Source organism: Bombina bombina, chromosome 3, assembly GCF_027579735.1.
Source record: "Bombina bombina isolate aBomBom1 chromosome 3, aBomBom1.pri, whole genome shotgun sequence".
Taxonomy (NCBI): domain Eukaryota; kingdom Metazoa; phylum Chordata; class Amphibia; order Anura; family Bombinatoridae; genus Bombina; species Bombina bombina.
Window position 1 is genome coordinate 983480821 of NC_069501.1, and position 144179 is coordinate 983624999.

Below are 144179 nucleotides of genomic sequence, written 5' to 3' on the forward strand. Positions count from 1 at the left end.
GTTTGGTTTTCATGGATTATCTTATGTAAATGTGGCTTTATCCGATTAGCAATTATTGATGTCAAAATTTTATAGTCCACATTAAGTAAGGCTATTGGTCTGTATGAAGTTAGATTTTCTAAATCTCTATCTTTTTTGGGTATTAATATTATATTGGATGTGGTAAAGTTAGGGGCCTGTTTAATATCTGTCTTAAAATAGGTATTGTACAGTTTATGTAGACTCGGTGCCACCTGTTGATATAGGATTTTATAAAATTCTATTGGAATGGCATCCGGTCCAGGGGCTTTATTTGATTTGGCTGCTTTAATCTCATTTATTATTTCCTGCATAGTTATTGTTTGGTTTAGTTCTTGAACTACTTCATCTGGTAGTTTTGGTATTTTAACATCTCTCCAGAACATGCTTTCCTGTTCTTCATTAATTCCCTCTTCTTTATATATTGTTTTAAAAAAGTTATGGAATTTTTTTTTAATATCTGTGTTTGTAGTGTATCTGTTAGGGCCTACTTTGATTGCTGTAATCTGATTGCGCATTTTTTGCTTTGTAATGTGTGCTAAATATTTGGCTGATCTGCCCCTAAATCCTCCATATAGTGCCTTAAGACGTAGTTCTTCTTGAATTATATTTTGTTTCAAAAAAAGGTCACGTTGCGTTTTCGCATTTATATATTTTTCCCAATTATTTCTATTGTTTGAGGCCAGATATTTATTATATGTGTTCTTAACATGGTTTGATAGTTGTACATTTTGTTGTCTGTATTTTTTTTTAAGACCACATAGATATGCTTTAATATCGCCACGCATTACCGCCTTCCCGGTCTCCCATAGGATTTCTATTTTCTCTGTAGACGCCTGATTAAAACTCATGAATTCCTGCCATTTATTTTTTAACCAGTTCTGGAATTTAGGGTTATGCACAAGATATTTGGGAAAGAAAAAATTATTGGATTGAATTTGTTGGAGTGTTTTTCTTTGTATTTCTAGTGATATGATGGCGTGGTCTGATAGGCATATATCGTGAATTTCTGTTTTAACTTCTAAACCTGCCAGTCTATCTGATATTAGAAACATGTCTATTCTGGACATAGTTTGGTGTCCTTTTGATATACACGTGAATGCTTTTAAGTCTGGGTTTTGGATTCTCCATATATCCCGCAAACCAATCTTATTACAGAATCTCTGTAAGATACGTATTTCCCTGTTTCTTGTGGGCTTTATTCTTATTCTATCTATATTTGCCATAAGTGTTAGGTTCATATCTCCCCCCACTATCAGATTCTTTCCTGTATATTCCATCAACTTTAATGCCAGGTTATCCCAGAAGTTGTTATCAGTTTTGTTAGGGCCATATATGTTACAAAAAGTAAAATCAATGTTATCTATTTTTATGGTTATGATTTGAAACCTACCTTCTGTATCTGTTATTTGGTCTAAGATTTGGTATGTCAGATGTTTACTTATTAAAATAGCTGTTCCCCTCTTCCTTTCTTTGCCTGGGGAGGAAAAAACCTCTCCAACCCATCTATATCTTAATTTACTTGCTTCTTGAGTGTTCAGGTGAGTTTCCTGTAGCATTGCTATATCTGGTTTATATTGTGCTAATTCTTTAATAATTGCCTTCCTCTTAATTGGGGAGGTGACCCCCCCTACATTCCAAGACAGGATCTTAAGCATACTCTTTATGTATATATGGTAACATTATATAGTGTAGTATTAATATGCTCCGGGAATAAACGAGGGGCATGGCCCCCCTGAATATGTGGGAGGGGCGGGAGAGAGAGAGACACATATACATGTTGCAAGCGTAATCTAATATATACATTGTCGTTACATATACTCTCTGAGGCTTCACATCTATATCCTTAGTAAAAAACAACAAAGCAAAAATAAAAAGATACCATACATAAACAGAGCAGTAAAAAAAATTCATCTGCCAAAATCATTATATAAAAGAAACTTAAAATCATAGCACTCTATTCTTATGATAGGACAAAAAACAGGATAGCAAACAAATTACTCTAGGCCCATATTTTTACAAAAATTAATTTTTTAAGACTGTTGTGTCTCCATTCTTTGTTATAACTAGTTTTGCTGGGTATATTAGTTTAGCGTTGATTTTGGCTTCAATTAATCTTGAGCAATAGGGGGACATCTCCCTTCTTTTGGTGGAAGTTTCCACCAAAAAAATCTTGAAAAAGATAGATTTTTCCTTGTTGTATATTTAGGGGGATGTTCCTCCTATAGCTTTTAAGATAATTTGTTTTGTCCTGGAAATTTAAGAACCTAGCGATGATTGGTCTAGGCCTAATTGTTCCATCTGGGTTTTTCCGTATAGGGCCTATTCTATGAATCCTCTCTATTTGGATAGGGTGTGTAGGTGGTGTCATATTAAGTAGTTTTGGGAGTGTGTCTATAGCATATAAGGACATTAAATCTTGATACTCTGTGGTCTCTGGGACTCCAATAATTCTTATGTTATTTCGCCTAGAGCGGTCCTCTAGGTCTTCTAATCTTGTTTGGAAATTAAGTGAGGTTTTACTATATTGTGAATCGATGTGTTCAAAGTGGCTTATCCTATCTTCCAAGTCGGAGACCCTAGTTTCCACCTCATTCATCCTTATAGCAAATTGTCTAATTTCATTTGTTAGTGTGTTGATCTCTTGTTTAATCTCTATTTTGAGAGATTCTAATTGAGGTGTGATAGCTTTAGTTATTTGTGCCACTATATCTGCAATGCCTGTATTAGTAAGACTTATATCTGATTGTTCTTGTGATTGATCTAAATGTGTCTCTGTTAATTTAGTGTGTTTTTTCTCTCTGGTCTTTGGTGGCATGGCTGGTGAATTACCTTTCGAAGGTGCCATATATTTTTCCATCCGGAAAAAAGAAAATGAATATCTGTGGGGTTTTTTTTTTGTTTTTGTTTTTTTTTAGTGAAATGTGCAATTCGTTATATAAATTATATTAAATGTATCAGGCTGTGATTTTACCAATTTAGGCTAATACCTGTGTATATTATGTTCAGTGAGTTAATTTATAGTGTATAAGTGCAGAGATGGTGTACTCACAACAGAGACAGAAAAAAAATTACTAATAATAGTGAAAAAAACAATGCTAAAAAAGAAAAACCAAACAAAGCAAAAAAACAAAACCGTGATTAGTGTCTATTGCCACGTCAGCCAGGCCAGTGAGCTTTCACTTTCTTCTTCTTCCTTGTTTGTAAGGACTTATTTTATATTATGCAGATCCCTTTTATATAGTTAACCTCTCTAGGTTTTACATAAAAAGTGTGTTACAATAGTATGTCCAGTATCTTGTTTTATTCTTTTTTCTGAGAGTATTCGTCCTTTGGGATGGTATTCAACCAGACTACTGACTTAATTGGATATATTTTGGCCTTCTACAGTCTCCTACCCATTATGGGAGGGCCAATTTCCAGGTGCACAATTGTCTCTTAAGTTAGGATTTCCCAGCACAGGCTTACTCAGATTTTTAACAGTTAAACGTTTCCAGTAAGTTTTCCTTCCTTTCTTCTTATTTTGGGACTGTGCAGTCTGAGCTTCTAGATCTTTCTGTGTCCACTGACTATTATAAATTGATCCAGTTCTACTCCTACCCTTAGGGTTATGGGAGAGTCCAGTGGATTGTTTTTATAATGGTTCTAGAATTGGGGGTTTACCCCTATTTTATACAGAGGTGGGATATGAGTTATTTAATACGCCCAATCTAGCATAAAGTTATCTTGAACAGTAATTGACATATAATTCAGCTTAGATTACTGCCTTTACTCTTTAGTGCAGGATAGCTTATGTTTTTATAACAAACTAGCATATGTCCAATGGAGCAACTGTATTTTGTTATAGAGTAGAGTCAGAGGCATTTAAACACTTAGTGGCGAGTTTCAGTCATAGTCTATATGCTTAGTTGTTAAGTGTTTGAGCAGTTGCAGTAGTTATAGCAAGCAGGCATATGTCCAGTAAAGCAGCTATGGTTAGTATAGCAAGTTTGTATGCAAAGGAGCGTTAAGCATTTGTTAAAAGCTTTCAGTCTATATGTTTGTTACTTGTTAGTGCCTTAGGGTTAATAGCAGGTGTATGTGGCAAAAGAAATGATACCGTTCTCCTTGTGTGTTCCCTCTGTTTGCTGTCTCTGCCGCTGTCCTGAGCGGGTCTAAGGTTGATGACGTCACACGCCACCTGTGTATCCCATCTAGGAGCCCGGGGAGAGCAGCCAGGGGTAATAACCAGCCAAATACCCTGCCCTTGGCTTATCGAATAGAGCCGCTTCAGCCACGAAGCAATCGCTGCTATGGGACTTCCGTTGCGCTTCCTCCCAGATTGGGTCCGGGCCGTTCCGGGGTCTGGCCAAGGTAATTGCGCATCCAAGTGTCGATGTTTGTAAGGCGCCGAGCAGCACACCAGCTTCACTCCACCTGCATGCTCCGCCTTGTACCGGAAGTCCAGCACTGAGCTCCCGCCTTATTCCCAATCAATGTTAACGTGACTTGATATTCAACAGGATGGTTATGTGTATGAAGATAGTTTCCACTATATTAATGTATTTTTTCCCCCCAACAATATTTTAAGCGTGAGCCAGAACCTATTTCTTCTTACTAAGAGCAGGGTGAATCTTATTTGCATCCCCCCCATGGCCTCGCCGCTGGCCACTACGGAGTTGGAAATAGTTCTTACTTTTAAATAGGGATTATGAAAACATATCTCACTGTACATCAGTATTGCATTAAATGCCCCCCCGGAGGCTGGCAATCAAGACTTTTTACTGGGGCATTCTGTTTTGCAGTTCCTTATCTCATCACCTGTGCTGATTAGGCCTATAACGTCTACAATGTCCATTTCCAGAATAAAAAATAAGGTAAATTACATAAAAAGGTAGAATAAATAATGCAAGTATATTGCAAAGTTGTTTTACTGCATAATCAATCTTTTTATAATACAATAGCAAGGTGTTTTATATCCCCTTAAGTTTCCCTTTGCTCTATTTCAAGACTTTTGTAAAGGATTAATATCAACTGAGTACATTAACATAGTGTTTGCTGCAAGTCACTGGTCAAACTCCCCCACTACTACTTGCCTTAATTTAAAGAGCCAATCTGGTCTTGTTACTGGAGTAGACAAGGCTTGCCACTGTTATTTTGTTAGCAAAACTTTCATTGTTTTGAAGTATTTTATAATCGGCAGCAAGTTCCCAGCTCCTGGGCCTACTTAGGTATGCTTTTCAACAAATGATATCTAGAGAAAGAAGCAAATTAGATTGTGCACTTCAAGTTTTTAGAATGGGAAAAACCAAACGTCTCAGAGTTAAAGGGACATCTAAACTTACATTCTTGCTTTTCAAATAAAGATACCAAGAGAATGAAGACAATTTGATAGTAGGATTGAATTAGAAAGTTGCTTAAAACTGAATGCTCTATCTGAATCATGAAAGAAAAAATTTGGGTTCAGTGTCCCTTTAAATTACAGAAAAAAGAGCATAATAAATAATTAAAGTATAATGCATTATTAAATACTAGTCCTAAAGCCCGTGTACACGGGCCAATTTTTTAAGTACTGCGGTTCCAACCCTTGCTCCCTCTCTCTCCCCCCCTCTCTTTTGCGCTCTCTCTCCCCCCCTCTCTTTTGCGCTCTCTCTCTCCCCCCCTCTCTTTTGCGCTCTCTCTCTCCCCCCCTCTCTTTTGCGCTCTCTCTCCCCCCCTCTCTTTTGCGCTCTCTCTCCCCCCTCTCTTTTGTGCTCTCTCCCCCCTCTCTTTTGCGCTCTCTCTCTCCCCCCTCTCTTTTGCGCTCTCTCTCTCCCCCCTCTCTTTTGCGCTCTCTCTCCCCCCTCTCTTTTGCGCTCTCTCTCCCCCCTCTCTTTTGCGCTCTCTCTCCCCCCTCTCTTTTGCGCTCTCTCTTCCCCCTCTCTTTTGCGCTCTCTCTCTCCCCCTCTCTTTTGCGCTCTCTCTCCCCCCCTCTCTTTTGAGCTCTCTCTCTCTCTTCCCCTCTCTTTTGAGCTCTCTCTCTCTTCCCCTCTCTTTTGAGCTCTTTCTCTCTCCCCCCCTCTTTTGTGCTCTCCCCCCCCTCTTTTTTGCTCTCTCTCCCCCCCCTCTTTTTTGCTCTCTCTCCCCCCTCTTTTTTGCTCTCTCTCTCTCCCCCCTCTCTTTTGCTCCCTCTCTCTCCCTCTCTTTTGTGCTCATTCTCCCCCTCTCTTTTGTGCTCATTCTCCCCCATCTCTTTTGTGCTCACTCTCCCCTCTCTTTTGAGCTCTCTCTCTCCCCTCTCTTTTGTGCTCACTCTCCCCCTCTCTTTTTTGCTCACTCTCCTCCCTCTCTTTTGTGCTCACTCTCCCCCCTCTCTTTTGTGCTCACTCTCCCCCCTCTCTTTTGTGCTCACTCTCCTCCCTCTCTTTTGTGCTCACTCTCCCCCCCTCTCTTTTGTGCTCACTCTCCCCCCCTCTCTTTTGTGCTCACTCTCCTCCCTCTCTTTTGTGCTCACTCTCCCCCCTCTCTTTTTTGCTCACTCTCCCCCCTCTCTTTTGTGCTCACTCTCCCCCTCTCTTTTGTGCTCTCTCTCCTCCCTCTCCTTTGTGCTCACTCTCCCCCCTCTCTTTTGCGCTCTCTCTCCCCCCTCTCTTTTGCGCTCTCTCTCCCCCCTCTCTTTTGCGCTCTCTCTCCCCCCTCTCTTTTGCGCTCTCTCTCTCCCCCTCTCTTTTGCGCTCTCTCTCCCCCCTCTCTTTTGAGCTATCGCTCTCTTCCCCTCTCTTTTGAGCTCTCTCTCTCTTCCCCTCTCTTTTGAGCTCTCTCTCTCTTCCCCTCTCTTTTGAGCTCTTTCTCTCTCCCCCCCCTCTTTTGTGCTCTCCCCCCCCCTCTTTTTTGCTCTCTCTCCCCCCCTCTTTTTTGCTCTCTCTCCCCCCTCTTTTTTGCTCTCTCTCTCTCTCTCCCCCCCTCTCTTTTGCTCCCTCTCTCTCCCTCTCTTTTGTGCTCATTCTCCCGCTCTCTTTTGTGCTCACTCTCCCCTCTCTTTTGAGCTCTCTCTCTCCCCTCTCTTTTGTGCTCTCTCTCCCCCCCTCTCTTTTTTGCTCACTCTCCTCCCTCTCTTTTGTGCTCACTCTCCCCCCTCTCTTTTGTGCTCACTCTCCCCCCTCTCTTTTGTGCTCACTCTCCTCCCTCTCTTTTGTGCTCACTCTCCCCCCTCTCTTTTGTGCTCACTCTCCCCCCTCTCTTTTGTGCTCACTCTCCTCCCTCTCTTTTGTGCTCACTCTCCCCCCTCTCTTTTTTGCTCACTCTCCCCCCTCTCTTTTGTGCTCACTCTCCCCCCTCTCTTTTGTGCTCACTCTCCCCCTCTCTTTTGTGCTCACTCTCCCCCCCTCTCTTTTGTGCTCACTCTCCCCCCTCTCTTTTGTGCTCACTCTCCTCCCTCTCTTTTGTGCTCACTCTCCTCCCTCTCTTTTGTGCTCACTCTCCCCCCCTCTCTTTTGTGCTCACTCTCCCCCCTCTCTTTTGTGCTCACTCTCCCCCCTCTCTTTTGTGCTCACTCTCCCCCTCTCTTTTGTGCTCACTCTCCCCCCTCTCTTTTGTGCTCACTCTCCCCCTCTCTTTTGTGCTCACTCTCCCCCTCTCTTTTCTGCTCACTCTCCCCCCTCTCTTTTGTGCTCACTCTCCCCCCACCTCTTTTGTGCTCACTCTCCCCCCACCTCTTTTGTGCTCACTCTCCACCCACCTCTTTTGTGCTCACTCTCCCCCCACCTCTTTTGTGCTCACTCCCCCCCCCCCCTCCTTCCATCAGTGCTATCGCAAAAGGATCCCTTATGCGCTGCAGGACCCTGTCAGCTGGCTGGCTTCCCTAGTGTTATTCATTTTCAGGATCTGCACAGGGAGCGCTATGGAGATGCCAGAGTCTATGTAGCTTCTCACGCGGCAGACCTGACAGCTGTTACTGGCCTCTCTCCAAGCCGACACTGATGCCATGTAGCGTGCGCGCTCCCTATTTCGCGCCACAGGCTTTTTCAATGTGTACCTCGCGCTCGCCAGACCTCACAGCTGTTCAGCTTGTATGCTGTGTACCTCGTGCTCGCCAGCTGTCACTCACCTCACTTCAAGCCAACACTGATGCCATGTAGCGCGCGGCCGCTTCTCACAGCTGTTACTGGCCTTGCTCCAAGCCGACACTGATCATGGCCAGGTATGTTTGTTTCTACTGCGCATGACTGCATCTGACAAACATACCTGGCCTTTTATTATATAGGATATATTATCTCAACACGTTTTATACCCCTTTAAATCATACATACACACATAGGATGGCCCATATTGATAATAAATTCAAACAAGCAAGCTAAGATCTGGCTTGATGTAAGAGTAACTTAAAAATATTCTAGATCCATGTATAATTCACACAGATACACAATGATCCATCCCCTTCTAACCCACACTGGGCCTCATTAACTGCGCACGAAGTAAGATTTTTGCGTATATGGGGTTGTGCAAGTTGAAAGTAGAAAGTTATTGCTCGCTCGCTAAAAGGACTCGCGTAAAAAGCCAATCATACAATATCATGTGCGCAATAAGCTATTCCCCCATAAAAGTCAATGAAGCAAAAAAAAGTGGGGGGAAAAACGAACACCCAAATCTCGCCCAAACATGATCGCATATTTTCAAGTGTGCTAACCTGACATGAAAATTGTAATATTACACATTCCAATGTTCTTCACATAGCAGAATATCTTTTATTTATTCATAAATAAATATTTCTACATATATCTGATTTTTTTTTGGTACAATATATATCTATACCTATATACAGTATATATATATATATATATATATATATATGATTATATTTAGGTATATATATATACAGATATATATATATATATATATATATATATATATATATATATATATATATATATATATATATACAGGTGGCCCTCGTTTTACAACGGTTCAATTTACACCGTTACAGAATAACAACCTTTTCTCTTGTAAGGTGTATCCAGTCCACGGATCATCCATTACTTGTGGGATATTCTCCTTCCCAACAGGAAGCTGCAAGAGGATCACCCACAGCAGAGCTGTCTATATAGCTCCTCCCCTAACTGCCACTACCAGTCATTCTCTTGCAGCTCTCGACAACATAGGAAGTAGCTAGAGAGATGTGGTGAATTTATGTAGTTTATCTTCAATCAAAAGTTTATTATTTTCAAATGGTACCGGAGTTGTACTGTTTTAGGCAGGACCTTCTACTTCAGGGTCCTTTCAACCATCCAAATCTAATTTCTCTGCGGCTGACTGCTTGGAGATTGAACGCTTGATTTTATCAAAGCGTGGTTTCTCCGAGTCGATCATTGATACCTTAATACAGGCGCGAAAGCCTGTCACCAGGAAATAAGATATGGTGTAAATATCTTCATTGGTGTAAATGCAAGGGTTACTCATGGAGTAAGGTCAGGATTCCTAGGATATTATCTTTTCTCCAAGAAGGATTGGAGAAGGGTTTGTCAGCTAGTTCCTTAAAAGGACAGATTTCTGCTCTGTCTATTTTTTTGCACAAACGTCTGGCTGAGGTTCCAGACGTGCAGGCGTTTTGTCAGGCTTTAGTCAGAATCAAGCCTGTGTTTAAACCTGTTGCTCTGCCTTGGAGTTTAAATTTAGTTCTTAAGGTTCTTCAAGGGTACCAAACCTGTTTTTTTACCTAAGGTGGTATCTAATAAAAATATCAAACAGGAGATTGTTGTACCGTCACTGTGTCCTAATCCTAATTCAAAGAAGGAACGTCTTTTACACAATCTTGACGTGGTTCGTGCTTTAAAGTTTTATTTACAAGCTACTAAAGATTTTCGTCAAACATCTGCATTGTTTGTTGTCTACTCTGGACAGAGGAGAGGCAAAAAGGCTTCGGCAACCTCTCTCTCTTTTTGGCTAAGGAGTATAATATGCTTAGCTTATGAGACTGCTGGCCAGCAGCCTCCTGAAAGGATTACAGCTCATTCTACTAGAGCGGTGGCTTCCACATGGGCTTTTAAAAATGAGGCTTCTGTTGAACAGATTTGTAAGGCGGCGACTTGGTCTTCGCTTCATACTTTTTCAAAGTTCTATAAATTTGATACTTTTGCTTCTTCGGAGGCTATTTTTGGGAGAAAGGTCTTGCAGGCAGTGGTGCCTTCCGTTTAAGCGCCTGCCTTGTCCCTCCCTTCATCCGTGTCCTATAGCTTTGGTATTGGTATCCCACAAGTAATGGATGATCCGTGGACTGGATACACCTTACAAGAGAAAACATAATTTATGCTTACCTGATAAATGTATTTCTCTTGTGGTGTATACAGTCCACGGCCCGCCCTGTCATTTTAAGGCAGGTGTTTTTTATTTTTAAACTACAGCCACCACTGCACCCTATAGTTTCTCCTTTCTCTTGCTTGTCTTCGGTCTAATGGCAGTTAGGGGAGGCACTATATAGACAGCTCTGCTGTGGGTGATCCTCTTGCAGCTTCCTGTTGGGAAGGAGAATATCCCACAAGTAATGGATGATCCGTGGACTGGATACACCACAAGAGAAATAAATTTATCAGGTAAGCATAAGTTATGTTTTTTTCCAGTCATGTGACTGCTATTGAAAAGCACTGAGAAGCAGTGCATTTATTAAAATAGCAAGTAGGTGGAGCTGCCCTCTTATGTTGCAGCAAAGCCAAGCAAGCTGAAATTAATCAGTTTAACCAGACCTGAGCTATCGAGCAGATTTCAAAGGAACAAGATCTTCCTGTCTATAAATCAGTCCAGATTGGAATGCATAGAAAGAACTGTTTGCAGAAAAATGCAAGTGAAGTCTGTGTTGTGTGATTATTTTATTAGGTTTATAATGCTGTTTAGCAAATGTTTTTGTTCATTTAACTTAGTTTAATTATATATTCTGTGTTGTGTGATTATTTTATTAGGTTTATAATGCTGTTTAGCATTTAAAGTCTTCATTTCAAAGCTTTAAAAATAATGTATTAGGTGTTACCTATGACATTTTTGAGAGGGGCCTGGAACCTCTCTCCCTCACTTCCCATTGACTTACATTGTAAACTGGGTTTCAATTTACACCGGTTTCGATTTACAACCATTCCTTCTGGAACCTAACCCCGGCGTAAACTGAGGGCTACTTGTATATATATATATATATATATATATATATATATATATATATATATATATATATATATATATGAATACCTATTTACAAATACTTAGAACATATTCTGCAAAGTACAGAACATTGAAATGTGAAATGTTTACAGTAAATACACAGTATAACACTTTCGGCTAGATTTACGGCTAGATTTAGAGTTGGGCGGTAGCCGTGAAAACCAGCGTTAGAGGCTCCTAACGCTGGTTTTAGGCTACCTCCTTTATTTGGAGTCACTCAAAATAGGGTCTAACGCTCACTTTTCAGCAGCGACTTTTCCATACCGCAGATCCCCTTACGTCAATTGCGTATCCTATCTTTTCAATGGGATTTTTCTAACTCCGGTATTTAGAGTCGTGTCTGAAGTGAGCGTTAGAAATCTAACGACAAAACTCCAGCCGCAGGAAAAAAGTCAGTAGTTAAGAGCTTTCTGGGCTAACGCCGGTTCATAAAGCTCTTAACTACTGTACTCTAAAGTACACTAACACCCATAAACTACCTATGTACCCCTAAACCGATGTCCCCCCACATCGCCGCCACTCTATTAAATTTTTTTAACCCCTAATCTGCCGACCGCCACCTACGTTATCCTTATGTACCCCTAATCTGCTGCCCCTAACACCGCCGACCCCTATATTATATTTATTAACCCCTAATCTGCCCCCCACAACGTCGCCGCCAGCTACCTACACTTATTAACCCCTAATCTGCCGACCGCAAAGCGCCGCCACCTACGTTATCCTTATGTACCCCTAATCTGCTGCCCCTAACACCGCCGACCCCTATATTATATTTATTAACCCCTAATCTGCCCCCCTCAACATCGCCTCCACCTGCCTACACTTATTAACCCCTAATCTGCCGAGCGGACCGCACCGCTACTATAATAAAGTTATTAACCCCTAATCCGCCTCACTAACCCTATAATAAATAGTATTAACCCCTAATCTGCCCTCCCTAACATCGCCGACACCTAACTTCAATTATTAACCCCTAATCTGCCGACCGGAGCTCACCGCTATTCTAATAAATGTATTAACCCCTAAAGCTAAGTCTAACCCTAACACTAACACCCCCCTAAGTTAAATATAATTTTAATCTAACGAAATTAATTAACTCTTATTAAATAAATTATTCCTATTTAAAGCTAAATACTTACCTGTAAAATAAATCCTAATATAGCTACAATATAAATTATAATTACATTGTAGCTATTTTAGGATTAATATTTATTTTACAGGCAACTTTGTAATTATTTTAACCAGGTACAATAGCTATTAAATAGTTAAGAACTATTTAATAGTTACCTAGTTAAAATAATTACAAAATTACCTGTAAAATAAATCCTAACCTAAGTTACAATTAAACCTAACACTATACTATCATTAAATTAATTAAATAAAATACCTACAATTACCTACAATTAAACCTAACACTACACTTTCAATAAATAAATTAAATACAATTCCTACAAATAACTACAATGAAATAAACTAACTAAAGTACAAAAAATTAAAAAGAACTAAGTTACAAAAAATAAAAAAATATTTACAAACATAAGAAAAATATTACAACAATTTTAAACTAATTACACCTACTCTAAGCCCCCTAATAAAATAACAAAGACCCCCAAAATAAAAAATGCCCTACCCTATTCTAAATTACTAAAGTTAAAAGCTCTTTTACCTTACCAGCCCTGAACAGGGCCCTTTGCGGGGCATGCCCCAAGAAGTTCACCTCTTTTGCCTGTAAAAAAAACCATACAATACCCCCCCCCAACATTACAACCCACCACCCACATACCCCTAATCTAACCCAAACCCCCCTTAAATAAACCTAACACTAAGCCCCTGAAGATCATCCTACCTTGTCTTCACCTCACCAGGTATCACCGATCCGTCCTGGCTCCAAAATCTTCATCCAACCCAAGCGGGGGCTGGCGATCCATCATCCGGTGGCTGAAGAGGTCCAGAAGAGGCTCCAAAGTCTTCATCCTATCCGGGAAGAAGAGGCGATCCGGACCGGCAACCATCTTGATCCAAGCGGCATCTTCTATCTTCATCCGATGACGACCGGCTCCATCCTGAAGACCTCCACCGCGGACCCATCTTCTTCCGGCGACGTCCAACTGAAGAATGACGGTTCCTTTAAGGGACGTCATCCAAGATGGCGTCCCTCGAATTCCGATTGGCTGATAGGATTCTATCAGCCAATCGGAATTAAGGTAGGAATATTCTGATTGGCTGATGGAATCAGCCAATCAGAATCACGTTCAATCCGATTGGCTGATCCAATCAGCCAATCAGATTGAGCTCGCATTCTATTGGCTGATCGGAACAGCCAATAGAATGCAAGCTCAATCTGATTGGCTGATTGGATCAGCCAATCGGATTGAACTTGATTCTGATTGGCTGATTCCATCAGCCAATCAGAATATTCCTACCTTAATTCCGATTGGCTGATAGAATCCTATCAGCCAATCGGAATTCGAGGGACGCCATCTTGGATGACGTCCCTTAAAGGAACCGTCATTCTTCAGTTGGACGTCGCCGGAAGAAGATGAGTCCGCGGTGGAGGTCTTCAGGATGGAGCCGGTCGTCATCGGATGAAGATAGAAGATGCCACTTGGATCAAGATGGTTGCCGGTCCAGATCGCCTCTTCTTCCCGGATAGGATGAAGACTTTGGAGCCTCTTCTGGACCTCTTCAGCCACCGGATGATGGATCGCCAGCCCCCGCTTGGGTTGGATGAAGATTTTGGAGCCAGGACGGATCGGTGATACCTGGTGAGGTGAAGACAAGGTAGGATGATCTTCAGGGGCTTAGTGTTAGGTTTATTTAAGGGGGGTTTGGGTTAGATTAGGGGTATGTGGGTGGTGGGTTGTAATGTTGGGGGGGGTATTATATGTTTTTTTTTACAGGCAAAAGAGCTGAACTTCTTGGGGCTTGCCCCGCAAAGGGCCCTGTTCAGGGCTGGTAAGGTAAAAGAGCTTTGAACTTTAGTAATTTAGAATAGGGTAGGGCATTTTTTATTTTGGGGGTCTTTGTTATTTTATTAGGGGGCTTAGAGTAGGTGTAATTAGTTTAAAATTGTTGTAATATTTTTCTTATGTTTGTAAATATTTTTTTATTTTTTGTAACTTAGTTCTTTTTTATTTTTTGTACTTTAGTTAGTTTATTTCATTGTAGTTATTTGTAGGAATTGTATTTAATTTATTTATTGATAGTGTAGTGTTAGGTTTAATTGTAGGTAATTGTAGGTATTTTATTTAATTAATTTAATGATAGTATAGTGTTAGGTTTAATTGTAACTTAGGTTAGTATTTATTTTACAGGTAATTTTGTAATTATTTTAACTAGGTAACTATTAAATAGTTCTTAACTATTTAATAGCTATTGTACATGGTTAAAATAATTACAAAGTTGCCTGTAAAATAAATATTAATCCTAAAATAGCTATAATATAATTATAATTTATATTGTAGCTATATTAGGATTTATTTTACAGGTAAGTATTTAGCTTTAAATAGGAATAATTTATTTAAGAAGAGTTAATTAATTTCGTTAGATTAAAATTATATTTAATTTAGGGGGGAGTTAGGGTTAGACTTAGCTTTAGGGATTAATACATTTATTAGAATAGCGGTGAGCTCCAGTCGGCAGATTAGGGGTTAATAATTGAAGTTAGGTGTCGGCAATGTTAGGGAGGGCAGATTAGGGGTTAATACTATTTATTATAGGGTTAGTGAGGCGGATTAGGGGTTAATAACTTTATTATAGTAGCGCTCAGGTCCGCTCGGCAAATTAGGGGTTAATAAGTGTAGGCAGGTGGAGGCGACGTTGAGGGGGGCAGATTAGGGGTTAATAAATATAATATAGGGGTCGGCGATGTTAGGGCAGCAGATTAGGGGTACATAGGGATAATGTAAGTAGCGGCGGTTTACGGAGCGGCAGATTAGGGGTTAATAATAATATGCAGGGGTCAGCGATAGCGGGGGCGGCAGATTAGGGGTTAATAAGTGTAAGGTTAGGGGTGTTTAGACTCGGGGTACATGTTAGAGTGTTAGGTGCAGACGTAGGAAGTGTTTCCGCATAGCAAACAATGGGGCTGCGTTAGGAGCTGAACGCGGCTTTTTTGCAGGTGTTAGGTTTTTTTTCAGCTCAAACATCCCCATTGTTTTCTATGGGGGAATCGTGCACGAGCACGTTTTTGAGGCTGGCCGCTTGCGTAAGCAACTCTGGTATCGAGAGTTGAAGCTGCGTTAAATATGCTCTACGCTCCTTTTTTGGAGCCTAACGCAGCCTTTATGTGGACTCTCAATACCAGAGTTATTTTTATGGTGCGGCCAGAAAAAAGCCGGCGTTAGCTTTTCGGGTCGTTACCGACAAAACTCTAAATCTAGCCGTTTGTTTTTTCATATTTTCCTCTACTTAACTGCAAAGGGCTCCAATGTACTTATATAATTGTCTATATATGTATACATATGTATTTATGTGTTTATGTGTATATATGTCTGTAAAAACATATATACACATATAAATACATATGTTCACATACATATATATATATATATATACAGTATATATATACATACATATATATCTATCTTTAGAGATGTACATGTATGTATCTCTATGTTAAAGCCCTTTTTCTAACATCTGAGACCTCATATTTTTGAGCCCTTATAACTTTTTTTCTGCAGTAATGGTGATGGTGTTATTATGAGTGTCACTGTACTTTCTAATGTATTTTTAATGTGTTTTGTGACACTTTTTTGTTTCACAAAACAGATAAAATGACAGTCAACATCAGATTTTTGTTTAAAAGGATAGATAATCCCTTTATTACCCATTCCCCAGTTTTGCATAACAAGCACAGTTATATTAATACACGTTTTACCTCTGTTATTACCTTGTATCTATGCCTCTGCAAACTGCCCCCTTATTTCAGTTCTTTTGACAGACTTTCATTTTAGCTACTCAGGGCTTACTCCTAGTTAACTTCATGTGCGTTAGCTCAATGTTATCTATATGAAACACATGAACTAACGCCCTCTAGTGGTGAAAAACTGTCAAAATGCATTCAGATTAGAGGCGGCCTTCAAGGTCTAAGAAAATAGCATATGAACCTCCTAGGTTTAACTTTCAATTAAGAATACCAAGAGAACCAAGCAAAATTGGTGATAAAATGAAATTGGAAAGTTGTTTAAAATGACATGCCCTATTGAATCATAAGTTTTTTTTTTGGACTTGACTGTCCCTTTAATCAGAGCTCTGAGAATGCGCTAAGCCAACGTGTGTGTTAACTTCAATTGCGCTCAAGTGATCGCGTTAACTTTCAACCTGTAATATGAGCGAAAAACCTGACGCAGGCAAACTCCCGCTTTAAACCCCTTATTGCTGATGCGTAACTGTTAGAGCTCCACTCGTAATCTGGCCCACTGTGTCAATCCATGTCAATTGCATACAAGCACATATGTTTTCTGCCAGATCAATAATTCATTTACAAATATACAGGTGAATCAATGTTATTTCACTGAAGAAAAGAACATTATACTCTACTCCAGTCTTCAAGCACCTGTAAGAAGCCGGATTTAAGTATTCACAGGCTGTTCGTAAGCTCAATTATTGTGAAAGTCTTGTGTGTACTTAGCACAGGGAAATGCTCTAATTCTGTCCTACTAGGGGTCTTGGGGACTGGAACTGAGAAACACTGGTTTCAGTCATATAAGCACTGATTAATTGGTTCAAAGTTTATACATATTCTTCAGATTTTGCCACCCCTTAGAGTGTAAGCCTATGGGCCCAGCTGACCTGTAGAAACTTCATGTAAGGAGATCTACAGCAGTTGGTAACCCTTGTGGGGGCTCTACCCATCTGCTTCTTATTAATGTTACCTTTGCATATAATACCTATATTTACGGTACTGTGGAATCTGTTGGTGCTTTGCAAATAAATGATAATAACAATAACATCCATGACAACAAAGCTTCATGTTTAATCCAAGCAAATAGCCTGCTGGATCTATCATTTTGTACTAATGTTATTAGTGGGAACACCTTGATGTGGGTATCAATCTTCCCACCCATGTGAAAATTGTCACCCAGATTGCATATGCACCCTGACAAGAGCTCACTCGATTAATTCCTCAAGGTGCCTGAATAGTCAGGTGTTCGGACAAAATAGCCAACCCGTCAAATCAGCTGTTTGACAAGTTCTTACCTTAATGTGCATGCATGCCGCGTCATGGCATTCTTGGCCACACACGTCAGTGCTTTAGTTTCTAACCATGTAAAATTCCTCGACCGTGTATAACGAGCATGCGCGCAATTGACAGGTTTGCTATTTTTTTCCAAACAATGGCAGCACATTAGTTAGTTTAAATGTGTTGTACCCTTAACAACCACCGTCCCAGGGTGCTCAATACCAGATTTGCATATAAATGTAACACCTATAATGATAAAAAAAAATAAAGGCTGGTAAATAGTGATGCACCGAAATGGAAATTCTGGACTAAAACCGAACCCGAAAATCCAGCATGCACTTGACCAAAAACCGAAAATGTATTTTTTTCAAAATTATTTTGAAATAGACTATTTAATGCATGGGTGCCCACACATTTTTGTGTTTGGATCTACTTTTGAAATGACCAGCTCAACGAGATCTACCCACTAAAAATGAGCTGGTTCCTAAGATTACAATCCTGCTTTTATCAAATAAAGATACCAAGAGAATGAAGAAAAATTGATAATAGGAGTAAATTAGAAAGTAGTTTAAAATTGCATGTTCTATATCTGAATCATGAAAAAAATAAAATGTGTGTTTCATATCCCTTTTAAGGTTGCATGATTGTGCAACACATAGATGTGCAAAAGCATAAAGATACAACAGATTCATTCTGACGACAAAAGTAGAACTGACTTTAATTCAGGTTAACAGGAGCAACCCCTTGTGCCATGTTATGAAACACTGCATTCAAATGACTACCACTAATGAGCTGCCCCTTCACACACTGCGGTAGATAAAGCGGCATCCCTAGCAACCATACTCTATTCACACCCCAGTGTTGAGATCGCGTAACTTGACCACATCATTTTGATCAGTCGCGATCTACCAGCAGCACCTTCAGGATCTACCGGTAGATCCCGATCTACCTATTGGGCACCCCTGATTTAATGAATAAATCTGAATTTAAAAACTACAAGCCAATAAAATAACCACACTTTTATTGAAAGTAACACACTAAAATTGGACAAAAAATATCTTAAAACAATAATATGCTACACAATAATTTTACCAAGAAAAAAAACAGGCAAAAAAAAACCAAAAAAAAAACGATGATGCCATTTTCAGCCAAAATGTTTCTGCATCCCTACTTAAACCAATATTAAATATCAATATACTGTATTATTCTGTATTTAGTTCTGTGTAACAGAATCATATTTAACACCTTTTTTTTTTTTACCAATTATCTAAATAAAGTATAGTCCTAGAAAACTATTATTATATGCAAAACAGTAAGTCAAGTAATAAACGGCAGCTCTAGGCTAGCATCAAATTTGAAATATGCTACACAATAATTTTACCGAAAATAACAGGCAAAAAACCGAAATAACCGAAAATGCCATTATCTGCCAAAACGTTTCTGCGGCCGAAATTTCAGTGCATTACTACTGCTAAACACTATTAAATATGGGTGAATATTATGTTAGAGATATGAGTAGTACATAGTTCATCTTTCGGTATTTGCACTATACCACTAACCACTATTATTTACGAAAAATTTTCAAAACAATTTATATGTACTTTAAAAGTGTCAGCGACTAGTAGTTTACTTTAAAGATCTATTTGCTTCACTTCTGCCTCCGACAATGGTTAAAACAACCAAATTCCTTTACACAAAAAGAAGCAAGCAGCATGTAACACCGATTTGGTATTAAAGCACACTTAAATCTGGGATTGTGCACCCTGGGGCGGGTGTGTTAAGGGTACAACATCTTAACATTAAAAAATATGCTGCCATTGTTCGGAAAAAAATTGTGAATCTGTCAATAGCGTGCATGCGCGTTAAACGCAGTTGAGGAATTTGACGGAGATAGAAACTGAAGCACTGGCGTGTTTGGGCAGCAATACCATGATGCGGCATGCATGCGCATTAAGGTAAGAACTTGTCAAACAGCTGATATCACGTCACAGGAAGTGATGTTGTTCATTGATTTGACAGGTTCGCTATTTTGTCCGAACAACGGCACGTCTGTGTCTGAAGACCTAGCAATCTCTGGATCCTTCCTTTTCTCCTTCCTTTGTTCTTGTGCCCATAACTTCCTGCTCTTATCCTAGACTTGGATACAACAAGATACAAGACCATGTTACATGGTTCCACTGGCGATAGCTGTAGTATTTAAAAATATTTTTAAAATGTCTCAATGTTTAATTGGCAATAATTAAGCTTTACATGTTGATATGTATTAAAAAATAATCTCAAAGATTTTTAATGTCCCTTTAACTTACAAAAATAAAGAAAGGTCAAATTGGCACTAGAGATTTTTTAGAAGATTATTGGGCACAGTCCCTCTAAAATGTTTAATACCCATGAGGTATGTTTTAGTGAAAAGATGTGAATCCAGTATTGTCTCCTTGTGTGACAACGACTTGGATCCTTGTACGTCTGGGTAAAATATTATTCTGCCAGAAATATGTGTGGATCTCACAAGATCCTTCAATAGGTAGAATGTATAAGGTTAAGCTCCTACAATAGTCAGGTATTTTTGGGCACAAATGATTTGTCTGAATGTGGTCAAGTGAAAAATACTCAGATCTGGGTGTGTTTATGTAAATTAGACATAAACCCAGCAGTATCAGAGTGTTTTTGTGAAAAAGGAAATTGATTCTAATGTTTTATGAAAATTAGACATGAACAGGATTTGAATGTGTTTGACAAAAAGTTAGATTTACCAGGATCAAGGTTTGTTTGAATAAACTAAACACAAATCTAGTAGAATTGCTTTTACTCAAACCCTCCATAATATTAAGGACTAAAGAGACAGTCTACGTGAACATTTTTATTGTTTAATACAATAGATTTTACATAACCAACACTGTTATATTAATATACGTTTTACCTCTGTGATTACCTGTATCTAAGCCTCTGCAGACTGTCCCCTTATCTAAGAGCTTTTTACAAGCTTGCATTTTAGCCAACCAGTGCTGTTTCCTGTATAACCCCACGGGAGGAGCACAATCTATATGCTATATAGTACATAAAGCTAGCACTGTCTGGCATTGAAAAGCTAACAAAATGAACTGAGATATGAGGTGGCCTGCAGAGGCTTAGAAACAAGCAGAGATTTAGAGGTTTAAAGATTATACAATATATTAATATAACAATGTTGGTTGTGCAAATCTGGGGAATGGGAAGTAAAGGCGTTATCTATCTTTTTAAATAATAAAAAAATCAAGTAGACTGTCCTTTAATCCTTCACATACCATCATGATAAAAAAAATAGATTACGTTATTTTAAGAACTGGACATTTTTCACACACCGCATTCCAACCCTTTTTTTAAGCATTTTTCAGTTTATCTTTCCTGTGCAGCCAGAGGCAGCACGTAGTACACTGCAAAGTGTTAACAGTTCAATCTCCTCCCCACCTCCCTCTCTTTAGAAATAAGTCTAGGAAAATCGCTTCTTTAAAGCTGATGGACTTTGGCTACAAACCCTCCCTGGCTTCATCACTCTAGCAGAGCACATCAATGAAAATTGTATAATAATTCAACATACAGCTGGCATCTGCTTAGAAGGGGCTGGGGATCCAAAACCAGCTAAACAACAGGTATCCTTCTAGCAGAAAGCTAAGGCAGTAAACAGGTAAGGAATACACCATAGCAAATTAAATTTGTTTCTACATGGTCAGTGTGAGGTGATAAGAACATATCTCAGTGACGCACACAGCAGTGTTTACACATGGCAAAATTCTATTAATATTTAACAGAAGTCTTAACGAAGCAGATTGAATATCATAAAATCATTCATTGAGTTACCATGATAAATATTAATAACTTATTAATTGTATCCAAGAGCACAGTGACACAGAGAGGTATTTTATATTAACAGACCTGCCACCTTAGAACAGTGTGCCCTAATTTGCATATCTGATGATGTCACAGAAAGTGTTGTCGGATAAAGTCACACAACCTATTTTAATTTTAAAATGATATTTCAGCAGACAATTGTATGTATTTAACAACATTTTTATCTTAATGTGTAGCTAACTTTTTTTTAAAAAAACATTTAAATTTAGAATAGAATAGAAATTTTATTTGAAGAGTATAAAAGATATACAAGGAATATTTATTGGTGTTAAATTTGTAGCAATTTGTCAAAATTATAAAAAGTGTTAGTATCATCAATACTATGGGGCATATTTATCAATGTGCAAGCGGACATGATACAAAGTAGTGTATCATGTCCGCGGCACATCGATAAAAGGCGACAACACACGCTGTCGACATTTATCATTGCACCAGCACTTCTTGTGAACTGCTAGTGCAATGCCGCCCTCCTGCAGATTCACAGCCAATCGGCCACTAGCAGGGGGTGTCAATTAACTCTATCGTATTCGATCGGGTTGATTTCTGTCCGTGGCCTCTAAGCAGGCGGACAAGTTATGGAGCAGTGGTCTTGATAAATATGCCCCTATTAGTAAGAAAAGAAAAAACATTCCTATAAAAACTGTCAATTATAAATATGTGCAATAATCTGCAATCTGTGTAAGTAAATACAACAGAGTGCTAGTAACAAAAACATATTTCGTTATAATAATTTTCTGGAATATTCATATTAGTATATAATAGAAGGCGTTTCAGTATTTAATGAACGTAAATTTGAGTTTTCTATTAAATAGGTAAAATATTGGTGGTCACACAGAGAAGAGAACATTAAACAACACTTTCTCTGACTGTCTTTTCATAGACTGAGAATGGTTATTTATAGCATAGTATGATCTGGAGAAGACAGTCAAAATAGTGTGTCACAATAGAATTTGTAAATGTGGAAAGCAAAAGAAATGCAATTATTATTGAAGTGTGAGCCTCTTTAAAAGTATAACAATGCTAGACTATAAAGTCTCAAAATAGCCATTTGTATTATTTACTGGCAACCTGTATCCTTGTTGTTAGATAACATTTTCACTTGTGCTTATGTAAATTGCTGCTTACTTTGGGTGAAGCAGATGGCTGAGGATGTGGAACCAAGGAAACCTTCCTAAACATAAGCGAGAGCCACAGGTGTTACAGTGCACAGTGAAAACTCTGTTTTGTGAGCTCATACAGAGCCTGCTAAATTATGATTGGGATTTTTAATAAGGATGACTATATACTGTATATGGTGAGTATACTTGTGGGTTCTGTCAGTCCAGTCTTGCTTTAGCTCAGTCTTTTTTTAAGGCATGAAAAGCTGATCATAGACTGTGTCTTTTTTAACAGTGTTATTTAGTCACTACTGCTTATCTCCTTATGGTTATTTGCATCTCTAAAATTTGCTATGGTTTATTAAAAGAGGAAATCTAACTTCTTGGGTAGATTATTCTTTTTTTTTAATCCATAAAAATGATTAATTTACAAACTGTACCACACACACATACATACAGTCTATACACACACACTTGTATACACGTACACACACATACACACACAGGTGCAATATACACACATGCATATATATATATATATATATATATATATATATATATATATATACACACACACACACACATATATACACACACATATACACACATATACACACACACATACATACAGTCTATACACACGCACTTGTATACACGTACACACACATACACACACAGGCACAATATACACACATGCATATATATATATATATATATATATATACACACACACGCATATATACACACACATATACACACATATACACACACACATACATACAGTCTATACACGCGCACTTGTATACACGTACACACACATACACACACAGGCACAATATACACACATGCATATATATATATATATATATATATATATATACACACACACACACACACATACATACAGTCTATACACATGCACTTGTATACACACACATATACACACACACATAGAGCAAGACCAAAACAAATGTAATAATATTATGTATCTCAGGAATGAGAACATTTTGGTACAATTGACCAGTAATTGCGTTATCAATTATAGCCATAAGGTCCTAATAAATAGCTGCTATAACTAAAACTATTCACATTATACTGTAATGCTGGTGGGATATTCCACTATCAGACAGAACACGGCTAGTAGTCTTCTTATCCCGCCGTCGAGCCGGAATGATAGGGAATATCCCAGAACAGAGAAAGTTCGCAAGATGAGGTAATCGGCACTCACCACAGGCAGGATAGTCTTCGGTGGCAACAGGCAGTGAATCAGAGAGAGGCAGTTCAGTGGTAAACCACAAGAAGAGTCAAGCAGGCAAGGGTTGGCAACAGTAAGGCAGTCCAAAGGTAAACCACTACAATGGTCAGGCAGGCAGGGTTTGGCAACGGTAAAGCAGTCCAAAGGTAAACCACTAGAATGGTCAGGCAGGGTTTGGCAACGGTAAAGCAGTCCAAAGATAAACCAATAGAATGGTCAGACAGGCAGGGTTTGGCAACAGAGAGGCAATCCAGAACAATAGGGGTTAATCAAGCAGAGAGGTCAGACAAGCAGAGTTCAGCAGCAGTATATCAATCCAGCAATTTAGGGGTTAACAGGCAGAGTGGTCAGACAAGCAGAGTTCAGCAGCAGTATATCAATCCAGTAGTTTAGGGGTTAACAGGCAGAGGTAAGACAAGCAGAAGTCAGCAACAGAATATCAATCCAGAAATCAGCAATCTATCACACCCAGGAGCACACAAAACAACACCTATACTTGGGCAGTGATAGATTGCTGAATGGCAACTTACATAGACACAGGATTCGCGCCACAGAGATTCTCAACCGGAATCAGAGCGGAGAGCGTACGGTGATGACACAGCCCCTGACAATGTGCATTGAAGGAGGCGCCGCGTCCCTAGCAACGGCTAGTGCGGCGCGGCGTGACATATACATCATAGGTTGGTACAAGATTAATTTCCCAGCCTTGTTATCATTTTACTCTGATAATTATAAACAGATACTTTTCTGCTTTATGTATATAGATAGGAATGTATAGCATCTATCAATCAGCGACAAAAAGCCTTGGAAATAAGTTTTGTACTTACGTGTACCAACCTAATGTCAGAGATAATTACACCAAACAAAACTCCTACCAGATTCCTCAAACCAGGAAAATGCTGAGATGTACAAAATAATTCCAGCCATTGAACGAAGAAATGTTTCAGATGCAAAATTAATTTCTGAACCAGTTTTGGAGGAAAGAGAAGGCATACTTTAGTAAGCATGCACATGCACGAGTCTATACAGTAATAATAATCATTTAGCAATAATCTCAACAGCCCTAAAAAGGAGATTTTTACATTTTGAAAGCACATTCTTAAAATACAAACAAAAAGCAAACTGCTACATGTATCATTTGGCCAGTGCTGTTTTTTTTATATATTTTTTAATTTAGATTTTTATTGAGGATAGAAAATAAAGATTTACAAACAAAAGAAGCAATAGTATACATCAGTATTGTACAATATGTCTGCAAAACAGGTTACAAAATGTGAAGAAACGGTTTCCGTCTTTTTCTCCCCCAATAACATCAAAGGTCACTTTTGTGCCTTTAATGTTGTAAAAATGAAAGCACTTAAAGGGACATTAAACCCAATTTTTTTCTTTCATGATTCAGATAGAGAATACCATTTTTAACAACTTCCTAATTTACTTCTATTATCTAATTTGCTTCATTCTCTTGATATTCTTTCCTGAAAAGCATTTCTATATATGCTCAGTAGCTTCTGATTGGTGGCTGCACATAGATGCCTCATGTGATTGGCTCACCCATGTGCATTGCTATTTATTTAACAAAGGATATCTAATTAGATAATAGAAGTAAATTGGAATGTTGTTTAAAATTGAATTCTCTATCTGAATCATGAAAGAAAAAAATGGGATTTAGTGGCCCTTTAAGGGGTTTTATGAAAGAAAGGCCGCTTTTGGACCTGTACAAATCTATTTTAAGATAACTAAAAGTAAAAGAAAAATTAATGTTAAAATAAATAAAATTAAGAGCCACTTCTGGAATTATGTATATCCATGTTTTTGGGAAAGCACCAATTTGTTAAATAAGCAGTTTTCTCTTTCTTAAAGAAAACACATATAAATATCAGTCACATTGTAGGAACTATTGATAGTATAAAATCCCCAATTAACATTAATTATGTGAACAAATAGGGATAGTAAACCTATGTCTTTCACCAATAATATAACTTAAAGAAAGGCAAAGCATAAGCAAGTTAACATAACGATGATCAGAGACGTTAATATGTGTGTTAGTAAATGATGGGACCTCATGTGGCCAATTCTAATTGAGAAAACATGGGAGAGGTTTAGAATAACATTAAATGTCTTGTGAAACTTAAAAAAAAAGTAATCCTCCCTAAAAACCTTAAAACAGAATAAAACTATAACTTTGTATGACTCAGTGAATACCTCTCATTATAGTATAATATAAGGCTCACTAGGCTTAAAGGGACAGTCAACTCAATTTTTTTTATTGTTTTAAAAGATAGATAATCCCTTTATTACCCATTCCACAGAAAACATGGTTATATTAATACACTTTTTACCTCTTTGATTACCTTGTTTCTAAGCATCTTCTGACGGCCCACTGATCACATGTCTTTATCTATTGACTTGCATTTATGCCAATTAGTGCTGTATTGTTAGAATCCACGGGCGTCAGCACAATGTTATCTATATGACTCACATGAACTAGCTTCCCCTGATGTGAAAAGCAAATACAAAAGTATGTGATCATGGGGCTATCTTTGGGGACTTAGAAACAGACAGAAAGTTAAAGGTTATAAAGTATATTAATATAACAATGTTGGTTGTGCAAAGCTAAGGGAATGGCTAGTAAAGGCGTTATCTATCTTTTTAAACAATAACAATTTTTGTGTTGACTGTCCCTTTAAACATAACAGCCATCTAGGGGTCATAAAGTATAGAAAGCATAGAGAATAGCTTGGGTATCCAGACCGGACCCGACAAAAGTGAAAGGGTATGTTATATGTAAAAATGTGCATGTAATGGTATTGTCGGATTGCTATCTGACCATGTCTTACAGTCCCGTCTGATGACAGCGGGGCACAGAGCCAGCTCTTATCACAAGTAAATAACAGGGGGGAAGAGGGAAGTGGACTTAACATGGTAACTTAGCCCCCACTGTTTTATTAACAATATAGAATTATGGGTTCCAAAATAGATAACTTAGAGCATAATAAACCCCTTCATAACATTCCAGAAAAAGAAAAGGTGAGCAGGTCTAAATGAGAGTTATTTCTGTAAAGTATATGCAAAATTAACTAATGGAGGTGCAAATTTAAAATAAAACTGCAGTAATCTTTAGTAAATAATTCAAATTTGCAGATATAACAGAGAGAATATGCTGTCACTGAACAAACTTTCTCTTGTTAAGTGTATCCAGTCCACGGATCATCCATTACTTATGGGATATTAACTCCTCCCCAACAGGAAGTGCAAGAGGATTCACCCAGCAGAGCTGCTATATAGCTCCTCCCCTAACTGCCATTACCAGTCATTCTCTTGCACCCAACAAATAGATAGGATGTGTGAGAGGACTGTGGTGATTATACTTAGTTTCATACCTTCAATCAAAAGTTTGTTATTTTATAATAGCACCGGAGTGTGTTATTCCTTCTCTGGTAGAATTTGAAGAAGAATCTACCTGAGTTTTTCTATGATTTTAGCCGGAGTAGTTAAGATCATATTGCTGTTTCTCGGCCATCTGAGGAGAGGTAAACTTCAGATCAGGGGACAGCGGGCAGATTAATCTGCAAAGAGGTATGTAGCAGCTTATTATTTTCTGACAATGGAATTGATGAGAAAATTCTGCCATACCGATATAATGTAAACTCAGCCTTAAATGCAGTAGCAGCAACTGGTATCAGGCTGTCATGTATGTATATTTTACACTTCAGTATTCTGGGGAATGGCACTTCACTGGAATTATACTGTATGCATAAAACTTTAGCCTAATTTGCAGGGACTAGCAACAGGCTTTTTAATAACACTCAATTTATTAATGTTAAACGTTTTTTGCTGGCATGTAAAATCGTTTAATTTTCTGAGGTACTGGGTGAAAAAATGTTTTGGGCACTATTTTTTTCCACTTGGCAGTCGTTTTATTTAATTTATGACAGTTTACTGATCTCTCTCACTGTTATGTGTGAGGGGGAGAGGTGCTTTTGCTACGCATCATAAAATTCAGTCAGAAGTTTGTCTTCCCTGCATGATCCGGTTCAGAACTCAGGGGTCTTCAAAACTTGTTTTGAGTGAGGTAATCACTCACAGCAGAGCTGTGAGATTGTAGTTGACTGTGATAAAAAAACGTTTATTTCTGTATTTTTTTTTAATTTTTTTTCTGCTATGAGGGTTAGTTATCCTTTGCTAATGGGAGCAATCCTTTGCTAAAATTGTGTTTTTTACAAAGATTTGATGCTATAACTTTTCAGTTTATTAATTTTCAACTGTCATAACTTTTTCTGTGCTTCTTATAGGCACAGTACGTTTTCATATTATAGTAAATTACTTGAAAAGTATTTCCAAGTTGCTAGTTTATTTGCTAGTGTGTTAAACATGTCTGATTCAGAGGAAGATATCTGTGCTATATGTGCTAAAGCCAAAGTGGAGCCCAATAGAAATTTATGTACTAACTGTATTGATGCTACTTTAAATAAAAGTCAATCTGTACAAATTGAACATATTTCACCAAACAACGAGGGGAGAGTTATGCCGACTAACTCGCCTCACGTGTCAGTACCTGCATCTCCCGCTCGGGAGGTGCGTGATATTGTAGCGCCGAGTACATCTGGGCGGCCATTACAAATCACATTACAGGATATGGCTACTGTTATGACTGAAGTTTTGGCTAAATTACCAGAACTAAGAGGTAAGCGTGATCACTCTGGGGTGAGAACAGAGTGCGCTGATAATATTAGGGCCATGTCAGACACTGCGTCACAATTTGCAGAACATGAGGACGGAGAGCTTCATTCTGCGGGTGACGGTTCTGATCCAAACAAACTGGATTCAGATATTTCAAATTTTAAATTTAAGCTGGAAAACCTCCGTGTATTACTAGGGGAGGTGTTAGCGGCTCTGAATGATTGTAACACAGTTGCAATACCAGAGAAAATGTGTAGGTTGGATAAATATTTTGCGGTACCGGCGAGTACTGACGTTTTTCCTATACCTAAGAGACTTACTGAAATTGTTACTAAGGAGTGGGATAGACCCGGTGTGCCGTTCTCACCCCCTCCGATATTTAGAAAGATGTTTCCAATAGACGCCACCACACGGGACTTATGGCAAACGGTCCCTAAGGTGGAGGGAGCAGTTTCTACTTTAGCTAAGCGTACCACTATCCCGGTGGAGGATAGCTGTGCCTTTTCAGATCCAATGGATAAAAAGTTAGAGGGTTACCTTAAGAAAATGTTTGTTCAACAAGGTTTTATATTGCAACCTCTTGCATGCATTGCGCCTGTCACGGCTGCAGCAGCATTTTGGTTTGAGTCTCTGGAAGAGACACTTGAATCAGCTCCATTAGATGAGATTACACACAAGCTTAAAGCCCTTAAGTTAGCTAACTCATTTATTTCAGATGCCGTAGTACATTTAACTAAACTTACGGCTAAGAATTCCGGATTCGCCATTCAGGCACGCAGAGCACTGTGGCTAAAATCCTGGTCAGCTGACGTTACTTCTAAATCTAAATTGCTTAATATACCTTTCAAAGGGCAGACCTTATTCGGGCCCGGGTTGAAAGAAATTATCGCTGACATTACAGGAGGTAAAGGCCATGCCCTGCCTCAAGACAGAGCCAAACCTAAGGCTAGACAGTCTAATTTTCGTTCCTTTCGTAATTTCAAAGCAGGAGCAGCATCAACTTCCTCTGCACCAAAACAGGAAGGAGCTGTTGCTCGCTACAGACAAGGCTGGAGACCTAACCAGTCCTGGAACAAGGGCAAGCAGGCCAGGAAACCTGCTGCTGCCCCTAAGACAGCATGAATCGAGGGCCCCCGATCCGGGAACGGATCTAGTGGGGGGCAGACTTTCTCTCTTCGCCCAGGCTTGGGCAAGAGATGTCCAGGATCCCTGGGCGTTAGAGATCATATCTCAGGGATACCTTCTAGACTTCAAATTCTCTCCCCCAAGAGGGAGATTTCATCTGTTAAGGTTGTCAACAAACCAAATAAAGAAAGAGGCGTTTCTACGCTGCGTACAAGATCTTTTATTAATGGGAGTGATCCATCCGGTTCCGCGGTCGGAACAAGGACAAGGGTTTTACTCAAATCTGTTTGTGGTTCCCAAAAAAGAGGGAACTTTCAGGCCAATCTTGGATTTAAATATCCTAAACAAATTCCTAAGAGTTCCATCGTTCAAAATGGAAACTATTCGGACAATTTTACCCATGATCCAAAAGGGTCAGTACATGACCACAGTGGATTTAAAGGATGCTTACCTTCACATACTGATTCACAAAGATCATTACCGGTATCTAAGGTTTGCCTTTCTAGACAGGCATTACCAGTTTGTAGCTCTTCCATTCGGATTGGCTACGGCTCCGAGAATCTTCACAAAGGTTCTGGGTGCTCTTCTGGCGGTACTAAGACCGCGAGGAATTGCGGTAGCTCCGTACCTAGACGACATTCTGATACAAGCTTCAAGCTTTCAAACTGCCAAGTCTCATACAGAGTTAGTACTGGCATTTCTAAGGTCGCATGGATGGAAGGTGAACGAAAAGAAGAGTTCTCTCTTTCCACTCACAAGAGTTCCCTTCTTGGGGACTCTTATAGATTCTGTAGAAATGAAGATTTACCTGACAGAAGACAGGTTAACAAAGCTTCAAAATGCATGCCGTGTCCTTCATTCCATTCAACACCCGTCAGTAGCTCAATGCATGGAGGTGATCGGCTTAATGGTAGCAGCAATGGACATAGTACCCTTTGCACGCCTACATCTCAGACCGCTGCAATTGTGCATGCTAAGTCAGTGGAATGGGGATTACTCAGACTTGTCCCCTACTCTGAATCTGGATCAAGAGACCAGAAATTCTCTTCTATGGTGGCTTTCTCGGCCACATCTGTCCAGGGGGATGCCATTCAGCAGGCCGGACTGGACAATTGTAACAACAGACGCCAGCCTACTAGGTTGGGGCGCTGTCTGGAATTCTCTGAAGGCTCAGGGACAATGGAATCAGGAGGAGAGTCTCCTACCAATAAACATTCTGGAATTGAGAGCAGTTCTCAATGCCCTTCTGGCTTGGCCCCAGTTAACAACTCGGGGGTTCATCAGGTTTGTCGGACAACATCACGACTGTAGCTTACATCAACCATCAGGGAGGGACAAGAAGCTCCCTAGCAATGATGGAAGTATCAAAGATAATTCGCTGGGCAGAGTCTCACTCTTGCCACCTGTCAGCAATCCACATCCCGGGAGTGGAGAACTGGGAGGCGGATTTCTTAAGTCGTCAGACTTTTCATCCGGGGGAGTGGGAACTTCATCCGGAGGTCTTTGCCCAAATACTTCGACGTTGGGGCAAACCAGAGATAGATCTCATGGCGTCTCGACAGAACGCCAAGCTTCCTCGTTACGGGTCCAGATCCAGGGATCCGGGAGCGGTTCTGATAGATGCTTTGACAGCACCTTGGACCTTCGGGATGGCTTATGTGTTTCCACCCTTCCCGATGCTTCCTCGATTGATTGCCAGAATCAAACAGGAGAGAGCATCAGTGATTCTAATAGCACCTGCATGGCCACGCAGGACTTGGTATGCAGATCTAGTGGACATGTCATCCTGTCCACCTTGGTCGCTACCTCTGAAACAGGACCTTCTGATCCAGGGTCCCTTCAAACATCAAAATCTAATTTCTCTGAAGCTGACTGCTTGGAAATTGAACGCTTGATTTTATCAAAACGTGGTTTTTCTGAGTCAGTTATTGATACCTTAATACAGGCTAGGAAGCCTGTTACCAGAAAGATTTACCATAAGATATGGCGCAAATACTTATATTGGTGCGAATCCAAGAGTTACTCATGGAGTAAGGTTAGGATTCCGAGGATATTGTCTTTTCTACAAGAAGGTTTAGAAAAGGGTTTATCCGCTAGTTCCTTAAAGGGACAGATTTCAGCTCTGTCCATTCTTTTACACAAACGTCTGTCAGAAGTTCCGGACGTTCAAGCTTTTTGTCAGGCTTTAGCTAGGATCAAGCCTGTGTTTAAAACTGTTGCTCCACCATGGAGTTTGAACTTAGTTCTTAATGTTTTACAGGGGGTTCCGTTTGAACCCCTTCATTCCATTGATATCAAGTTGTTATCTTGGAAAGTTCTGTTTTTAATGGCGATTTCCTCGGCTCGAAGAGTCTCTGAGTTATCTGCCTTACATTGTGATTCTCCTTATCTGATTTTTCATTCAGACAAGGTAGTTCTGCGTACTAAACCTGGGTTCCTACCTAAGGTGGTCACTAACAGGAATATCAATCAAGAGATTGTGGTTCCATCTTTGTGTCCTAATCCTTCTTCGAAAAAGGAACGTCTGCTACACAATCTAGATGTAGTCCGTGCCCTGAAATTTTATCTACAGGCAACTAAGGATTTTCGACAAACGTCTTCCCTGTTTGTCGTTTATTCTGGTCAGAGGAGAGGTCAAAAAGCTTCGGCTACCTCTCTCTCCTTTTGGCTTCGTAGCATAATACGGTTAGCCTATGAGACTGCTGGACAGCAGCCTCCTGAAAGAATTACAGCACATTCTACTAGAGCTGTGGCTTCCACTTGGGCCTTTAAGAATGAGGCTTCTGTTGAACAGATTTGCAAGGCTGCAACTTGGTCTTCTCTTCATACTTTTTCCAAATTTTAAAAATTTGACACTTTTGCTTCTTCGGAGGCTGTTTTTGGGAGAAAGGTTCTTCAGGCAGTGGTTCCTTCCGTATAAAGAGCCTGCCTGTCCCTCCCGTCATCCGTGTACTTTAGCTTTGGTATTGGTATCCCATAAGTAATGGATGATCCGTGGACTGGATACACTTAACAAGAGAAAACATAATTTATGCTTACCTGATAAATTTATTTCTCTTGTAGTGTATCCAGTCCATGGCCCGCTCTGTCACTTTAAGGCAGGTAATTTTTCCATTAAACTACTGTCACCACTGCACCCTATGGTTTTCCTTTCTCTGCATGTTTTCGGTCGAATGACTGGTAATGGCAGTTAGGGGAGGAGCTATATAGCAGCTCTGCTGGGTGAATCCTCTTGCACTTCCTGTTGGGGAGGAGTTAATATCCCATAAGTAATGGATGATCCGTGGACTGGATACACTACAAGAGAAATAAATTTATCAGGTAAGCATAAATTATGTTTTTTATATTAAGCCTTTCCAGAGAAGCTCCTTGTGAGTATGGACAAACTATATCTAAAGGGACAGTCTAAAATAGAATTGTTATTGTTTTAAAAGATAGATAATCCCTTTTTCTCTTGTTAAGTGTATCCAGTCCACGGATCATCCATTACTTATGGGATATTAACTCCTCCCCAACAGGAAGTACAAGAGGATTCACCCAGCAGAGCTGCTATATAGCTCCTCCCCTAACTGCCATTACCAGTCATTCTCTTGCACCCAACGAATAGATAGGATGTGTGAGAGGACTGTGGTGATTATACTTAGTTTCATACCTTCAATCAAAAGTTTGTTATTTTATAATAGCACCTGAGTGTGTTATTCCTTCTCTGGTAGAATTTGAAGAAGAATCTACCTGAGTTTTTCTATGATTTTAGCCGGAGTAGTTAAGATCATATTGCTGTTTCTCGGCCATCTGAGGAGAGGTAAACTTCAGATCAGGGGACAGCGGGCAGATTAATCTGCAAAGAGGTATGTAGCAGCTTATTATTTTCTGACAATGGAATTGATGAGAAAATTCTGCCATACCGATATAATGTAAACTCAGCCTTAAATGCAGTAGCAGCAACTGGTATCAGGCTGTCATGTATGTATATTTTACACTTCAGTATTCTGGGGAATGGCACTTCACTGGAATTATACTGTATGCATAAAACTTTAGCCTAATTTGCAGGGACTAGCAACAGGCTTTTTAATAACACTCAATTTATTCATGTTAAACGTTTTTTGCTGGCATGTAAAATCGTTTAATTTTCTGAGGTACTGGGTGAAAAAATGTTTTGGGCACTATTTTTTTCCACTTGGCAGTCGTTTTATTTAATTTATGACAGTTTACTGATCTCTCTCACTGTTATGTGTGAGGGGGAAGGACCTTTTTTGGTGCTTTTGCTACGCATCAAAAAATTCAGTCAGAAGTTTATTGTCTTCCCTGCATGATCCGGTTCATCTCTACAGAACTCAGGGGTCTTCAAAACTTGTTTTGAGGGAGGTAATCACTCACAGCAGAGCTGTGAGATTGTAGTTGACTGTGATAAAAAAAAAAACGTTTATTTCTGTATTTTTTTTTTTTTCTGCTATCAGGGTTAGTTATCCTTTGCTAATGGGAGCAATCCTTTGCTAAAATTGTGTTTTTTACAAAGATTTGATGCTAGAACTTTTCAGTTTATTAATTTTCAACTGTCATAACTTTTTCTGTGCTTCTTATAGGCACAGTACGTTTTCATATTATAGTAAATTACTTGAAAAGTATTTCCAAGTTGCTAGTTTATTTGCTAGTGTGTTAAACATGTCTGATTCAGAGGAAGATATCTGTGCTATATGTGCTAAAGCCAAAGTGGAGCCCAATAGAAATTTATGTACTAACTGTATTGATGCTACTTTAAATAAAAGTCAATCTGTACAAATTGAACATATTTCACCAAACAACGAGGGGAGAGTTATGCCGACTAACTCGCCTCACGTGTCAGTACCTGCATCTCCCGCTCGGGAGGTGCGTGATATTGTAGCGCCGAGTACATCTGGGCGGCCATTACAAATCACATTACAGGATATGGCTACTGTTATGACTGAAGTTTTGGCTAAATTACCAGAACTAAGAGGTAAGTGTGATCACTCTGGGGTGAGAACAGAGTGCGCTGATAATATTAGGGCCATGTCAGACACTGCGTCACAATTTGCAGAACATGAGGACGGAGAGCTTCATTCTGCGGGTGACGGTTCTGATCCAAACAAACTGGATTCAGATATTTCAAATTTTAAATTTAAGCTGGAAAACCTCCGTGTATTACTAGGGGAGGTGTTAGCGGCTCTTAATGATTGTAACACAGTTGCAATACCAGAGAAAATGTGTAGGTTGGATAAATATTTTGCGGTACCGGCGAGTACTGACGTTTTTCCTATACCTAAGAGACTTACTGAAATTGTTACTAAGGAGTGGGATAGACCCGGTGTGCCGTTCTCACCCCCTCCGATATTTAGAAAGATGTTTCCAATAGACGCCACCACACGGGACTTATGGCAAACGGTCCCTAAGGTGGAGGGAGCAGTTTCTACTTTAGCTAAGCGTACCACTATCCCGGTGGAGGATAGCTGTGCCTTTTCAGATCCAATGGATAAAAAGTTAGAGGGTTACCTTAAGAAAATGTTTGTTCAACAAGGTTTTATATTGCAACCTCTTGCATGCATTGCGCCTGTCACGGCTGCAGCAGCATTTTGGTTTGAGTCTCTGGAAGAGACACTTGAATCAGCTCCATTAGATGAGATTACACACAAGCTTAAAGCCCTTAAGTTAGCTAACTCATTTATTTCAGATGCCGTAGTACATTTAACTAAACTTACGGCTAAGAATTCCGGATTCGCCATTCAGGCACGCAGAGCACTGTGGCTAAAATCCTGGTCAGCTGACGTTACTTCTAAATCTAAATTGCTTAATATACCTTTCAAAGGGCAGACCTTATTCGGGCCCGGGTTGAAAGAAATTATCGCTGACATTACAGGAGGTAAAGGCCATGCCCTGCCTCAAGACAGAGCCAAACCTAAGGCTAGACAGTCTAATTTTCGTTCCTTTCGTAATTTCAAAGCAGGAGCAGCATCAACTTCCTCTGCACCAAAACAGGAAGGAGCTGTTGCTCGCTACAGACAAGGCTGGAGACCTAACCAGTCCTGGAACAAGGGCAAGCAGGCCAGGAAACCTGCTGCTGCCCCTAAGACAGCATGAATCGAGGGCCCCCGATCCGGGAACGGATCTAGTGGGGGGCAGACTTTCTCTCTTCGCCCAGGCTTGGGCAAGAGATGTCCAGGATCCCTGGGCGTTAGAGATCATATCTCAGGGATACCTTCTAGACTTCAAATTCTCTCCCCCAAGTGGGAGATTTCATCTGTCAAGGTTGTCAACAAACCAAATAAAGAAAGAGGCGTTTCTACGCTGCGTACAATCTTTTATTAATGGGAGTGATCCATCCGGTTCCGCGGTCGGAACAAGGACAAGGGTTTTACTCAAATCTGTTTGTGGTTCCCAAAAAAGAGGGAACTTTCAGGCCAATCTTGGATTTAAAGATCCTAAACAAATTCCTAAGAGTTCCATCGTTCAAAATGGAAACTATTCGGACAATTTTACCCATGATCCAAAAGGGTCAGTACATGACCACAGTGGATTTAAAGGATGCTTACCTTCACATACCGATTCACAAAGATCATTACCGGTATCTAAGGTTTGCCTTTCTAGACAGGCATTACCAGTTTGCAGCTCTTCCATTCGGATTGGCTACGGCTCCGAGAATCTTCACAAAGGTTCTGTGTGCTCTTCTGGCGGTACTAAGACCGCGAGGAATTGCGGTAGCTCCGTACCTAGACGACATTCTGATACAAGCTTCAAGCTTTCAAACTGCCAAGTCTCATACAGAGTTAGTACTGGCATTTCTAAGGTTGCATGGATGGAAGGTGAACGAAAAGAAGAGTTCTCTCTTTCCACTCACAAGAGTTCCCTTCTTGGGGACTCTTATAGATTCTGTAGAAATGAAGATTTACCTGACAGAAGACAGGTTAACAAAGCTTCAAAATGCATGCCGTGTCCTTCATTCCATTCAACACCCGTCAGTAGCTCAATGCATGGAGGTGATCGGCTTAATGGTAGCAGCAATGGACATAGTACCCTTTGCACGTCTACATCTCAGACCGCTGCAATTGTGCATGCTAAGTCAGTGGAATGGGGATTACTCAGACTTGTCCCCTACTCTGAATCTGGATCAAGAGACCAGAAATTCTCTTCTATGGTGGCTTTCTCGGCCACATCTGTCCAGGGGGATGCCATTCAGCAGGCTGGACTGGACAATTGTAACAACAGACGCCAGCCTACTAGGTTGGGGCGCTGTCTGGAATTCTCTGAAGGCTCAGGGACAATGGAATCAGGAGGAGAGTCTCCTACCAATAAACATTCTGGAATTGAGAGCAGTTCTCAATGCCCTTCTGGCTTGGCCCCAGTTAACAACTCGGGGGTTCATCAGGTTTCAGTCGGACAACATCACGACTGTAGCTTACATCAACCATCAGGGAGGGACAAGAAGCTCCCTAGCAATGATGGAAGTATCAAAGATAATTCGCTGGGCAGAGTCTCACTCTTGCCACCTGTCAGCAATCCACATCCCGGGAGTGGAGAACTGGGAGGCGGATTTCTTAAGTCGTCAGACTTTTCATCCGGGGGAGTGGGAACTTCATCCGGAGGTCTTTGCCCAAATACTTCGACGTTGGGGCAAACCAGAGATAGATCTCATGGCGTCTCGACAGAACGCCAAGCTTCCTCGTTACGGGTCCAGATCCAGGGATCCGGGAGCGGTTCTGATAGATGCTTTGACAGCACCTTGGACCTTCGGGATGGCTTATGTGTTTCCACCCTTCCCGATGCTTCCTCGATTGATTGCCAGAATCAAACAGGAGAGAGCATCAGTGATTCTAATAACGCCTGCATGGCCACGCAGGACTTGGTATGCAGATCTAGTGGACATGTCATCCTGTCCACCTTGGTCGCTACCTCTGAAACAGGACCTTCTGATCCAGGGTCCCTTCAAACATCAAAATCTAATTTCTCTGAAGCTGACTGCTTGGAAATTGAACGCTTGATTTTATCAAAACGTGGTTTTTCTGAGTCAGTTATTGATACCTTAATACAGGCTAGGAAGCCTGTTACCAGAAAGATTTACCATAAGATATGGCGCAAATACTTATATTGGTGCGAATCCAAGAGTTACTCATGGAGTAAGGTTAGGATTCCGAGGATATTGTCTTTTCTACAAGAAGGTTTAGAAAAGGGTTTATCCGCTAGTTCCTTAAAGGGACAGATTTCAGCTCCGTCCATTCTTTTACACAAACGTCTGTCAGAAGTTCCGGACGTTCAAGCTTTTTGTCAGGCTTTAGCTAGGATCAAGCCTGTGTTTAAAACTGTTGCTCCACCATGGAGTTTGAACTTAGTTCTTAATGTTTTACAGGGGGTTCCGTTTGAACCCCTTCATTCCATTGATATCAAGTTGTTATCTTGGAAAGTTCTGTTTTTAATGGCGATTTCCTCGGCTCGAAGAGTCTCTGAGTTATCTGCCTTACATTGTGATTCTCCTTATCTGATTTTTCATTCAGACAAGGTAGTTCTGCGTACTAAACCTGGGTTCCTACCTAAGGTGGTCACTAACAGGAATATCAATCAAGAGATTGTGGTTACATCTTTGTGTCCTAATCCTTCTTCGAAAAAGGAACGTCTGCTACACAATCTAGATGTAGTCCGTGCCCTGAAATTTTATCTACAGGCAACTAAGGATTTTCGACAAACGTCTTCCCTGTTTGTCGTTTATTCTGGTCAGAGGAGAGGTCAAAAAGCTTCGGCTACCTCTCTCTCCTTTTGGCTTCGTAGCATAATACGGTTAGCCTATGAGACTGCTGGACAGCAGCCTCCTGAAAGAATTACAGCACATTCTACTAGAGCTGTGGCTTCCACTTGGGCCTTTAAGAATGAGGCTTCTGTTGAACAGATTTGCAAGGCTGCAACTTGGTCTTCTCTTCATACTTTTTCCAAATTTTAAAAATTTGACACTTTTGCTTCTTCGGAGGCTGTTTTTGGGAGAAAGGTTCTTCAGGCAGTGGTTCCTTCCGTATAAAGAGCCTGCCTGTCCCTCCCGTCATCCGTGTACTTTAGCTTTGGTATTGGTATCCCATAAGTAATGGATGATCCGTGGACTGGATACACTTAACAAGAGAAAACATAATTTATGCTTACCTGATAAATTTATTTCTCTTGTAGTGTATCCAGTCCACGGCCCGCCCTGTCACTTTAAGGCAGGTAATTTTTCCATTAAACTACAGTCACCACTGTACCCTATGGTTTTCCTTTCTCTGCATGTTTTCGGTCGAATGACTGGTAATGGCAGTTAGGGGAGGAGCTATATAGCAGCTCTGCTGGGTGAATCCTCTTGCACTTCCTGTTGGGGAGGAGTTAATATCCCATAAGTAATGGATGATCCGTGGACTGGATACACTACAAGAGAAATAAATTTATCAGGTAAGCATAAATTATGTTATTGCCCATTCCCCAGTTTTGCATAACCAACACAGTTATATTAATATACTTTTTACCTCTGTGATTACCTTGTATCTAGGAACCTTCTTCCAGCCCGCTGATCACATGACTGTGACTGTTTATTATCTGATGATAAAAGTAAATTGGAAAGTCGATTAAAATTAAAAGTCCTATCTGAATAATGAAAGTTTAATTTATACTAGACTGTCCTTTTAAGTCACTAGTCCCATGAAGACTGTGACAAATGGATCCAATTGTATTATCTGAAGGCTGAGACCCTGGCATCTTAGTGATGGTCAAGTTTTGGAGTTTCGAATATCCAGGACCTACCTCGACAGAGAGAGCCGCAGGGCTAAATTTGGAGAACTCAGAAGCCACAATGGTATATTGGAAAAAGTGAGAAACCAGTTTATTAAGCTTCTTTTAAGCAGATAGGATAAAATCATACCAGGTGTATCTGTCAGAATGTTTCTGCCCAAATCATTATATAGTGTTAGGTCATATCTTACTGCAGGGATAATCCCTACTGTACCGGTGTCTATAAGATTTGGTGACGCAGAAGCAATTACAGTTTCTTCTTTTTTATCTGGTGATGCATAATGATGGACAGCTATTTAGAGAGAGAAATTTTGAGCTGTAGTATTAGTCACAAATTTGTAATGCTGTATGGATGGTTCTTCGAGAGGAGTTTCTTACGGTGGGGATCTTTAGCGTGGCTCCTGGCGTGTGACCAAACCTGCCAAGGTACTTTTTTTTAAAGAAGAATTCCAATCTGGAATCTCATCAGTCGTAGTACATACCATTTTCCCAATGTGAGTGATTGTAATGCTTGATCAGATGGGGCTTCATCTAGTAATGCAGCAGCGCTTCCAGCCGCAGATGCTTTTGATCCAGGAACTGTGTTAGCTCCTCTTCCCATATATTTATCTTCAGCGTTATTACTTAGAGAATCTGTGCTTGCAGAACAATACCTGTGATTGTAGTGCTCCTTCATATTCAGCGGCATACGTATATATACTGGGCATGCCCTGTTCATAGGGTTGAAAAAAATTGTCAGTAGACCTAGCGCAAATAGATACACCTATGGCTCCCTTCAGTAGGTCTCCTAGTAGACCTTATAGAGATCAAATGTTTAAGTGGATGAATCGAGCGCCTATAAGGCTAAGGTGAATAATATAAAATATCACAATTTATTATACACAATGAAAAAGATGCAACAAAAGGTTGTGTAGAAATAAAAGTTACAAATGAAAAATAAAATTCATGGATCCATGAATAATAAGAGATGTAAACATAAATAACATATACTTGAAATAGTATAAAAACAGCAATATTCACATATACTTGTAGATGTAAAGTGGCTTGTGCATATATAGATGATATGAATATAATGTATTCAGAAATGTCCTAATAAGGATGATGAAGTTAAAATGCCCCAATGAGAATGTCCAATGTGGTTGGTGAAACAAAAAATAATAAATAAACCAAAGTGTGTGGTTTTTTTGAAGTCTCTGTGTACATGGATAAGTCCAGGTTTAATGGATGTATCCAGATATCAAATAAATTGTGGGTGAAAAAACAAAAAAAGAATTGATGGTGGTATGAAAAATGCAAAAAAACACTCAAGACTAGTCTTGAAAAAGGCTTGTTGTTATCAGGCCGAAACGCGTCGACATATAACCGGTAAGCAAATTTCTGATACCCTAATAAGGTGTTTTATATATTCTGCAGTATTGTTTTTTGTTTTTTTGTTTCACAGGAACATTCAGAGACTCTTATCACACTCACTCAATAGAAGACTCTACAAACTCACCACAACCACACCATTTTTATACATTTAGTTATTTTTGCTATATATTTTTTACATTTTTTCACTACACTCACTTTGGAGTATTTTTTTGCATTTTTCATACCACCATCAATTCTTTTTTTGTTTTTTTCACCCACAATTTATTTGGATATCTGGATACATCCATTAAACCTGGACTTATCCACGTACACAGAGACTTCAAATAAACCTCACACTTTGGTTTATTTATTATTTTTCGTTTCACCAACCACATTGGACATTCTCATTGGGATATTTTAACTTCATCATCCTTATTAGGACATTTCTGAATCCATTATATTCATATCATCTATATTTGCACAAGCCACTTTAAACCTACATGTATATGTGAAGATTGCTGTTTTTATACTATTTTAAGTATATGTTATTTATGTTTACATCTCATATTATTCATGGATCCATGAATTTTATTTTTCATTTGTAATTTTTATTTCTTCATAACCTTTTGTTGCATCTTTTTCATTGTGTATAATAAATTGTGATATTTTATATTATTCACCTCAGCCTTATAAGCGCTCGTTTCATCCACTTAAACACCTGTTCATAGGGTTGCCAGGTGTCCAGTATTCAACCATACAGTCCAGTATTTTAACAGGCTGTACAGTAAAATCTATACAACAATATGGGACACTTAAACGTGTTTTAAATGTTTTCTATTATATGCATCCAAGGGGGTCTTACGACGCGTGTGTATGTTCTTAGCAGTCAAGGGGATTAAATCATTACTGCTTACATGTGTTACTTATATACATGGTGGGACTAGGGTTCAATTTTTTGATGGGACATTGTGAGACCCCATTTTCCACCTGTGCTACGTTTTCAGGTATGTTTATGGCGTACAGCTGTCAGCCCTACCTGTTAATATGTTAGTCGTGACTTGTATGACACAAATGAAGTAATTAATGACATGAGGCAAGCTATCGTTTGCAATCTGAGGTGGCACAGTATTTGAATAAGGGTGCACGTGGCATGCACAGCTAATATGCATATGCCACTTTAACACTTAGGGGTCGATTTATCAAAGGCTTTGCAAGCCTTTCAACCCACTATGATGTATATTTTTTACAACCGGGCAGTAATTTTACCCCTTGGCTGCCAGTAACATACAAATCAATAATTGTACCTCTTTGGCTGCCAGTAACATGTTAACAGAAGTAATTTGACACCCTTGACTGCCCTCGCTCCATTTAAGTGTCCAGTATTTTTGTGAAAATTTTACTGAACAGCATCCTAAAATACCTAAACACCTAACTACTGTAATGGAAATCCATGTGACACCCACGATTATTTTACTATCTCTGAGACTCTAAAGGGTTCTTTCTTATAGTAACAATTAAATACAAATGAAAATTTACTACAAGATGAAGGAAAATAAATTTTAAAGAAAGTTGCACAAGACTGGAGCAGACTCCGAAGTATTAGAAGTGATGATCAGATGGTTAAAAGTAGTTTCCTTAGAGTAGAGAAAGCAACTCTGGTCTCTTCATGGAGATAATCCCATGTAAGATTATTATACAGAACATATAAAATGCCCAAATTGTGTTTATATCGGGAACAGACAGAGATAATTAATCCCTGGAATGTAATTTTACAAATGTAGGCTTAGTACATACTGTATGTTTTGAAAATGCCCAAAAATTGAGAAACAATTTAATTTATAAGTCCATCATATATTATACCAGATTCTTAAAATATAATTACCCTAGGGCAAGAAATTTAATTTTGAAAAACTGAAAGAAGAAAAAAGAAGAAAAGTTTCTAAATTCATAAATATTTTGAAAAAAGCCAAATGCTCATAGAAAACTGAGCAAAATCTAAAAAAATAATTCTATCAAATATGGTCATTACTTATTAAAACATATCTGACATTCAAAGACAAATATGATACCTACTTAGAAATTTAAAGTATATCAAAGCAGTTCTAAAATTGTGCCCATAAATCCGCATACGACTGAATCCACTGATTTATTAATGCAAAGTGCGCTTAAAATTGGGCAAGTCCAACTATACATTCCTTGCACTTAGTTTGTGTTCGCCAAGGTGCACCGGTATGCTAACAACATTTTTAAAATTTGATAGTGTTAGTTACATTTCCTAGAGTCCGCCTTAGCATTACGCCCAGTTACCATTATTTTGCGCCTTTGGAGAATGCAAAGTTCTCCTACAAATACGCGCATTATAGTTCTCCTTAGGTACTGTGGAGAACAGCATTAGAAATCATATGTCTTTGAGCTCACGTCATGTTCACCTCTATTTCTGATGGAGTACTTTCTGATTGTAGCAGGTCTATCTTTGGCTAGATACATATGCCAAATATATAATTTAAAATTGCCCCACAAAGATTGTAAATTGTATTAACAATTTGAATGTGTTATGGTTATATAGGGTCATTATTATAACAAAGTTAAAGTAGAAATGTATTGTGGTAAGAAACCAAAATTAATGCGCAAATTTGCCCCATGTTAAACGCAAATGTAATAGATTACTTGAACAGGGCAAAAAATACAACCTAAAAAAACACTGGTTTGAAATGGTAAATCAGAACTTGCTTTTCCACGTGGAGAAATTCATCATAATCCGCCCCAGCTTGCCTTCCAAACAGCGCAAATTATTATGTGCAGTTTTTTGATAAATTTGTGCGCCTCTCCAAGGGGCGAGCTGCAGAGAACTTGGTGGAGAATACAAAGGAGAATTCTCCTAGCCCTTGATAAATCTAGCCCTAAGTGGAATTATACTACAATAAGAGAGAGGGGACGAGGGAAAAGAGAGAAAAGAAATTATTGCTGTTTTTTAAAAAAAACATTTTTACAAATCAATAATATAGTATTATATACCCCACATAACAAAACTGGAGGCATTTAATATTATTTTTCTCTTGTAAGATGTATCGAGTCCATGGATTCATCCTTACTTGTGGGATATTCTCCTCCCCTACAGGAAGTGGCAAAGAGAGCACCCACAGCAGAGCTGCCTATATAGCTCCCCCCCTTAGCTCCACCCCCAGTCATTCTCTTTGCCTACTCTAAGTAACTAGGAAGTGCAGAGCGAGTGTGGTGACAAAAATGTTAGTTTTTTATTCCTCAAGCAAAAGTTTGTTATTTTAAATGGTGCCGGTGTGTACTATTTACTCTTTGGCAGAAAAAGAGATGAAGATTTCTGCAAGGAGGATTATGATCTTAGCACTTTGTAACTAAGATCCACTGCTGTTCTCACAAGGGCTGAAGAGTACAGGAAAACTTCAGTTGGGGGAACGGTTTGCAGGCTAAACTGCATTAAGGTATGTTCAGTCTATGTTTTTCTAGACAGACTGTGTTTATTCTAGAAACGGCTGGCAATATTCCCATGGGGAAAGGGTAAGCTCTATTCAGACACTTGGATAGGAATTTCAGCTTGCTTGAAGGGCTCATTTGTTACTGGTGACACTGTTAGGAAAAACATTTTGTGTTTGTTCAGTAAATGATGCAATTATAACGTTTTTTGAAGGGACTGAAGGGGTCATTGTGGCTTGTGTTAGAGTTTTTTAACCCACATGGTTAATTAAGAGACACTCAGGTGTTTTTCTAATAGGCCTCAAAACATTGAGTGAGGTGGGAGGAGCCTATTTTTGCGCCTGAGTTGCGCAGTTTCTTTTCCTTAAGAGTCATCCCACTGCTTTTCTAGAGGTTCCTGCTGTGTTTGAGGGCTCTAAAGGAGGTTTTTTTCCCCACAAATCGTTCTGAAGGGCAGGTAGGTGCCACAGCACAGCTGTGGCAAGGTGCTGAAAGTCTTTTTTACCGGTTTTGATGTTTTTTCAATCCGGTTTTGCCATTAAGGGGTTAATTGTTTATTTGCATAGTTGTGCAAAGTTACTAAGGCTGTAAGATACTACTGTAAAAATTTCGTTAAGTTTACTGCTTTTTTTACACCGTTTTGCAGAACTTGTGCAGCTTTTTTTCTCTTAAAGGCACAGTACCATTTTATTTCTAAGTGTTATTTACTTTGATTACAGTGTTTTCCAAGCTTGCTTGTTACATTACTAGCCTGTTTAACATGTCTGATACCAAGGAAAATCCTTGTTCAATATGTTTGGAAGCCATTGTGGAACCCCCTCTTAGAATGTGTCCCAAATGTACTGATATGTCTATAAATTATAAAGAACATATATTCACACTTAAAAATAGAGCAATAGATGATTCTCAGTCAGAAGTAAATGAGGGTTCTCCATCTAGCTCTCCCCAAGTGTCACAACCAGTAACGCCCGCACAAGTGACGCCAAGTACCTCTAGTGCGTCACATTCATTTACTTTACAAGACATGGCCACAGTTATGAATACAACCCTCACTGAGGTTTTATCCAAACTGCCTGGTTTACAAGGAAAGCGGGACAGCTCTGGGTTAAGGAAAAATGCTGAGCCGTCTCACGCTTTAGTAGCCGTTTCTGATATGCCCTCTCAATGCTCTGAAGGGGCGAGGGATTTGTTATCTGAGGGAGAAATTTCTGATTCAGGAAAGACGCTTCCTCAGACAGATTCTGATATGACGGCCTTTAAATTTAAGCTTGAACACCTCCGCTTATTGCTTAGGGAGGTATTAGCAACTCTAGATGACTGTGACCCTATAGTGGTCCCAGAGAAATTGTGTAAAATGGATAGATACTTACAGGTTCCTGTTTACACTGATGTTTTTCCTGTCCCTAAGAGGATTGTCAATATTATTGCTAAGGAGTGGGATAGACCAGGTATTCCGTTCACTCCCCCTCCTGTTTTTAAGAAAATGTTTCCCATATCTGATACCATAAGGGACTCATGGCAGACAGTTCCTAAGGTGGAGGGAGCTATTTCTACTCTGTCTAAGCGTACAACTATACCTATCGAGGACAGTTGTGCTTTCAAAGATCCTATGGATAAAAAATTAGAGGGTCTCTTGAAGAAATTTTTTGTTCATCAAGGTTTTTCTCTCCAACCTATTGCGTGCATTGTTCCTGTAACGACTGCAGCTGCTTTCTGGTTTGAGGCTCTAGAAGAGGCTCTTCAAATGGAGACTCCATTAGAGGAAATTATGGACAGAATTAAGGCACTTAAGTTGGCTAATTCTTTTATTACAGATGCCGCTTTTCAACTGGCTAAATTAGCGGCAAAGAATTCAGGTTTTCCATTTTAGCACGCAGGGCGTTATGACTTAAGTCCTGGTCTGCTGATGTGTCATCTAAATCTAAACTTTTGAACATTCCTTTCAAAGGTAAGACCCTATTCGGGCCTGAACTGAAGGAGATTATTTCAGACATTACTGGAAGGAAAGGTCATGCCCTCCCTCAGGATAGATCAAATAAGATGAGGGACAAACAAAATAATTTTCGTTCCTTTCGGAAGTTTAAGAGTGGTCCCACTTCAGCTTCCTCTGCTACAAAGCGAGAGGGGAATTTTGCCCAATCCAAGTCAGTCTGGAGACCTAACCAGGCTTGGAACAAGGGTAAACATGCCAAGAAGCCTGCAGCTGCCTCTAAAGACAGCATGAAGGGATAGCCCCCAATCCGGGACCGGATCTAGTAGGGGGCAGACTCTCTCTCTTCGCTCAGGCTTGGGCGAGAGATGTTCAGGATCCCTGGGCTTTAGAAATTGTGTCCCAGGGATATCTTCTGGAATTCAATGGCTCCCTTCCAAGGGGGAGATTTCACATTTCTCGATTGTCTGTAAACCAGACAAAGAGAGAGGCGTTCTTACGCTTTGTAGAAGACCTACATACCATGGGGGTGATTCGCCCAGTCCCAAAGGAGGAACAGGGGCTAGAGTTTTATTCAAACCTGTTTGTGGTTCCCAAGAAAGAGGGAACTTTCAGACCAATCTTGGATCTCAAAATTCTAAACAAGTTCCTCAAAGTTCCATCATTCAAGATGGAGACTATTCTGACTATTCTACCTCTGATCCAGGAGGGTCAATATATGACTACCATGGACTTAAAGGATGCGTATCTACACATCCCTATTCACAAAGATCATCATCAATTCCTCAGATTCGCCTTTCTAAACAGTCATTACCAGTTTGTGGCCCTTCCTTTCGGGTTGGCCACGGCTCCCAGAATTTTCACGAAAGTGCTAGGGTCCCTTCTGGCAGTTCTATGACCACGGGGCATAGCAGTGGCGCCTTATCTAGATGACATCTTAATTCAGGTGTCGACTTTCCAGCTAGCCAAGTCTCACACAGACATCGTGTTGGCTTTTCTGACATCTCACGGGTGGAAGGTGAACATAAAAAAGAGTTCTCTCTTCCCTCTTACAAGAGTTTCCTTCCTAGGGACTCTGATAGACTTGGTAGAAATTAAAATATTTCTGACGGAGGTCAGAAAGTTAAGACTCTTATCCACTTGCTGAGCTCTTCATTCCATTCCTCGGCCATCAGTGGCTCAGTGTATGGAGGTAATCGGACTCATGGTAGTGGCAATGGACATAGTTCCTTTTGCCTGTCTACACCTCAGACCACTGCAACTATGCATGCTCAATCAGTGGAATGGGGATTATGCAGACTTATCTCCTCAACTGCATCTGGACCAGGAGACCAGAGATTCTCTTCTCTGGTGGTTGTCTCAGGACCACCTGTCTCAGGGAATGTGCTTCCGCAGGCCAGAGTGGCTCATTGTAATGACAGATGTATCGAGTCCTTGGCCCGCCCTGTTTTTTAAGACAGGCATATATATTTTTATTTTTAAACTTTAAGTCACCACTGCACCCTATAGTTTCTCCTTTTTCTTCCTAGCCTTCGGTCGAATGACTGGGGGGTGGAGCTATATAGGCAGCTCTGCTGTAGGTGCTCTCTTTGCCACTTCCTGTAGGGGAGGAGAATATCCCACAAGTAAGGATGAATCCGTGGTCTCGATACATCACAAGAGAAATAAATTTATCAGGTAAGCATAAATTATGTTTTTTATATGTTTTTAAAATATAACACTGTAAAGTGTACTAACATAAATGGTTATAAATGTAATTTTTATTTTGTTTCTCTTTTGTATGCATCAGGCTTTGGAAGCATAAATCAACAAATTGTTGGGGTTTTTTTGTGATTTTTTTATTGTTCATATATATATAGTTTAAAATCTTAATAAATAAATATTAAAAAAAAAAAAAATCAAATCGTCACTCAGGAAGACCGGACACCCACCCACTGATTTTTAAGCTAGAAAGTTACTAGACACAAGAGAAAATGTAAAAGTGCACTCATGGTTACATTTAAAACAGATCTCCAAACAGCAAACTCTTAACCTCCTTTTGTTGTGCTGTTGTTATCGGGGCTCAGAAATGCTTGTTCTTTAAAGGAATAGGAAAGTCAACATTAAACTTGCATGATTCAGAGAGACACGTAATTTTAAGACACTTTTAAATTCACTTCAATTATCAAATATACTTTGTTTTCTTGGTATCCTTTGTTGAAAAAGAATATGCATATATCCTACACTTGTGGGAGCTAGCTGCTGATTGGTGCCTGCACAGATTTGTTTCATGTGATTGGCTAACTAGATATGTTCAGCTAGCTGCCAGTAGAGCAATGTTGTTCCTTCAGCAAAGGATAACAAGATAATGAAGCAAATGTGATAATAGAATTAAATTGGAAAATTGTTTAAAATTGTATGTTCTATCCAAATCATGAAAGAAAATGTTGGGGTTTCCTGTCCCTTTAAGTAAATGCAAATGTGCAGGTATCAAAAATCTATGGCAGATCTTGTGAATGTAAAAATAGATGATGTTTTTTCGAAAATCAGTATGTTTTTTGGTGCAGGTATTTTATGTTTTCTTGTGTATTATTATTATTTAAATCATTTATGGGCAGGGTAATAAGCATGTGTACATTTTCAAAAGTCACCCCTCTAGATACTTTTAAAACTTTAAAACAAAATGCAGGATGAGGTCTGAAGATGAATGTCAGTAGTAATAGACAGATACCTTGTGCTAAGGAGGCAAGTTAAAGGTCCAAACAAGGAGGTCAAGCAAAGAGATTCATAACAGCCAGAGGCAGAATTCAGTTAAACCATGAGGCAGGTCAGGAGTCACATAAACCAAAAGAGACAGACAGGCTCACTGGAGACAGTGTTTGGGTACATAGGTAATGAAAGGTTCTAACAGAAGAACTCTCTGCATCAGTGACTTCTGGCACAGTGACATCAGGATATCTGAGAACTAGCTGGGGTTCACTGTAGGAATTTATACAACACTAGAAACCCAGTGTCATTCTGGTTATTAAGGTACATATGTGGAGTTGGCTACATCAGAACATAGCCTCATCAACAGCAATATAAGTCTTAAAGCAACATAGTGAACCACAAATAGCCCCCAGGACTACCAGTTAATGTCCCTACTGCCTACATAGCATTTCTTTCCTAAGATATGGTGAGCCCACGGAATCATCAATTACTAGTGGGAATATCCCTCCTGGCCAGCAGGAGGAGGCAAAGAGCACCACAGCAAAGTTGCTATATATGTCACTTCCTGTACCCATAACCCCCAGTCATTCTCTTTGCCTTCGGTGCAAGGAGGAGGTGAAGTTTGTCGGTGTCTGATTATTTTTCTTCAATCAAGAATGTATTATTTTGAAAGCAGAGTAGGTTTGCTCTGATCTTTCCTCCTAAGAGGGGTCTAGCCGTACTCCACGTTAGTCTCTTCAGTAGGGCAGTGGTGGCTTTAAAGCAGTTAAGAACTTGCTAGGTAGGCCTTGCTGCATTTTCCTGTTGCTACCCTGGTATAGAAAGGCTGAGTAGGTTTACTCTGTCTTTATTTTCTTTCACAGGTCTCTGTGAGGAGTGGCATCCTCTCATACAGGGTGAGCTGTCCTCCTGCCGGACAGCTGGATGTGCAGGTAAGTGCCTTTCTGTCTTCTGGAGGAGGCTGACACTGATGGGGTTAATTTGAAATGAAGAAACCTATCTAGGTTAAAGCTGCACTTAAATATGGGACACAAAGATCATTATATAGGATATTTCTGGCAGAGGCAGGCACTGTTTGCATGTGATGGAGACTTATAAAAGTATCTCTTTATTGAATGAAAGAGGGTGTAGTTTCTTTAGAATCATATATTATTCAGCTTCATCATTCCACTACGCTAAATTTGTTAATACAGGTTTTAGCGGTGGCTATTAGGAGCACTCTGGGGCTAGTTTGAAATGTCTCTCCATTTCTCGAGGGGGCTGTTTGGTGTTTCTGGAGATAGAAGCAGTCAATAGAGGGAGCGGTTTTCCTTATTGGGATACCTTTGAACTTTGTGTGGGTATTACTGTCAGTTTTGCTGCTGACTCCAATACAACATATTGCCTTTCATTTTTGCGGCTGGACGCAATGTTTACATTCCTGTAACTCCGCCTCATTCACAACCAGCCGGGCTGAGAGCGGAGCAGAGTTCTGCTGCGTGGATTGTAAGCAGTTTTTGTTTTTCTGTGCAATGTACGCCATGAGTTAGAATAGTGTGTCTGCATATATTGACTACTGTTGTGGGCTAACGTTTTTAAGTTTAGCTGAAGGGATGCATATATTTTATTTAGTTGAGGTGTTACTCATGTTCTCATTTCTTTCTGGGTCACGCATAAGAGTCATTCTCTTAAAGAGACAGCCAAATAAAGTGTATATGTATACATTTAATATACAGTGTGACTTTATGTTCTGAATGTTAATGTACAGTGTTACTTAATGTTCAGTATATAATTATCTTCCCCTTTTAAATTAAGAATTTTATTCTCAAGTTCAGATTGTTTTTTTCTATGCTCCTCTGAATTTCATGGTAACTTATATTAAGTTTTTTATGTGAACTATATATCAAGCCCCCTGAGTCGTATGTCTCCTAGAATGATGCTGTTTCGGCTATGCCACAGTTTTCCTTCACGTCCCAAGCCTATATGGTGTCACATGCAGTGCCCTGTGGTTCCTCAATCCTCCTGGAGGAGTGTATTTGCCTGTAGATTTTTTGCTCAGGTATTCTCTCAATATCTGCGGTGTTATCTGCCTTTCTTTCCTTTCAGAGAAAGTGCAAGAGGACATTTTAAATATTCAGATAGTAAGGTTTCTGCTAAATATGTTGCTATCACTCATAAGTCTGATGCGGTGCAGTCGCTAGGAGCTTCTGAGGGTGATATATCATATTCAGACAGTATAATTCCTTCATCTGATGCTGAGGAGTATCCTTCAGATTTAAGCTTGAACACCTTTGTGTATGGTAAGGAGGTTTTTGGTTAATTTGGGGTGACTCTGATACGTATGTCTTTGTCAACCCTAGGAGTCTAGTGAAATTTATAAATACTAGGATTCCTTTGTGGAAGTTTTTCCTGTTCCAGACCGTGCTAGGAGGTTTTTCACAGGAATGGGAGGTCAGGGATTTCTTTTTTCCACGTCTGCTGTTTTTAAAAAAAAAAAAATGTTTGCTGTTGTTGTCTCCATTAAATATCAGGGTGCATGGTGCCTAAAGTAGTAGGGCATTTCTACTCTGGCTAAGGGAACTACGATTCCTAAAGAGGATAGCTGTTCTCTTCAGGATCAATGGACTAGGCTGTTGACTTACATGGAAGTTTGTATTGCCATTGTGTCAAGTGCAGCATTTTTTTGGTGCAATGCCTTTTCTATTTCCAATTAGGTAGAGATTCCTTTGGAGCAGCTCCAGTACAGAATTTAGGCTCTTAAGCTAGCCAATTCTTTATTTCTGATGCTACCTAACACAAGATATCTGTCTTTGCTGTTCTAGTCCGCAGGGCATTATGGACAGTGGATTTTCCTCTGAGTCCAAGTTTATGGTGCATCCGTACAAGGGTAAGACCTTGTTTTGGTCCTGATCTGACAGGAATAAGTATGATATAAAGGATTTTGCCCCCATTCCGGAATTGGTCCAAGTGGGGGGTAGATTCTCTCCGTCTTCAGACATGGATACGAGATGTTCCAGATAGTCTGTGGACATTGTGCTTCAGAGTTACTACTTAGTAGTCATTCCTTCCCTGCCTGAGGCAGGTTTCTCCTTTCTATTTTATCTACAGGTGCATTTAGGATTTTTCTTCCCTGTGGGTGATAGTTCCAGTTCCTGTAAGAGAACAGGGCCTAGGATTTTATCATTTCTGTTTGAGGTTCCCGAAAAGGAGGGAATTTCGCCCTATAGTAGTCCAAAAGTGTCTCAACAGCTGGTCTCAGGGTACCGTTCTTCAAATGGAATCCAGTGAACTAAGAGGGTCAGTTCATTGTGACCTTAGTCCTGGGGGACACGTAATTTCAAGTTCCTGAGGTTTGCCTTTCTTTCTTTGGCCTTGACATAGTTCTCAGAAGGAGCTGTATTGGCAGTGTTCTGGTTTCAGGGAATTGCTGTGGTGCCATTCCTGGATATCATAATGGTTCAGGCGCCATCTTTTCAAGATGCTAACTCTCTTACTGAGATCTTGTTGTCTCTCTTTATTCCTTGAATGGAAGTGTATCTGACAATGAGTTCCCTTGGTCCAGTTACAGAGGTAGTTAATTAGGGACCAGATTAGTTTCCCTATCTCTGAAATTATTTTTTATTATAGGTCAGGAAATAGAGGACTTTTTCTTTTTGCTTCTTTCTGCACTCTTCTGTTTAGTCCTTCAGTGGCACTATATATGGAAGTAATGGTCTGATGGTTGCTTCATTAGAAATCATCCCTTTGCTCGATCCATCTGAGAGTCTGCAGTTATGCATGTTCAGATAGTGGCCTGAGGATCTTGTGGTTTTGTCTTGGAGGATAGATCTGTCGACATGAGATTCTTCCTTGTGGATCAGAGAAGGGAGTTAATGGTGGAGCGCTCGCTTTGCTTGCAAGGGGTAGCGGGATCTTTACTTGCATTCTCCAGAATTTTTTTGGCTTTCTTAAGTACATCTGTCTCGGGCCATATGCTTCCGGAGACTTTCCTATGTGTTAGTCATGGTCACTAGCCTGTTGGGTTGGTGACTATGGACTTGGGAGGAGCCTGCTCTCTTCATAACCTTTTTGGAGTAGAGAGCGATCTGCAATGCTCTGATGGCTTGGCCTCAGTTGTCTTTTCTGGTTTTCAGGTTTTAGTGCACAATTTCATCTCAGTGGTTTACATTAACCACCTGGGAGGAACCTGGAGTTTCTTTGCCATGATTGGCGTGGATTGTTCGGTGGGCAGACGCCCACATTCTAGTTTTTTTTATTTTCTCTTTTCAAGAGTGTATACCGGGAGCGGACTTCTTGAGCAGTCAGATTTTTCATTCCGGAGTAGTCTCCTGGAGGGTTCTCCAGGTTAACTCTCACATGAGGGGTGCTGGAGTTGGCGATGGCAGTACGCCAAGTTTCCAATTTGTGTTTAGGGTCATGAGATTAGCAGGCTGCTTTGCTAAATTCCCTGGCGGTTCCTTGGGATTTTAATGGTTCCTGCATAGTCTCGCTAAATACACGCAGGATTCGCGCCACAGAGGTCTGACCGGCATCAGGAGCATGCAGCGATGACGTCAGCGCTGCACACATAAGAACCCAACACTGCCCCTGGCAACGAGCAGGGAAGGAGATGCCACACCCCTAGCAACGGCTAGAGCGGCGCGGCATGACATATGTTTTCTAATCCTAGTTTTCTGTGAGGCCCTCAAAAATGTGCTGTGAGACGCTTGTTTGTTCAGACGCCCTTGTTTAGAATCACAGACTAGCATTAAATGTACAGCTGCTGTTTAGAAAAAGTACTGGCCAGTAATTGGTCAGTGATTGCTTTAATCCAACATTTTTATGTAGAATAGTATATTAATTAGCAGTCTACGTTACATTAATATTTAAAATGTGGTGAAGTAGTTGTTATTGTGTTTTACATTAGTTTAAATGTATACAATTAAATTGTTTACTTTATTACTAATTATAGACTGAGGTCACTGCCTGTTATTGTAATAGCCAAGAGTATTTTAGTCTATTAAACATGATTCTCCAAGGGGTTTATAGTTTCCATGGAAACAGTAGAAGATTAATTTTACTAATTATCTACCAGCTATTGATGGAGCAATTCATTATGCTGTATTGTAAAAACAAAATCACTGTTTTATTACTTGTGCTCAGATAAACAGAGGCTGCTCTAACAAACAGAAAATTCCCAGTGCTAGATTACAATTAAGCCATACAAATGGAGCTGCTGTAAAAAATTAAAGTAACAGCAAATTTTTGGTATTCAATTTGTAAGGCTATGTTACAGTATACAATTAAATATCTTCTATTAAGAGACAGCTTGCTATATGTGTGTCACTAAGTAGTAATGGCTACAAATCAGCATGACCACCCTAGTGTGGAAAGTCTAATTCCAGCCGCTATATCCCTGGTAAATATTTTTCTAATGGTTTCTGACCTGGCTCCCAAAACTACAACTGTCGCTAACCACACACTGTATCGCTGGATCGTGCTAATATTAGCATGCACATTTACCAGAGAAGGTTTAACGTGGCCTCCATCGCTCTAGCGAGCCCATAACTTTCAATGGATATCACAACAGTGCTAAATAAAGCTGTTGTTAAAAGTTGAAAGCTATAGGTTGCGCTTGAGTACAAGGTGAAATTGCGCTAGAAGAATTAGTGCAATTTGAGCACTGAAGTTAAATGTATTGGGTTTGAAAAATAAATAAATAAGATCGCAAAACACATCAAAAACATATTGATATAAAGTATAACTCTCATATAAAAAAAAATTAAATTAAAAATATAATTTTAATATTGATACATTTGACTGGGAAGGACGCCAATGTGTGTGTGTAAATAAATATTAATATATATATATATATATATATATATATGTGTGTGTGTGTGTGTCTAAATATATGTACAGTGAGGCAAAAAAGTATTTAGTCAGCCACCAATTGTGCAAGTTCTCCCACTTAAGAAGATGAGAGAGGCCTAAAATTTTCATCATAGGTATACCTCAACTATGAGAGGCAAAATGTGGAAACAAATCCAGACAATCACATTGTCTGATTTGGAAAGAATTTATTTGCATATTATGGTGGAAAATAAGTATTTTATTATATTTATATTTATATTTCTGGCTCTCACATACCTGTATCTTCTTCTTTAAGAGGCTCTTCTGTCCTCCACTCATTACCTGTATTAATGGCACCTGTTTGAACTTGTTATCAGTATAAAAGACACCTGTCCACAAACTCAAACAGTCACACTCCAAACTCCACTATGGTGAAGACCAAAGTGCTGTCGAAGGACACCAGAAACAAAATTGTAGACCTGCACCAGGCTGGGAAGACTGAATCTGCAATAGGCAAGCAGCTTGGTGTGAAGAAATAAACTGTGGGAGCATAAATTAGAAAATGGAAGACATACAAGACCACTGATAATCTCCCTCGATCTTGGGCTCCACGCAAGATCTCACCCCGTGTTGTCAAAATGATCACAAGAACGGTGAGCAAACATCCCAGAACCACACGGGGGGACCTAGTGAATGACCTGCAGAGAGCTGGGACCAACGTAACAAAGGCTACCATCAGTCACACACTACACCTCCAGGGACTCAGATCCTGCAGTACCAGACGTGTCCCCCTGCTTAAGCCAGTACATGTCTGGGCCCGTCTGAAGTATGCTAGAGAGCATTTGGATGATCCAGAAGTGGATTGGGAGAATGTCATATGGTCAGATGAAACTAAAGTAGAACTGTTTGGTAGAAACACAACTCGTCGTGTTTGGAGGAGAGAGAATGCTGAGTTGCATCCAAAGAACACCATAGCATGGGGGTGGCAACATCATGCTTTGGGGCTGTTTCTCAGCAAAGGGAACAGGATGACTGATCCGTGTACATGAAAGAATGAATGGGGTCATGTATCGTGAGATTTTGAGTGCAAACCTCCTTCCATCAGCAAGGGCATTGAAGATGAAACGTGGCTGGGTCTTTCAGCATGACAATGATCCCAAACACACTGCCCAGGCAATGAAGTAGTGGCTTCATAAGAAGCATTTCAAGGTCCTGGAGTGGCCTAGCCAGTCTCCAGATCTCAACCCCATAGAAAACCTTTGGAGGGAGTTGAAAGTCTGTGTTGCCCAGCGACAGCCCCAAAACATCACTGCTCTAGAGGAGATCTGCATCAGGAATGGGCCAACATACCAGCAACAGTGTGTGACAACCTTGTGAAGACTTACAGAAAACGTTTGACCTCTGTCATTGCCAACAAAGGATTTATAACAAAGTATTTAGATGAACTTTTGATATTGACCAAATACTTATTTTCCACCATAGTTTGCAAATAAATTCTTTCCAAATCAGACAATGTGATTGTCTGGATTTGTTTCCACATTTTGTCTCTCATAGTTGAGGTATACCTATGATGAAAATTACAGGCCTCTCTCATCTTCTTAAGTGGGAGAACTTGCACAATTGGTGGCTGACTAAATACTTTTTTGCCCCACTGTATATACATGTGTATTTATGTGTTAATATGTGAAAATATGTATGTGCACACATACATACAAATATATATATATATATATATATATATATATATATATATATAATATCCAGTAGGCCAGCACTCACGGTTCAAAGTAAACAGCTACCCAAGGTGCTTCCACGGTGTAGATAGAATCAAGCAAAGAAAGGATGCACTCGCTAGGATTTTCAGTGTTACCTTTTAATGTAACTTTTCGGTGTTTTACCCCCTTTGTCAGACAAACGGGCTCGCCAGAAAAACAGGCCCTCAAGCTCCGTCCAGAACTTGATAAATGGGCCCCATAGAGGGAACAAATATTGAGTGAACAAAAATAGGGTAAACCCTGCCATATATGTATACCCAATGTAACTCTCTCCTTGTAGAAGACACTTTAGACCTTAACGTCTCCATTGTATTCAAATGAAGAACAATCTGAGCCCCAGAAGATTTTCATAGGAAGCACTGTCATCCCATAGGTGTATTTAATCCATTGGGGACAAGGATATTCAATTCATTTATCCATCTAGACTCCAGCTGTAAGAGTCATTTAGCTCTATCCCCACCATGGATCAGTGGTGGCACATGGTCAATAATCAAAAATCTCAGATCCTTCACGGAATGGCTCATTTCTACAAAATGTTGTGCCGCAGGTTGTTCTGATTTACCCTTTTTCAGAGCTGTCCTGATGGCTGACCTATGATTTGCCATCCGTGTTCTAGCATCATCTGTCATCTTTCCGACATAGAACAAACCATAGGAGCAATTCAATAACTATATAAAGAATTTTGTAGTACAGGTGACATAATGTTTAATAGTGGATTTTTTTTTGTTTTCATAGGATGTTGAAAGAAATTGCCTGCCAACATACTGTTACAGGTGGTGCAACTTAAACATCTGAAGCACCCTTTCTTCTTCTGAATTGTAGTGTCCCTACTGTAACTCTATATTGGATTCATGTCCACTAAAAGATGTATTAATTTCTTCCCGCATCTGTACGCCATTGTTGAAGAAATTATTGCGGAGGCCTGTATGGAGGCAAGATCAGAGATACATCTGGCCCATGGGGGAGATGAAGATGAACAAGTGAGATTGACATTTGTTACAGAATATGCTCCTAATAAAAGTGAATACACCAGAACAGTTTGAGATAATTGGAAATTGCTATCTACAGATCCCCAGCTACAATTTGAAAGATTCGGAACCCTAAAGATGGCGTACAGATGTGGGAAGAATTTAAAACATATTTTAGTGGACACAGATCCGATGCAGAGTTACAGTAGGAATACTACAATTCGGAAGAAGAAAGGGTGCTTCAGATGTTTAAAATGCATCACACGTAACAGTATGTTGGAAGACAGTTTATTTCAACATCCTATAAAAACTAAAACATACACTATTAAACATTATGTCACCTGTACTACATAAGTTATTATGAGCGATCAGGCTGTTATATGTTTTGAACAACCCTGATGTCGATAAATCGACCTTAGGAAGCGCGGTAGTTGGTTTAATCTGAGGGGATTGCAAATTAGAACGCTAGTGAATTGAGTAAGAGCGTTAATTGTAAAGAATGACAGTGTTGTCCTATTTATCACTCTGTGAGGTTGAAGCCATGACTGGAGATGTTTACTAACTGAGTAACATCATAATCATATTATCCAATTAGAAATAGGAGAAAGTGGAGTTTTGAGAACGTCACAGTTTTGCTTCACTATGAGCAATCCAGGAAGGCGGCGAGTTAATAGGAGTAATAGTTGGGATATTGGGTATGCTAATTGATAAAGGAAAATTACTAAGTGTATTATAATATGAATAAGAAAGTATCAGTGATATGATGAACTAAGTATAGGATAAGGATAGTGGGGGATCTATAATATACAGTATATACATATGGGTTGATGAGATGTTTTTGTTAACATGGATTGGTATATAGCGGTCATATGACAATAAAAGGGATGTGTTTTGGTGTGATTAATTCACCTGAGGGGGGGGTCTGTTTTTGTGTTTGTAGTGTACTCAAGACTTGGTTTGAAAAGGGTTCTGTTTGTCTGAAGAAGGGACACTGTGTGGTCCCGAAATGTAAGTCCAGTGAGTGCTTATTGATGATTGTTTATATATATATATATATATATATATATATATAAAAAGGAAGAAATGTGCATATGGTGCAATTACGATCCTTCAAGACTAATAATAGAATCAATATTAAATGCAGCCCTGATCTATCTACCAGGGTCGGAGAGTCCCCACACCCTCCAGCCTAGGTAAAAAAGGATATGTAAAAAAGAGAATTGATAGAGAAAAGGGGGCGCAAATAAAATTTATAACGCAAAATATCAATGCTGAAAAAATCAGTAATAATAATAATAGATTTTAATACTAAAATGTTGGACCTCTCTGCATGAGTATCGTGATTCAACAGAGAAAATAGCTAATGTCTAGTTTCAAATAAAATTAGTAGTGGTATACCTTATTGGACTAAAAAATACAGTGATACTATAAGAACATAAATATTCCTACATAGAGATTCCTAACGCACCTTAGGCGTTAGCACAATTAATCTAGCGCAGTGTCGGGTTAGCGACACAGAGAACGAAACAAATTTGATAACAGAAGTAAATTGGAAAGTTGTTTAAAATAGCTGAATCATGAAAGTTTAATTTTGACTTTACTGTCCCTTTAATATAGGAAGATGGTAAGAGGCTGATCACATGTATAATGTATTTGGAAGGTTCATAAAATATTTTTGTCTAAGTGCTGTGGACTGTGTACATCACTTGAACAGTAAATGATAATGTAACTGCAGCAAAACTGTATTCATTATGGCAAAGTATCATCAGCATTATGGTTCTAGCTGCATATAGCTGGAGAGTGTGCAGTGCATTTTACTGAGGTATTGATTTCCATATATACATGAAGGTCTTCTGCAGTAATAAAACTAGGGTGTCCAGTAGTATAGCAGGCTGTCTAAGAAAATATTTACAAAAATAATGGGCACTTAAATATCCAGTTTTATAAAGTCCCTGAGTGTTAGCTAAATATAAAATGCCTACTATGCCTCAATGCATTACATATACAGTATATGAAGCAGATAGATGTGAGGGGCAGTCAAGGGGATCAAATCACCACTGTTTACATGAATTGCTAGCAATCAATGAAGTAAAATTATTTATTTAAATGTTACTGGCAGCCAAGGGGTACAATGACTGCTTGGTTGTGAAAAATATACATGGTGGGATGTGGGTTTTGCAGGCGCATTGTGTGACCCCACCTAACATTGTGACCACAGGTATGTCCAGAGGACAGCTGGCAACCCTAACCCTATAAAAAAAAAAAAACTATAAAATGTTAAAACTAATAAGTCTGTGGTGTATAATATTGACTGTATGTCTATGGGCTAGATAATAATACTCCAGTTTAAAGCTCTTCTCTTCACCATGGCAACTAGCACATAAGAGTGCGCTCCCACTGAGGATTATGGATCAGATTATATGGCACCTGATTGACTGGATCTTTCACGGCCTACTTTAAAACAAACAAACAGCATCCTTACATTCAATTAAGATTTTGTAAAAAAACAAACAAAAAACCATGGATATCTTTAAGTACACTCAGAAGTACACTTTTATGAGTGGACTAAAAAGATGAATTACACATATTATGTAATGGAAGGTTGCTAAGCAATACTAAAATAAAGTTTGGAAAGTTAAGGGCATGCTAGAGTGTATAGAAAGCTGACTATACAATTATACAGATGGACAGTAAGACCTTTATTGTTTGCAGACTAATACTTTGTATTTTAATCACATATTTAAAGAATAACAATAAAAACATAGAAACTCAAAATGGCGCATAGTCTGTGAGGTACAAATTACATCTGGAAAGTGTCTTAAAGGTAAATGTATGTGTGATTAAATTAAATAATGGAAATTATTATTGCCAGCAAATTCAGTGAAAGGACAAAAGTAGAAGAAAAGATTAAGCAGATGATAAATGTTGTACACTAAAGACAGGAGTGTTATTTTATTATGACAGAGGAACATGCAATGATGATTGTTTTGTTGCTATATATATATATATAGTTTCAATATTAAAAATAAATTCAAATATCAGTTTTCTGTGAATTGAGATTGATGATTACTTTTATTTCAGGTGCTGTGTAACTCTTGTCATTCATATAGGCTTTGAGACGTCTAGATGTGGTGTTGTGTTCTTCTGTTTGCCATGGCGTGGGCCATTTGGTGGCTGCTAAGGGACAGACAGACAATCTCCGGACTTTCAGACAAGCATGTGTTCATCACTGGCTGTGACACAGGATTTGGGAACCTGCTAGCTAAACGACTGAGCAGAAAGGGTTTCCAGGTCTTGGCAGGATGCCTCACACAGTCAGGTGCAGACGACCTGCAGAAAGCTTGTCCTTTGGGTCTGAAAACCACCTTAGTAGATGTTACCAGCCAAGACAGCATCGCTAAGGCAGTAGAATGGGTGAAGACAGAGGTGGGAGACAGAGGTAAGAAAAAAGCAAAACTCTTTAATATATGATGAATGATATGCATGGCTTGGCCTAGCAACTTACTGGTGTAAGCAACTTAAAGGGACATTAAAATGTGTACAACCACGGTAGAAGGGTTACTACTCACAATGGCATTGTTTTCCCTCCTGTACCTGTAGCTCTCTTTAAAGCTGTTCTCTTATTTTTACTCATTACAGAATTAGCTGCTAAAGCGCTGCATTTCATACTGGGCGCTGCCATCTTATAGCTTATGTATTGTTGCATCCTGTGATAGGAGCAGGGCACTTTTTTTTCACAGCTGCACCTTTTACTTCAGTTTAGCTCACACAATAGAGAGCAGAAGTGTTACATTTTTGCAGTTTTTTACACAGTTTAAAAGTTACAAAACAAATATAAGCTCCAAGATGGCTGCGTCCAGTGTGAAGATGCAGAGCTTCACTAACTAATCCTTGTAATGGGTTAAAAAATTAGCATAGTCGGATTAGCAGCAGTATAACAAGTTGAAAGTAAAAAGTTAGCATGTGAGCAAAAGACTAATTTCAGGACTTTGGATATTGCAACCACTCTAACTCCTTCCTATAGACTTTTATGGGCACGCTGAAGAAAGACTTTTCAATTTATTCTATTTTTTCTGTTATTATCAACTGCGCTAAAGCTGAAGGTGAATTAGGAATACTTTAAATTCCTATGTTCTTCACTAGAGGAAAATTTTCTTTTTATTTAAAAAAAAAATATATATATATTTATATATATAGTGACAGGGTACAGGACCATGTGTATATCAGTCAGAGGTTACAAAGAGCAATCTATCCCGGTTGTTAAGTGGTTAATGTTTCTCTGTTAGCTAGTACACCTGTTCCTTGTTATTTAGGCCCAGGGCTATATCATAGCTCTGAGAAAGCAGGTAGGGGTCTCAGTATCAGGCTGCACTGGGATGGTGCATGTGGAGACCTGTAAAGGACCTGTCTGCATGGAAATTAAAGGTCTGGTGAGAAAAACATAATTTATGTAAGAACTTACCTGATAAATTCATTTCTTTCATATTGGCAAGAGTCCACGAGCTAGTGACATATGGGATATACAATCCTACCAGGAGGGGCAAAGTTTCCCAAACCTCAAAATGCCTATAAATACACCCCTCACCACACCCACAATTCAGTTTAATGAATAGCCAAGCAGTGGGGTGATAAAGAAAGGAGTAGAAAGCATCAACAAAGGAAATTTGGAAATAATTGTGCTTTATACAAAACAATCATAACCACCATAAAAAGGGTGGGCCTCATGGACTCTTGCCAATATGAAAGAAATTAATTTATCAGGTAAGTTCTTACATAAATTATGTTTTCTTTCATGTAATTGGCAAGAGTCCATGAGCTAGTGACATATGGGATATCAATACCCAAGATGTGGAGTCTTCCACTCAAGAGTCACTAGACAGGGAGGGAATAAAAATAAAAAACAGCGATATTTCGCTGAAAAAATTAATCCACAACCCAAAAAAATAAGTTTATTTTCATGTTTGAAAGAAAAAAACTTAAATCAAAAAGCAGAAGAATCAAACTGAAACAGCTGCCTGAAGAACTTTTCTACTAAAAATTGCTTCCGAAGAAGCAAATACATCAAAATGGTAGAATTTAGTAAATGTATGCAAAGAGGTCCAAGTTGCTGCTTTGCAAATCTGATCAACTGAAGCTTCATTCTTAAAAGCCCACGAAGTGGAGACTGATCTAGTAGAATGAGCTGTAATTCTCTGAGGCGGGGTTTGACTCGACTCAAATAAGCTTGATGAATCAAAAGTTTCAACCAAGAAGCCAAGGAAATAGCAGAAGCCTTCTGACCTTTCCTAGGACCAGAAAATAAAACAAATAGACTGGAAGTCTTCCTGAAATCTTTAGTAGCTTCCACATAATATTTCAAAGCTCTTACCACATCCAAAGAATGTAAGGATCTCTCCAAAGAATTCTTAGGATTAGGACACAAGGAAGGGACAACAATTCCCCTACTAATGTTGTTAGAATTCACAACCTTAGGTAAAAATTGAAAAGAAGTCCGCAAAACTGCCTTATCCTGATGAAAAATCAGAAAAGGAGACTCACAAGAAAGAGCAGATAGCTCAGAAACTCTTCTAGCAGAAGAGATAGCCAAAAGGAACAACACTTTCCAAGAAAGTAGTTTAATGTCCAAAGAATGCATAGGCTCAAATGGAGGAGCCTGTAAAGCCTTCAGAACCAAATTAAGACTCCAAGGAGGAGAAATTGATTTAATGACATGCTTAATATGAACTAAAGCCTGTATAAAACAGTGAATATCAGGAAGTATAGCAATCTTTCTGTGAAATAAAACAGAAAGAGCGGAGATTTGTCCTTTCAAGGAACTTGCAGACAAACCCTTATCCAAACCATCCTGAAGGAACTGTAAAATTCTAGGAATTCTAAAAGAATGCCAGGAGAATTTATGAGAAGAACACCATGAAATGTAAGTCTTCCAAACTCTATAATAAATCTTTCTAGAGACAGATTTACGAGCTTGTAACATAGTATTAATCACTGAGTCAGAGAAACCTCTATGACTTAGAACTAAGCGTTCAATTTCCATACCTTAAAATTTAATGATTTGAGATCCTGATGGAAAAACGGACCTTGAGATAGTAGGTCCGGCCGTAACGGAAGTGGCCAAGGCGGGCAACTGGACATCCGAACCAGATCCGCATACCAAAACCTGTGTGGCCATGCTGGAGCCACCAGCAACACAAAAGACTGTTCCCTGATGATTTTGGAGATCACTCTTGGAAGGAGAACTAGAGGCGGAAAGATGTAAGCAGGTTGATAACACCAAGGAAGTGTCAGCGCATCCACTGCTTCCGCCTGAACATCCCTGGACCTGGACAGGTATCTGGGAAGTTTCTTGTTTAGATGAGAGGCCATGAGATCTATCTCTGGAAGCCCCCACATCTGAACAATCTGAGAAAACACATCTGGATGGAGAGACCACTCCCCTGGAGGTAAAGTCTGGCGGCTGAGATAATCCGCCTCCCAATTCTCTACACCTGGGATATGCACCGCAGAGATTAGACAGGAGCTGGATTCCGCCAAGGCAAGTATCCAAGATACTTCTTTCATAGCTTGGGGAATGTGAGTCCCACCCTGATGATTGACATAAGCCACAGTTGTGATATTGTCTGTCTGAAAACAAATGAACGGTTCTCTCTTTAGCAGAGGCCAGAACTGAAGAGCCCTGAGAATTGCACGGAGTTCTAAAATATTTATTGGTAATCTCGCCTCTTGAGATTTCCAAACCCCTTGTGCTGTCAGAGATCCCCAAACAGCTCCCCAACCTGAAAGACTCACATCTGTTGTGATCACAGTCCAGGTTGGGCGAACAAAAGAAGCCCCTTGAACCAAACGATGGTGATCTATCCACCATGTCAGAGAGTGTCGTACATTGGGATTCAAGGATATTAATTTTGATATCTTTGTATAATCCCTGCACCATTGATTCAGCATACAAAGCTGTAGAGGTCTCATGTGAAAACGAGCAAAGGGGATAGCGTCCGATGCTGCAGTCATGAGACCTAAAACTTCCATGCACATAGCCACTGAAGGGAATGACTGAGACTGAAGGAGCCGGCATGCTGCGACCAATTCTAAACGTCTCTTGTCTGTTAGAGACAGAGTCATGGACACTGAATCTATCTGGAAGCCTAAAAAGATGACCCTTGTCTGAGGAATCAAGAAACTTTTTGGTAAATTGATCCTCCAACCATGTTTCCGAAGAAACAACACTAGTTGATTCGTGTGAGATTCTGCAGTATGTAAAGACTGAGCTAGTACCAAGATATCATCCAAATAAGGAAACACCGCAATACCCTGTTCTCTGATTACAGATAGTAGGGCACCCAGAACCTTTGAAAAGATTCTTGGAGCTGTTGCTAGGCCAAATGGAAGAGCAACAACTTGGTAATGCTTGTCTAGAAAAGAGAATCTCAGAAACTGAAAGTGTTCTGGATGAATCGGAATATGAAGGTATGCATCCTGCAAGTCTATTGTGGACATATAATGTCCTCGCTGAACAAAAGGCAGAATAGTCCTTATAGTCACCATCTTGAAAGTTGGTACTATTACATAACGATTCAAAATTTTTAGATCCAGAACTGGTCTGAATAAATTTTCTTTCTTTGGTACAATGAATAGGTTTGAATAAAGGAACTGTCATGATTACCCCTGAAGACTCCAGGTCTGAAACACACTTCAGAAAAGCCTGAGCTTTTACTGGATTTACAGGGATGCGTGAGAGAAAAAATCTTCTCACAGGAAGTCTTATTTTGAATCCTATTCGATACCCTTGAGAGACAATGCTCTGAATCCAATGATTTTGGACAGATTTTATCCAAAAATCCTTGAAAAACCTTAATCTGCCCCCTACCAGCTGAGCTGGCATAAGGGCCGCACCTTCATGCTGATTTAGGGGCTGACTTTGGTTTCCTAAATGGCTTGGATTTATTCCAATTTGAGGAAGGCTTCCAATTGGAAGCAGACTCCTTGGGGGAAGGATTGAGTTTTTGTTCCTTATTCTGACGAAAGCAACGAAAATTATTAGAAGCCTTAGATTTACCCTTAGGTTTTTTATCCTGAGGCAAAAAAACTCCTTTTCCCCCAGTGATAGTTGAAATAATAGAATCCAACTGAGAACCAAATAAATTATTACCTTGGAAAGAAAGAGATAGTAATCTAGATTTAGATGTCATATCAGCATTCCAGGATTTAAGCCACAAAGCTCTTCTAGCTAAAACAGCTAAAGACATGGATCTAACATCAATTTTGATAATATCAAAAATGGCATCACAAATAAAATGATTAGCATGTTGCAGTAAGCGAACAACGCTAGATATGTCAGAATCCAATTCGTGTTGCGCTAAATTCTCCAACCAGAAAGTTGCAGCCGCAACATCAGCCAAAGAAATAGCAGGTCTGAGAAAATGACCTGAATATAAATAGGCCTTCCTTAGATAAGATTCAAGCTTCCTATCTAAAGGATCCTTAAAGGAAGTGCTATCTTCCATAGGAATAGTGGTACGTTTAGCAAGAGTAGAAATAGCCCCATCAACTTTGGGGATTTTTTCCCAAAACTCTATAGATTTTGCTGGTAAAGGATACAATTTTTTAAACCTTGAAGAAGGAATAAAAGAAGTACCTGGCTTATTCCATTCCCTAGAAATCATATCAGAAATAGCCTCAGGAATGGGAAAAACCCCATGGGAAACCACAGGAGGTTTAAAAACAGCATTTAAACGTTTATTAGAGACTGAACGTCAATAGGACTGGTTACCTCAATATCCAAAGTAATTAACACTTCTTTTAATAAAGAATGCATATACTCTATTTTAAATAAATAAGTAGATTTGTCAGTGTCAATGTCTGAGGAAGGATCTTCTGTTTCAGATAGATCCTCATCAGAAGAGGATGAATTATTATGTTGTTGGTCATTTGAAATTTCATCAGCTAAATGAGAAGTTTTAAAAGACCTTTTACGTTTATTAGAAGGTGGAAATGCAGACAAAGCCTTCATAATAGAATCAGAAACAATTTTTTTAAAATTTACAGGTATATCATGCACATTAGAAGTTGAAGGAACTGCAACTGGCAATGTACTATTACTGATGGGAACACTATCTGCATGTAAAAGTTTATCATGACAACTATTACAAATGACATTCGGTGGAATAATTTCTACAATTTTACAACAAATGCACTTAGCTTTGGTAGGAGAAACTTCTGAGACAGGATCAGAATGGGACATCTTGCACAATGTAAGAGAAAAAACAACATATAAAGCAAAATTATCTATTTCCTTATATGACAGTTTCAGGAATGGGAAAAAATGCAATAGCATAGGCCTCTGAAAGCAAAAAGCAAGAGGCAAACAAACAAGGGGTATTGAAATAATGAAAAAATGACCGGAAATGACACACTTGCGTCACTAATGACGCCGCCGTGTGAAAGGTCTCGGCGTCACGTATGACGCCGGAAATGACGAAGTTGCGTCATAAACGTACTTTTTCACGCCAAAATAAAGTTTAGCATTTGACGCACCCGCGGGCCTAATACCCGCAATTGCAAGAAGTAGTCAATTGAAAAAAGACTAAACCCTAGGTAAGAAATACATTTCTTAAAAATGTTTACATTCCCAAATATGAAACTGACAGTCTGCAGAAGGAAATACATGAACCTGACTCATGGCAAATATAAGTACAATACATATATTTAGAAATTTAAATAAATGCATAAAGTGCCAAACCATAGCTGAGAGTATCTTAAGTAATGAAAACATACTTACCAAAAGACACCCATCCACATATAGCCAAACCAGTACTAAAACAGTTATTAGTAGAGGTAATGGTAAATTGAGAGTATATCGTCGATCTGAAAAGGGAGGTAGGAGATGAATCTCTACGACCGATAACAGAGAACCTATGAAATAGACCCCCGTTAGGGAAATCATCGTATTCAAATAAGTGATACTCCCTTCACGTCCCTCTGACATTCGCTGTACTCTGAGAGGAATCGGGCTTCAACAATGCTGAGAAGCGCATATCAACTTAGAAATCTTAGCACAAACTTACTTCACCACCTCCATAGGAGGCAAAGTTTGTAAAACTGAATTGTGGGTGTGGTGAGGGGTGTATTTATAGGCATTTTGAGGTTTGGGAAACTTTGCCCCTCCTGGTAGAACTGCATATCCCATATGTCACTAGCTCATGGACTCTTGCCAATTACATGAAAGAAACTGTTATGTTTTGTAAAAGCTGTGAATGCTTGTTTGTTTTTCACTGGGGCCAGAGTAGCTGGACCAGTAATAGTAGTTAGGGAAACTACTGTTAGTCAGGAGTAGGCCTTTTTGTTTTTTATTTTGTGTTGCTGCTGAAAAGCATTTTTAAATTAAAGGGGAAGTATACCCTGACTCTGGAAAAAGACTGTTTTACTTTTTTTTTTTATTTATGTTTTCTTTTTATTTTCAATTCAAGACATTAGGTGAACAAATAAAAACATAACATAACAGTTTACCGTCATATCATAACAATAAGAATTTTTACCCAAAAAGTAGGAGCTAGGTGAGGAATAACATAGCGTTTAAGATTGTTTTACTTTTATTAAAGAAAAGTTTCATACAAGATACAGTTGCCTGACCATATTGGCAGTCGCCTTTCCACAAATTGTGGTAGCAGTGGGATTGGTGTCGCACCGGCTTAACTGATACAAGAGCCTTAAAGGTACGGAACCCACAAAAAAAAAAATGGAGCATATTGTAAAGGCCCTGCTACTGGCTACTTCGGTGCAGCAGGAGACTAACAGGCAAGCTGCAGCTTCTGTAGCAGCCCAACAGGAAACTAACAGGCTCCTAGCTAGACAAATTGGAGCTTTAAGTGAAACACAGAAAGAGATCCTGGAACGCCTTAGTACCCAAAGGGTACCTGCGCAAGCTGGAGGGGTAAGCAGGATGCAAGCAAGCAGCAATGACTCCAAATGATGATGTGGAGACCTACCTGCTCACGTTTGAATGAACGGCCACCCGTGAAGCTTGGCCTCCAGAGCAGTGGGCCGGTATAATTGCAGAAAAATCTTATTACAACCTAGAAGAGGAGGCTGCTGCAGATTACCAAAAATTAAAGGCTGAAATTCTGGCCCGGTTGGGGGTGACAGTGACTGTAAGAGCTCAGCTCTTCTATAAATGGCGATTTAATAAAGGAAAGGCTCCCAGGTCACAGATGTTCAATCTAATTCATCTGGCTTAGAAATGGCTCAAACCAGAGAGTCAAAGTCCTGCACAAATCGTGGAGACCCTGATGCTAGACAGATTTTTGAGAGAGCTTCCCCATGGTCTACGTGAATGGGTCAGTCAAGGAAACCCCACAACCTATGATAGCAGGGTAGCTCAAGTAGAACCATATCTGTCTGCAAAGGACTTTGAAAAGTCTTCCGCTAAGGCATTTGCTTTGATTCCGTGGCCAAGACCCCGAAAGGGTGAGCCTGAAGCGGAGTCTGGATTGGGAGTGCCTTTGCAAAGGACAGACTTTAGAGACCGCACTACAGTTAAAGAGGATCGCTTCGGTGGAAATACTCTAATCTGCTTTGAGTGTGTCAGAAAAGGACATGTTAGGGCAATGTGTCCTAACCTCGCAGAACCGATGCAGTGTGGACTAGTGGAGGATCCTATAAACTTTTGTGGACTATTATATTTAGCTGGACTGGTGGAAAGTTCAAATACCTATAGAGTTACAGTGCTTATGAACAATCAAGCAATAGGGGCACTAATTGACTCTGGTAGTGCCTTGACTTTGGGGGCAGGTGGCTTAATCAAGCCTGCTAATGTACAAAAACATAAAACAATGGGAGTGCTTTGTATTCATGGGTGCACTGTACGATATCCAACTATCAGTGTAGAGGTTTTTGTGCAAGGAAGACTAGTAAAGATCTCAGCAGTAGTAGTAGCAATTGGCCAAGCCCAATCATACTAGTGCCTAAACCTGATGGGTATATCAGGTTCTGTAACGACTTTAGGAAATTAAATGAGATCACAAAGTCTGATGCATAGCCCATGCCTTGGGTCGATGAATTAGTAGAGAGACTAGCAAAGGCCAGATTTCTCTCTGTTTTGGACCTGACAAAGAGTTACTGGCAAATACCGTTAACAGAGCAGGCCAGAGAGAAAACTGCATTTGCTACGCCCAATGGGCTATTTCAATAAAATTAATGCCTTTTGGACTCCATGGAGCCCCAGCAACCTTTCAAAGGTTGATGGACAAGTTGCTTAGACCTCATGCCATGTATGCTGCTGCATATCTGGATGATGTGATCATTCATAGCTCAGACTGGGATTCCCAACTAAAAAAAGTGCAGGCAGTGTTGGACACATTTAGAAAGGCGGGGCTGACAGCCAACCCTTCTAAATGTACTATCGGTTTGGCTGAGGCTAAGTACTTGGGATATGTGGTTGGGAGAGGAATGGTAAAGCCCCAACTTAACAAGATAGAAGCTATACAGCACTGGCCAAGGCCACTGAGGAAGAAGCAAGTCAGAGCCTTTCTAGGTATCGTAGGCTACTACCGGAGGTTCATTCCCCATTTTGCCACAAGGGCAGCTCCCCTCACTGACCTTACTAAAACAAGGAGCCCAAACACTGTAAGGTGGGACAGCAAAGCTGAAGAATCTTTTGCTGATCTACGTGCAGCACTTTGTGGAGAGCCTATCCTTGTGGCTCCTGACTTTAGTAAGGAATTCTTCCTCCAGACAGATGCGTCTGGGGTTGGTTTAGGTGCCGTACTCTCTCAATATGATGGGAATGAGAAACATCCTGTTCTCTATCTGAGCAGGAAACTGTTGCCCCAGGAACAGCACTATACTACGATAGAGAAGGAGTGCTTAGCAATTAAGTGGGCTTTGGAAACGCTCCATTATTATCTATTGGGCAGGCGATTTACCCTTGTCACTGATCATGCCCCCATTAAAGTGGATGCACACCAACAGGGACAAGAACTCAAGAATCACCAGGTGGTTCTTGTCTTTACAACCTTTTACTTTTGTGGTGAGACACAACGCAGGTCTTCTTCATGGAAATTCTGATGCCCTTTCGAGGGCACATGCCCTGATGGCGGTAGCCGCTTCAAACGCCTGTGTTAAGCTGGGGAGGGGGATATGTTTCAGGGTACAGGACCATGTGTATATCAGTCAGAGGTTACAAAGAGAAATCTATCCCGGTTGTTAAGTGGTAATGTTTTTCTGTTAGCTAGTACACCTGTTCCTTGTAAATTAGGCCCAGAGCTATATCATAGCTCTGAGAAAGCAGGTAGGGGTCTCAGTATCAGGCTGCACTGGGATGGTGCATGTGTAGACCTGTAAAGGACCTGTCTGCATGGAAGTTAAAGGTCTGTTGAGAAAACTGTTTTGTTTTGTAAAATCTGTGAATGCTTGTTTGTTTTTCACTGGGGCCAGAGTAGCTGGACCAGTAATAGTAGTTAGGGAAACTACTGTTAGTCAGTCTCCTAACAGGAGTAGGTCTTTTTGTTTTGTATTTTCTGTTCCTGCTGAAAAGCATTTTTCATTTAAAGGGGAAGTATACCCTGACTCTGGAAAAATACTGTTTTACTTTTATTAAAGAAACGTTTCATACAAAATATAGTTGCCTGCCATATTTGCAGTGGCCTTTCCACAATATATATATATATATATATATATATATATATATATATATATATATATATATATATATATATATATATATGTACTGTATATATATTTATTAATATTTTTTGTAAAATATAAATCTCTACCTATACATCTATATGAATATATAGATATAGATATATAAATATATATTGTATATATATATATATATATATATATATATATATATATATATATATATATATATATATATATACAAAGAAATATATATTTTAAAATAAAAAAAAAATCGGGATCGGGATGATTTTAATCCTCCACCTAAAAGGTGGCAGACAAGTTAAGAAGCAGCGGTCTTACAACTGCTGCTTCTTAACTTCCGTTTCAAGCGAGCCGGAAAACGATGGGACTCCGAAGCAGCATCCGCTGCTTCATAAATGGAGCCAATGGAGTCCTTTCCAGTCAAACACTTTGCCATATATCATTTCCATTTTTAACCCTTTTAAAACCTTTTTATCAATATCAAATTTATATATATATTTTTTAAATAAAAGTGTATATATGAGTGTAATACTTATTTTTTTTTATATATATTTTTGTTTAGTTAATTGTTTTTTTAACCCTTACACTTTACTTCAGGTCTCAGGTTGCACTAAATAGTCTAGCACAGTTTTGTCTTATGCTCAAGCACAAACTATAACTTTCAACTTGTAATATAAACGCTAATTAGTGTGGTTGCGATATCCATTGAAAGTATAGGTTGCGCTAGAGCGATGTCGCCATGCTAACCCTTCTCTGGTAAATGGAATTTACCATGGACGTATAATATCAAGTGGCACACTAATGTTAGGACGGTCCTGTGATATTTCTTATCGTGTCCCATGCTATCATTAGCGCGCCACTTGTAATCTGGCCTATAAATAAGTTAAATGGTGGGTGGAGTTTGGATTTTTTTAAAAAATTGCAGCAAGCAAGGTTATAACTCAATAAAGATATTTGCAGAAAAATTGTGCAATTACAATGTGTTTTTTCTCCCATTAAAGGGATTCAAAGAGACATCGTACCATGGATACTGATGTCGCCCCTGCGTGTGTGACACGAAAACTTAGGAACATGATTTTTTTTTTACAGACCTAACCTACATTTTGAAATGCCCCCTTTTAGATAAAACAAAGAGAAAAAATGACTACAATATCCCTTTTAATAGTGAAAATATGTGACTGATTTTCTTACAATCCCACATCTAAATACTTTCCCTTTTTAGTATCAGTAACTAATTGGGGCGATTTGAGTCTTTCCGAAACCCATTTATCAGCACGTTTTCTGCTTCCAATCTGTTTTTTTTTCTTTTAAGTTCTGAGTGATCACAATTCAAGCAATAACATAATTTCCGTATTGAAATAAAGTTCAGATAGGATTCAAGCAAATAGTGGGAAAATCGCCCATTCAATGCAGCAACAGCACATTTTTTGGACAACAAAATGTAAACATCAAATTTAACACACAAATGGTGTTTATGAAGTGCAAAACTGGCCTTTTTGACATGTTTGTGAGTACTCCAAGATGGTCTTGACTAATTCTATTATCTTGAGTATGTGCAATACATTTTGAAATGATCACAGACGCCATTTTAGATCTATATATATCAATATATGGCCTAGATTAAATAAATCTATATTCAGCACTATCTTACAGTCCATTGGTAGTGGGTGGGACAGATACGTGGTCACAGCTGACAAGTTCTGCAGGAAACACAAGATGACATCAAGGGCCGAATTTAATAAGCAACAAACGCTGCTTTATCTGCCCGAAGTTTCCGGCTCGCAGAAATGGCAGTTAAGAAGCAGCGTTTGTAAGACCGCTGCTCCTTAACTTGTCCGCCATCTTTTAGGTGGCGGACTGCAATTATCCTGATCAGATACCATTGAGATGATTGACACCCCCTGCTAGCGGCCGCGAATTTGCAGGGGGCGACATTGCACAAGCATTTCACAAGAAATGCATGTGCAATGTTAAATGCCAACAGCCTATGCATTTAGAGATGCCGGGTGGACATGATTCGCTATAGCATTTTCGTGATGCTAAATTACATTCATTTCATGATCATAAATGGGTATATCATCATTCATGTATTGTAACCGGGATTTAACAGCTTGCCATTCCATTTTGTTTATTGGTAACCAAGATCTTTTTCACTGGTTTTTACAGTAAACATAAGTCTCAAAAATCGTGTTTTGAAAAAAAGTGATTTACAATATCTAGAACCTCATGTCGCCATCTTCTTACAGTAACAGATATTCTACAAAGACAAACCTAGTTCTGTACAGTGAGGTTTGGAACTTTTGGTGATATTTTAGACATTGTTACTTAGCAGTTTCATGATTTACAGTGTCAGATAGGTTGCATTTATCGTTACACTTCTCATAAACACTACTCTATCCAATTGCAAAACCCACACATACTCCACTAACCCTTTTGGGATTTCAGTGATTCCAAGTGCTGTTGCAGGAAAATGGAGATCAAATCTCGTGTGAGTTAACAATCTTGGCTTTGTTTGACTTGAAAAGATTGTGATCACTTTGTTAACAGAAAAAATAAATATCTTTCTGTTTTTCCAACATTAGGGAAAAAAGGAAAGATTGGTATCGACCCTTAATTCAGAAACAAAGTCAAATTGAAAAAAAGCTCCCAACATTATTTCTTGTCACATTCTTATATCCTACAGATTTCAGGTACACAAATTATATTTCTTTTTGACACAAGATGATACTTAATTGGCAACAAAATGGTTAAGCTTTACATGAATTAATGATGTCATTTGATCATATCGTCTGCATAGGTTTATATGGGTTGGTTAATAATGCTGGCATAGCTAATCCCATTGGACCCACCGAGTGGATGACTGTACAAGACTATCGGAAAGTGATGGAGGTCAACACATTTGGGACAATTGCAGTGACACTGGCATTTTTACCACTGCTAAAGAAGGCCCAAGGACGCATTGTGAATATGGCCAGCATTCTTGGGAGACTCTCAGCAAATGGGGGCGGGTACTGTGTCTCAAAATTTGCAGTGGAAGCATTCTCTGACAGTCTAAGGTACAGTACGCACAGCATGACACAAACTATCGTTTTAAATTACAGGTTAATCTAGTATCTATATAAATGTAATAATAACCACTTGGAGGAGCCAATCAAGAATTGTTACTGGGGTAGACAAGGCTAGCCACAGTCATTATTTTAGCAAAATATTAATTGTTTTCAAGTTCCTTATTTTATAATCTATGCTGAAGCCAAATAAGGTACATATATGTAGCAGGGTTAGGCTTTTGAAAATGTCCATTTTTCTTTCTAGTTGCCATAATTGGAAAACTCTTAATTTTCTGACATATTACTAGAAAATGGGGCAAACAAAATAAAAAATATTGCAAAGTTTTTTTAGTATTTACTGTCCCTTTAGTATTTACTGTCCCTTTAATTAATTTATTGAACAATGAATTGATATCCAGTTTTCCAAAGCACACAAGTTAAAGGAGTCCATGCTAACAAATATGCTAAATGTATATGAAACAGTGCTCCTTTAGTAAAAAAAAGTAAAATTAAATATAATAAAATTTTAAAAGATTGTCAGTTCAAACTGCTCTAGAAGATTTTTAAAATATATATATTTATACAGACAGTGAGTGAAAGAGAGAGAGACATAGGGAGAGACGAAGAGTAAATTAGTGGTCAGAGAGAGGAAGAGTGGTATTTGTACATAGTAGTTTTGTTGTTATTTTCTACTGACCATAAGCAAGAAACTAACAGGAGTTAGAGCATGTGTCTCCTAGCAACCACTTACAAAGAGAAAGCTCCTTCTTTGCCTTCCTGTAGAGGCCGCTACCCCCTTGTTGGGCTGTGACAGGAAGTAATGGACACTGCACAAACAAAGTTAAAAAAATAAATAATAGGTAAAGTCCTTTTAAAATGATAATACATGTTGGAATGATTTCAATCAATATAAACCACTGTATTTTAATTAAAACAATGAAACAGACTGTATACATTTGGTGAAATGTTTTATTGTGTGAAAAAATGTAGGTGCCTGAGACATGACTGACTCACCTGTAACTATATCACTACAATCTGTCTCCAGCCACCCAAAATAAACATTGAACTTACTTGTCACCCAGCCAGATAGGATAAACATACTCTACAGGGTTTTCAATTAGTTTGCAAATCATTAAAGGCAAATCATTATTTTTAAACATAGAGCAAATAAAATCTGTAAAGGTTGAAGTCGATGAACTTTTTATCTTCTTTCAAACCCTTCTACATTATTCCTATTGTACTATGTTGACATAAATTCAAATGTAATTACTAATAACGTGTGTAATTGTGCATAGTGAAAAAATTGAGATGCACTTATATTACTTTTTCTGCAATTTAACTGCAGGGTTGGGTTCTAAACTCTAAACATTCTACACATCGATTGCATGACCAATGCAATATATTGTAGCTATATTAGGGTTTATTTTATAGGTAAGTATTTAGTTTTAAATAGGAATAATTTATTTAATTATAGTAAATTTATTTAGATTAATTTAAATTATATTTAATTTAGGGGGGTGTTAGGGTTAGACTTAGGTTTAGGGGTTAATAACTTTATTATAGAAGCGGCAACGTTGAAGGCGGGAGATTAGGGGTTAATAATTGTAGGTAGGTGGCGGCGATGTTAGGGAGGGCAGATTAGGGGTTAATACAATTTATTATAGTGTTTGCGAGGCGGGAGTGCGGCAGTTTAGGGGTTAATACATTTATTATAGTGGCGGCGAGGTCCGGTCGGCAGATTAGGGGTTAATAAGTGTAGGTAGGTGGCGGCGACGTTGGGGGGGGGCAGATTAGGGGGTAATAAATATAATATAGGTGTCGACGATGTTAGGGGCAGCAGATTAGGGGTTCATAGCTATAATGTAGGTTGGGGCGGTGTCCGGAGCGGCAGATTAGGGGTTAATAAGTGTAAGGTTAGGGGTGTTTAGACTCGGGGTTCATGTTAGGGTGTTAGGTGTAGACTTAGAGAGTGTTTCCCCATAGGAAACAATGGGGCTGCGTTAGGAGCTGAACGCTGCTTTTTTGCAGGTGTTAGTTTTTTTTTCAGCCAGCTCAGCCCCATTGTTTCCTATGGGGATATCGTGCACGAGCACGTTTTTCCAGCTTACCGCTACCGTATTGAGGGTTGAAGTGGAGCTAAATTATGCTCAACGCTCCCTTTTCTGAGGCTAAAGCAGCCATTCAGACAACTCTAAATACCAGCGTTGTCTTAAGGGTGCGCTGGAAAAAAAAGGAGCATTAGCACTGCGGGTCTTTACCGACAAAACTCTAAATCTAGGCGTATGTCTCTCGACTGCAAAACAATGCAAATTTTGCAAACAAAAGGAGAATTTTAATAAATGCATTAACAAATATTTGTGTGCAGGTCCTTTCCAATAGACATGTGGACAGCGGAAAAATTTGTTTCGGACTGATTCGGATTTTTTCAATTTTTGTTTTGGGTCGATTCGAATTCGGATACATTCGAATGTATTTGTTTCAGATTCAAATAAATTTGGATGTATTTATTTTGGATTCGATTCGTAAATTTGGAAGTTCGGTATGTGTTATGTTGATTCAGATTGTTCCAAGTTACACAAACGGAATTATTTCACTGTTCTATCTCACTAAATCTCACTAAATTTAATTTTTATACTGAATTGTGATTAGTCCATGGCCATTCGAATGTAACAAATAAATCAGAACTAATTTAGATTTATTCGTTACAAATGCATTCGGATTAGTTTAGTTAAGTTACTAGGGTAATTTGGAAATTCAAATCGATTTGAATCTCCAAATTTGGCTAATTCGTCCTAATTTCGATTCGGAACGAAACTAAACGCACATGTCTACTTTCCAAAGCAGTGCTTTATTACTGATATATAGTAGGGTCCAAAAGTCTGTGTCTGCTACCATAATCTGCTTTAATTTTGGCATCTTCAGAAAACTAATTTGTTTGATAAAATATATAATATATACAGTAATTCTAAATTAAAATGACATAATTTCCTCTAATAAAAGTAAAAAATATGTGTTAGTACACACTGAAATAAATCATTATCAATATTTGATATTGCCACCATTTGCCTTTATCATTGTTTTAAATCTGACTATCCACATTTTTCTAGCATTCCTTTAGATCTTCCCAGAGAGAGTCTTGAGATGTCACTCAGGCATGAGGACCAAATGTTTGCAAGGAAAATTATGAAAAACACCTCTCAGGAGCAGTCTTATCATAGAATTATTTTTGCGAGTGGCGAGCTATCTCACATAGTTCCCTCCTATGTAAAAGTTTGCAATGGAGGACAAGTAGACATGGAGAACTTAGTTTAGATATTTGTAGTTTATTTAATTTATTGATAGTGTAGGTGTATTTGTAACTTAGGTTAGGATTTATTTTACAGGTAAATTGGTAATTATTTTAACTAGGTAGATATTAAATAGTTATTAACTATTTAATAGCTATTGTACTTAGTTAAAATAAATACCAAGTTACCTGTAAAATAAATATAAACCCTAAAATAGCTACAATGTAATTATTAATTATATTGTAGCTATCTTAGGGTTTATTTTATAGGTAAGTATTTAGTTTTAAATAGGAATATTTTAATTAATAATATTAATATTAATTATATTTATTTTAATAAGAATTTAGTTAGGGTTAGATAGGGTTAATATAGTTAATATATATAATCTAATAACTATATTAACTATATTAACCCTAATATAATTAGGATTAATATAGTTAATATATATATAATATAATAACTATATTAACTATATTAACCCTAATATAATTAGGGTTAATATAGGTGGCGGCGGTGTAGGAGGGGCAGATTAGGGGTTAATCTATTTAATATAGGTGGCGGCGGTGTAGGGGGATTAGATTAGGGGGTAATACATTTATTATAGGTGGTGGCAGTGTAGGGGGATTTAGATTAGATGCAAAAGAGCTGATTACTTTTTATGCCCTGCAAAAAGCCCTTTTAAGGGCTGGTAAAAGAGCTGATTACTTTAGGGCAATGGCCCGCAAAAAGCCCTTTTAAGGGCTGGCAATAGAGCTGTTACTTTGGGGCAATGTCACGCAAAAGACCCTTTTAAGGGCTGGTAATAGAGGTGATTACTTTAGGGGGATTAGATTAGGGGTTAATAATTTTAATATAGGTGGCGGCGGTGTAGGGGGATTAGATTAGGGGTTAATAATTTAAATATAGCTGGCGGCGGTGTAAGGGGATTAAATTAGGGGTTAATAATTTTAATATAGCTGGTGGCGGGGTAGGCGCTCACATTAGGGGGTAGTTAATATAGATGGCGGCGGTGTAAGGGGCTCACATTAGGGGTAGTTAATATAGATGGCGACGGTGTAAGGGGCTCACATTAGTGGGTAGGTAATATAGATGGCGACGGTGTAAGGGGCTCACATTAGGGGGTAGGTAATATAGATGGCGGCGATGTAAGGGGCTCACATTAGGGGGTAGGTAATATTGATGGCGGCATGGTAAAGACTCACATTAGGGGGTTATACATTTAATTTAGGTGGCAGCGGGGTCCGGGAGCGGCGGTTTAGGGGTTAAACACTTTATTAGGGATTGCGGCGGGGGATCGCGGTTGACAGGTAGATAGACATTGCGCATGCGTGAGGTGGTAGGTTTTACTTAGCAGTTCGCGGTTGACAGGTAGATAGACATTGCGCATGCGTTAGGTGTTAGGTTTTATTTAGCAGCCAGTTTAGGGAGCTACGGGGCTCCAATACACAGCGTAAGGCTTACTACGCCTGCAATTTGTGGCGAGGTGAAAATGGAGTAAGATTTCTCCATTTTCACCACGTAAGTCCTTACGCTGTATATTGGATACCAAACTGCGCGGGTTTGGTATACCTGTCTATGGGCCAAAAGACTACGGCCAAAGACAAAAATATACGAGCGTAACTTCTAGGTTACGTCGTATATGTGATACCAAACCCGCGCAAAATTTGGCGTCGCCGGCTTTTGCGGGTGACGCTGCATATCGGATGGGGCCCCTAGTGCTTAAATTATGATTGATGCTGTGTATATTTATTATGATTTATTCCACTGTAATTTACATACAAATTTTACAATTTTGTTTTTGATTCACTTAAACAATTTTTATGTGAATGGTTCAGTTATTCGTTTTGTATAATTTTTAAAACTACAATTTTTATTGTGCACTTTTGTAATGAATGCATCTCCTTCCCATACCAAAATGCCATATACGCCCCTTAGCTACACACCCTGTTTTCAGGGTAAAAAGTGTCTTTAGATTATTCCACCAGGGAATAGAAGTACGTGTGACCAGAGACCTTTAGATCATTGGGGCCCTATGTGTTTTATCTTCTATCATTTACATTTATTTTTCAAAATTGTTCAATGGGGTGAGATTTGGTTGTGGAGGGAAATCATCCATAACAGCACTCTTTGCTACTCCTTGGACTACAGATACATCTTGACACAGCTTTGATGTGTGTTTATGATTGTTTTCATACTGGGAAATGAATCATCTTGCTAGAAACAGTGGCATTGCCTTGTATAATACTTGTCTTTGACCTTATGCAATTTACCAACCACAGGAAAGGCCTAGCATTCCTGTAGGTTCTACACACTGTGGAGTTTACTGCTTTTTCTGACGTCTCATCACATAAACTCTGTGATTGCAACACATTTTTATTTGTCAGTAAACAGGACTTTTTCAAGTCTTCCATTGAAATTTCTTAAATTGTTTGGCCCATGTTAAATGTTTAGACCTGTTTTTAAGTGAAGGAGTGGTTGCCATAAATACCATTTTAGCAACAGCCTCCTGAATACTTAGACTTATTTAATTTTTAGTGTGATCAATATTCTAGCACCTATATATTGTGCATCTAGTTAAAAGGGGGTAAAGAGAATAGGGAAATGCAATTGAAATCTGTATTAGTCATCCAGGGCTAAAATACTCACGCACAGCATCAATAAAGCATTGTTGTTCTTCATCTTTGTTGGGTCCACAAGGCACCACGGTCCATGAAAAAATTCACTGTGAGTAATTCTGCAGCAATATTGTGCATCTGTTTCCAACCTGCCAAAGGAAAAGAACATGATCTATAAGAATCATCTGTAGCGTCAATACTGGATGTCCTACAAAATTCATAACAACAGTCTGTTCACCAGTTCCAGTGCTCAGTGCCTTATGAATTGTAAACCGGTTACTGGCTAATGAATAGCCAAGTAGTGGTAAAGAAAGGAGTAAAAAGCATCAACAAAGGAATTTGGAAATAATAGTGCTTTATACAAAAAATCATAACCACCATAAAAAGGGTGGGTCTCATGGACTCTTTCCAATATGAAAGAAATTAATTTATCAGGTAAGTTCTTACAAAAATTATATTTTCTTTCATGTAATTGGCAAAAGTCCATGAGCTAGTGACGTATGGGATAGTAATATCCAAGATGTGGAACTCCACAGAAGAGTCACTAGAGAGGGAGGGATAAAATAATAACAGCGGACCAAAGCCTGTACAAAGCCTGTACAAAACAATGACTATCAGGAAGCTTAGCAATCTTTCTGTGAAATAAAACAGAAAGAGCAGAGATTTGTCCCTTCAAGGAACTTGCAGACAAACCCTTATCCAAACCATCCTAAAGAAACAGTAAAATTCTAGGAATTCTAAAAGAATGCCAGGAGAATTTATGAGAAGAACACCATGAAATATAAGTCTTCCAACTCTATAATAAATCATCCTAGAAACAGATTTATGAGCCAGTAACATAGTATTAATCACTGAGTCAGAGAAACCTCTATGCCTAAGCACTAGGCATTCAATTTCCATACCTTCAAATTTAATGATTTGAGATCCTGATGGAAAAAAAACGGACCTTGAGACAGAAGATCTGGCCTTAATGGAAGTGGCCAAGGTTGGCAACTGGACATCCGAACAAGATCAGCATACCAAAACCTGTGAGGCCATGCTGGAGCTATCAGCAACACGAACGATTGTTCCATGATGATCTTGGAAATCACTCTTTGAAGAAAAACCAGAGGCGGAAAGATATAAGCAGGTTGGTAACACCAAGGAACTGCTAACGCATCCACCACTTCCGCATGAGGATCCCTGAACCTGGACAGGTACCTGGGTAGTTTCTTGTTTAGATGAGAAGCCATCAGATCTATTTCTGGAAGACCCCACATCGGAACAATCTGAGAAAACACATCTAGAAGGAGCGACCACTCCCCCGGATGTAGAGTTTGACAGCTTAGATAATCCGCTTCTTAATTGTCTATACCTGGGATATGAACCGCAGAAATTAAACAGGAGCTGGATTCCACCCAAGCAAGTATCTTTCATAGCTTGGGAGCTGTGAGTCCCACCCTGATGATTGACATATGCCACAGTTGTGATATTGACTGTCTGAAAACAAATGAACGGTTCTCTCTTCAACAGAGACCAAACCTGAAGAGCCCTGAAAATAGCACAGAGTTCTAAAATATTGATTGGTAACCTCGCCTCTTGAGGTTTCCAAATCCCTTGTGCTGTCAGAGATCCCCAGACAGCTCCCCAACCTGAAAGACATGCATCTGTTGTGATCACAGTCCAGGTTGGACGAACAAAAGAGGCCCCTTGAACTATACGATGGTGATCTAACCACCAAGTCAGAGAGAGTCGAACATTGGGATTTAAGGATATTAATTGTGATATCTTTGTATAATCCCTGCACCATTGGTTCAGCATACAAAGCTGGAGAGGTCTCATATGAAAACGAGCAAAGGGGATCGCGTCCGATGCTGCAGTCATGAGACCTAAAACTTCCATGCACATAGCTACTGAAAGGAATGATTGAGACTGAAGGTTCCGACAAGCTGAAACCAATTTTATTTGTCTCTTGTCTGTTAGAGACAGAGTCATGGACACTGAATCTATCTGGAAACCTAAAAAGGTGACCCTTGTCTGAGGAATCAAGGAACTTTTTGGTAAATTGATCCTCCAACCATGTCTTTGAAGAAACAACACTAGTACCAAGATATCGTCCAAATAAGGAAACACCACAATATCCCGTTCTCTGATTACAGAGAGTAGGGCACCGAGAACGTTTGAAAAGATTCTTGGAGCTGCCGCTAGGCCAAATGGAAGAGCAGCAAATTGGTAATGCTTGTCTAGAAAAGATAATCTCAGAAACTGATAATGATCTGGATGAATCGGAATATGAAGATATGCATCCTGTAAGTCTATTATGTACATATAATGCTCTTGCTGAACAAAAGGCAGAATAGTCCTTATAGTCACCATTTTGAAAGTTGGTACTCTTACATAACAATTCAAAATTTTCAGATCCAGAACTGGCCTGAATTAATTTTCTTTCTTTGGGACAATGAATAGATTTGAATAAAACCCCAGACCCTGTTATTGAAACGGAACTGGTATGATTACCCTTGAGAGACAATTCTCTGAATCCATTGATTTTGGATAGAATATGCCCAAATGTTTTGAAAGAATCTTAATCTGCCCCCTACCAGCTGAGCTGGAATGAGGGCTGCTCCTTCATGCAGACTTGGGGGCTGGCTTTGGTTTCTTAAACAGTCTGGATTTATTCCAACTTGAAGAAGGTTTCCAGTTGGATCCAGATTCTTTGGGGGAAGGATTAGGTTTCTGTTCCTTATTTTGTCGAAAGGAACGAAAACGGTTAGAAGCTTTAGATTTACCCTTAGGTCTTTTATCCTGAGGCAAAAAATCTCCCCCCCCCCCCCAGTGACAGTTGAAATAATCGAATCCAACTGAGAACCAAATAACCTATTACCTTGGAAAGAAAGAGATAGTAATCTAGACTTAGATACCATGTCAGCATTCCAATATTTGAGCCACAAAGCTCTTCTAGCTAAAATAGCTAAAGACATACATTTAACATCAATTTTGATGATATCAAAAATGGCATCACAGATAAAATGATTAGCATGTTGAAGCAAGTGAACAATGCTAGACAAATCAGGATCCATTTCCTGTTGCGCTAGACTTTCCAACCAAAAAGTTGATGCAGCTGCAACATCAGCCATAGAAATGGCAGGCCTGAGAAGATAGCCAGAATATAAATAAGCTTTCCTTAGATAAGATTCAAGTTTCCTATCTATAGGGTCTTTAAAAGAAGTACTATCTTCCATAGGAATAGTAGTACATTTAGCAAGAGTAGAAATAGCCCCATCAACTTTGGGGATCTTTTCCCAAAACTCCAATCTAATTGCTGGCAATGGATATGATTTTTTAAACCTTGAAGACGGAATAAAAGAAGTACCAGGCCTATTACATTCCTTAGAAATCATATCGTAGCATCAGGAACTGGAAAAACCTCTGGAGTAACCACAGGAGGTTTATAAACAGAATTTAAACGTTTACTAGTTTTAATATCAAGAGGACTAGTTTCCTCAATATCCAATGTAATCAACATTTCTTTTAACAAGGAACAAATATACTCCATTTTAAATAAATAAGTTGATTTGTCAGTGTCAATATCTGAGGAAGGATCTTCTGAATCAGATAGATCCTCACCAGAGGAGGTTAATTCAGTATGTTGTCGGTCATTTGAAATTTCATCAACTTTATGAGAAGTTTTAAAAGACCTTTTACGTTTATTAGAAGGCGGGATGGCAGACAAAGCCTTCTAAATCGCATCAGCAATAAAATCTTTTATATTCACAGGTATATCATGTACATTAGATGTTGAAGGAACAACATGCATTGCACTATTACTGATGGGCACATTCTCTGCATGTAAAAGCTTATCATGACATCTATTACATACCACTGCTGGAGATCTAATCTCCACAAATTTACAACAAATGCACTTAGCTTTGGTAGAACTGTTATCAGGCAGCAGAGTTCCAACAGTGGTTTATGAGACAGGATCAGATTGAGATATCTTGCAAATGTAAGAGAAAAAACAACATATAAAGCAAAATTATCAATTTCCTTATATGGCAGTTTGAGGAATGGGAAAAAAATGCAAACAGCATGGCCCTCTGACATAGAAAAAGGCAAGAGGCATATAGGAAAGGGGTTTTTAAATAATGAAAATATTTGGTGCCAAGTATGACACACTCACGTCATTGAAGACGCAACCTTGTGCAAGAACTTGGCGTCAACTAAGACACCAGAAATGATGAATTTGCGTCATCGGCGGTACCTTCACGCCAAAAAAATTATTGCGTCAAGAATGACGCAATAAACACTTTGGCATTTTGCACCCTCGCGAGCCTAATTTTGCCCGCAAAATTTAATGAAAAAAGCTGTCTATTTGATAAAAGACTAAACCCCAGGTAAGAAAAATATTTCCTAAATATGTTTTTTCCCAAATATGAAACTGATATTCTTCAAAAGAAAATATACATAAACCTGACTCATGGCAAATATAAGTACAATACATATATTTAGAACTTTATATAAATATATAAAGTGCCAAACCATAGCTAAGAGTGTCTTAAGTAATGAAAACATACTTATTGAAAGACACCCATCCACATATAGCAGATAGCCATACCAGTACTGAAACTGTTATCAGTAGAGGTAATGGAATATGAGAGTACATTGTCGATCTGAATAAGGGAGGTAGGAGATTAATATCTATGACCGATAACAGAGAACCTATGAAATAGATCTCCCGTGAGGAAAACCATTGCCTTCACAACCCTCTGACATTCACTGTACTCTGAGAGGAACCGGGCTTCAAAATGCTGAGAAGCGCATATTAACGTAGAAATCTTAGCACAAACTTACTTCACCACCTCCATAGGAGGCAAAGTTTGTAAAACTGAATTGTGGGTGTGGTGAGTGGTGTATTTATAGGCATTTTGAGGTTTGGGAAACTTTGCCCCTCCTGGTAGGATTGTATATCCCATACGTCACTAGCTCATGGACAATTACATGAAAGAAATATGCTTTTCCACACAATTAAGAAATATAATGATCTCTTGTTATAATCAAAAATAAAATATAATTTTTATTATTATGCATTAAAAAGATAGCAGAAAAATACAACTTCTTTCTGCACTGTCACATAATTAAAAACTTTACATCTTTGTAACAGAATTAAATAGTGGTACGTTGAATGATTATTGCTGCTGTAAGAATAACACTGTATCAATACTGGGATACGAGAGGAGCGCTACATTATCTACATATGCTGTATTCTTGACTATAAAATTATAATATTGTACGTTAATTAAATAAATCTCCTAAGTGAGATGTGATCAACTAAGTAGCAGCATGGTCAGGATATTATCTAGCAGTTAGCAGTGGCGCCTATTAAGGTTGGGCGAAAATCTCACCTGTATGTATTGGGTACTTGTAAAGCATGGCTAATCAACTTAAGGGTCTCAAGGCGCTGCTCACCTCGGAAGGATGAAAGGCTGAGTGGACTTTGCTGTGGATTGAACTTGCAACCCTTGGTTTGCTACAGAGCTCAGCCACAGTGCATTAGCATGCTGAGCTATCTGTCCAGCACCTCCCCTTGTCTACTGATCCCTAGAAGTTGAGGACTAATACATGGCTAAATAAATTAAGTTCTAATATATATTGTTTTATATTTGTTAAACAAAAGGTGAGCTGGTTAAAATAACAAAAAGAGGATTGCTCATTGCTCAATTTTCATAACTAAAATACATGAAAGGGGCAAAATAAATAATAAAAATATATTGCAATGATTTTTAATTATGCATAACTAAACATTTTATTTAAAAATCTCAGGGTTTTTACTATCCCTTTAATCCCATCTGTATTGATTAATATTTAATACTTACCTTATTATTTAATTAGTTCATGCCTACATATATTCATATTTAATGGTAACACCATTTGATTCACAGTCACCTATTAGTGCACCAAGTTGATATCTTTATGCTGCTATAGATGGTGATGTCCAGTAGATGGCATATGGTGTCATCTCAATTTTCATCCAGTAGATGGCATTGTATAAATTGTTTTCATTCAATATGAATTTAAATAAAGCTACACCTTTAAATGTGTATTGACACTGTAGTACCTCTCTTATTTATATAGTCCAGTTGCTGATCCAGCAACATAGCATATTGAGTATGTATTTCCTACCAGTTATTCACCACTTATTTTGCATTAGCTTTACAATAAATACTATATATTATTGGATGTATAGAACTTTTAAAACTTTACTTACATTATTTATAACCAGACATGTTAATTTAAGCTTTACACCTAGAGGTTAGTCATTTTTACATGTTCATCAAATGAGCATTTTTTCTACTAGTTGAGTCTATGTTTATCTATAACTATAACTTACTATATATATATATATATATATATATATATATATATATATATATATATATATATATATATATATATATATATAGGCAAAGATTGGTGTATGTGCACTCTCACCAATGTCCAACAACTACCAGGGTGCTGTACGGTAAATGATAAAGAAGCAAAGAGAAGCACTCACTGGATTTTCATCAAAAAGTGACCAAAACTTTAATGTAGATTGTGACGTTTCGGGACAGCAATAGTCCCTTCCTCTGACAAACAAACACTGAACAAAAGCAGCCTTAAATAGGCTCCCAAATACACTCCCCTCAGGATCAGCCAATCCAGGCTGAATAATAAACACACCCATAAAGTGACCAATAAGAAAACATGATACAAAATTGTGTATGTGACTGTTATAACATAATCGACAAAAATGCTTTAAAAACAAATCCCCTTTGGGTCCCAATGCTGGTGGTCAAACCCCCTATCTGAAAGAAACATCCTATATAGTTGTCAATCGACTGAATTAATGAAATAAGTCATAAAATCATCTATTGTAATATAACCAATCAAACATTGGATTGCAAACTTGTATTGCGATAGGCTCCAATACGTCATTCCTGCTGTTACTAATCCGCCCCTTGTTGTCAGGGACGCAATCACCGGCACATCTATAATCAAAGAAAAGAACACTGTTACTGGTCCGCCCCTTCTTCCTAGGGACGCGATCACAAGCATAACTATAACCCACAAAGAAACACTCATCTCAATACACAGTAGCACATATCCTGCTACATTAATTATTACCTGCGCTTATATAGATAATATGTAGCCGATCGCCCTGTAAGAGAGCTATTTAAAATGTCAACAAAAATGATCCAATGGCAGAATGCCATGTCAGAAATTGGGCGTATATGCCTCAGAGTTAGATGTGCAGTGATCTAATACATCGTGATCAGAGCCATAATGGAAAATAAAACTAAAAATTGCAATCACCATGTTGTGAAATACATTAATATCAAAGCATATTGCTCAAATCGTTCTACATGTCACGCCGCAGCAATCGTATTATGGGATCACCATGAGTGAATTATCGGAGTATACATAAATCAAAAAAATCGTGCCCGCGAGTGTGTTTAACTAAACATATAAACATATAACATGATTTTACTTATAAGGCAACTCTTTAATAGCATCAGCAATCGTTTTATATATGTTTTACCATCTATAAAGAAGTGAGACAGAATTGGCCAATGGCTATGTGTCTAGCCCAAATGGGCGTGTGTTTAAAATATAATACCTAAAAGAGCCTATTGCTCAGACCCTTACATGGATTGCCACTTATATTCCATAATGCAATCCCTGTGTATGAAAGATAATCTCCGTGTGTGAAAATTAAAGGAGGACTGTAAGTAATTTGGCATGTGTCTAAAGAGAGTGAAACTAAAATTATCACCTAAAAGTGCATAAACATACAAAACAATGCATAAAAACCTATTAACCCCAACATGTCTCTGTCCCCATCTCGGGTATCTAGCTACACCCCAAAGGGAAAGAAGGGGGGGGAGTTTATCATGTGGAACAAAAAGAGAACTATATCATAAAGGGCATGACCAGACAGCAGAAGGATCCAATAGGAATCGTGTAAGCACTCCATGGAGTGATACACCACACAAAAGATACAATTAAAATAAAACCATTAAAAACAAAAATTGGCGCATAGAGAACTGACAAAGAACAGAAATTTCATATTGAAAAAATAATATCAAAAAGGGCTATTATCCAAGCAGATCTTAAAAATAACAAGGTATTTGAACAAGGTAATTATATTATAATGGTCTTAGCACCAAAGCTATTTAACCAAAAAACTGTATGGTGTCAGGCTATTTGCTTGGAATCTTATTTCCAAGGGAAGGAAGGCAAAAAAAAAAAAATCATTAGTGAGAAAAATTGAAAAATATAGAAATAATAAAATATATATGTATGGGATCAAAATCCGATCCAAAAATAAGCAAAAGAATTTTTTAGAAAAGGATCAAAAATTAGGTCTAAAATTGGATCGAATCAAAAAGGGCCCTGGTGATGGACTCATGGAGTCTCATCAGTGTAACTGCCGGATATCATGGACTCTCACAGAGGCTTAGATTCTCATAGGGACTCCTAAAGAATCATAAAAAACAAAAATCAAAAATCAAAAATCCAAAAACATCAAAAAACAAAAATCCAAAAACATAGTTCACAGGAAACATTGCCATCCAGTGTGGGTATTGAGTCCTCTGGGCTATATAGTCCCCAATTCATAAATCCATCTTGATTCCTTGCGTAATAGAAGATTACCCCTATTTCCTCCTCTTCTAGGGATTGGCACATGGTCAATGAGTCTAAATCTCAAATCATTGACTGAATGTCCCGCCTCCAAAAAATGTCTCGCCACCGGTTGATCCGCCTTGCCATTTCGTATTGCTAGTCTAATGCTGGATCTATGATTGGCCATCCTGGTTTTGGCGTCATCTGTCGTCTTACCAACATAGAACTTCCCACACGGGCAATTTAATAAATACACCACAAATTTCGTGGTGCAAGTGAGGAAATATCTGATGTTATAAGTTTTGTTACTTTCTGGATGATGGAAATGGGAACCAGTAAGCATCCCACTGCAGGTCACACAGCTGATACATTGATAGCAACCCTTTTTCTTTGTTTTTAACCACGTTTGTGATCCGCCATCAGGGTTAATGTCGGCCTTTACCAAAATATCTCTAAGGTTTTTGCCCCGTCTGAAACCTATTCTTGGTGGTTTCCAATCTTTGAATGGTAAAGTGTTGTCAGCTTCTATTAATTTCCATTCTTCTTTGACCATCCTAGTTAGTGGTACTACTTCAGGGGAATATGTGGTCACAAAAGTAAGTTGATTGGTGTTATCAGGCGGTTTAATAACTGCTGTGTCTCCAGTGTTTAATGCTTGAGTTTTCATATCCCGTAACTCTTTTGGTTTGTATCCCCTTTGAATAAAGCGTTTTGTCATCTCATGTAGTTGTTGTTCACATGTTGTTCTGTCATCATAATATATATATTCACTCTCTCTCTCTCTCTCTCTCTCTCTCTCTCTATATATATATATACACACACACACACACACACACACAGAGAAGCACATATATATTGGAAAATCACTGCAAAAAACAAGTTAATACCAGTCAGAGTTAATGTTCCAATAAAATGTAACAAAAGTAGGGAAACTCTGAATTTAAAGTCTTTCCCACCCCCTTAGGATCTGAACTGCATCATCAGTGATATTACTGATTACATCACACATGATATTACTGTTTATGGCATGCAATGCTTCCATTAGGAGAGAGTTTAAGTTTTGCATCTAAATATTGAGATAGATAGATAGATAGATAGATAGATAGATAGATAGATAGATAGATAGATAGATAGATAGATAGATGGATAGATATAGATGAATATATAGATATATAGATAAAAAATCTCACCTAGATATAAGTGTAAAATACTGTTTTATAAAAAAAATGTGGTTGGCTTTTACTTTCCCTTTGGGTCTTATGTAGATATAATGTGAAAGTCGTTATTTCTATTCTATAAACATTGCTTTATTTTAACTTAAACAAAAATCCTTATACCACCATTGGTGCAACAATGTTCTTTCTTGTAACATACATAGTAGATGAGGTTTAAAAAAGACAGAAGTCCACCGAGTTCAACCTACACAAATCTTAAAGAGACAGTCTACTACCAGAATTTGTATTGTTTGAAAAGATAGCTAATCCCTTTATTACCCATTGCATAACCAACACGGTTATATTAATATATTTTTTACCTCTGTAATTACCTTGTATCTAAGGTAACTCTCAGTGCTATTTAAAGTGTCAGTAAACCTTAAAAATAATGTTATATAATTCTGCACATAGTGCAGAATTATATAACATTATATTAGCCAAACATTGTAAAACATAATATACCCTTTTAATTTTTTTAATATAAAAGGCAGAATTATATAACATTATTTTTGAGGTTTACTGTCCCTTTAAGCTAATATAATGCACTTAGTTAAAGGCGCCTGTAGGGCTTAGAAACAAGTAGAGATTTAGAGTTTTAAAGGTTATAAGGTATATTCATATAACAATGTTGGCTGTGGAAAGATGGTGAATAAGTAGTAAAGGCGTTATCTATTTAATTTATTTACAATAAAAGCTCCAGTTGATCTTAAATTAATCCCATTAAAAAAGGTGACCCATTTAAAGCAGGCAATCATGTCCACAAATTCTGTTTCTAGTCAGAAATATATCTAAACCATTTTTAAATGTATCTAAGGTATTGGCATTTACTACCTCCTCAGGTAATGAGTTTTACAGTTTGATTGCTCTTACAGTGAAAAAACTTTACATTGCTGGAGATTAAATCTACTTTCTTCCAGCTTTAAAGTGTAACCTCTTGTCATAAACAATTTTCTTGGAATAAACAGAGCTTCTGCCATCTCTGTATATGAGCCTTGAATATTTTTATATAGAGTAATCATGCCACCTGTCAAGTGTCTTTTATTCTAGAGAAAATAGACCCAGTTTGACTAACCTCTCTTCATAGCTTAAATTCTCCATTCCCATTATTAGTTTTGTGGCCCTTCTTTGAACATTTTCTAAGTCTGCAATGTCCTTTGTGCATCCATCTTTAGCTTGTTATCCATTACTACTCCTAAATCCCTTACCTCATCTATTTTGCTAAGTCTTGTCCCTTTTAAATATTATGTTGCTGGCTAATTTTTACTTCCAAAATATAGAACCTTACATTTTCCAGTATTAAATCTCATTTTCCATTTACCTGCCCATTCTTCTAATTTTTGTAGATCCCCATGTAAAGCAATTTCCTGCAGCACTGATCTAATGACCTTACACAACTTTGTATCATCTGCAAAATAGAGATTTTAATATTTAATCCTTGCTCCAAGTCATTAATAAAAATATTAAAAAAGTACAGGGCCCAGTACTGATCCCTGGGGGACTCCACTGATTACCCTTGTCCAATCTGAGTATGATCTGTTTACTACTACTCGTTGCTCCCTGTCTTCCCTCCAGTTATTTATCCATGACCTAACATTTTCAGCTATTCCAAGTCCCTTAATTTTGTACATTAAAGTGATTGTAAAGTTCATCAATTTACTGCCCAGCATATATAATTATTCTTAAAAACAGGGGCACTTTCATTTATTAAAATGTTTAAAGACACTTAATTTGTAAAATAATTACCATTTAGTGATGGTAAACATCGCACCGTTCCTCCGCCCACATCTCATACTTTATTTAGCTGATAGATGACGAATCTGGCTTCATCCAATTGTTGCGTGCCCCACGAGCTGGATGCCAAAGGGGGCTTGCAACAATTGGATGAAGCCGGATTCGTCATCGATCAGCTAAATAAAGTATTAGATGCAGGCGGAGAAACGGCACAATGTTTACCATCACTAAATGGTAATTATTTTACAAATGAAGTGTCTTTGAAAATTTTAATGAATGAAACTGCCCCTGTTTTTAAAAATAATTTAATATACTGGGCAGTAAATTGATAAATTTTACTATTACTTTAATCTCTTATGTGCCTCTGTATCAAATGCCTTTGCAAAATCCGAGTATATCACATTAACAGTCTCTTCTTTATCTATATTTGTACTTCCTCATGTGAGTAGAACAAATACATATCTAATATTATAATAAATACAGTATAATGTGTCTCTCACATAACTCTGCTGCCACCATCTGCATAATGTTATCAATTATTCATTATACAAAGTATGAACAACTTGTAAATATTTTATTGACTGCAAGTATGGATATGATACACTGCATATTTTGCTGGCTGTTCTTTTCTCATAGATTATCTTTTGTGTCTGATATAAAACGTCAGCTGTTTATTACCTTTACACCATGAATATTTAAAGGGACAGTGTAATGTTTTCTCTCCTTTAATGTGTTAGTAAAAATCCATTTTACCTGGTGGAGTGTATTAAAGGGAGATAAAACCCCTAATTTTTCTTTCATGATTCAGATAGAACATCTTCCAATGTACGTCTATTATTACATTTTCTTTGTTTTCTTGTTATCCTTTGATGAAAAGTAGGAAGGTTAGTTCAGGAGTGTGCACGTGTCTGCAGAACTATATGGCAGCTGCCGCAGCAGTCTTGCTATACATTAGCAAGAGCCCAAGATGGCAGCACTATTTCATTTCATGTAGTGCCCCAGACATGTGCACACTGCCTATCTAGATATCTATTCAACAAAGAATAGCATGAGAACAGAAGTTAATTGGAAACTTTTTTTAAATTGTATTCACTATCTGAAAAATGAAAGAAAAAACTTGGGTTTCATGTCCCTTTAAATTGTTTACAAATTACCTTTATTTATTCACTTGAAATAGTTTATTTTCCTGTTGATTGAAACATATACTAAAATATTGCAGTAATGGCAACAGAAAGCTAATTAAAAAAGAAGCATCAGAATAAATAAACCTTGCAGTGGGTGTGGTAGAGAGAGCCCAGCCCTTATTAAAAGGGGTTCCTGCTCCAGCTTTAAATCAAATATGCTCTCCTCTTAAAGGGACAATAAACAGCTGACAGTAGCATGTTTACTACTTACCATGATATGGTTTTCCTCTTCCAATCTGTTCTCTTATTTTAACCCACTGCTGCCTGGTTAAAGGGACATTATACACTCATTTTTTCTTTGCATAAATGTTTTGTAGATAATCTATTTATAAAGCCCATAAAGGTTTTTTTTTAAATTAATGTATAGTTTTGCTTATTTTTAAATAACATTGCTCTGATTTTCAGACTCCTAACCAAGCCCCAAAGTTTTATGTGAATACGCTCGACTACCTACTCCAGCTTGCTCCTGTTTGTGTAAAGGGTCTTTTCATATGCAAAAGAAGGGGTAGGGGGGGAGTGTCTTATTTGCCACTTGCAGTGGGCTTTCCAGCTACCTTTTCAACAGAGCCAAACTGACAGCTTCTAAGTAAGTTTTTAAACGGTTTTATACTGGATTTTTATATCGGTATCTGTGCATCTTATTCTTTATAGTAGTGTCTATTACATGCAGTTATATGAAAATGAGTGTATACTGTCCCTTTAAGCTTCATGTCTTCATACTGGGCTCTGGCATCTTCAGGAACAATATAGAGTAATGCAGCCAAAAATGTGCAGCTCCTGTGATGTATTGTGCACACTAAACTGAACTGCAAAATACGGCTTGTCAGAAAAGACAACAATGTCACTGACCCATGGTTGTCATGCACATCCATTCCCCTGGGCAGATGACAACCACGTGACATCATCATGGGGGTCCCCCTTTCGATCCTGGGGACCCACCACACACTGCAGATGTGGAGACTACAGTCTCCTTCCTCATCAGAGGCTCCTGTTGGGACAGCACCTGATGTCACCACTAGTGCTTGTAATGCATCACAAGGGGGCGGAGACATCCTGCATCATCAGTAAATTCCATTATACAAGTTTGGGTCTTGGGGGAAGGCTTTGCAAGCCCATATTTCAGCCCACAGAGCACTTTAGAGAGACAAAAGACCCCTCATTTGATAGAGAGGGATCAGCTTTTCGAGGAGTAACTTGTTTCTGTAAAATGCAGGTACAAATATAATTTGTGTGGGTGCCTTACAGAAACTCCCTCTTGCAAAGTTTTTTGCGGCGGGTAGTGACCGTATGACAAGTTGAAAGCTGATTATATATAGATATAGATATATAGCGATATACTGTATATAGTAATATCTATTTTAAAATAATTAGAACATATTCAACTATGTGAAGAATATTGGAATGTGAAATATTAACAGTACAAATAGTTTATTAAATATGAATATTGTATAAATATGATTGTTCATGCTTTCAGGTACTTGACTGCAAAATGCTCCAATGGACATATATTTTTATTATATATATATATATATATACATATGTATGGATAAAGTCAGATATCCGGGTAATTCTAGGATTACCCAGTTAAAACTGACATAACCTAGCGGCTGTGGGTAAAACCAAATGTAAGATCATATATCAGGCTTTACTCGGATAATCCTAGGATTGCCCAAACGCTTCTGGATAAAGCCCATCTACACATTTTTTTTGAGGCTCTGCCTGGGGGGTTCAAGGGGGGCGACCCGCCGATCCTCTGGCATCCACCCCATGTGAGCCTTGGGGTATGAGGTGTACAAGGGGGGCTTCACTGTCCTTGAACCCCTCAGGTGGAGGCAAAAAAGATAGTGAATATGGGAAATTACAGCGCATTGTGTTTGATGCAGTGATTTGCAAGAACTATTGTCTTCAAAGGACAAAAATAGTCTTCCAGAAGCATTTGGGTAATCCTAGGATTACCCGGGTAAACCTCGATGTATTATCTTACATTGGGCTTTACCCACAGCCACTGGGTAATGTCAGTTTTACCCGGGTAATCATAGGATTACCCGATATCTGACTTAACCCGCAACATATACATATGTATTTTTGTGTTTAAATGTGTATATATGTCTGTTATACATAAATACATATGTACCCAGAATCATACACACACACACATATATATATATATACACACATATAATTTGACATGTATAAGTAACACCAGAGACCTCATATCTTTAAGCCCTTATTCCGTTTTTATGCATTTTTTAAAAATATATTTTTATTAGACAGTGTTAATATGAGTGTAACTCTACTTTTATATGTAATTTTTATGTGTTTTGCGTAACAGTTAACCAGAGCTCTGAAGTTGCACTATCCCTAAATTCAATTGCGCTCAAGCGAACACATTTACTTTGCACTTGTAATACGTTTGCTACTTCCGACACGCACAAAGAGCCGCAATAAACCCCTTATTGCTCGAGCGCAACAGTTAGCAGACCACTTGTAATCTAGCCCATAGTGGATCATCTGTTTGTGATCTTTTTGCCATTAAGACAAGAGGCAAGGTTGTCCTATGTCTCTATCCATGTTTGCCAAATCTCTATTTTCATCTCTACAAGTAACAAAATTGTTTATATCTATGTCTTTTTTTATTTTTTTAATCTGAGCATTGTTTTATTGATCATGTGCAAAATTGAAAGTCCTTTTTTTTATTGTTACAGACGTGACATCCAGCACTTTGGCGTTAAGGTCTGTATCATAGAGCCAGGATTCTTTAAGACAGCAGTAACAGATCTGGACTCCATTGAGAGATCGCTGCAGAAACTTTGGGATCAAATGCCACCAGAGACTAAGAGGAGCTATGGGGAAACCTACTTCCAGCAGTGTATGTTTCTTTAAAGTAGTTACACATAATCATCAACACCTAGCTAAAGTCAGTTGTTTAGTTAATCAAACAAAACAGGGCATAAGTTTACATGCTGATTCATAAGGTGCTGTGGAACCTACTCTTGCTTGAGATTGCTCATTAGGGGAGGATTTAAAGGTTAGAATGATGATCTGATCATAGGCTGGATGGGATGAAGACTATGATGGGCACAGTAGAGATGAAATAGGGTACTGTATATCCATTCGATTATTGATGAAGTATGTAGTAGCTATTAGGATACTACGTAAAACACATTTCTGAAAAAGTGAATGTTTAAAGAGTATTTAAATATTTTAGGTTTAGGAGAACCTGATAGTACAAGGACATTTCCTATGGTAGGTATAACACACAAACGTCTTGCAGTTGGTTGCAGAAGTATATTGTGAAAAGAGCACAGAGGTTGGATAAACCAGAGATACAAGGTAGAGAAAGGTTTTTTAGAGCTTTGTAAGTTAAGGTAAATATTTTTAACTGGTGCTAATGGAAGACAGTACATGGACTGTCAGAATGGAGTAGATGATACAGAACGATGTGTAAGGTAGCTTAGTCTTTCAGAGTTATTTAAAATTGATGGGAAGGAGAAAATGGGAGGACGTTTAATAAGGTGTTGTGGTTAGAAGTTTTTTTTCACGTTTTTTTCACGTTCGCTTGGGTTAAAAATGGACAGATTTTGTAGATGTCTGCAGGTGATTATGGAAGGATTTAGGAAGATTGGATATGAGGGGGTGAGTCAGTTATGACTTCATGAAAGAAGATACAAGGGTTTGGCATGATTGTTGCTACATCAAAAGTAAAGAAGATGGAGCTGTGCTAGCAGGGGACATTAGTAATATGTAGATATGTGCATGGCGAAAAAATTCGGTTCGAATCGATTCAGAATTTTTCGAATTTCGGTTCGGATCGATTCGAATTCAGAAAATTTTGAATCGATTCGGTTCGGTTTCGTTTCGAATTCGAAGAAATTCTGCTGGATTCGGTTCGATTCGGTTCGGTAATTCGGAATTTCGGTAAGTGTTAGGTGGGATTAGACTAGTATTATGTACTGTATATTAGGTGTAACCCATAGCAGAGTGATATAACCTAATATACTGTACAATACTAGTGTAATCCATGGCCATCCGAATTTACCGAATAAATCCGAACTAATTCGGATTTATTCGGTAAATTCGGCAGTATTTTAATTCGGAAATTCGGTTCGATCCGAATCTCCGAATTTTCCGAATCGATCCGAAATGAATTGCACACATCTAGTAATATGGGAGATCAGAGAAAAACACGGCAGGCACTCGGTCCCAGTAATATCTCTGGCTTTGAGATGTTTATTTTCAGGTGATATTTTCAAGTGATCAACTTTCATGGAAGAAATCTTTTATATGTATTTGCTGGTGTAATAAAAGGTGAGAGATCTAGTGGTTGAAATATTGATTTGGGTGTAATCAGCATATAGAGTGCATTGTATTCCAAATTAACTCACTTACAAAAGGAAAATAGAGGGTAGAGGGCCCGGAAGAGCACCTTGAGTTACAAGACAGTGGAGAGGAAGAACTATTGTAATGGACTCTTTAGAGAGATGTAACTTGAATAATATAGACATAATATCATTAAAGCAAGTGAGGTAATGGTTTGCAAGATTGGATGGTCGACTGTGTTAAAAACAGCTTAGCAGTCACAGAGACTATGTTTCAAGAGAAATCCTCCTGTTTGGCAGTTATTTTATGTGGTCATTTTTGGGGCTAATGCATTTTTACAAATTCTTTGTATGTTAAGAGTTTTTCTTATCTATGACTTTAAGCAGACTAGTGAGTCTTTTTCTAAGTTATAATCAGGGGTAACACTGCAGGGGTCTCAGAGGTCTCAATTGAGACCAGGCCAACACTTCTAGGGGGGCCAGCTTTAATGTTACTACAGTGGGGGTGCTGGTGGGTCCAGAGCTCAACCTGCAACATTATTGGCTTATTTTTGTATTCCCATGCAAAACAAGGCCCACAGTGTTTGAATTTGCATTTACAAATATGGAAGGGCACTAGCAGGGACTAACCAAAAGGGAAGTATGCACAGAAGTGTACAGGAAAACAGGTCCTCTTGCTCCTATGTGGTGCCAGCTAATGCAAAGGGGGACCCGCCACAATCTTTGCCCAGGGACCCAGTGAGGTCTAGGTAGGTCACTGCTGGTTATATATTATGGCATTTTTACAGCCTTTACCTACAGAGCATCAAAGGCGGCAATGGAAACACATTTTTAGGTTTTATGGAAGTGGTAAAAATTTAATTTAGAGATTAATTTATATAGTAATTAGAGATTAATGTATCAAGAATAGTTTTAAGCACATTGAGATGATCTCTTCTGGATGTGTGCATAGTGGGTATTAGGATGTTAAGTGGTGCATGCCTCTGAATAAATTCATTTTAGAAGATTTATTAAAGGGACACTAAAGTAAAAATTTAATTTCCATGATTCAGGTAGAGGGCTAGATTGCAAATGGTGAGCTAAAGTTAGTGCGGGTTACGATGAGCAATATTGCAACCACTCTAACTTGTGTGCATATTACAAGTTGAAAGTAAACGGGTGTGCGCTTGAGCGCAAACAGAATTTGCACTTGTCTGGTTAGTGCGACTGAAGACCTAGTGTAACGTATAAGGGGTAAAAAAATGTGCACCAAATACAACATAAATACATGTAAATAAAGTGTTACACTAATATATACAGTTTCTGATAAAAAAAAGTATTCACATAAATATTAATACAAACATTTTATAAGAGTTAAAAGTTATTTATTTGACTGGAAAGGGCTATAATATGTATGTATGTATATATCAGTGATGTGCAGTGAGGTCAGAGGCTGGTGAGGCACTAGATATGATACGCCGGAGAAACACATGTACAGAGGGCCGCAAGTACCCACAACAGGGCAGGTTTAAATGATAGCTGAACCAGTGCACAGGTGACATAATCAGTTGATGGGTGAGAGCAAGTTAGTAACCACTGAGTTACTGATCAGCTGATTACTTCACCTGTGCACTGATTCAGCTATAATGAAAACCTGGCCTGTTGGGGGTACTTGAGGACCATTGTTGAGAAACACTGCACTAAAGCACCAGCTCATCGGAAATGTATTGATTACCTGGAGAATAAAGCACACATACTCTGCTCACTGACACCCACACACACTCTGCTCACATACACACTCACACAATTCTGTGGCACAGTGCCAGTTACTAAGCAATTAGAATGATACACAATCTCTTCTCTACTCACTACTGTATTGTAAAAATAGAAATAATTTACCATACAAGTTTTACACAAAGTTATCAATGCTGCCAACACAGCTGCTGCAATATGGTGTTCATATGCACGTGCACATCCCACTTAGGTATGCTCTTCAACAAAGGACACCAAAGGATACCAAAAGAATTAAGTACATAATAATAAAAGTAAAATAGAAAGTTTATTTATTTATTTTTTGTGTGCAATTTCTATCTGAATGATGGAAATGTTATTATGACTTTCATGTTCCTTTCAAAAACTAATTTGATTTGCTGACATGGGGCCAGTAACAGTTGATGCTAATTCTCAAAATATAAATAACTAGAAAAGTCAATTAAAATAGCATGCTCTACCTCAATCATGAAAGTTTAATTTTAAATGTCTCCCTTTGACTATGTGTTTAACCAGTTACTTTACAGTGGCATTATTTCTAAAAACATTTAACAACTGCAATAATTAATGTATTTTTTAAATGACTCATTATCTCCTTTTCATTAATATAAACTTGTATAAAAGCAGCACATATTAAAAACACAATGCAACAGCTTTCAATTGATTTGTGAATTACAAGTTAACAGCAGTCGTTAAATAAATGGAGACACAGAGAAAAAGAAAAATAGATACTGCATCCTCTGACTGAACAGACATAACATATATGGAGTGTCAGGATAGGTAAAGTCCAGAGTTAGACCCAAATGCTAGAATGAGGTAAATAACACCCTAGCACAGTGAGTATATACCAGGACCTGACCCTGCGACAGCTGTAGTTTGATATACTCACAGTAATAGACTGGAAGATGATACAGCAGGGTCAGGAGAAGAAACTTCGTGAAGAAGGGGTTAACCAATAGAGTAATCAGGCAAGCAATGTCCAGCAATGTGTAATCAGGCAGGTAAGGGTTAACCAATAGAATAGTCAGGCAAGCAATGTCCAGCAACGTGTAATCAGGCAGATAGGGTTAACCAATAGAGTAGTCAGGTAAGCAATGTCCAGCAACGTGTTATCAGGCAGGTAGGGGTTAACCAATAGAGTAGTCAGGTAAGCAATGTCCAGCAACGTGTTATCAGGCAGGTAGGGGTTAACCAATAGAGTAGTCAGGTAAGCAGTGTCCAGCAACGTGTTATCAGGCAGGTAGGGGTTAACCAATAGAGTAGTCAGGTAAGCAGTGTCCAGCAACATGTTATCAGGCAGGTAGGGGTTAACCAATAGAGTAGTCAGGTAAGCAGTGTCCAGCAACGTGTTATCAGGCAGGTAGGGGTTAACCAATAGAGTAGTCAGGTAAGCAGTGTCCAGCAACGTGTTATCAGGCATCATTCTATCTGAATGATGGAAATGTTATTATGACTTTCATGTTCCTTTCAAAAACTAATTTGATTTGCTGACATGGGGCCAGTAACAGTTGATGCTAATTCTCAAAATATAAATAACTAGAAAAGTCTATTAAAATAGCATGCTCTACCTCAATCATGAAAGTTTAATTTTAAATGTCTCCCTTTGACTATGTGTTTAACCAGTTACTTTACAGTGGCATTATTTCTAAAAACATTTAACAACTGCAATAATTAATGTATTTTTTAAATGACTCATTATCTCCTTTTCATTAATATAAACTTGTATAAAAGCAGCACATATTAAAAACACAATGCAACAGCTTTCAATTGATTTGTGAATTACAAGTTAACAGCAGTCGTTAAATAAATGGAGACACAGAGAAAAAGAAAAATAGATACTGCATCCTCTGACTGAACAGACATAACATATATGGAGTGTCAGGATAGGTAAAGTCCAGAGTTAGACCCAAATGCTAGAATGAGGTAAATAACACCCTAGCACAGTGAGTATATACCAGGACCTGACCCTGCGACAGCTGTAGTTTGATATACTCACAGTAATAGACTGGAAGATGATACAGCAGGGTCAGGAGAAGAAACTTCGTGAAGAAGGGGTTAACCAATAGAGTAATCAGGCAAGCAATGTCCAGCAACGTGTAATCAGGCAGGTAAGGGTTAACCAATAGAATAGTCAGGCAAGCAATGTCCAGCAACGTGTAATCAGGCAGATAGGGTTAACCAATAGAGTAGTCAGGTAAGCAATGTCCAGCAACGTGTTATCAGGCAGGTAGGGGTTAACCAATAGAGTAGTCAGGTAAGCAATGTCCAGCAACGTGTTATCAGGCAGGTAGGGGTTAACCAATAGAGTAGTCAGGTAAGCAGTGTCCAGCAACGTGTTATCAGGCAGGTAGGGGTTAACCAATAGAGTAGTCAGGTAAGCAGTGTCCAGCAACATGTTATCAGGCAGGTAGGGGTTAACCAATAGAGTAGTCAGGTAAGCAGTGTCCAGCAACGTGTTATCAGGCAGGTAGGGGTTAACCAATAGAGTAGTCAGGTAAGCAGTGTCCAGCAACGTGTTATCAGGCAGGTAGGGGTTAACCAATAGAGTAGTCAGGTAAGCAGAGTCCAGCAACGATATCAGGCAGGTAGGGATAAGGGTTCAGGATAAGCAGGCACAGATTCAGAATATCCAAAGATAAATTTGTACTCACAGAGCCCACGAGTAAAACAAACAGGCACCGATGAGAGGAGACGCCGGAATAAGAAGGCCTCCTGACGTCATCGGAAGGCCGACAGGAACAGGGTTGCTAAGCAACCAATGAAAGTGCTACCGCGCTGAGCCAGAGGAAGCGATCAGCAGCAGTGATCGCGACAGTGCCCCCACCTCAAGGACCCCTCCGGGAAACACGAACAGGCTTTGAAGGATTCTGGGCGTGGAATTGTTTGATCAAAGCAGAGGCACGGACATGAGAAGCAGGTTCCCAAGAACTTTCAGTGATGGGATATCCCTTCCAATGGACCAAATAGTACAGACGGTTACCCCTTAATCTGGAATCAAGAATGTGACTGATCTCAAATTCTGAAGCACCATCCACAAGGAACGGAGAGGGAACTCTACATTTGATGGAAAACCGGTTAGAGACTGCTGGTTTAAGGAGAGATACGTGAAAGACAGGGTGAATCTTCAAGTTGTCTGGTAAAGCCACCCTGTAGGCAGTAGAACATACCTTGGAAACAATCCTGAATGGTCCGATGTATTTGGGACCCAGTTTAGCACAGGGTTGTTTGAGTCGGATGAATCTGGTGGAAATCCAAACCTTGTCTCCAGCCCGAAAAGAGGGCGCCTTCCGGCGTCTGCGATCAGCAAATCGTTTGTACTTGTAAGTAGAGAGAAGAAGGATTTCCCGAATCTCCTTCCAGTGTTTACAAAGACTTCTCACTGTACGATCTGCTCCAGGAACTCCAGAACCTCCCGAAGACATAGGAAAAGTTCTAGGTTCGAATCCATAGGCTGCCTTGAAAGGAGAAGTCTGTAAAGAAGAGTTGAAGCGGGAATTGTAAGCAAGTTCTGCTAAAGGAAGAAGTTGAGACCAATTGGAGTGCTGATGATTAACATAGTGCCTGAGATAGGACTCAAGAGATTGATTTACCCGCTCAGTTTGACCGTTGGACTGAGGATGATGTGCAGTAGAAAGAGATATGGTAACTCCAAACTGTTTGCACAGAGATTTCCAAAATCTCGAGACAAATTGAACTCCTCGATCAGAAACGATGTCCAAAGGAAAACCATGTAATCTGGTGATATGTAGAATAAACAAATCAGCGAGTTTCTGGGCCAATGGTAATCCAGTTAAAGGAACAAAGTGAGCTGCTTTGGAAAACCTGTCTACCACAACCCATATGGTCTTGTTTCCGGCAGAATTAGGAAGATCTGTAATAAAGTCCATGGAAACATGAGACCAGGGATAGTACGGAACAGGCAGAGGTTGTAAGAGCCCAAGAGGTAATGATGAAGATTGTTTATTTGAGGTACAGGAATTACAAGCTGCAACATAATCCTTGACATCTTTGCCCATGGAAGGCCACCAGACATGTTGTTTGAGTCTCCACATAGTATTACGTACTCCTGGATGTCCAGACAGAACATTATCATGAGCCCAACAAAGGAGTTTTAGGCGGAAGTCAGTAGGTACAAATAAGATCCCAGGAGGTATGTTATAAGAAGAAGGAACAGAAGTTTGAGCAGATTGTAATGCTTGTAAAGGAAACGAAGATAACTGAGCCAGAACTTTAGCAGGGCGAAGAATGGGTTCAGAATCCAGAAATGTAGAATCTGAAGCCAGAAATTGTCTAGATAAAGCGTCTGCTTTCGTATTCTTAGAGCCAGGAATATAAGAGAGGACAAAATTAAATCTGGAGAAGAACAGAGCCCATCGGGCTTGACGTGAGTTGAGGCGTTTGGCAGTATGAAGATACAGAAGATTTTTATGGTCTGTGAGTATAAGAAATGGTTGAACAGTGCCTTCAAGCAGATGTCTCCATTCTTCCAAAGCCATTTTAATAGCTAACAGTTCTTTGTTTCCAACGTCATAATTCAGTTCGGAAGTATTGAACTTCTTGGAGAAAAATCCCACAGGAAGAATTTTGCTAGAAATAGGATTTCGTTGAGATAGTACTGCCCCAGCAGCAATCAGAGAAGCATCCACTTCAAGAATGAATTGAAGAGTAGGATCAGGATGGCAAAGAATGGGAGCCGAAGTAAATGTAGACTTTAGAGATTCGAATGCCTGTAAAGCTAGATCAGACCAATGCTTGCAATCCTGACCCTTTCTAGTAAGAGCAGTAAGGGGTGCCGTGATGTTAGAAAAGTCCTTTATGAACTTACGATAGTAATTGGCAAATCCCAGGAACCTTTGAAGAGATTTCAAGGAAGTAGGTCTAGGCCAGTCTAGGATAGCCGACAGTTTGTCAGAATCCATCTTGAATCCAGACGGAGAAATAATGTAACCCAAGAAAGGAATAGATTCTTGATGGAAAGAACACTTTTCAAGCTTGGCAAAGAGAAAATTATCACGTAATCTCTGGAGTACTAATGTAACATGATGAATGTGATCCTGTACAGTCCGGGAATAAATCAGAATATCATCAAGATAGATAATAACGAATTGATTAAGATAGTCTCTGAATATTTCATTAACGAAATGCTGGAAAACTGCAGGGGCATTGTATAACCCAAAAGGCATAACTAAATATTCGTAGTGTCCAAACCTAGTGTTGAAGGCAGTTTTCCACTCGTCCCCTTTACGGATTCTGACCAGATTATATGCCCCACGAAGATCCAATTTGGAAAAGATGAAAGCACCCTGGAGACGATCAAATAATTCGGGAATGAGAGGAAGTGGATAAGAATCCTTGATTGTAATTTGATTAAGAGCCTGATAATCAATGCAAGGACGAAGACCTCCATCTTTCTTTTCCACAAAGAAGAAACCTGCCCCTACTGGAGAAGAAGAAGGGCGGATAAAACCTCGAGCCAAATTATCCTTGATATATTCCTCAAGTGAAACATTTTTTTGACGAGAAAGTGGGTAAGTTTTACCCTGCGGTAGAGGTGCTCCTGGTAATAAGTCAATGGGACAATCAAAGGTGCGGTGAGGAGGTAATACTTCAGCATCTTTTTTGGAAAAGACATCACAAAAAGAGTGATATTGTTCAGGCAAAGAATCAGGAACGTCCAACACTGCCACAACAGTACTAGAAGTCTTGGGAGCATTCCGTAGACACTGTGTGAAACAAGAAGATCCCCAAGCAAACAAGCTCTCCTTTAGACCAGGAAAAAACTGGATCATGTAGTTGAAGCCATGGAAGTCCCAAAATGAGAGGAAACTGTGGGGAAGAGATGATGTCAAAACGAATGGTTTCGTAATGAAGTACTCCTACAGACATGAGTAGAGGGATGGTAGAATATCGAATGAAACCAGAACCTAAGGGTTGACCACTGACAGTAGTGACTAATAGTAATTAATTGGCTCTTGGAAAGCAAAGGAATACGAAAAGCATTGAAAAACTCAGAATCCATAAATATTCCTGCAGCTCCAGAGTCGATGAGTGCTTGAGCCTGAAATTTGGTGTTGCCAAAGCAGATAGTAACCGGAACAAACAGCTTGGGATTGAGGGAAGAAAAAGAACTTTGGCTTAACTCAGCCCCTCTTCCTGGAGTTAAGCCCTGGCTTTTACTGGACGAGTTGGACAATCTTTTAACATATGCCCCTTAATACCGCAGTAAAGACATAGTTCCAGATTACGCCTCCTGAGACGTTCAGCTTCGGATAATTTAATAGCACCAACCTCCATGGGTTCACTTGACTCAGGGATAGAAGCATTTGGAGTAGGAAGTTTTGGAGAATGAGGCATAGGACAATAGGAAGGTCTGATAAAGGATCTTCTGTTACGGTCACGTTCATGGAGACGCTCAGAGTAGCGGGCATCAAGCTTAATCCATAGGTTGATAAGATCTTCAAGAGAATCGGGAAGATCCCTATAAACCAGTTCATCTTTCAAACGATCACAAAGACCTTTACGAAATGCTGCACGTAGTGCCCCATGATTCCACATAGTTTCAGCAGCTAAAGTCCGGAATTCTATAGCGTATTGTGCTACGGAAAGAGATCCTTGTCTTAAATCTAAAAGTCCTGCTTCAGCCGCCGCTGATCTACCAGGTTTATCAAACACCGAAGAAAATATAGATACAAAAGTGTCAATATCCTGGAGCAAAGGATCATCTTTTTCCAACAGTGGAGAAACCCAAGCCAGGGCTTTACCTTTCATAAGAGAAATTAAAAAGGTGATCTTGGAGGAAGAGGAAACAAACATCTGAGGATTATTTCTGAAGTGAAGGCGGCACTGATTAAGAAATCCTCGACAGTCTTCAGGATTGCCATCATATTTATCCGGTAGTGGAATTCTAGGAATAAATTGTTCTGCAGGTTGTGGCGGATTAAACGCAGGGTTAGAGCTGGCCACAGGAACAACAGGTGTTGCTGAGACTTGAGAAGGAGGAGAAAGGTTATGCAAAAGAGCAGTTATTTGATCCAATTTAGAATCCAGGGATTGCAGGTGTGCAGAGTGGGTTCCAAGAAGCTGTCCCTGTAGAGCCACAGCTCTGGATAACTCACCAGGGTCCATTATATGGCCTGTTTGTAATGTCAGGATAGGTAAAGTCCAGAGTTTGACCCAAATGCTAGAATGAGGTAAATAACACCCTAGCACAGTGAGTATATACCAGGACCTGACCCTGCGACAGCTGTAGTTTGATATACTCACAGTAATAGACTGGAAGATGATACAGCAGGGTCAGGAGAAGAAACTTCGTGAAGAAGGGGTTAACCAATAGAGTAATCAGGCAAGCAATGTCCAGCAACGTGTAATCAGGCAGGTAAGGGTTAACCAATAGAATAGTCAGGCAAGCAATGTCCATCAATGTGTAATCAGGCAGATAGGGTTAACCAATAGAGTAGTCAGGTAAGCAATGTCCAGCAACGTGTTATCAGGCAGGTAGGGGTTAACCAATAGAGTAGTCAGGTAAGCAATGTCCAGCAACGTGTTATCAGGCAGGTAGGGGTTAACCAATAGAGTAGTCAGGTAAGCAGTGTCCAGCAACGTGTTATCAGGCAGGTAGGGGTTAACCAATAGAGTAGTCAGGTAAGCAGTGTCCAGCAACGTGTTATCAGGCAGGTAGGGGTTAACCAATAGAGCAGTCAGGTAAGCAGTGTCCAGCAACGTGTTATCAGGCAGGTAGGGGTTAACCAATAGAGTAGTCAGGTAAGCAGTGTCCAGCAACGTGTTATCAGGCAGGTAGGGGTTAACCAATAGAGTAGTCAGGTAAGCAGAGTCCAGCAACGATATCAGGCAGGTAGGGATAAGGGTTCAGGATAAGCAGGCACAGATTCAGAATATCCAAAGATAAATTTGTACTCACAGAGCCCACGAGTAAAACAAACAGGCACCGATGAGAGGAGACGCCGGAATAAGAAGGCCTCCTGACGTCATCGGAAGGCCGACAGGAACAGGGTTGCTAAGCAACCAATGAAAGCGCTACCGCACTGAGCCAGAGGAAGCGATCAGCAGCAGTGATCGCGACATGGAGTTTGTACCTAATTAAATCAAATAACCATGAAAAAGGGAGGCTTAGCAATATTCAATGTCAAAAACTTTAATTTAAATAATGTGGACACTGCACACTTAACTTCAAACTCTGGGTTTTAAATTATGGATTTAAATTTGAATTGACCCTTTGACTTCCTGTAAGTATTGGGTTATGCTCACTTAATATCCCCCCTGTTAATGAGCTGTATCTGAACACAATTTGTGAATCACAAGAGATGTAGAATACTACTTTACTCTTCTGCTTGGGTTATGCTCACTTACTGTGCCCCCCCCCTGTTAATGAGATGTATCTAAACACAATTTGTGAATCACAAGAGATGTAGAATACTACTTTCTCTTCTGCTTGGGTTATGCTCACTTACTGTCCCCCCTGTTAATGAGCTGTATCTTAACACAATTCAACAAAAACACTAAACCACATTCATTAAATTATCATTTTTACTAACAGAATACATTTCAGTAAAATCTACGGCTGCAGCACTTCCTACAATAAAATGTGGTTGAAACACTGCTCTCTCTGCCTCTCTCCCTTTCCTGCTCTGTAAGGATTCAGGAAGTGACAGTGGAACATTCCACTGCACTTAGAGGGGAAGAACAGAACTCTCTTTTTCACTTTAGCAAAGCTGTCAGCTTCACAGGACAGCAACAAAATAAATGAAAGTTGTTTTTTTCCGTTTTTGTTTTGTTTTATATGATTTAACATCCAGCCCCAACCCTATGTTCCACTTACTAATGCCTCTCACTGGATTGGGTCAGCCCAAATGGGACTGCCTCAAATAAGCAGATAATGGACCATGCAATGATCTTAACCACTTTCATCCAGTAGATGGCGCAGCATGTTGTGTAATGGTGGGCAGACCTGCTTGTGCCTCTCCATTGCACAACATGTAGCTGTGAAAAAAAAAATACTGGGGAAAAAAAATAGCAGTTTATTTATTTTTTTAAAGCCAATAAAAAAAAATATTTATTTTTGCCCATATGAGAGGTGAAGCACTGCCTCACCTGCCTCTAGTGACTGCACATCACTGGTATATATATATATATATATATATATATATATATATATATATATATATATATATATATATATATATATATATATATATATATATATATATATATATATATACAGTATCCCACAAAAGTGAGTACACCCTTCACATTTTTGTAAATATTTTATTATATCTTTTCATGTGACAACATTGAAGAAATTACACTTTGCTACAATGTAAAGTAGTGAGTGTACAGCCTGTATAACAGTGTACATTTGCTGTCCCCTCAAAATAACTCAACACACAGCCATTAATGTCTAAACAGTCGGCAACAAAAGTGAGTACACCCCTAAGTGGAAATGTCCAAATTGGGCCCAAAGTGTCAATATTTTGTGTGGCCACCATTATTTTCCAGCACTGCCTTAACCTTCTTGGGCATGGAGTTCACCAGAGCTTCACAGGTTGCCACTGGAGTCCTCTTCCACTCCTCCATGATGACATCATGGAGCTGGTGGATGTTAGAGACCTTGCGCTCCCCCACCTTCTGTTTGAGGATGCCCCACAGATGCTCACTATGGTTTAGGTCTGGAGACATGCTTGGTCAGTCCATCACCTTTTGTCAAAAGATATATAGATTTTGTGCTAGTGGGTATAAGCTCCTTTCACTATTAGAAGCTTCCTCTATGCTTCTCAGAGGGAATTGTAAGAAGAGTAGTTTATAGGAAAGGGCGCTCTAAATAGAGCTAATACCATATGGAGATTTTTAAAATATGAAAATATATATATAAAAAAATGTAAATAGAAATATATTCTATGACACCAGATAAGATTTTGTATAGAATAAAAATATATTTTATTTAGGTAAAAACAAAAGGTTTTTTTAAAACATGTGAGTTTGAGATTCTAATGTATAAATGAATCTAATAGGTTGGCTAATCTTGTAATCTAAATAATCTTAAATTAATCTAATATTGATTTTTTGTGTATCAGTAGTATCAATATTTGACAAATTTAAATACAGCACCCTTGCGGGTAAGGGACTTCCGCACTTCTACTGTTATTTCCAATAGTAGGTATCCTGTAGGACTTCGGATTGTCCATAATAAAGAGTAGATTGATTAGTTCACTTCTACAGATGCCGGTCCTGGAGCGTTTTTGGGAGCATTTTTGACTGCGTTTGGTGGCAGCGTATTCTTAGTTTACTCAGTCTGCTTATGCTTCCTCTGCTCTGCGGCTCCTGTGTGAACCAGGTGTTAGGGATGAAGGATCAGTGCAACGCGTTTCAGCTGTTTTAACCAGCCTTTTTCACACCTGGTTCACACAGGAGCCGCAGAGCAGAGGAAGCATAAGCAGACTGAGTAGGCTAAGAATACAGGTAGAAAATATATAATCAACCATGACAGGTGCATTTTATTTTGATACATGTAGAGAGTGATCTCTTAAGGGATTTTAGGCTTGAGGAAGGTTTGAAAGTGTGCAGGAGGTCGTTCCATAATTGTGGTGCTCTGTAGAAAAAGGAGGATCTAGCTGGTTTCTTTTTGTATTGAGGCAAACTAAATAATGTTCTGGTACTGGATCAGAGGTTGTAGGGGGTGGGAATAGCCGGGGAGAGCATTCTGCTCAGGTAGGGTGGGAGCTTCCCAGAAAAGCTCTTAAACACAAGGCTGGAAAGATGAAGGGTGCGTCTGAATTCCAGCGACAGCTAGTTTAGTTCGTTTAGCATGTCACAATGGTGGGTCCTGTAGTTACATTGTAGCACAAAGCGGCAGAATGAGTTATACAGTGTATTAAGTTTATTAAGGTGAATTTGCGGTGCAGGTGCATATACTACATCTCCATAATCCATGATTGGCATACGCATTTGCTGTACAATCTTTTCCTTTACTGTAGGGCTTAGGCAGGATTTGTTTCTGTACAGGGCACCTAGTTTTGGATAAAGTTTAGATGCAAATTTTTCTATGTGGAGGCTAAAAGATAGATTGGGGTCTAACAACATACCCAAGTATTTGAAATAGTGGACTGTGGTCAGTGTGCAATTTGATTTTGTTTTGATGCATAGATGGGAATTTTGTAGTTTGTGTAATGTAGGTACCATTCCAAAGATCATTGTGACAGTTTTGTCAGTGTTTAGGAAGAGTTTGTTTTTTGAGATCCACTTTTCTACCTCTGTGAACTGGTCTTGGAGCACTGCTTAAAGCTGCGGTAAATCCGATTTGCTTGCATAGATTACTGTGTCGTCTGCGTACATGTGTACAGTTGAGGATTTGCAGACATTAGGCAGATCATTTATAAATAATGTGAATAGTAGGGAGCCGAGAATGTAACCTTGGGGAACACCACACGTGACTGGGACAGGGAGGGAGTCACTGTCAGAATTGGAGACATATTGTGATCGATCCAATACATATAATCGAAACCAGGTTAGCCGACAATCACCAATACCTGAGTTTTTTAGTTTGAGCAGTAGAATGTCGTGGTCTACTGTGTCAGAGGCCTTAGCAAAATCAAGGAAAATAGCTCCAGTTAGGCCTCCTTGTTCCATGCCAGTTTGGATGTCGTTGCAAACTTTTAGGAGGGTAGTTGTAGTGAATTTGGGCAAAATAGTTAGATTGTTGGTTATACTCACATAGTTGCGTATGGACACATTTTTCTAAGATTTTTGACAATACTGGGAGCAATAATATTGGGCGATAGTTAGAAACCAAGGTTATCTCACCACTTTTATGGATAGGCACTACTCTTGCAGTATTCCAAAGTTTGGGTATGTATCCAGACACCAAGGATTAGTTAATTAGGGTTGTGACTGGTTTAGCAATTGCCGGCACACTGAGGTTCAACTTCATTGCTGGGATTTGATCAGGTCCAGGCTGGTTTTTCATTTTTAGATTATTAAGGTGTTTCTTAATGACATTGATGGGTACAGGTCTAAAATTGAACTTCTCTATATTGGGTCTTTGCAGATTTATTGGGGCCTGGTCCACATTTGTAGTTTCAGGATGTGTGTTATTTATTAGTTTGTCAATCAGGGTGGTTGAGCATCCGACAAAATAAGGGTGGAGAGTTTGTAACACCTAGATTACAAGTTGTGCGTTCGTGTTTTAAAACAGCACCACAGCTATACCTCAAGCCTTTTAGTCTGTAATGCAACGTCAGTCCCGCACACGTTTTTTCATGGGACTTCCATAACGCAGCCATTAGGAGTTTTGCGTTCAGGCTAAAAATCTTGCATTACACCCTATAACAATAAGATCCGTTACGCTATCTGAGAGCAGTAGTTATGAGTTTTACGCAACAAAACTGTTACATAATTACATGCTACCTATTAACCCCTAAACCGAGGCCCTCCTGCATCACAAACACTATATTAAACCTATTAACCCCTAATCTCCCGCTCCCAACATCGCCACCACTAATAAAATGTATGAACCCCTATTCAGCCAATAGAATTTCAGGAGCTCTCATCCTATTGGCTGATTTGAATTTCCAAAATCAAATCAGCCAATAGGAATGCAAGGGACGCCATCTTGAATCACGTACCTTGCATTGAAGATTCAATGTATGGCAGCGACCGTATAAAGAGGATGCTCCGCACCGGATGTCTTCAGGATGGACCCGCTCCGTGCCGCCGAGATGAGAATCGAAGATCCCGCCTGGATGAAGATAGAAGAGGCCGCCTGGATGAAGACTTCTCGCCGCCTGGATGAGGATTTCACCACCTGGATAAAGATATAAGAGGCCTTCTGGATGAGGACTTCGCCACCTGGATGAAGATCGTTCAAGATCTTTTCAGGGCAATGGGTGGCTTAAGTTTTTTAGATAGTTTTCTTTATTTTGTGGGTTTGGGGGCGTGGGGGTTTGTAATGTTAGTGGGGGGGTTGTATTTTTTTTTCAGGTAAAAGAGCTGTTTAACTTAGGGCAATGCCCTACAAAAGGCCCTTTTAAGGGCTATTGGTAGTTTATTCTAGATTAGGTTTTTATTTTGGGGTGGGTTTTTATTTAAATGGATATTAGAATAGGAATAATATTTATTATTTTCGATAATTTGTTTGATATTTTGTGTAATGGATTTTTTTTTTTCATTTTAAGGTGGGTTTTTATTTTTAGATTAGGGCTTGGGCATTTCATAAAAGAGCTGAATGCCCTTTTAAGGGCAGGAAAAAGAGCTAAATGCCCTTTTAAGGGCAATGCCCATACAAATGTCCTTTTCAGCAAAATGGGTAGATTAGGTTTTACTTTATTTTTATTTTGTGGGTTTGGGGGGTGGGGATTTGTATACTGTTAGGGGGTGTTTGTTTTGTTTTGTAGCAAAAGAGCTGTTAACTTTAGGGTAATGCCCTACAAAAGGCCCTTTTAAGGGCCCACAAAATGCCCTTTTAAGGGCCCTTGGTAGTTTATTCTAGATTATGGTTTTTTATTTTGGGGTGTTTTTTTTTTTTTAAAGGGTATTCGAATAGGAATAATTGTTATTGTTTTAGATAATTTTGTTTATTTTTTGTAATGGTAGTTTTTTTTTTTTTTTTTTTTTTGGAATGTTAGGTTTCAGTGTAAGGAAGGTTAGGTTTTATTTCACAGGTAAGTGTATTTATTTTAACTAGGTAGTTAGTAAATAGTTAATAACTATTTACTAACTAGTCTACATAGTTAAAATAAATACAAACTTACCTGTGACATAAAAATAAAACCTAAGCTAGCTACAATATAACTATTAATTATATTGTAGCTAGCTTAGGTTTTATTTCACAAGTAAGTATGTATTTAGTTTTAAATAGGTATTATTTAGTTAATAATTGTAACTTTAATTAAGCTCTAGTTTAATTATGTTAAAGTTAGGGGGGTTAGGGTTAGGTTTGGGGGTTAATATAGTTTAATTTAGGTTGTTGTGATGTGGGGGCTGGCGGTTTAGGGGTTAATAGGTTTATTAAGTGATAGTGATGTGGGAGGCCAGAGTTTTAGGGGTTAATAACTTTATTTAGTGGTGGCGATGTCGGGGAGCAGCGGAATAGGGGTTAAATAGATTTATTATAGTGTGGGCGATGTTGGGGTGCAGGGGAATAGGGGTTAATAACTTTAGTATAGTGGCAGCGATATTGGGAGCAGCAGATTAGGGGTTAATAGCTTTATTTAGGTGGCGGCAATATCGGAAGCGGCAGATTAGGGGTTAATAACATTATGTAGGTGGCAGCGGTGTTGGGGACGGCAGATTAGGGGGTGTTTAGACGTGGGGTTTATGTTAGGGTGTAAGGTTTAAACGTATCTTTTTTTCCCCCTTAGACATCAATGGGGTTGCGTTATGGAGCTTTTCATTCCACGCTTCAGGTGTTAGTTGTTTTTCTAACCGGCTCTCCCCATTGATGTCTATAGGGAAAGCGTGCACGAGCACGTCAAAACAGTGTTTGTATTTTGTGCGGTATGGAGCTTAACGCAACTATATCGCACGCACAAAAGCCGACTGTTTCAAAACTTGTAATTGCTGCGCTATAGGGGGTGAAATAACGCAACTTTTGTTGCGTTCATTAATTTCCCTATAGCGCGCATAACTCGTAATCTAGGTATAAGTTATTTGTGACTTTCCAAAACTTTCTAGGGTTTGATATGTTATTGTTCAGATTTTCACAGAAATATTGGGCCTTGGCCAATTTTGTTTGTTTATTGCATATATTTTGCCATTGTCTATATACATCTATACCTGTATATATTCATACAGATATACAGATATAAATATATACTTTACAAAAATAATCATATATATATATATAAAAAATATTCTATGTGAAGTACATTAGAAATTGTAATATTCATAACTACCTTAGGGTTTAGTGCTGTAGGTTTTTTTTATACTCTTCTACAGTAGTAAATGGTCCTTAACATTTATCATAACCTGAGGAAATTTCGACACAATTAAGTTTTAAATTAAAGTGAAAGGAAACTTAGGGGCCAATTTATCATGGCCCGAATGGGGCCAAATACCCGTTTCCGCACGAGCCTTCATGCTCCTGGAAACAGGAGTTAAGAAGCAGTGGTCTTAAGACTGCTGCTCCTTAACTCGTCCGCTGCCTCTGAGGTGGCCTACAGTAATCCGCACGATCGCATACGATCGGGTTGATTGACACCCCCTGCTAACAGCCGATTGGCTGCAAATCTGCAGGGGGCGGCATTGCACAAGCAGTTCACCAGAACTGCTTGTGCAATGATAAATGCCGACAGCGTATGCTACGGCGAATCATGTCCACCAGACAAATTATAAATCGGCCCCTATGGGCTCCATTTATCAAGCAGCGCATGCTGCTTCCGAGGCCCATCGTTTCAGGCCTGTCTGAAACTAAAGTTAAGAAAAGTTGTCAGATTGGGATGGTAGACAGCCCCTGCTAGTGGCTGATTGGCCACTAGTGATCAGGGGGCAACATTGCACAAGCATTTCCACTTGGTAAATGGATCTCCCAATATATAAGGATGTTGAATAAATCATGCATTTAAATAGGATTTGAAACATAATGATAAAAATAGAACTTAAAAAATGATTACAATTTTGCACAACCTTTCAATTTATTTCTATTATCAAATGTGTCCCTTTAAAGGTTGTCATTGAATTCTGTTTGTTCACAGACATTAAGATGAAATAACATTAAGACTATACATATAAACATTTAATAAAATAACCTTATTTATTAGCTGTTTTTTCTTATGAGGACCAACTTTATTTGAACTATCTGGTGGTGATTACAAAATGTATTAGAAAGGATAAAGTATGAAGCAATGTTAGCACTTCCTTTCAGGTGCTCGCTGCCAGCCCTAGTTCTCCCAAACCATGTATAGAAGCAGACAGTGTTGGAAATGGCGGCGCTGTGTCATCTCCAGGGAACCAAGCTGCCCACGTCCTCTGAGTCAACCTTGTTGCTCTCACCTCCAAAATAAAATAGCTCACAATAGTGTAGCAGATTTTAGACAATGTGGTAGGCGCACAAACTGGTTATACTCACAAGATTGCAGTTAAAATAAGCCTTTCTTTCATGTAATTAGCAAGAGTCCATGAGCTAGCGACATATGGGATATACATTCCTACCAGGAGGGGCAAAGTTTCCCAAACCTTAAAATGCCTATAAATACACCCCTCACCACACCCACAAATCAGTTTTACAAACTTTGCCTCCTATGGAGGTGGTGAAGTAAGTTTGTGCTAGATTCTACGTTGATATGCGCTCCGCAGCAGGTTGGAGCCCGGTTTTCCTCTCAGCGTGCAGTGAATGTCAGAGGGATGTGAGGAGAGTATTGCCTATTTGAATGCAATGATCTCCTTCTACGGGGTCTATTTCATAGGTTCTCTGTTATCGGTCGTAGAGATTCATCTCTTACCTCCCTTTTCAGATCGACGATATACTCTTATATATATACCATTACCTCTGCTGATTTTCGTTTCAGTACTGGTTTGGCTTTCTACAACATGTAGATGAGTGTCCTGGGGTAAGTAAGTAAGCTTATTTTCTGTGACACTCTAAGCTATGGTTAGGCACTTTTTTATAAAGTTCTAAATATATGTATTCAAACATTTATTTGCCTTGACTCAGGATGTTCAACATTCCTTATTTTCAGACAGTCAGTTTCATATTTGGGATAATGCATTTGAATCAATCATTTTTTCTTACCTTAAAAAAAATTGACTTTTTCCCTGTGGGCTGTTAGGCTCGCGGGGGCTGAAAATGCTTCATTTTATTGCGTCATTCTTGGCGCGGACTTTTTTGGCGCAAATTTTTTTTTCTGTTTCCGGCGTCATACGTGTCGCCGGAAGTTGCGTAATTTTTTGACGTTTTTTTGCGTCAAAAGTGTCGGCGTTCCGGATGTGGCATCATTTTTAAAATGCTAAAAAATATGGGCGTCATTTTTGTCTCCACATTATTTAAGTCTCATTATTTATTGCTTCTGGTTGCTAGAAGCTTGTTCACTGGCATTTTTTCCCCATTCCTGAAACTGTCATTTAAGGAATTTGATCAATTTTGCTTTATATGTTGTTTTTTCTATTACATATTGCAAGATGTTCCACGTTGCAACTGAGTCAGAAGATACTTCAGGAAAATCGCTGCCCGGTGCTGGAGCTACCAAGCTAAGTGTATCTGCTATAAACTTTTGGTATCTGTTTCTCCAGCTGTTGTTTGTATTGCATGTCATGACAAACTTATTAATGCAGATAAAATTTCCTTTAGTACTGTTACATTACCTGTTGCTGTTCCGTCAACATCTAATTCTCATAGTGTTCCTGATAACATAAGAGATTTTATTTTTAAATCCATTAAGAAGGCTATGTCTGTTATTTCTCCTTCTAGTATACATAAAAGTCTTTTAAAACTTCTCTTTTTTCAGATGAATTTTTAAATGAACATCATCATTCTGATACTGATAATGGTTCTTCTGGTTCAGAGGTTTCTGTCTCAGAGGTTGATGCTGATAAATCTTCGTATTTGTTCAAGATGGAATTTATTCGTTCTTTACTTAAAGAAGTATTAATTGCATTAGAAATAGAGGATTCTGGTCCTCTTGATACTAAATCTAAACGTTTAAATAAGGTTTTTAAATCTCCTGTAGTTATTCCAGAAGTGTTTTCTCTCCCTGATGCTATTTCTGAAGTAATTTCCAGGGAATGGAATAATTTGGGTAATTCATTTACTCCTTCTAAAACGTTTTAAGCAATTATATCCTGTGCCATCTGACAGATTAGAGTTTTTGGGACAAAATCCCTAAGGTTAATGGGGCTGTCTCTACTCCTGCTATATTTTTAGCGGATGTTGCTGCAGCTTCAACTTTTTGGTTAGAAGCTTTAGCGCAACAAGTAACAGATCATAATTTTATAGCATTATTATTATTCTATAACATGCTAATAATTTTATTTGTGATACCATCTTTTGATATCATTAGAGTTGATGTCAGGTATATGTCTCTAGCTATTTTAGCTAGAAGAGCTTTATGGCTTAAAACTTGGAATGCTGATATGTCTTCTAAGTCTACTTTGCTATCCCTTTCTTTCCAGGGTAATAAATTATTTGGTTCTCAGTTGGATTCTATTATCTCAACTGTTACTGGAGGGAAGGGAACTTTTTTACCAAAGGATAAAAAATCTAAGGTAAATTTAGGTCTAATAATCGTTTTCGTTCCTTTCCTCACAACAAGGAACAAAAGCCTGATCCTTCATCCTCAGGAGCGGTATCAGTTTGGAAACCATTTCCAGTTTGGAATATATCCAAGCCTTATAGAAACCCAAAGCCAGCTCCTAAGTACCCATGAAGGTGCGGCCCTCATTCCAGCTCAGCTGGTATGGGGCAGATTACGTTTTCTTCAAAGAAATTTGGATCAATTCCGTTCACAATCTCTGGTTTCAGAACATTGTTTCAGAAAGGTACAGAATTGGCTTCAAGTTAAGGCCTCCTGCAAAGAGATTTTTTTCTTTCCCGTGTCCCAGTAAACCCAGCAAAGGCTCAGCATTTCTGAAATGTGTTTCAGATCTAGAGTTGGCTGGAGTAATTATGCCAGTTCCAGTTCTGGAACAGGGGCTGGGGTTTTATTCTATCTCTTCATTGTACCAAAGAAGGTCAATTCCTTCAGACCAGTTCCGGATCTATCAATATTGAATCGTTATGTAAGGATACCAACATTCAAGATGGTAACTGTAGGACTATCCTGCCTTTTTTTTTAGCAAGGGCTTTATATGTCTACAATAGATTTACAGGATGCATATCTGCATATTCCGATTCATCCAGATCACTTTTAGTTTCTGAGATTCTCTTTTTAGACAAGCATTACCAGTTTTGTGGCTCTACCGTTTGGCCTAGCATCAGCTCCAAGAATTTTTTCAAAGGTTCTCGGTGCCCTTCTGTCTGTAATCAGAGAACAGGGTTTTGGTATTTCCTTATTTTGGACGATATCTTGGTACTTGCTCAGTCTTCACATTTTCGCAGAATCTCATACGAATCGACTTGTGTTGTTTCTTCAAGATCATGGTTGGAGGATCAATTTACCAAAAAGTTCATTGATTCCTCAGACAAGGGTAACCTTTTTAGGTTTCCAGATAGATTCAGTCTCTATGACTCTGTCTTTGTCAGACAAGAGAAGTCTAACATTGATATCAGCTTGTCAAAACCTTCAGTCACAATCATTCCCTTTGGTAGCCTTATGCATGGAAATTTTAGGTCTTATGACTGCCGCATCGGATGCGATCTCCTTTGCTCATTTTCACATTCGACCTCTTCAGCTCTGTATGCTGAACCAATGGTGCAGGGATTACACAAAGATATCTCAATTAATATCTTTAAACCGATTATGCGACACTCTCTGACGTGGTGGACAGATCACCATCGTTTAGTTCAGGGGGCTTCTTTGTTCTTCCGACCTGGACTATAATCTAAACAGCTGCAAGTCTTACAGGTTGGGGAGCTGTGTGGGGGTCTCTGACGGCACAAGGGGTTTGGGAATCTCAGGAGGTGAGATTACCGATCAATATTTTGGAACTCCGTGCAATTTTCAGAGCTCTTCAGTCTTGGCCTCTTCTGAAGAGAGAGTTGTTCATTTGTTTTCAGATAGACAATGTCACAACTGTGGCATACATCAATCATCAAGGAGGGACTCACAGTCCTCTGGCTATGAAAGAAGTATCTCGAATTTTGGTTTGGGCGGAATCCAGCTCCTGTCTAATCTCTGCGGTTCATATCCCAGGTATAGACAATTGGGAAGTGGATTATCTCAGTCGCCAAACGTTGCATCCGGGCGAATGGTCTCTTCACCCAGAGGTATTTCTTCAGATTGTTCAAATGTGGGAACTCCCAGAAATAGATCTGATGGCTTCTCATCTAAACAAGAAACTTCCCTGGTATCTGTCCAGATCCCGGGATCCTCAGGCGGAGGCAGTGGATGCATTATCACTTCCTTGGAAGTATCATCCTGCCTATATCTTTCCGTCTCTAGTTCTTCTTCCAAGAGTATTCTCCAAGATTCTAAAGGAATGCTCGTTTGTCCTGCTGGTAGCTCCAGCATGGCCTCACAGGTTTTGGTATGCGGATCTTGTCCGGATGGCCTCTTGCCAGCTGTGGACTTTTCCGTTAAGACCAGACTTTCTGTCACAAGGTCCTTTCTTCCATCAGGATCTCAAATCCTTAAATTTTAAGGTATGGAGTTTGAACGCTTGATTCTTGGTCAAAGAGGTTTCTCTGACTCTGTGATTAATACTATGTTACAGGCTCGTAAATCTGTATCTAGAGAGATATATTATAGAGTCTGGAAGACTTATATTTCTTAGTGTCTTTCTCATCATTTTTCTTGGCATTCTTTTTGAATACTGAGAATTTTACAGCTTCTTCAGGATGGTTTAGATAAAGGTTTGTCCGCAAGTTCCTTGAAAGGACAAATCTCTGCTCTTTCTGTTCTTTTTCACAGAAAGATTGCTAATCTTCCTGATATTCATTGTTTTGTACAAGCTTTGGTTCGTATAAAACCTGTCATTAAGTCAATTTCTCCTCCTTGGAGTTTGAATTTGGTTCTGGGGGCTCTTCAAGCTCCTCCTTTTGAACCCATGTATTCTTTGGTCATTAAATTACTTTCTTGGAAAGTTTTGTTTCTTTTGGCCATCTCTTCTGCCAGAAGAGTCTCTGAATTATCTGCTCTTTCTTGTGAGTCTCCTTTTCTGATTTTTCATCAGGATAAGGCGGTGCTGCAAACTTCTTTTGAATTTTTTACCTAAGGTTGTGAATTCTAACAACATTAGTAGAGAAATTGTGGTTCCTTCATTATGTCCTAATCCTATGAATTCTAAGGAGAAATCATTGCATTCTTTGGATGCTGTTAGAGCTTTGAAATATTATGTTGAAGCTACTAAGTCTTTCCGAAAGACTTCTAGTCTATTTGTCATCTTTTCTAGAAAAGGCCAGAAAGCTTCTGCCATTTCTTTGGCATCTTGGTTGAAATCTTTATTTCATCATGCCTATGTCAAGTCGGGTAAAACTCCGCCTCGAAGGATTACAGCTCATTCTACTAGGTCAGTTTCTACTTCCTGGGCATTTAGGAATGAAGCTTCGGTTGATCAGATTTGCAAAGCAGCAACTTGGTCCTCTTTGCATACTTTTACTAAATTCTACCATTTTGATGTGTTTTCTTCTTCTGAAGCAGTTTTTGGTAGAAAAGTACTTCAGGCAGTGGTTTCAGTTTGAATCTTCTGCTTATGTTTTCATTAAACTTTATTTTGGGTGTGGATTATTTTCAGCAGGAATTGGCTGTCTTTATTTTATCCCTCCCTCTCTAGTGACTCTTGCGTGGAAAGATCCACATCTTGGGTAGTCATTATCCCATGCGTCACTAGCTCATGGACTCTTGCTAATTACATGAAAGAAAACATAATTTATGTAAGAACTTACCTGATAAATTCATTTCTTTCATATTAGCAAGAGTCCATGAGGCCCACCCTTTTTTTGTGGTGGTTATGATTTTTTTGTATAAAGCACAATTATTCCAATTCCTTATTTTTTATGCTTTCGCACTTTTTTCTTATCACCCCACTTCTTGGCTATTCATTAAACTGATTTGTGGGTGTGGTGAGGGGTGTATTTATAGGCATTTTAAGGTTTGGGAAACTTTGCCCCTCCTGGTAGGAATGTATATCCCATACGTCACTAGCTCATGGACTCTTGCTAATATGAAAGAAATTAATTTATCAGGTAAGTTCTTACATAAATTATGTTTTTATTAAAATCATCACAAAGGTGTCTTCAGGTGCAGCTTCAGGTTTAATTTAAAATACAGCTCAATGCGTTTTGGCTAAAAGAAGCCTTTATCAAGATCATAAAATTAAAGCAATTTCTGGAACAAATGGTTATACTGATGATTACAAAATGTCTTGTGAATTGTATTATCCTCATAATATACCTATAATCTGTAGCTTCACTTGAAAATATTTAGCAGTATTTTAAGTTAAATTTGTACCTTCATTATCTTTAGATTTGAAAGTGCAAAGAATCATCATGAACTTCATCTGTGACCCCGACATCTCCAAAGTGCCAAAATGCATAGAACATGCCTTACAAGCCAGATACCCTCGCACAAGATACAGCCCGGGCTGGGATGCCAAGTTTGTGTGGTTACCTGCCTCTTACATGCCTGCCTTTATTGTGGATGCTGCTTTGGCATTTGTGCTTCCCAAGCCAGAGCAGAGAGTCTGTTAGCAAACAATTGGAAACCTTCTAGATCATGGCTTTAGAAAAGCTGAAGTATCCTCCTGTATTTAAAGTGTATTGCCGCCACATGTTGTTTGTTTAAGTTTGTTGCAAGTCCAGCTATTACATCAGAGAAGGCCTGGTGCAGATAACCTGCCTGGGCTGAACTGACCATTCAGTATCTGTGCCACAAAATCAAACTTTCTGTTTATTACTTTTTTGGCCTTAAATTTACCAACATCTTCTTTATCAGTAACAATGGAGACAGAATTCATTAAAGTTTAGCTACTTGCACCAGGAAACACCTGTAATTACAATGAAGCAAATTCAGGAAGTTGTGAGGTTTTTTCTTAGGACAGAATGTCATTCATGCTGGTTTTCACTCACAATGTTGCGTAGTTTGGGTTGTTTTCTGACTTTTTACAAAAATGCCATCCAACATTTTGAAGTTGGACATAATTGTGCAACTGCACATACTGATGGAAATCAATATTAATGTAACCCTTAACATAGTGAACATATTAACTCTGTAGTCTACTTCACAATGCACAGCATGTCTAGCCCTCTTACACCAGCGCAGAACATTCACTGCCAACTCCACAGCAGGCCTAGAGCCCGCACATTGCCACAACAGTTTTATATATTTATATATATATATATATATATATATATATATATATATATATATATATATATTTGAAGTTATTGAGTTAGAAACATATTTCTGCTGTTGTTTCTCCATACCCCTTGACATATACTGTTTCTCTCAACATTCCTCTGTCACAATGTAATCTTCCTGTGCCTTCACCATCTCCTTCTCTTTGAGATTCATCATGCCATGTGTACTGTCTGGTCATTTTGTTCAGCATGAACTGCAGCTCCTGGACACCATAGGAAGCCACCATAGAGTCTGTTGGGAAACTATACAAATGCTTAAAGGGACATTATACACTCATTTTTTCTTTGCATAAATGTTTTGTAGATGATCTATTTATATAGCCCATAACTTTTTCTTTTTTTTTAATTTATAGTTTTGCTTTATTTTTAAATAACATTGCTCTGATTTTCAGACTCCTAACCAAGCCCCAAAGTTTTATGAGAATACCGTCAGCTACCTTCTCCAGCTTGCTCCTGTTTGTGTAAATGGTCTTTTCATATGCAAAAAAGGGTGAGGGTCTTATTTGCCACTTCCAGTGGGCTTTCCAGCTACCTTTTTAACAGAGCTAAACTGAGAGCTTCTAAGTAAGTTTTTAAACAGTTTTATACTGGATTTTTATATCAGTATCTGTGCATCTTATTCTTTATAGTCGTGTCTATTACATGCAGTTATATGAAAATGAATGTATACTGTCCCTTTAAGGGGTTAACCTGTTTGAAAACTACCACTGGGCACCTGTGAGGGACAGTTGTTATGTGCATCCCTGTGACTTCAGGCTGTATAAAGAAACTGTGATCATGCTATTGTCATACTTAACATCTGTAGTAAAATAAAGAGGTTATACTGTTAAAAGTATTGCAGTGCTTCAAGGTGCAGACATCATACCCATCTTATTATTTACCTTTTTGTCTAGCCATCCAATCTATTGTCATTATATAATTCTGTCACTGTAAACTCGCAATACTCTGCTACACACAAACAAACATCCATGCACACCCACACTTACTCAACCATACACACACTTACTCAACCACACACACACTTAGTCAACCACACCCACACTTACTCAATCACACCCACACACATTTCCTATCTCAACATGTTCACTTATTTCTCTTGTAAGGTGTATCCAGTCCACGGATCATCCATTACTTGTGGGATATTCTCCTTCCCAACAGGAAGTTGCAAGAGGATCACCCACAGCAGAGCTGCTATATAGCTCCTCCCCTAACTGCCATATCCAGTCATTCTCTTGCAAACTCTCAACATAGCTGGAGGTAGTAAGAGGAAAGTGTTGTAATATAGTTAGTTTTTTCTTCAATCAAAAGTTTAGTGTTTTTAAATGGTACCGGAGTTGTACTATTTTATCTCAGGCAGCATTTAGAAGAAGAATCTGCCTGCGTTTTTCTATGATCTTAGCAGAAGTAACTAAGATCCACTGCTGTTCTCACATATGAGGAGTGAGGTAACTTCAGAGGGAGAATGGCGTGCAGGGTATCCTGCAATAAGGTATGTGCAGTTTAAGTTTTTCTAGGGATGGAATTTGCTAGAAAAAAGCTGCTGATACCGGATTAATGTAAGTTAAGCCTAAATACAGTGATTTAATAGCGACTAGTATCAGGCTTGCTATCAAAGGTATATACTCTGATTAATGTGCAATATAAAACGTTTGCTAGCATGTTTAATCGTTTTTATATATGCTTTGGTGATAAAACTTATTGGGGCCTAATTTTTTCCACATGGCTGGCTTGATTTTTGCCTAGAAACAGTTTCCTGAGGCTTTCCACTGTTGTAATATGAGTGGGAGGGGCCTATTTTAGCGGTTTTTTGCGCAGTTAAAATTACAGACAGAGACATTCAGCTTCCCTCAGCAGTCCCCTGCATGCTTTAGGACATCTCTGAAGGGCTCAAAAGGCTTAAAAAGTCATATATTGAGGAAGGTAAAGCCAAAGTGGAGCTGTGGCAGTTGTTGTGACTGTTTAAAAAACGTTTTTTTTCAATTAGTTAATCCGTTTTTAAATGGGGTTAATCATCCATTTGCAAGTGGGTGCAATGCTCTGCTAACTTGTTACATACACTATAAAAATTTCATTAGTTTAACTGCCTTTTTTCACTGTTATTTCAAATTTTAGCAAAATTTGTTTCCCTTAAAGGCACAGTAACGTTTTTTATATTGCTTGTTTAACTTGATGTAAAGTGTTTTCCAAGCTTGCTAGTCTCATTGCTAGTCTGTATAAACATGTCTGACATAGAGGAAACTCCTTGTTCATTATGTTTAAAAGCCATGGTGGAACCCCATATGAGAATGTGTACTAAATGTATTGATTTCACTTTAAACAATAAAGATCAGCTTTTATCTTTAAAAAATTTATCATCAGAGGATTCTGGCGAGGGGGAAGTTATGCCGACTAACTCTCCCCACGTGTCAGACCCTTTGACTCCCGCTCAAGGGACTCACGCTAAAATGGCGCCAAGTACATCAAAGACCCCCATATCGATTACTTTGCAGGACATGGCGGCAATCATGGATAATACCCTATCAGCGGTATTAGCCAGACTGCCTGAATTCAGAGGAAAGCGCGATAGCTCTGGGGTTAGACGTAGTACAGAGCGCGCAGATGCCTTAAGGCCCATGTCTGATACTGCGACACAATATGCAGAAGCTGAGGAAGGAGAGCTTCAGTCTGTGGGTGACATTTCTGATTCGGGGAAACCTGATTCAGATATTTCTACTTTTAAATTTAAGCTTGAGAACCTCTGTGTATTGCTTGGGGAGGTGTTAGCTGCTCTGAATGACTGTGACACAATTGCAGTACCAGAGAAATTGTGTAGACTGGATAAATACTATGCAGTGCCGGTGTGTACTGATATTTTTTTACAGAAATCATTAATAAGGAGTGCGATAGACCCGGTGTGCCGTTCTCCCCCCCCCCCCCTATTTTTAGAAAAATGTTTCCAATAGACGCCACCACACGGGACTTATGGCAGACGGTCCCTAAGGTGGAGGGAGCAGTTTCTACTTTAGCAAAGCGTACCACTATCCCTGTCGAGGACAGTTGTGCTTTTTCAGATCCAATGGATAAAAAATTAGAAGGTTACCTTAAGAAAATGTTTATTCAACAAGGTTTTATCCTGCAGCCCCTTGCATGCATTGCGCCTGTCACTGCTGCTGCTGTGGCGTTCTGGTTTGAGTCTCTGGAAGAGGCCTTTCAGACAGCTACTCCATTGACTGAAATACTTGACAAGCTTAGAACACTTAAGCTAGCTAATTCTTTTGTTTCTGACGCTATTGTTCATTTGACTAAACTAACGGCTAAGAATTCTGGATTCGCCATCCAGGCGCGTAGGGCGCTATGGCTTAAATCTTGGTCAGCTGACGTGACTTCAAAGTCTAAATTACTTAACATTCCCTTCAAGGGGCAGACCCTATTCGGGCCTGGTTTGAAGGAAATTATTGCTGACATTACTGGAGGTAAGGGTCATACCCTTCCTCAAGACAGGGCCAAATCAAAGGCCAAACAGTCTAATTTTCGTGCCTTTCGAAACTTCAAGGCAGGTGCAGCATCAACTTCCTCTGCTACAAGACAAGAGGGAACTTTTGCTCAATCCAAGCCGGGTTGGAAACCTAACCAGTCCTGGAACAAAGGCAAGCAGGCCAGAAAGCCTGCTGCTGCCTCTAAGACAGCATGAAGGAACGGCCCCCTATCCGGTAACGGATCTAGTAGGGGGCAGACTTTCTCTCTTCGCCCAGGCGTGGGCAAGAGATGTTCAGGATCCCTGGGCATTGGAGATCATATCTCAGGGATATCTTCTGGACTTCAAAGCTTCCCCTCCTCAAGGGAGATTTCACCTTTCGAGATTATCTGTAAACCAGATAAAGAAAGAGGCATTCTTATGCTGTGTGCAAGACCTCCTAGTTATGGGAGTGATCTGTCCAGTTCCACAGTCGGAACAGGGACAGGGTTTTTATTCAAATCTGTTTGTGGTTCCCAAAAAAGAGGGAACCTTCAGACCCATTTTGGATCTAAAGATCTTAAACAAATTCCTCAGAGTTCCATCGTTCAAAATGGAAACTATTCGGACCATCCTACCTATGATCCAGGAGGGTCAGTACATGACCACAGTGGATTTGAAGGATGCTTACCTTCACATACCGATTCACAAAGATCATCATCGGTTCCTAAGGCATTACCAATTTGTGGCTCTTCCCTTCGGGTTAGCTACAGCTCCAAGAATCTTTACAAAGGTTCTGGGATCGCTTCTGGCGGTCCTAAGACCGCAAGGTATATCAGTGGCCCCTTATCTGGACGACATCCTGATACAGGCGTCAAGTTTTCAGATTGCCAAGTCACATACGGACATAGTTCTGGCATTTCTCAGGTCACATGGGTGGAAGGTGAAAGAGGAAAAGAGTTCTCTATCCCCACTCACAAGAGTCTCCTTCCTAGGGACTCTGATAGATTCTGTAAAAATGAAGATTTACCTGACAGAATCCAGGTTATCAAAGCTTCTAAAATATTGCCGTGTTCTTCATTCTATTCCGCACCCTTCAGTGGCTCAGTGTATGGAAGTAATCGGCTTGATGGTAGCGGCGATGGACATAGTGCCATTTGCCCGCCTACATCTCAGACCGACTATGCATGCTCAGTCAGTGGAATGGGGATTACACAGATTTGTCCCCTCTGCTAAATCTGGATCAAGAGACCAGAGATTCTCTTCTCTGGTGGCTATCTCGGGTCCATCTGTCCAAAGGTATGACCTTTCGCAGGCCAGATTGGACAATTGTAACAACAGATGCCAGCCTTCTAGGTTGGGGTGCAGTCTGGAATTCCCTGAAGGCTCAGGGATCGTTGACTCAGGAGGAGAAACTCCTCCAAATAAATATTCTGGAGTTAAGAGCAATATTCAATGCTCTTCTAGCTTAGCCTCAGTTAGCAACCCTGAGGTTCATCAGATTTCAGTCGGACAACATCACGACTGTGGCTTACATCAACCATCAAGGGGGAACCAGGAGTTCCCTAGCGATGTTAGAAGTCTCCAAGATAATTCGCTGGGCAGAGACTCACTCTTGCCACCTATCAGCAATCCATATCCCAGGTGTAGAGAACTGGGAGGCGGATTTTCTAAGTCGTCAGATTTTTCATCCGGGGGAGTGGGAACTCCATCCGGAGGTGTTTGCTCAATTGGTTCATCGTTGGGGCAAACCAGAACTGGATCTCATGGCGTCTCGCCAGAATGCCAAGCTTCCTTGTTACGGATCCAGGTCCAGGGACCCAGAAGCGGCACTGATAGATGCTCTAGCAGCGCCTTGGTTCTTCAACCTGGCTTATGTGTTTCCACCGTTTCCTCTGCTCCCTTGACTGATTGCCAAAATCAAACAGGAGAGAGCATCAGTGATCTTGATAGCGCCTGCGTGGCCACGCAGGACCTGGTATGCAGACCTAGTGGACATGTCATCCTTTCCACCATGGACCCTGCCTCTGAGACAAGACCTTCTACTACAAGGTCCTTTCAATCATCCAAATCTAATTTCTCTGAGACTGACTGCATGGAGATTGAACGCTTGATTTTATCAAAGCGTGGCTTCTCCGAGTCAGTCATTGATACCCTTATACAGGCACGAAAGCCTGTCACCAGGAAAATCTACCATAAGATATGGCGTAAATACCTTTATTGGTGTGAATCCAAGAATTACTCATGGAGTAAGGTTAGGATTCCTAGGATATTGTCCTTTCTCCAAGAGGGTTTGGAAAAAGGATTATCAGCTAGTTCTTTAAAGGGACAGATTTCTGCTCTGTCTATTCTTTTGCACAAGCGTCTGGCAGAAGTTCCAGACGTTCAAGCTTTTTGTCAGGCTTTGGTTAGAATTAAGCCTGTGTTTAAACCTGTTGCTCCCCCATGGAGCTTAAACTTGGTTCTTAAAGTTCTTCAAGGGGTTCCGTTTGAACCCCTTCATTCCATTGATATCAAACTTTTATCTTGGAAAGTTCTGTTTTTGATGGCTATTTCCTCGGCTCGGAGAGTCCCTGAGTTATCTGCCTTACAATGTGATTCTCCTTATCTGATTTTCCATTCAGATAAAGTAGTTATGCGTACAAAACCTGGGTTTTTATCTAAGGTAGTTTCTAACAAGAATATCAATCAAGAGATTGTTGTTCCATCATTGTGTCCTAATCCTTCTTCAAAGAAGGAACGCCTTTTACATAATCTGGACGTGGTCCGTGCTTTAAAGTTTTACTTACAAGCTACTAAAGATTTTCGCCAAACATCTACACTGTTTGTTGTTTACTCTGGACAGAGGAGAGGTCAAAAAGCTTTGGCAACCTCTCTTTCTTTTTGGCTTCAGAGCGTAATACGCTTAGCCTATGAGACCGCTGGACAGCAGCCCCCTGAAAGGATTACAGCTCATTCTACTAGAGCTGTGGCATCCCCCTGGGCCTTTAAAAATGAGGCTTCTGTTGAACAGATTTGCAAGGCGGCGACTTGGTCTTCGCTTTATACCTTTTCAAAATTTTACAAATTTGATACTTTTGCTTCTTCGGAGACTATTTTTGGGAGAAAGGTTCTACAGGCAGTGGTTCCTTCCATTTAAGCCTGCCTTGTCCCTCCCTTCATCCGTGTACTTTAGCTTTGGTATTGGTATCCCACAAGTAATGGATGATCCGTGGACTGGATACACCTTACAAGAGAAAACATAATTTATGCTTACCTGATAAATTTATTTCTCTTGTGGTGTATCCAGTCCACGGCCCGCCCTGTCTTTTTAAGGCAGGTCTAAATTTTAATTTAAACTACAGTCACCACTGCACCCTATGGTTTCTCCTTTCTCGGCTTGTTTCGGTCGAATGACTGGATATGGCAGTTAGGGGAGGAGCTATATAGCAGCTCTGCTGTGGGTGATCCTCTTGCAACTTCCTGTTGGGAAGGAGAATATCCCACAAGTAATGGATGATCCGTGGACTGGATACACCACAAGAGAAATAAATGTATCAGGTAAGCATAAATTATGTTTTTGACACCATTTCAGTTCTTTCATATTGTATCTATATTAGAATATGAAAGCTGTATATAATAACAGTGCTACTAGTGAATTTGTATGTGTTTCTTTATGTACCCTCCCATTCATTCTCATATTTTCACTCCATGTTAAAGTTAAAGCCAGTGGTAGGGGTTCTACCTCCATTTATTTGTTATCATCTAACTATAATTAATGAGAAAGCTGTTGGATATTGCAAACAAGATACACTTTAAGGTCTTAGTGTAATGTTTTTCCAAATATGTGTATAAGAGTTCAGTGCACAAACAGTAATCTGCACTTAGATTCACATTAAAATTGACCTAGCACCAATATTTTTTAGAAAAAGAAATTAAAAAAAGGAATTGTTCATTGTGGCCAGAATGCCAAAAATTATTCTGTCAGGGAGCCAGGAATCAGACAGAGATGTAAAATGCTAAATTAATCACACCTTTATTAAACAATAACAAAAAATAATAGAGAGTCCAAAAGCCAAATGACAAGTAAGGAGTCAAAGCCAGTGCTGGTAGTCAGACGAGCCGTGGTCAAGAACACAAAGATCAGCGGAGTCAGGAACAAGCCAGGGATCAGAAACCAGAAGGGACGTCAAACAAGCCGGATTAAACACAGAATCAGGAACACAGGAACTCACAGAGAAGTCAGAGACAACGGGCAAAGGCAGACTGAATTGAGGCACTTTAAATAGTAAGTGATTACATCAAAATTCTGTGACTGCAACCTGTCTCTCACTGATGATGTTCTCCAGTTTTGCCATAAGAGGGAGCCTGGGTGTAGTGAGCAGCGTTACACACTCTGCAGCAGGCGAGGAGAGAACACAGTTGAGAGAAATGGCAGCAATAACAAAAAGCTGCAAACAACAAGCAAAGTCAGGTGAAACCCTGACAGATTCATGATGTGTTGGTTGCCAATGCACAGCCATCTCTGCTCAAGAATCAAGGGCTAGATTGCGAGTGGTGTACTAACTGTTGCGCATGAGCGATAAGGGGTTTATTGTGGCTCTTTGCGCGTGTCGGACGAATCGTGCGTATTACCGGTAAAAAGTAAATGTGCAATAAAATTGCAATAAAAAGTTATAAGGGCTCAAATCTATGAGGTCTCAGGTGTTAGAAAAAAAAGTCAGGCAAAGGGCTTTAACATAGAGATACATAAATACACATGTCTATATATATATATATATATATATATATATATATATATATATATATATGTTTATATTTGTGTCCATATGCATTTATATATGTGTATATATGTATTTACAGATGTATATACACGTTTAAACACATAGATACATAAGTATACATTTATAGACACATATATAAGTGCATTAGAGCCCTTTGCAGTCAAGTAGCTTGAAACACCACAAATCATATTTATGCAATATACATATTTATTGACGTGTTCAACTGTGTATTTACTTTAAATATTTCACATTCCAATGCTCTTCACATAGGGGAATACGTTTTTTTAAATAGACATTCCTATATACACTATACAACAGAAGTGAGTACACCCCTGTGCAATATCACTTAAATGTCAAATGATTCAAAATTGTATAACCTAACAGCAACTGCATTACATCTAAGTTTTACAGTAGGGTATTTTCTCTTATGTAAAATGAAAAACTAACAGTTTAGATTTTCTATATTAAAAATACCGGCCCCAAAGCAGGAAATCACTGCAACAAAACTCAGTGTACCTTTCATTACTGAGATTCAAATCTTTTATTTTTTCAATACTTTGCATGTCCACCTTTATTTTTGATGACAGACTCAATCCTCTTTGGCATGGAGGAAACCAGCGTCGTACAAATTTCTGTAGAGATATTCTGCCCTTCTTCAGAGAGAATTTTTTTCAGCTGCTTTTTGCTGGAGGCGTTGTGTTGCTCTACCATTCTTTTTAAAATACCCCAAAGGCATTCTACTGGATTCAAGTCAGGTGACATACTTGACCAGGTCATAGTTTTCACTTGTTTCTCCTTTAGAAACTCCTTTGTGATTTTGGCAGTGTGCTTTGGATCGTTATTACGCTGGAATATTCGTCCTCTGCCAAACTTCTGGAGACTGGGAGTCATCTTGTCAGCCAGTATTTTGGTATATCCCAGGCATTCATTGTGCCATCTATAAATGTCATCTCCCCAGCACCTTTTGCAGTCATGCAGCCCCATATCGTCACACTCCCACCTCCCATGATTCACTGTTGGGACTATGCATTCACTGTAATAATCCTGACCAGGTTCACACCAAACATGCTGCACCCCATCTGAGCCGAAAAACATAATTTATGTAAGAACTTACCTGATAAATTAATTTCTTTCATATTAGCAAGAGTCCATGAGCTAGTGACGTATGGGATATACATTCCTACCAGGAGGGGCAAAGTTTCCCAAACCTCAAAATGCCTATAAATACACCCCTCACCACACCCACAAATCAGTTTAACGCATAGCCAAGAAGTGGGGTGATAAGAAAAAAGTGCGAAAGCATAAAAAATAAGGAATTGGAATAATTGTGCTTTATACAAAAAAATCATAACCACCCCAAAAAAGGGTGGGCCTCATGGACTCTTGCTAATATGAAAAAAATGAATTTATCAGGTAAGTTCTTACATAAATTATGTTTTCTTTCATGTAATTAGCAAGAGTCCATGAGCTAGTGACGTATGGGATAATGAATACCCAAGATGTGGATCTTCCACGCAAGAGTCACTAGAGAGGGAGGGATAAAATAAAGACAGCCAATTCCGCTGAAAATAATCCACACCCAAAACAAAGTTTAAATCTTATAATGAAAAAAACTGAAATTATAAGCAGAAGAATCAAACTGAAACAGCTGCCTGAAGTACTTTTCTACCAAAAACTGCTTCAGAAGAAGAAAACACATCAAAATGGTAGAATTTAGTAAAAGTATGCAAAGAAGACCAAGTTGCTGCTTTGCAAATCTGATCAACCGAAGCTTCATTCCTAAACGCCCAGGAAGTAGAAACTGACCTAGTAGAATGAGCTGTAATCCTTTGAGGCGGAGTTTTACCCGACTCAACATAAGCAAGATGAATCAAAGACTTTAACCAAGACGCCAAAGAAATGGCAGAGGCCTTCTGACCTTTCCTAGAACCGGAAAAGATAACAAATAGACTAGAAGTCTTTCGGAAATTTTTAGTAGCTATATTTCAAAGCTCTAACTACATCCAAAGAATGCAACGATCTTTCCTTAGAATTCTTAGGATTAGGACACAATGAAGGAACCACAATTTCTCTACTAATGTTGTTAGAATTCACAACCTTAGGTAAAAATTTAAAAGAAGTTCGCAACACCGCCTTATCCTGATGAAAAATCAGAAAAGGAGACTCACAAGAAAGAGCAGATAATTCAGAAACTCTTCTAGCAGAAGAGATGGCCAAAAGAAACAAAACTTTCCAAGAAAGTAATTTAATGTCCAGCGAATGCATAGGTTCAAACGGAGGAGCTTGAAGAGCCCCAGAACCAAATTCAAACTCCAAGGAGGAGAAATTGACTTAATAACAGGTTTTATACAAACCAAAGCTTGTACAAAACAATGAATATCAGGAAGACTAGCAATCTTTCTGTGAAAAAGAACAGAAAGAGCAGAGATTTGTCCTTTCAAGGAACTTGCAGACAAACCTTTATCCAAACCATCCTGAAGAAACTGTAAAATTCTAGGAATTCTAAAAGAATGCCAAGAAAAAAGATGAGAAAAACACCAAGAAATGTAAATCTTCCAGACTCGATAATATATCTTCCTAGATACAGATTTACGAGCCTGTAACATAGTATTAATCACAGAGTCAGAGAAACCTCTATGACTGAGAATCAAGCGTTCAATCTCCATACCTTCAAATTTAAGGATTTGAGATCCTGATGGAAAAAAGGACCTTGCGATAGAAGGTCTTGTCTTAACGGAAGAGTCCACGGTTGGCAAGTGGCCATCCGGACAAGATCCACATACCAAAACCTGTGAGGCCATGCTGGAGCCACCAGCAGAACAAACGAGCACTCCTTTAGAATCTTGGAAATCACTCTTGGAAGAAGAACTAGAGGCGGAAAGATATAGGCAGGATGATACTTCCAAGGAAGTGACAATGCATCCACTGCCTCCGCCTGAGGATCCCTGGATCTGGACAAGATACCTGGGAAGCTTCTTGTTTAGATGAGAAGCCATCAGATCTATTTCTGGAAGTCCCCACTTTTGAACAATCTGAAGAAATACCTCTGGGTGAAGAGACCATTCGCCCGGATATAACGTTTGGCGACTGAGATAATCCGCTTCCCAATTGTCTATACCTGGGATATGAACCACAGAAATTAGACAGGAGCTGGATTCCGCCCATACCAGTATTCGAGATACTTCTTTCATAGCCAGAGGACTGTGAGTCCCTCCTTGATGATTGACATATGCCACGGTTGTGACATTGTCCGTCTGAAAGCAAATGAATGACTCTCTCTTTAGAAGAGGCCATGACTGAAGAGCTCTGAAAATTGCACGGAGTTCCAAAATGTTGATTGGTAATCTCACCTCCTGAGATTCCCAAACCCCTTGTGCTGTCAGAGACCCCCAAACAGCACCCCAACCTGTCAGACTTGCATCTGTTGAAATCACAGTCCAGGTCGGAAGAACAAAAGAAGCCCCCTGAACTAAACGATGGTGGTCTGTCCACCACGTCAGAGAGTGTCGTACAATCGGTTTTAAAGATATTAATTGAGATATCTTTGTATAATCCCTGCACCACTGGTTCAGCATACAGAGCTGAAGAGGTCGCATGTGAAAACGAGCAAAGGGGATCGCGTCCGATGCAGCAGTCATAAGACCTAGAATTTCCATGCATAAGGCTACCGAAGGGAATGATTGAGACTGAAGGTTTCGACAAGCTGAAACCAATTTTAGACGTCTCTTGTCTGTCAGAGACAGAGTCATGGACACTGCATCTATCTGGAAACCCAAAAAGGTTACCCTTGTCTGAGGAATCAATTAACTTTTTGGTAAATTGATCCTCCAACCATGTTCTCGAAGAAACAATACAAGTCGATTCATATGAGATTCTGCTAAATGTGAAGACTGAGCAAGTACCAAGATATCGTCCAAATAAGGAAATACCACAATACCCTGTTCTCTGATTACAGACAGAAGGGCACCGAGAACCTTTGTAAAAATCCTTGGAGCTGTTGCTAGGCCAAACGACAGAGCCACAAACTGGTAATGCTTGTCTAGGAAAGAGAATCTCAGAAACTGATAGTGATCTGGATGAATCGGAATATGCAGATATGCATCTTGTAAATCTATTGTGGACATATAATGCCCTTGCTGAACAAAAGGCAGAATAGTCCTTATAGTTACCATTTTGAATGTTGGTATCCTTACATAATGATTCAATATTTTTAAATCCAGAACTGGTCTGAAGGAATTCTCCTTCTTTGGTACAATGAAGAGATTTGAATAAAACCCCAGCCCCTGTTCCAGAACTGGAACTGGCATAATTACTCCAGCCAACTCTACAGGGAGTGCAGAATTATTAGGCAAGTTGCATTTTTGAGGATTAATTTTATTATTGAACAACAACCATGTTCTCAATGAACCCAAAAAACTCATTAATATCAAAGCTGAATAGTTTTGGAAGTAGTTTTTAGTTTGTTTTTAGTTATAGCTATTTTAGGGGGATATCTGTGTGTGCAGGTGACTATTACTGTGCATAATTATTAGGCAACTTAACAAAAAACAAATATATGCCCATTTCAATTATTTATTTATTTTTTTTAAAATACTATTTTTATTGAGAACAAGAAAAAGGATACAAGTACATGTAAACTTATACACTGCAGACTCGCAGGTCTGGAATTGACAGAGAGAATGTTCACCTGATACATGCATGCCTTCAATAAGCAAGAAAACAACAGTTTGAACTATATCATAATCCAATTTTTACTTGTCCTCTTTTCATCCTCCCCTACTTGGGGAACATTATTAATTTAACTGAACTTCTATACATCTATTAATTAACTGTGACACCTTCGTATGGCAATGTATCTTTAGGGTTCTTGGCAGGACTTGTAATAGTCATAGTACCTGCTCTATGAAAAAAAAAAAAAAAAAAAAAGGGAAGAGAAAAGGGGAAGAGGGTGAGGGCTGTAGTAGATAGGGTCCTAGAGTCACCTATGAGCGTTTATATGGTCATGTTTTCCCTCTCTCCCACCCCATTATCGCGTGGTTGGTACAGGAATCCCCACTCGCCTCTTAGGGATGCTGTCAGCATATATTCAGTATGTGCAAAGGGATTTAAAATTAGTCTCTGGGAGTCCAAGCTCAATGATTCGATGTATCGTCGCCATTTAAGAATAAACTGTTTGAGTCTCCTAGTAGTATCTAGTTTAGTGTCTAGCTGTTCAATGAGCAATTGTTTGTGTAAACGGTGTTTGAATGCATTGAAGGTGGGGCTAGTACTCTCTGCCCAGACACTCAAGATGGTCTTCCTCGCAATTAGAATAATGGTAGTCAATAAGAGAGTATCTCTGAAACAGAGATCGCGCCATTCCAAGAAGCAAATTTGTTCTATTTCTAATTGAACTCCAATCTTAATGGCGCTCGTAATCCAAAAGGCAACCTTGCCCCAGAACTGTCTGATCTTTGGGCATGTGTAAAAGAAGTGAAGAAAGTCTGGGTTAGCCAGTTTGCACTTGCTACATTCATTCACTACTCCAGGTCTCCACTTGGTCAATCTTTGAGGGATAATATAATCCCTATGTAGTAATCTAAACTGAGATTCCCTCAGGGACATGGATAAAGTCGCTCTCCGAGCGCACAATACGCTCTGCTGGATTAATTCCGTGAGGTCTTCCCTCTCCACGCTCCCACTCCATTTATCAGTCAGCAAAGTTATGTTTTTAGAGTCAATGGCGCTTAAGAGCGTTCTGTACATTTCCGAAATGGAAAAGTTGCCTAATTTAAATGAGGACACAGTTCTGGCAAATGCATGAGGCTCCCAGAATTGTGGGTCCCCTCTTATCAGATGGTCTATAAAGTGTCTCATTTGTAGGTATGCGTAAAAGTGAGTTCTTGGTAACCCAAATTGAGTTTGAAGATCGGCGAAAGCTTTAATGCACTTCCTAGACAGGTCCACAGCATCCCCAACAGAGCTCAGTCCTCTGGAGGCCCACATGGTAAAGGGAGAGGAGTCTGTTCCTGGGGGAAAGTCAGTGTTGTTTCGCAATGGAATCATTCTAGATGCCACACAGCAGCGGCCGACCTGTTTGAGGGCTAGTCGCCAGGCCCTCATTGTGTCCCTATAGAGGAAGCTGTCCGTAAGCTGTGCGAGAGGGACACTGGGGGGGGTGAAGGGTAGGACCGATAAATCAAGACCACCCAGGGCCTGTTTCTCCAGGTCTGGAGAGTAGAAGTGGGTTGTTTGCAGCTGCCAGTCGATCATAAGGCGGCCAAGTGTTGCCCAGTTATACAACCTTAGGTTGGGTAGGCCTAGCCCCCCTTCCGAAGGGTGTGAATATAACTTCACAAGAGCTATTCTCGGTCTACCTCCCCTCCATAAGAATTTCGAGAGGGCCCGATTATACTCCGCCATGTCTTTCCTGCTAATAAGAAAAGGTAACATCAGCAAGGGGTACAGTAGTCGTGGTAGAATCACCATCTTAACAAGACTTATGCGCCCCGAAAGAGAGACTGGCAGATTTCTCCAGCCGTCCATCGTGACCGCGGCATCACGACATGCTCGGCTGATATTGTTGCGATACAGAGCCTGACCACTGGGGGATAACTGAATTCCCAAGTAGGTCAAGGTAGGTTTAGCCTCTCGGAATGGGTAGGGGAACAGTTGAACCTTGTCCTTTTGTAGCCACAAAATTTCCGATTTGGTGTTGTTCACTTTGTAGCCTGAAAAAGATCCAAAGGCTTCGATTATCGCCAGGACGTTCGGGATATGTTTGGCGGGATTCTCTACGAATAGAAGCATATCGTCCGCATATAGTGCGAGGTGTAGTCTCTCCTGACCTATTAGAATGCCCGGATATGCCGAGCGTAACTTGATGGCTAATGGCTCTAAGGCCATGTTAAAGAGGAGGGGAGATAATGGGCATCCTTGGCGTGTACCCCTTTGCAGTGAGATGCGTGGGGAGAACAAGCCGTTAGCCATAATGTGGACCCAAGGAGATGCATAGATATTTCTGACATAAGTAAGGAATGAGCCCGCAAGGCCAAAGCGCCGTAGGGTATCGATGAGATGACTCCACTCTACTCTATCGAAGGCCTTCTCTGCATCCAAGGATAGCAGGAAGGCCTCCGAGTTCCCTCTCACCTCAGTGGGTTCTGGGGTCGATGCGAAATGCGCGATAGTGTGTAGCACTCTCCGCACGTTCGTCACTGAGGTTCTATGATACATAAATCCGGTTTGGTCCGGATGAATAATGTCTGTCAGGATTACTTTTAATCTATCTGCCAAGATCTTCATGAGTATCTTGTAATCCGAATTGAGGAGGGAGATGGGGCGATATGATTCAGGGAGACCGGGGTCTTTTCCTGGTTTCAAGATCAGCGACACATGCGCCATCGTAAATGTCTGGGAGGGAGCAATCATTTCCTTATAGTACTGGTTATAGAGTGTAGTTAAAGTAGGGGTAATTTGGGGCTTCAACATTTTAAAGAATTCAATGGGTAGGCCATCGGGACCCGCTGCTTTCCCATTGGACATGGAAGAGATTGTTTTTGAATCTCTTCAGGGGATATCGGGGAGTTTAGAGCCTCAAGTTGCTCATCTCTGAGTTGAGGAAGCTCCAGGTCTTTCCAAAAGTCTGACACTCTATCCGGAGTAGAGTCTTGTTGGCTAGTATATAGGTTAGAATAGTATAGAGCCAAAGCTTTCACAATGGACTCCGGAGTCTTGTAGGTTTTGTTACAGTATTTAATGGCCGCTATGGGCTTGCGAGCCGTCTGTTTATTTATCAGTAAGGCCAGCAACCTGCCCGACCTGTCCCCCTCTCTATAGAACCTAGCGCTGGTTCGAAGAAGTTGACCGACTGCTTGATGGTTAAGGAACACATCCAGTTCGCTCTTACTGGCCAGGTATCTGTCCTTAGAAGTCTGGCACGGCTTGCCACAATAGGCCTGATAAGCTTCCGTGAGAGCTAATTGTAGCGTCTGTAATTTGGCCTGGGCCTTCTTCCGTAGAGCGGCCACATAGGAGATTATATCCCCAGTCAGGACTGCTTTCGCAGTATTCCAGAACAATTCTGGGTTGTCCCGGTGGGCTTGATTATCCGTGTAAAAATCATTCCAGGCATGTGTTAAGTGCTTCAGGAAAGCATCCGAGGTGTACAAGAAGCTTGGGAATCGCAAAGTCTGCTTGTTGGCAATCCTTGCTCCCATAGAGATCACAAGTTCTACTGGTGCGTGGTCAGAGACCACTACCTGGTGTATCTTGGCCTTGTTAACCCTTGGAACGATATGGGAAGAAATCATGAACAGGTCTATCCGCGACACGGTGGGCGACGCTCTAGAGATACAAGTAAAGTCCTTGCATTCTGCATTCCGCAATCTCCATACATCTACTAACTGCAAGGAGTTCGACAATCTAGAGAAGGTCCTCTTTTCAAAGGCACCAGAATCTCGAGGCTGTCCGTCTCCCGATACTCGCTCTGGGTCTCTCCACCTGTCACACACAGGGTTTGGTGCTAGGTTGAAATCTCCCCCGAGTATGATATCCTGACCAAGATAAGGGGACAGTGTCTGGATGAGCCTGGTCCAAAAAGCTGTGGATTTGCAGTTTGGGGCATAAATGTTGCAGATTACCAGTATCTTTTGATTTGTTCTGATTTTGACTATTAAAAAGCGTCCCTCACTGTCCTTGTGGGTGTTTAAAATCTCAGTGTTCCCCCTTTTCCCAAATAGAATGGCTATACCTCTGCTCGAGTTGGTGTATGAGACATGTTCCACCATTCCCACCCAGTCCCGTCTGAGTTTGTCGTGTTCCACCTCTGAGAGGTGAGTCTCCTGCAGTAGGGCAATGTCTGTCCCCAAACGTCGCAAGTGCGCCAATATGGTGCTTCTCTTAGCGGGGGAGTTAATTCCCCCCACATTCCATGTCACTAATCTTACAGCCATTTAAGTAATGCTATAAGGTGGCCGTTCAAGTCGTTCCCCCAGTGGGGGGAGTCGGGGAGGGGTAAGGCAAGCGGCAGGCCGGAAGCAGCGAGAGAAGGCGTAGAAAGGGCAGGGGAAGCAGGAAGGAGGAAGGAGAAGAAGAGGGGGAGGGGGGAGAGAAGGAGAGAGAGGAGAAGGGAGAGGGGAAGAGAAAGAAAAAAAAAAAAAAAAAAAAAAAAAAAGGAACCATCAATTTGATATTCTCCTGGTAGGTTAAGTACTCTAGAATGGGGAGGTCCTTTATTTCATCAAGTTTGTCATGAGCATTTAAACTAACGGGGTCCGGGGACGCCACTCCCAGGAGTATAACTTGTGTCCCATTCTTTAGAGAGAACGTGAAATAAGTAATATCAGAGAATTGGCAAAATAAACGGTTCCAAGATAGCATATAAACCCAACTAAACATTCTTAGTACTATAATAGAGAGGTTGAATCGGTACCTGCAAACCCTCCAAGCTGTTGACATGATCTGTCTGACATATTGTAACATTATTACCATAGAAATAAAAAGAAGATACCTTATAATATGAGGTGTCTTATCCAACTTAACATTGCTTTGAGTGTTGGAGCAGTAGCAGTCCCTCTGCTCCGGCCCTATTGTCCGGATTACTGTCACATACCTCATGGCAGTAAACTTCAGGAGTAAGAACATTATCAGCATGTACAATGAGCTAGGTTCACACATAAACATAACAAGAAAACATTTTGTGCAAAAAACAAACATCATAACCAGTCATTAGGCCTATATGGCAACTATCCTGCAAATGAAAAACCTGGACCTAATCAAGGCCATTGATCTAAACCCTCTCAACCCGGGTCTGAGCGAGATGGGCCATTGGGGCTATTCCCTCTTCTATTTTGTTCTCTTCCCAGGTATTCTGTAACCTCCCGCGGGGAGTCAAAGAATCTAGGGCCCGAGGGAGTTAGCAGTTTAAGTCTGGCTGGGTATAAAAGGTAAACCTGCCTACCCTCTGAGTTAAGTCGCGAGCATAGCGGGGAAAATTCTTTACGCTTCCTCATTAGTTCTGAGGAGTAATCCTGAAAAATGAGCAATTTAGAGCCTTCAAAAATTACGGGTGACATTTTTCTATAAGCACGCAGCAGTTCTACCTTCAATTGGAAATGTAGTAACTTGACCATCACTTGTCTGGGCTGCGCATTATCCCTCTCCTGCTGTCTATCAGGTCCCACCCGATGTGCCCTTTCCACACTACCTTTAAAGATGTTGGGGATGAGTTTAAGCACTAGGGGCAGGGTATTTTCAATAAAGTGAATAAGGTCTCTGGGCTTGACGCTCTCAGGAATCCCCAATATGCGCAAGTTGTTGCGGCGGGACCTATTTTCTAAATCCTCCAGCCTCTGGTGTAAAACAATGTTTTCCTTAACTAGTACATCAATTTGGGTACCATGAGTAACTGCAGTGTCCTCAAGCCCTGACACCCTGTTCTCTATCTCAGTGAAGCGAACTGAAAACTGTTTCATCTCCCCTGTTAAGTGATCTAGGCCCTTCTGCAAGCTATCAATCCTGGGGAGAAAGATGGAGGAAAGCTGCTGCACCACAACATGCGTATCGAGAGGTAGCCCATTAAAGTCCTGCACAGCAGAGGGCGTATCCTGTGTGTGGTCAGCAGCCCCCCTGTTCTTTCCTGAGGACTTGTTTTTCCCTGACATTTTGCCCCCAGTCAAAAATCTATCCATGCAAGGGTACAATCTCTATCAGAGGTAGTGTCCCACCACCCCACTCCCCTTCAGAGGTGTAATCAATTCAATAGGAAAAGCCTGTATAATACACTGTCTTAGTTATATGAAACACTTGGCACAGTAAATTAACACCGTCTATACAGAGTCTTAGTTGTATGAACCTCTTTGCATATAATCATCAAAAAGTCCAGGCAAGAAACAAACAAGTACAAGAGAGTCTGTTTTCTTTTCTTCTATCTCCCCTTCCCCTAACTTCTGGGTGGATCAGCCAAGGGGAATCCCTGTTGATTGTAGAGAGCTTTAGCTGGCTCGTAGCAAGGGGGTTAGTAGTGATGAGAGAGGGCTATAAGGTGTTTAGAGCCACTGATATTGTAAAAAGTTCTCTGCAAACTGAGCCGTTTGTGGCTTAAGGTGTGCTTCCCCCAGTGTTCTTACAGCTACTGAGTGTTATTATAGCACCGTACAGGCCCCAAGATTAGCTATCAGGGATAGTGCCAGGGCGCTCTGTGAGAAGTACGTTCCCTTGTCTAGTGTAATATCAGAGTCTGTCCCACACCAAGTGAAAATGTGCAGGGTGATAAAGTTACCTTTTCAGCCGGTCACAAGTTATATGTTGCGGGTACTTTGGCACACAAGTGATCTTTTCTTTAGCGAGCCGATGCGAGGTGTGAAGCGGCAAGAAGCGGCAGTGCTTTGTGGAGTTGGGCAGCGCTTTTTTCCAGCAGCCACGTGGGTCCGGTCTTTCTCAGCGACTTGCGGTGAGCAAGATGGCGGATTTCGCGCCGTATGTTGGCGGCCCTGAGGAGTCGGTAGTCTCTGCTCCTAGACGGCCCCGCTTACCTCCGCTGTCATCTCGGCTATCACAGGTAAGTACACTTTAGATCGGTCCTCTCTACTTGATGTTTCCCAATACCGGCACAGGAGGGAAGTTTTTCCGGACTCGGTGGTGAGGTTTAGCACTCTTCAGGCAGCGGTCTCACCCTTGTGGTCTCCCCAACCAGGTGGGGGTGTCTGTCGAGCCCCTCACAACAGTAGCCGGGTTGTCAGACGTGGTCCGGAACGTTGCGGTAACACTCTCACACTCAGAATGGCGCACGTACATGTGCTATCTTTCAACGGTGGGGGCGAGATGACTGTCGCCAGTGCTTAAAGTGCCGAACACCAACCGTGTTAAGGCTATAATGCACTTATGGGTAGCCAGTAGAAGAAACCAGCAATCCAAAAGGGGCTAAGTAGCAGTTTAATAGCTTTGAATTTGCAGCAGCTCCGGAGCTCTTCATTTCAGCTGCCTATCCCTTGGCCCGCCCACCGGAAGTCTCAATTATTTATTTTTACCAGTGAAACCAATATAACATCTCAACATTCACAAATATACATTTCTGACATTCAAAAACAAAACAAAAACAAATCAGTGACCAATATAGCCACCTTTCTTTGCAAGGACACTCAAAAGCCTGCCATCCATGGATTCTGTCAGTGTTTTGATCTGTTCACCATCAACATTGCATGCAGCAGCAACCACAGCCTCCCAGACACTGTTTAGAGAGGTGTACTGTTTTCCCTCCTTGTAAATCTCACATTTGATGATGGACCACAGGTTCTCAATGGGGTTCAGATCAGGTGAACAAGGAGGCCATGTCATTAGATTTTCTTCTTTTATACCCTTTCTTGCCAGCCACGCTGTGGAGTACTTGGACGTGTGTGATGGAGCATTGTCCTGCATGAAAATCATGTTTTTCTTGAAGGATGCAGACTTCTTCCTGTACCACTGCTTGAAGAAGGTGTCTTCCAGAAACTGGCAGTAGGACTGGGAGTTGAGCTTGGCTCCATCCTCAACCCGAAAAGGCCCCACAAGCTCATCTTTGATGATACCAGCCCAAACCAGTACTCCACCTCCACCTTGCTGGCGTCTGAGTCGGACTGGAGCTCTCTGCCCTTTACCAATCCAGCCACGGGCCCATCCATCTGGCCCATCAAGACTCACTCTCATTTCATCAGTCCATAAAACCTTAGAAAAATCAGTCTTGAGATATTTCTTGGCCCAGTCTTGACGTTTCAGCTTGTGTGTCTTGTTCAGTGGTGGTCGTCTTTCAGCCTTTCTTACCTTGGCCATGTCTCTGAGTATTGCACACCTTGTGCTTTTGGGCACTCCAGTGATGTTGCAGCTCTGAAATATGACCAAACTGGTGGCAAGTGGCATCTTGGCAGCTGCACGCTTGACTTTTCTCAGTTCATGGGCAGTTATTTTTCGCCTTGGTTTTTCCACACGCTTCTTGCGACCCTGTTGACTATTTTGAATGAAACGCTTGATTGTTCGATGATCACGCTTCAGAAGCTTTGCCATTTTAAGAGTGCTGCCTCCCTCTGCAAGATATCTCACTATTTTTGACTTTTCTGAGCCTGTCAAGTCCTTCTTTTGACCCATTTTGCCAAAGGAAAGGAAGTTGCCTAATAATTATGCACACCTGATATAGGGTGTTGATGTCATTAGACCACACCCCTTCTCATTACAGAGATGCACATCACCTAATATGCTTAATTGGTAGTAGGCTTTCGAGCCTATACAGCTTGGAGTAAGACAACATGCATAAAGAGGATGATGTGGTCAAAATACTCATTTGCCTAATAATTCTGCACACAGTGTAGATCTGAAACACATTTCAGAAATGCTTGAGCCTTCACTGGATTTACTGGGACACGGGAAAGAAAAAATCTTTTTGCAGGAGGCCTTATCTTGAAGCCTATTCTGTACCCTTGTGAAACAATGTTCTGAATCCAAAGATTGTGAATCAAATTGATCCAAAATTCTTTGAAAAATCGTAATCTGCCCCCTACTAGCTGGGCTGGAATGAGGGCCGCACCTTCATGTTGACTTGGGAGCTGGCTTTGGCTTTCTAAAAGGCTTGGATTTATTCCAGACTGGAGATGGTTTCCAAACTGATACCGCTCCTGTAGGGGAAGGATCAGGCTTTTGTTCCTTATTGTGATGAAAGGAACGAAAACGATTAGTAGACCTAAATTTACCTTTAGATTTTTTATCCTGTGGTAAAAAAGTTCCTTTCCCCCCAGTAACAGTTGAAATAATAGAATCCAACTGTGAACCAAATAATTTATTACCCTGGAAAGAAAGGGAAAGCAAACTTGACTTAGAAGACATATCAGCATTCCAAGTTTTAAGCCATAAAGCTCTTCTAGCTAAAATAGCTAGAGACATATACCTGACATCAAACCTAATGATATCAAAGATGGCATCACAAATAAAATTATTAGCATGTTGAAGAAGATTAACAATGCTATGAGAATTATGATCTGTTACTTGTTGCGCTAAAGCTTCCAACCAAAAAGTTGAAGCTGCAGCAACATCCGCTAAAGATATAGCAGGTCTAAGAAGATTACCTGAACATAAGTAAGCTTTTCTTAGAAAGGATTACATTTTCCTATCTAAAGGATCCTTAAAGGAAGTACTATCTGCCGTAGGAATAGTAGTATGTTTAGCAAGAGTAGAGATAGCCCCATCAACCTTAGGGATTTTGTCCCAAAACTCTAATCTATCAGATGGCACAGGATATAATTGCTTAAAACGTTTAGAAGGAGTAAATGAATTACCCAAATTATTCCATTCCCTGGAAATTACTTCAGAAATAGCATCAGGGACAGGAAAAACTTCTGGAATAACTACAGGAGATTTAAAAACCTTATTTAAACGTTTAGATTTAGTATCAAGAGGACCAGATTCCTCTATTTCTAATGCAATTAAGACTTCTTTAAGTAAAGAACGA

The 144179-nt window shown here is 39.4% G+C and overlaps 1 protein-coding gene across 1 annotated transcript; it reads left to right on the forward strand.

The window, feature by feature from the left end:
* Nucleotides 1-20891: 20891 nt before the first annotated feature.
* Nucleotides 20892-121476, forward strand: RDH5 (retinol dehydrogenase 5). The gene is made up of 5 exons (XM_053704963.1): nt 20892-21023; nt 60237-60565; nt 73583-73841; nt 95212-95375; nt 120639-121476. Exons 2-5 carry the CDS (start codon nt 60253-60255, stop codon nt 120860-120862), a joined length of 960 nt encoding a protein of 319 aa, XP_053560938.1. The 5' UTR covers nt 20892-21023; nt 60237-60252; the 3' UTR covers nt 120863-121476.
* The last annotated feature ends 22703 nt before the right edge of the window (nt 121477-144179 follow it).

Excerpts from the sequence above, each read along its gene's own strand:
- RDH5 (XM_053704963.1), top strand. The coding sequence starts at position 60,253 with ATGTGGTGTTGTGTTCTTCTGTTTGCCATGGCGTGGGCCATTTGGTGG. Across the intron at positions 60,566-73,582 it reads GACAGAGGTGGGAGACAGAG|GTTTATATGGGTTGGTTAAT; the intron begins GTAAGAAAAAAG and ends TCGTCTGCATAG. Across the intron at positions 73,842-95,211 it reads GCATTCTCTGACAGTCTAAG|ACGTGACATCCAGCACTTTG; the intron begins GTACAGTACGCA and ends TTATTGTTACAG.